This window comes from Chiloscyllium punctatum, chromosome 17 (assembly GCF_047496795.1).
Source record: "Chiloscyllium punctatum isolate Juve2018m chromosome 17, sChiPun1.3, whole genome shotgun sequence".
Lineage (NCBI taxonomy): Eukaryota > Metazoa > Chordata > Chondrichthyes > Orectolobiformes > Hemiscylliidae > Chiloscyllium > Chiloscyllium punctatum.
This window is the reverse complement of record NC_092755.1, coordinates 67855033-67999211: the sequence shown is the minus strand read 5'-3', so window position 1 is coordinate 67999211 and position 144179 is coordinate 67855033. Positions and strand designations below refer to the sequence as shown.

Sequence of the window (144179 nt, the reverse complement as noted above, 5' to 3'; positions counted from 1 at the left end):
GAAAGACTGAGATAGGGCCACTAGACCTGAAATGTTAACTCTGCTGTCCACAGATGTTGCTAGACTTACTGAGTGTGTCCACCTATTTTGTTTTTTGTTTCCATAGAAAAACTGCTGTCTTGATGCACTCAGGAGCTGTTCATTCTAATTTCTTGTCAATGACTTCTTTTTTTACAAGTCCTAGGTATCTACCTTTCTGTTCTCATGGTACCAAACTGTTATGTTCATGTCAAAAGCTTTAATAATCTCAACGATCATATTGGAAAACCTTTATTTTATTCTACTGATATGACTGATCACAGCCTCCCTTCCCATCTCCCAACTCCCTTCCCAACCCCTCCCCCTCCCTTCCACTGCTCCCTGTTACCAACCGGATTCATTCCTCCCATGGGCCAACCTGATCTACCCTCTACCTTCCTTCACCTATCCCCACCCCTGCCTCCAACTTTATCTGCAGATCCCCCACATCCACCCTCAGTCCTGAAGAAGGATTACATCCAAAACATTGACTTCTGCACCTCCTGATGCTGCCTAGCTTGCTGTGGTCTTCCAGCCTCTTACCTGTCTACTTTGGATCTAGCATCTGCAGATTTTTTTCCCCTACACAATTATCCTTGCCATCCAGCCATCCAATTTCCAGACATTTGATCCTGATAGCATTCTATTTTTCCTCAAAATATGAGCTATTGAAGTTTCTCCATCCAAAGCTAACTTTTCATTTTCTCTTCTGTTCTACCGATCTTCCTTTCTCTTTTGAAATATGCTTGTGTTCATTCTATCCCTAATAAAGCAGATCTTTCTTCCTTTCCCAATTATCTATCTTTTTCCACATATGTTACCTTTATCCTAAATTGATGGAATGTAGTGTTAACTCTCAGATTATTCACTGACTTACAAGTTCAGGCACCATCTATCACATTTGGGTGGTGGGCAAGTTGTTGGATGGAATCCTGAGGGACAGGATTTACATGTAGTTGGAAAGGCAAGGACTAATTAGAGATAGTCAGCATAGCATTGTGTGTGGGAAATGATGTCTCATGAACTTGATTGAGTTTTTTGAAGAAGTAACAAAGAAGATTGCTAAGGGCAGAGTTGTGGACATGAACTATATGGACTTCAAAGTTAAAAATCACACAACAGCAGGTTATAGTCCAACAGGTTTAATTGGAAGCACTAGCTTTTGGAGCACTGCTCCTTAATCAGGTGGTATATGGACTTCAGTAGGGCATTTGAAAAAGTTCCTCAGGGAGACTGGTTGGCAAGATTAGATCTCATGGAATACATGTAGAACTAGTCATTTGGATACAGAACTGGCTTGAAGGTAGAAGACTGAGGGTGGTGGTGGAGCGTTGCTTTCCAGACTAGAGACCTGTGACCACAAGGTGCTGGGTTCACTGCTTTTCATCATTTATATAAATGTTTTGGATGTGAACACGGGAGGTATAGTTAGTGAGTTTGCAGATGACACCAAAATTGGAGGTGTAGTGGACAGCAAAGAATGTTACCTCAGATTACAACAGGATCTTGATTAGATGGGCCTATGGGCTGAGGAGTGGCAGATGGAGTTTAATTTAGATAAATGTGAGGTGCTGCATTTTGGGAAAGCAAATCTTAGCAGGACGTATACATTTCATGGTAAGGTCCTGGGGAGTGTTGCTGAACAAAGAGATCTTGGAGTGCAGGTTCATAGTTCCTTAAAAGTAGAGTTGCAGGTAGATAGGCTAGTGAAGAAGATGTTTGGTATGTTTTCCTTTATTGTTCAAAGCACTGAGTGTAGGATTTGGGAGGTCATGTTGTGGCTATACAGGACTTTGGTTATGTCATTTTTGGAATATTGCATGCAATTCTGGTTTCCTTCCTATTGGAAGGATGTTATGAAACTTGAAAGAGTTCAGAAAAGATTTACAAGAATGTTGCCATGGCTGGAGGATTTGAGCTATAGGGAGAGGTTGAATAGGCTAGGGCTGTTTTCCCTGGAGCTTCAGAGGCTGAGGGGTGACTTTATAGAAGTTTATAAAATCATGAGGGGCATAGATTAGGTAAATAGACAAACTCCCTGGGGTTTTGGAGTCCAGAACTAGAGAGCATAGTTTTAAGGTGAGAGGGAAAAGATATAAAAGAGACCTAAGGGACAACTTTTTCACACAGAGGCTGGTGCGTGTATGGAATGAGCTGCCAGAGGAAGTTGTGGAGGCTGGTACAATTGCAACATTTAAAAAGAATGCTTGGAGGGGTTTCGAAGGATATGGGTCAAATGCTGGCAAATGGGATTAGATTAGGTTGGGATATCTGGTCAGTATGGACAAGTTGGACCAAAGGATCTTTTTCCGCGCTGTACCTCTCCATGACTCTATGACTCAAATTATTCTCTTAAATTATTTTATATAATATAGCTGATGAGCTATCCAGTGAAAGCTCTACCCTATTCATTTGGAGCATCCCAAGGCTTTGGCCTTTGCTACTGGCATTCGTCATAAAAATGTATCCATATTTGCTGATTACTCTTTTGCACGTCTCATTCATTTGATTGCATGTTCACTGGCATAGTAGATGCTGCAAATCCAAGAAGGAGATAGGAGAGGATTAGATAACTATTACTAAATAAAAAAGGAGATAGTTCATAAATTGACAGTGTTTAAAGTGCTACACTATAATGTCCTTAGGTTAGAGCCAGATAGCCTGGATTTAAGTTCTACCTGCTCCAGAGGTGTCTCATAACACATCTGAACAGTTTGATTGAAAATATCTAAGGTAGAAAAGTCACCTGATGTGGATGGGAATGTATCCTCGTTTGGTGAAGGAAGCAAGTGTGAAAGTAATAGAGGTTGTGACCACAATCTTCCAATCCTGCTTAAATTTAAGGACTGGAGGATTGCAAACGATACATCTTGTTCAAAAATAGGTGAGAGAGTTAAACCTGACTACTACCGGCTAGCTTAAAATCCGTCACCAGGAATGTTTTAAGCAAACAGTCTGAGACAAAATTAATTGTCAATTAGGAAAATATAGGATTGCTAAATAGTTAAAGGCAAATCATTTTTGACTAATTTGATTGAGTTTTTTGACGGATCAGTGGAGGTGGTTGATGAAGGTTGATGTTCTATCTTTAAACTTTCAAAAGGTATTTGTTCAAGGCAAAGTACAACTTCCCAGCAGCTGCTGGACACATGGCTGCTGCTGGAAATAACCTGAGTTGGGAATATAAGGAGCAAAACAAATTATTCTCCTTAAGGACAGTCAGTAGTGACATATCTCGCAGATGAGGTCCCTCCAGACAGTGAGACGTTCAGCACCCCATTAACAAGGGCCACATCTCCACCATTCTTTCAGCTTCAGCCTCAGCGAGTGCACCCACTTATTGAAGATGCCATCCCGGCTGGGTGGCCAACACATTATATTAAAAGGGAATGTCTGCTGCACTCTGACCCCTTTCCCATTCCTCACCCACATCAGCATTCCACCTTTCATTTATATTCATCAGAGTCCATCATTAGATGTACATGACAGATGAGGAAGTGATCGTCCCATCTTTCACAACATCCTTTGGAAGTTGCACAAGTCATAGATTAGGTCTTGCCTCTTTTTAAGTAATTGCTGCTAACTTTTGCAACTTTGAGATGCTGGTGTTCAAATTGCAAGGAACCAATGACAACAGAGCAAATTGCCTTTGACCAGCATTTGAACTCTGAACATATTCGCTGTGCATGCATTGCAAACGGCTGATGAAATAATTGCCAATTAAATGTAATTGCAGTTTGCAAACACTTCCCTCATGTATTTGCCTCTTTAATATGCTAGTGCCCATAATGGTAGTGTCCCTACCTCTGAGTGAGAGACCCAGTTTCAATCCCACCTACTCCAGAGGTGTGTAATAACATCTCAGAGCAGATTGATTAGAAAATATCTGTCTAACGTCCAGAAGACATGGATCCTCTGCTTTCAATCATTAAACTGATACTAACTCTGTCCATTCTGGGCACTGTACCCACCATTTTCCAGTTGCACCTCAATTCAGAGAACAGCAGGTAATGGCAGGGCATGCAGCTCATGGTGAACACTATCAGCATCGGTCTGTTGTCACAAAGCTAGTCCCTGTTTTTTTCTAAAAGCTGTTCCTTGGCTCAAGAATACTTTGTCCTTGATTTTTTTCAGAGGAGCAATAAACTGGGCCTGGCTCCAATCAGTCTGATTTGGTACAGTCTTTTATTTATATGTAAACAGATGAGACTTCAGGCCAAAGTGGTCATGTTTTAGAAGTGACCTGTATAAAGAAAGGGGGAGTGGTCAGCTCTCTAGCTGAGCTGAGCAGTTTTTAGTTCAGTCTTGAACTGGTTGGAAGTTCAACAGGGAGCTGTGTGGAAATTCTCTCTCTGCCCTTCAACCTATAAGTATGTGTTCCATTTATTCTGGTTTTTAAAGGGAGTTTGCTTATTGGGACTGTTGTGTATATTCAGAAAAGCATAATTAAGTCCAGTTGGATAGGCTGAGTTCTGTAGGGGATCTTTATTCTGTACTTTGCGTTTCAATGTATAATTTTGTGAATAAATTTTTGTCTGTTTTAAAATCGAATAACTTAATCCAGTTAATCTTCACTGTACACTTAGTGAAACAAATTGCAAAGTTATGGTCTGAGCTGCCTGCTTATGAATATTTTGAGTGGTCCGGCTTAGTCCATAACACTGTGGCTGTACCTGGAGGTACACCCCATAACGTCTAGGTCCCCTTTCACTTCACACCGCCCCAACAGGCCTCGTCCACCCATCAGCCCATGTGGAGGCCCACCATATCAAAGTTTACCTCCAATTCTTCCCTGTCCCCTCAGGCTGTGGATTACACCTTAATGATGGCCACTCTGGACCTCTCTATGCTCTCCCTCTGGATGTTATGGTGTTAGTCCCTGTCAGTAACCACTTTCCCCCAGCCCTGGATCCTACCTTGCCTTCTGATGCTGTTCCATCTTCTCCCCATACATGTTGAGTGTTTTCCTGTCACTGTACTTGTTCCCACCTCTGCAAATGACTCTGCTTTACTGCCCAAGCCTTGACTTTCTTAATTCTTTTGGCAGTGATCCCTTGCTGTCTCCCCCCTCCCCCACATCTCCACTTAACAGTCAGTGCATGGATCCCTAGGAGAGTATATGTCCCAGACCAACTTCGACAAGGAGCCCTGAAATATAACTGACCAGACTTGTCATTGCTGTCTTTGCAGCTCTCCAACTGACAATGTGCAATGCCCAAGACTGCTTAGGTTGGCTCTACAGGAATGATAGCTTCCCTGACCATGTCCAGCCTAAGTGGCTGAATGACCATTGTTAAGCTACTGGACTGTGTGCAGACTGTGCCAGTGAGTGGTGGTCTGCTTTTGACAGAACTGAGGACAAGCCCTCACTCACTTTCAGACATGGGCCATTTGGTGGAATGAACATACAGTGTATATGCCTCACAAGCAGCTGGCACACGCTGTAGGTGTGAGCTTGATGTCTCAGTCTGCTGAACGTACTCCTCTCCACATCAGACTGATTCCTACTGAGAAGCAATCTGTCCTCTTCTGCACAAAAGGGTTCGTCGATATGGCAGAGGCTTTGGCTTAGACTGAAGCACCAAGGCATTAACAGGCATGGCATAGCATGACAAGGCAAGGCTTTGGCACTCTAAGTACACAGCTAGGTGCTTAGTGAGCAAGCACCCAGCGAGTAAGCGAGCATCATCGAGAAGCAGCCTTGTTCAATCCCTGAACTGGCTGCCGATCCCTTTCATGCAAAGTCTCCTTGCAGTAGCCTTTCACTGCTAGTTCCCGGAGTGCCCTCAATCCAGACCTGTGATTCCCAAGTGTCCGACAAATGAACTGGAGAGATGCCATGAGCATTGTGAGGGGTTGGCAAATGGTGGATGCCAATGCCTGTGGACAAGATGTGCATGCTATTGGTGCCCATAGATCCTGCCCTAAGGTGCTGAACAAAATGATGGCTCCTTGCAGCCAGCAGCAATCTGAATTCACCAGGTACCCGCTCAGACGTCCATGTCTAACTTATTTGGAGCATTTGGGAAGATAGAAAGCTGAATATTATTGAGGCAAGTTGTGGTGTTAATAAAACATTTAGAGACTATAATCCCCCTTAATTGGCAACTTGCCACTACCTAGCGAGAAACCTATCCTACCACTCCCAGACTGTGCTTTGCTCTCACTGTCGGGATAGACCTTGCTGGACCTCTCTTGTGATTCTGTCACAAATCTCACCATCACCCACATCCTTGTGGCCTCTATTCTGCCGTCTGCCTCAATAATGTCCTTAGGTTATCCTTCATTATCAGCTCTATCATTCCTCATTTTTCATTCTGTCTGTCTTTTCAAAATGTTGTGTACACTGGATATTTATTCTCAGCTTTGTTTATCTTGTAACTATGTCTGTGTAATGGCAAGTAAGACCCATATTATTTTTCTCTTTTAGTGCCACTAGTTCATCTCTCATTATGGATACACTTCACATCCAAACAAAATGATTTTGATGTTTTTTTTTAACAATAATTGCTGGCTTGAAATTTACTTTCTGATGCACTATTACTCAGCTCATCTTTGCCTACGTTGATTTGTATTTTAATTGCCTCAACTGTTATGCCTAGATTTCTAAGTCTTCTTTTACTCAAACTCTCCTCTTGCTCTGTAAGTTTAAAGCCATTTCCCCCTCCTCTGACCATTAATTGCAGCTTTGCTATTCTGTTTGTGTGCTCTATCTCTTTCTGTCACACTCTGGTTACTATTACCATACCACTATCCTGCAAAACTGACTTGCCCTTTCTCTTTCACTTTGCAAATTCCACTCAGATGAACACACCACATCTCTACATCACCATCACCATTTGGTTTAAAGCCTTCTCTACTAATCTCACCCAGGAGATCGGTCTCAGCGCTAGTCCCACAAGACTACAGCATCCTCTTTCCCCTCTTCATGGGCCATTCATTTGAATCTCATCTCAGGCACCCCTTCAACTCTCTAATTCTTATTTACCCTATGCCAATTTGCTTCTTGCTCTTGTAAAATCCAGATATTACCTTTGTCTATTTTAAAAAATTTAGCCCCTATCTGCTCATGCTCAGTCCGATCAAGGTGCATTTTAACAACTAGGATTTTCCCCTGCTAACTCCAGCACAAGGCAGTCCAACATCAGGACTCACAGAGTGCAGCATCTATCCCTGTAACCACACAGTTGCCTGCCACGTTCCTTTTTATTCCTCCCACTTGAATGGCTCCCTGCACTGTGGTGCTGTGCTCACTTCTCGTCCACCTTGTCGTCCCTGGTCTTGTCCACACAAACCACAAGAAGTTCAGACCTGTTGGATTACTGCTGACACTGAGGCTTCTCCATTGCTACTTCTGCATTTTCATAATGGCCTCATTTCCGGTCACAAGATCCAGTCCCTGACCTGGAACTCAAACCAGAAGTACCAAGTCTATGTGTGTGATTGTCTCCTGGACCAAAGCGTGAAAGTAACTTTTCCCTTTCTGATATATCACCGTCTGGCGATTAGAACCCACCTCACCAACCAGAGCACTGTGATTCTTAATTTTGTTCCGTTCAGTTATTTGTTCTTACTCACTACACGGTGATGTTTCATTTGTTGTCCCCACTATTCCTTGCATTCACCAGGTTTCCCCATGCTTTTTTAAATAATATCTGACTCATTAATTTAATGTTTTCATTTAAAGATTTAAAAAACTACAGTGAAATTGACATGCACTGTGCAGGTTACTTAACTCATGTGAAAAAATCACAAATCATGGGTAAAACAGTGTGAATGATTTTTGTACACTAAACAATCTCAATAAGACATTTCCAACTGTAATACATCTTATGCATTTATTTCAACGAGATTAATTTATTTCCTTGCCAACATGTGGCCAAATGTTGACTCTCAGAAACGACTTAGCTTTACAGTGGCCAGTTGTCTGCAGTCTGCCAACTAAATGTCCATTTTTCATGAACCTATATTAATAGTGTGTGTTGTCGGGCTCTATTGTCATATAGGATTCGCAGATAAAAAATTTCCATAAACATACCTTACCATTCTTGATGAAGGGTTTTTTGCCCGAAATGTCGATTTTCCTGCTCCTGGAATGCTGGCCGACCTGCTGCGCCTCTCCAGCATCACTCTAATCTACACCTTGGCAAAAGGCAAATTCAGAAAATAGATTCCTGAAGAAGGGCTGATGCCCGAAACGTCGATTCTCCTGCTCCTTGGATGCTGCCTGACCTGCTGCGCTTTTCCAGCAACACATTTTCAGCTCCATTGTCATATAGGCCAGAGTGAATGAACTGCATATCTAATTAGAAAGTTGACCCCCAGTGTTCCCTTTCCCTAAGCAGTGGCACAAATACTAATTGAAGTGAAGCTTACATTTGAACTGAGGTTAGCTAGTGGAGTACAAACCAGAAATTAATACCCCATCCTTCCTGGTCAGTATTTCCAAGCTACTTGCTGGAGACACTTTCTGAGTTATCAAGGACATGATATTTTGAACTTTATACCAATGTGGTGAATATCACACCTTGCTGATTATTAAAAGATAATAATTTGGAAAAATGAGATCAACTGAATTAAAACTATAATGACATGCTGAAATGTCCTTCTGTGTCCCCTCAGTATAGCCCAAGTGATTTTATCGCTGGGCTACTAATTGAGAAACTCGGCTAATGTTCTGGGGATGTGGGTTAGAATCCTGCCTCAGCAGATGGTGGAATTTGAATTAAGTTTTTAAAAAATCTGAAATTAAGAATCTACTGATGACTACAAAATCATTTTTGATTGGCATTAAAAACTCATCTGGTTCGCTAATGCCCTTTAGGGAAGTAATTCTGCCATCCTTACCTGATCTGGCCTACATGTGACTCCAGATCCAAAACAACATGGTTGACTCTCAACTGCTCTCTGAAATGGCTTAGTAAGCCACTCAGTTCAAGAGCATCTTGACAGGGACAAGCAGTAAATGCTGGCCAGCCAGTGACATCCACACCCCATGAGTGAATAAAAACAAAAGATTTTAACTTAGTTTCACATGTCACTATTAAAACAATGATATTCTTTGCAGCTGTGTTTTAATGTATGCACCTTTGTGTTGCTAAACCTTTCCCTACTATAATAGTGGATGGAAAATAAACAACTACTGGGACTTGAGTCATAGCAACAAAAATACAGTTCAACAAAAATCACCTGTCAGCCCTTTTCAATATAAAATACCATTTACTGACTTTGCCCTTTACATTGGAATCACATGAAAATAATTTGAGGTGATTCACCAGTTATTTGTTTAACAAAGCGTCTATGTCAAAATTGTCTGAACAAACAGGGAAGGTTTATGTGAAATACGTTACTCATAAGATCGATATGGAGAAGGAAGGCCATTCAAGCCATTAGTACTTATTTGCTGTGAACAATGACATTTTTCTTTCTCCACCTATTACAGGGGTGCGAGGAAGTCTTGTGGCTCAGTGGATAAATGTGCACTCGCCTTTAAGCTGGAAGCTCATTGTTAAAACTCTCCTGCAGGATGTCTTAGCCATGGAAGGAGCTTTTGTTATGTCATTCAACAGGTTGATAATCTGCCTGCTTATCCTTCCAAGGTTTGCCACTATTCCCCAAAGGGAGAGAGAACATGCATGTGAACAAAACGAAACAAATAGGGACTACATTAGTCTAAGTGGTTATATTAATATATCTGTAGTGCAGATGACAAAACACTAAGAATCCAGAACATAAGAGTACAATTCATGGCTGTTTGAGAATTTAATCTGTTTTTTTAAGAAGTTGGTGATATAAAGCTGATAACAGTAAAGATGACCATGGATGGACATCAACAACACGGGCTATGGGAGAATCACAGGATGTCGGGTATGGCCTTTCTTGGCATTGAGATCAGCAAGTCCCATTTTCAAACTAAATCTCTGACATTGAGACAAGCTCTTATTAGTGAGCACTGAGAGGTCTGTTAATCATGATAATTGCTCATTATCACCCTCATTACTATCTGAACTCACCTTATAAATATACAGGCTTCTATTCTTCCAGCAACCAGAAAGAAACTAAGGTGGCGAGAATTTTTTTAAAACTAATTTTGTGGGATGTGGGCATCGCTGGCTGGGCCAACATTTATTGACCATCTCTAGTTGCCCTTGAGAAGGTGGTGGCGTGCTGCTTTCTTGGGCCACTGCAGTCCACCATAAGGGTTTTCCAGGATTTTGACAAAGTGACAGTGAAAGAACAGTGATATATTTCCAAGTCAGGATGGTGACTGGCTTGGAGGGGAACTTGAAGGTGTTGATGTTCCCATATATCTGCTGCTCTTATCCTTCTAGATGGAAGTGTTCATGGTCTTGGAAGGTGGTGGCTGAGGATCTTTGGTGAATTTCTGCAGTGCATCTTGTACATTGTACACACTGCTGCTACTGAGCGCCAGTGATGAAGGGAGTGGATGCTTCTGGATGTAGTGCCAATCAAGCGAGCTGCTTTGTGTCAAGCTTCTTGAGTGTCATTGGGACTGCACTCATCCAGACAAGTGGGGAGTATTCCATCACACTCCTGACTTGTGCCTTGTGGACAGAGTTTGAGGAGTCAGGAGGTGAGTATCCTTAGCCTCTGACCTGCTGTTGTAATCATTGTGTTTATGTGGTGAGTCCAGTTGAGTTTCTGATCAATGATAACTCCAATAATGTTGATAGTGGAGGATTCAGTAATAGTAACATCATTGAATGTCAAGGGACGCTGGTTAGATTGTCTCTTATTGGTGACGGTCATAGCTTGGCATTTGTGTGGCACGAATGTTACTGGCCACTTGTCAGTCCAAGCCTGGATATTGTCCAGATCTTATTGCATTTGAACATGGACTGCTTCAGTATCTGAGGAGTCATGAATGGTCCTGCACTTTGTGCAATTGCTAACATGAAAGTCTGAGGTTGGGGTGGGGGGGGGGGGGGGGGGGGGGTGCGGGAGTCTAGTGATTCCAGCCTGCATCACTGGATCACCATCTGAGCACCAATAATCAGGGCATGCTCTCTGGGTACAAACTGTACACATCCCATGTCCACAGACACCGTCATTTGACATGTATCAATCTGTCCCCACCATTATGGCACATCTCCTGTCCACTTCTCCATGGCTGCACTTTGGAGCCACTGGTATCTTTGATTGGAATGTTGCTGCAGGATAATGTGTGCACAGGGCCAGACATCGAGCTCACTGACTGGACCAGGCTAATTCTCAGGGTAAAAACAATGACTGCAGATGCTGAAAATCAAATACTGGATTAGTGGTGCTGGAAGAGCACAGCAGTTCAGGCAGCGTCCAACGAGCAGCGAAATCAATGTTTCGGGCAAAAGCCCAGCTGCTTGCTCACTCTCATAGTATTTAATCACTTCACCCCTCCTTGGATACACACAGCATGCCTGCCTTGCCAGCCGCACCTGAAAGATTTGCAGTACTTCTGTCTCTCCTTATGGTTTAGTGCAGACACAAAGTCAGGCAGCTTGCCACGTTCGTCAAAGGGGTGAACATTGTGCTGAATAGAAGAGGGCTCTGTCTATCTCCTACATGCCAAATATACGGCATGTGCATGGTGTAACCAAGTGGCCATGTCTCAAAAGTTTTAAAAATTCATTCATGAGATGTGGGCTGGTTGGGGGAGTCACACTCAATGCCTCTGCAGTATGGACACATGGTCATAGTCAGCCCTGTGGGCTCAGTGTAATCAGTCTGGGGAAGAATGGGAACACCATCCTGTAGAGATAGCAATGATGTGGAGGAACCGGTGTTAGATTGGGGTGGACAAAGTTAAAAATCACACAACAACAGGTTATGGACCAACAGGTTTATTTGGAAGCACTAGCTTTGGGAGCACTGCTCCTTCATCAGGTGGTTGTGGAGCAGGATCATAAGACACACAATTTATAGCAAAAGATCACAGTGTCATGCAACTGAAATGATACACAGAGGAACCTTGATTATCTGAAGGACATGGTCAGCAGTATTTTGTTTTGTTAATCAAATTCCGGATAATCAAATGCTGGATAACATGGCTTAGTCAAGCATCGGGGCCTTGTAATCTTGCTGGAAAATTCGATATTTGAATAATTGAATGCTGGATGATCGAGGCTCCTTTGTATTGAATGATCATGCAACTGAAATGATATATTGAACATGTAATCTTTTGCTATAATTCCTGTGTCTCATGATCCTCTTCCAAAGCAACCTGATGAAGGACAAGCGCTCCAAAAGCTAGTACTTCCAAATAAACCTAGGCAAAAGTGAGGATTGCAGATGCTGGAAACCAGAGTTTAGATCAGAGTAGTGCTGGAAAAGCACAGCAGATCAGGCAGCATCCAAAGAGCAGGAAAATTGATGTTACGGGCAAAAGCTCATTTCAGTTGCATGACACTGTAATCTTTTGCTATAAATTGTGTGTCTTATGATCCTGCTCCATAACCACCTGATGAAAGAGCAGCGCTCCAAAAGCTAGTGCTTCCAAATAATTCTGTTGGACTATAACCTGGTGTTGTGTGATTTTTAACTAAAGAAAGCAGCTAGAGGTCTGGGCCAGTCTGGCTCAGTCAGTCCTAGGTGTCTACCCACTAAAAGTCAAGAGGGATTTATCTGGGCCACGACTGAGGAAGGCTGAGGAACTCATTTGTGGGAACTGAGGTCAGACTGCTGGGATGCACAGGGGTAACAATACTGAAAGGGGGCAACTCTATAAATAAGTAGTGAGACAGCGGAGCACAGGAGTAGAAGGAGTAATGCAGGGAGTACTGACATTAACTGTGAGCAGTATCCCGATTTGCATGGGGGCACAGTGCTCTACTAAGTCAGGCATGTTCCTTTGATATGCCAAAGGCTAAGTGGATAAAATGGGCAAAGGAAGTTTTAGGTGGATGGGTTGGCTGTGGTTTGGGGAAGTGCAAAGCCTATAGGGATGATGGGACATCTACCTGGAAGTGGATGTTAACGTTCACCTACACACAGTCAAAGAGCCTGAGACTCACCGTTTGCCAGCTATAGCCTTCCATTGTGCTGTAAATAACAAGCGTGCAGTGGGGTAAGTGTCTCATTCTGTGAGGGTGGGAGCTTCAAGTTCAAGTGAATGGGGACCTCCAAAGACCAAAAGCATTACCCATGTCCTGAAAACGAAACATACCTGTAGGTAGCATTGCTGCCAAGTGTTTTTTCTTTTAAGCAGATCTCCAACGTCTGCACAGCAGTGACTTCCAGAACCGACAGTCAATGTTGCAATCAGTATCAGCATACAGATCACTGTATGTAGACCCTCAGAGTGGCTGCACACACACACGCACAACCATGCAACTTTACTGAGATATTGCCTGCGAATACTACTTTCCATGTGAACCTTAGACTCTAGCCAAATGTGAACAATCCAAATCCTTGCTGAAACACTCCCGACTGCACCATGCAACATAACAAATCAATCCCACTAAGTCCTGTGCTGCAATAGCTATGTTTACAGCATATTATCTAAATAGTAGGAGATACAGAGCTTTGACAGGCAGAGTGGGCTGGTGTCCTTGTGCATGGATCACAGAAGCTAATTTGCAGGTTCAGTAAGCAATCAGGAAAGCTAATAGAATGTTACTTTTTATTGCGAGGGGAATTGAATGGAGGAGTAAGGATATTGAGCATTAGTGAGTCTGTATCCGGTACTGGTCACCATGCTTACAGGGGGATATTAATGTGTTGGAAAGTTTTCCAGCATGTTTTTGTCTTTATTTCAGATCTCCAGCATCTTCTGTATCCAACAAAAAATCCAAACTTTCTGCCACAGATATCCTGCTTTTCCATAGATTGCGCTGTTGAGTTTTCATGGATAGACTTTGTACTGAAATACAAAGTTACCATGAACTTGTATGAATGTGTTTGGACACAAATTTTACATCAGAAATGGCTGAGTAAGCTCGTTCATTCAGAGGTTTCCTTGACTAACACCTAGAATGAGCAGACTGCTTCATGAGGAAAGGCCAGACAGGCTAGACCTATACCCTCTGGTGTTCAGGAGAGTCAGAATTGACTTAACTGAAATATACAAGATCCTAAGAGGACTTGCCTGAGTGGATGTTGAAAGGACATTTTCTCTTGAGGGAGACTCTAGAACAAGAGGTCATAGTTTAAAAGTAAAGGGCTGCCCATTTTTCTCCCAGAGGGTTGTGAGTCTTTGGAATTCCTTTCCTCAAAAGGCAGTAGATGCAGATCTTTAAATACATTTTAGGCAGCAGTAGATAGACTCTTGATTACTCAGGAAATGAAAGACTATCATGGATATACAGGAAATGTAGAGTAGGGAATGCATGATCTTATTGAATGGTGGACCAGGTTCAAAGACCTGAGTGGTCTCCTCTTGTTCCTTATTTGTATGTTTGTAACATTTGTCTACCTGGAAAGACGGAGCCCAGTTACCAAAACAGCAATCACCTGCCATTTACCCATTGTCAGGGCAGGGTGTAAGAGCTGTTCATGTCACATCTTGGAGCATGGAACATCATGCAGAGCTAGGTATGGGTTGGCTCTGTACTTCTAATGTTGCAATCATGGTGAGACAGAGACTTACATAGATAGCCGATTTATTTACCAATGTGAAAATTTATTGAAACTGATATGTTACCTGTGCCACCTATGTGCCCTCTGGATGGTTTCTTCTTTCTATCCCACACAGCCAGGCCCCGCAGCTGGCATGGAGGGAGCCTGCCCTACAGTGGGACCCGTTGGCCTTGAAAGTTTGGTTGAGTGCCCCTTGGGGTGGTTATGCCTAGAGGGCCCAGACATCCTGCATGTGTCCTGCCCAGAGGCATGTGCCCCCTTCTCAACCTGTACTGCCACAGGACTGTGGCTGGCGGGCTCAGGCTTTTCTGGAAAGGTCCCATGAGAGGCTCTCTGAGGGGGTGGTGTGTTATATGTGTTCCCTCCTCTGACTTGGAGCACCACACTGTTCACGTTGTGAAGAAGTGGAGTGAGCTTATGGTCCCCCTCACCCAGACTGCTGGACCTGGGCCCCCCACCCACCGTGGCAGTCAATAACCAGTCAATGAAGACAGTCAGATGCTCCTGATGCAACAGGTTCCCAATTCCAGCCTTTGTGATCAGTTGTCCAGTGCCACACCCCCCCCCCCCCAACATATGTGACTGCTGCTCCTGTTTGTGTATATGTATGAAATCCCAGATTTCTGATACCATGAGGTCCTCTCCTGCCTGAGGTTGAGAAGATACCTGTTCTTTGACAGTCCTCTGAGTGCTAGAATCCTCGACCAACTCCAGAAATGTGACAATGATGTGCTACTGATTCTCATATGGAAAACTACTGACTAGGGTGTCAGTCTCTGAGCTGGCGGAGGCTGCAGGAGCAGTCTTGCTGCTGCTTCCTCTCAGGGATCTGTTCTGTCTTCCTCAGAGGGGGAAGCCCGTATGTCCTTCAAGGTGACCCACTTAAATGTGGCCACTGGGGACATCGAGCTGGTGCGAGCGCAGACAAAAAACAGCAAATGTTGCCATCAAGGGTCAGACATTGTGACATGTTAACAATAAATTCACAGTGGAGCTAACGGGAGAGTAACACAACAATGAACATTGCATCTTATCTCAAAATGTCTCTAATTTAAATTTGAAACATGAACTCTGCTTCCCCATCCACAGATGCTGTCAGATTTGCTGTTTCTCCAGCATTTTTTGTCTTTATTTCAGACCTCCAGTATCTTCTGTATCCAACAAAAATTCCAAACTTTCTGCCACAGATATCCTGCTTTTCCATAGATTGCGCTGTTGCAGGATTCATGGATAGACTTTGTATTGAAATACCTGCGTTATCATTAACTTACATGAATGTATTTGGTCACAAATTTTACAGCCGAAATGGCTGAGTAAGCTTGTTCATTCTAGAATAAGTGTGCCTTTTGTGACTCCACATATGATACTCTATTTTAAACAATGTCTCCGGTCCTGAAAAAAATAACTTTACAAATGTTGAGACTCATTCAAAAGAAAAACTCATATTTCAGATTGTAACTTCATGAATTTTTTTTGTCTGCCTTTGTTATTATTCTTCCAGCCATATTTCCCAATCCTTACTTTGTTTCACTTCATGACTTAACATAATTCATACTTTCTAATGCCCGGTTCAACTCTACTTTTCTGTGTGAGATTGGTTGAACAGCTTGCTCTTAACATGCCCCATTCACAGATGCCAGCAATCCCCCGTCAAGGTTATTGTGCTGCAACAGTCATTTGAAGGTTCGAAGTCTCTGCTGTAAAGAGTCCACCCAGTGAGGTGTGTGTTAAGCACTGGCTCTTTATTGCTGATCACAACAATGGACCTACATTACTACATTATATCATGTTCTCTTGCCAACTACTACTCCTATCTGCCAAATTATGTCATGGGTAAGGAGTTGACATTGCATAGACAATCAGCCCAATTGTCATGTTTAGTACACCACAAATGTACACTTTCTAAAGCAGGGCAGTTAAATAGTGCATTCACCAGCAAGGGATCCTTGAGTGCACAAACATTGAAAACAGACAGCATCTACCTCTCCATCTTCATTAATGACGACCGACTTGACACTGACATTTTTTACAAACCCACCGACTCCCACAGCTACCTGGATTACACGTCTTCCCACCCTATCTCCTGCAAAAATGCCATCCCGTATTCCCAATTCCTCCGCCTCCGCCGTATGTGCTCCCAGGAGGACCAGTTCCACCACAGAACACATCAGATGGCCTCCTTCTTTAGAGACCGCAATTTCCCTTCCCACGTGGTTAAAGATGCCCTCCAACGCATCTCGTCCACATCCCGCACCTCCGCCCTCAGACCCCACCCCTCCAACTGTAACAAGGACAGAACGCCCCTGTTGCTCACCTTTCACCCTACCAACCTTTGCATAAACCAAATCATCCGCCGACATTTTCGCCACCTCCAAACAGACCCCACCACCAGGGATATATTTCCCTCCCCACCCCTTTCCGCCTTCTGCAAAGACCATTCCCTCCGTGACTACCTAGTCAGGTCCACGCCCCCCCCCCCCCCCCACTACAACCCACCCTCCCATCCTGGCACCTTCCCCTGCCACTGCAGGAACTGCAAAACCTGCACCCACACCTCCTCCCTCACCTCTATCCAAGGCCCTAAACGAGCGTTCCACATCCATCAAAGTTTTACCTGCACATCCACTAATATCATTTATTGCATCTGTTGCTCCCGATGCGGTCTCCTCTACATTGGGGAGACTGGATCCCTCCTAGCAGAGCGCTTTAGGGAACATCTCCGGGACACCCGCACCAATCAACCACACCGCCCTGTGGCCCAACATTTCAACTCCCCCTTCCCACTCTGCCGAGGACATGGAGGTCCTGGGCCTCCTTCACCGCCGCTCCCTCACCACCAGATGCCTGGAGGAAGAACGCCTCGTCTTCTGCCTTGGAACACTTCAACCCCAGGGCATCAATGTGGACTTCAACAGTTTCCTCATTTCCCCTTCCCCTACCTCACCCCAGTTCCAAACTTCCAGCTCAGCACTGTCCCCATGACTTGTCCTACCTGCCTATCTTCTTTTCCACCTATCCACTCCACCCTCCTCCCTGACCTATCACCTTCATCCCACTCACCTATTGTACTCTATGCTACTTTCTCCCCACCCCAACCCTCCTCTAGCTTATCTCTCCATGCTTCAGGCTCTCTGCCTTTATTCCTGATGAAGGGCTTTTGCCCGAAACGTCGATTTTGCTGCTCCTCGGATGCTGCCTGAACTGCTGTGCTCTTCCAGCACCACTAATCCAAAATCTGGTTTCCAGCATCTGCAGTCATTGTTTTTACCCTTCATCCACAGCTGACCCATCATCCTAGAGATTTTAAAGACTTGCAGAAATTGTCAGTTAATCGCACATCTCAGTCTGGACACAGCACAATTTGGAGGACTGTTATGAATTTGGGGGTTTGGGTCAAAATATTATTTGAAAATGTGTTGCTGGAAAAGCACAGTAGGTCAGGCAGCATCCAAGGAGCAGGAGAATCGACGTTTTGGGCATGAGCCCTTCTTCAGGAATGAGGAAAGTGTATCCAGCAGGCTAAGATAAAAGGTAGGGAGGAGGGGCGTTGGAAATGCGATAGGTGGAAGGAGGTCAAGGTGAGGGTGATAGGCCGGAGTGGGGGTGGGGGCGGAGAGGTCAGGAAGAAGATTGCAGGTTAGGAAAGTGGTGCTGAGTTCAAGGGATTTGACTGAGACAAGGTGGGGGGAGGGGAAATGAGGAAACTGGAGAAATCTGAGTTCATCCCTTGTGGTTGGAGGGTTCCTAGGCGGAAGATGAGGCGCTCTTCCTTCAACGGTCGTGTAGCTATGGTCTGGCGATGGAGGAGTCCAAGGACCTGCATATCCTTGGTGGAGTGGGACGGGGAGTTGAAGTGTTGAGCCACTGGGTGGTTGGGTTGGTTGGTCTGGGTGTCCCAGAGGTGTTCTCTGAAACGTTCCGCAAGTAGGCGGCCTGTCTCCCCAATATAGAGGAGGCCACATCGGGTGCAGCGGATGCAATAAATGATGTGTGTGGAGGTGCAGGTGAATTTGTGGCAGATATGGAAGGATCCCTTGGGGCCTTGGAGAGAAGTAAGGGAGGAGGTGTGGGCGCAAGTTTTGCATTTCTTGCGGTTGCAGGGTAAGGTGCCAGGAGTGGAGGTTGGGTTGGTGGAGGGTGTGAACCTGACGAGGGAATCATGGAGGGAGTGGTCTTTTCGGAACCTCCTCGCGGACACCTCCTCCTACTGCCCCCTTGACCATGACCTCACCTCCCACCACCAAACCATCATCTGCCAGACCATCCATAACCTCATCACCTCAGGGGATCTCCCATCCACCGCCTCCAACCTCATAGTCCCACAACCCCGCACCGCCCATTTCTACATCCTGCCCAAAATCCACAAACCTGACTACCCCGGCCGACCCATTGTCTCAGCCTGCTCCTGCCCCACCGAACTCATCTCTGCATACCTCGACACTGTCCTGTCCCCCTTAGTCCAAGAACTCCCTACCTATGTTCGGGACACCACCCACGCCCTCCACCTCTTCCATGATTTTCGCTTCCCCGGTCCCCAACGCCTTATCTTCACCATGGACATCCAGTCCCTGTACACCTCCATTCCCCATCACGAAGGACTCAAAGCCCTCCGCTACTTCCTTTCCCGCCGTACCAACCAGTACCCTTCCACCGACACCCTCCTTCGACTGACTGAACTGGTCCTCACTCTGAACAACTTCTCTTTCCAATCCTCCCACTTCCTCCAAACCAAAGGAGTAGCCATGGGCACCTGCATGGGCCCCAGCTATGCCTGCCTCTTCGTAGGATATGTGGAACAGGCCATCTTCCCCAGCTACACTGGCAGCACCCCCCACCTTTTCCTCTGCTACATCGATGACTGTATCGGCGCTGCCTCGTGCTCCCACGAGGAGCTTGAACAGTTCATCCACTTTACCAACACCTTCCACCCCGACCTCAAATTCACCTGGACCGTCTCAGACTCCTCCCTCCCCTTCCTAGACCTTTCTATTTCTATCGCGGGCGACCGAATCAACACGGACATTTACTATAAACCGACTGACTCCCACAGCTACCTAGACTACACCTCCTCCCAACCTGCCCCCTGTAAAAACGCCATCCCATATTCCCAATTCCTTCATCTCCGCTGCATCTGCTCCCAGGAGGACCAATTCCAATACCGTACAACCCATAGGGCCTCTTTCTTCAAAGACCGCAATTTCCCCTCAGACGTGGTTGACGATGCCCTCCACCGCATCTCCTCCACTTCCCGCTCCTCTGCCCTTGCGCCCCGCCCCTCCAATCGCCACCAGGACAGAACCCCACTGGTCCTCACCTACCACCCCACCAACCTCCATATACAGCGTATTATCCGTCGTCATTTCCGCCACCTCCAAACGGATCCCACCACCAGGGATATATTTCCCTCCCCTCCCCTATCAGTGTTCTGAAAAGACTATTCCCTCCGTGACTCCCTCGTCAGGTGACCCCCCACCAACCCAACCTCCACTCCCGGCACCTACCCCTGCAACCGCAAGAAATGTAAAACTTGCGCCACACCTCCCCCCTTACTTCCCTCCAAGGCCCCAAGGGATCCTTCCATATCCACCACAAATTCACCTGTACCTCCACACACATCATTTATTGCATCCGCTGCACCCGATGTGGCCTCCTCTATATTGGGGAGACAGGCCGCCTACTTGCGGAACGTTTCAGAGAACACCTCTGAGACACCCGGACCAACCAACCCAACCACCCCGTGGCTCAACACTTCAACTCCCCCTCCCACTCCGCCAAGGACATGCAGGTCCTTGGACTCATCCATCGCCAGACCATAGCAACATGACGGCTGGAGGAAGGGCGCCTCATCTTCTGACTTGGAACCCTCCAACCACAAGGGATGAACTCAGATTTCTCCAGTTTTCTCATTTCCAGTCCCCCCCAGCTTGTCTCAGTCAAATCCCTCGAACTCAGCACCGCCTTCGTAACCTGCAATCTTCTTCCTGACCTCTCTACCCCCACCCCCACTCCGGCCTATCACCCTCACCTTGACCTCCTTCCACCTATCGCATTTCCAACATCCCTCCCCCAAGTCCCTCCTCCCTACCTTTTATCCTAGCCTGCTGGACACACTTTCCTCATTCCTGAAGAAGGGCTCATGCCCGAAACGTCGATTCTCCTGCTCCTTGGATGCTGCCTGACCTGCTGTAATTTTCCAGCAACACTTTTTCAGCTCTGATCTCCAGCATCTGCAGTCCTCACTTTCTCCTCAAAACATTATTTGTAAATATAAAGGCAGCATGATCAATCTGGGAACAAACCAAAGAATCATGAACTTTAATGCAAGTACACACCAGGTGAATTTGAAATATTCGTGTATTGACAGGAACCAGCAGATGTTGTATGTTTTGGAAGTCATCATGTTCACAGCAAAGACAATTACTGAAACAGAAACGCGACATGCTGATTCACTGGCAACAGCAAGACATTAATACTCTCAACAAACTGGTGGTTGTTCTTGAACAGTGAAGCAAAGCCAGCGATGACCATGAGAAAATCCTCAATGTGACAGTTTCAGTGAGGCAGTACAGAGCAGCTAGTAGTCATGCTGTGGAACACTGAAAACCAGGGGTCATACATACACAGCCATTATTTAGATCCCTTATTCGGTATTGCAGGAGTTGCAATAGGTATGTGCAGCTGGTTGTGGGAGTTTGACAGCAATTGCTTGGTGCTTGAAATGGTGACTGTGCGGGCTAGTGGACAATGCACAGTGTCAGCCTGACTTAGGTAGTTGGAATCTAAAGTCTGTTTCCAGTTTGAATTGTCTTCCCCACCCCCATGGCAATCGGCTACTATGTCTTTCCAACTCCCTTTGTTTTGATCTTTTTTTAAATGTTGACCACTGTGATACTTCCTTCCAGTTCTAAGCCGCACCTTGTCTGTTCATTCCATAAATGGTGACTAACCAACTGTGTGTTGTTGACTTTTTCTATTTTTGCCTAAAGTGATCAGTATTTGCAATTGTAAAGACATTAGTGTAATATATGCACTTTGTATTTACAGTAAATGAATGCAATTAACTTGCAAGTTAAGGCAAGCTACTAATCTATTTAAACTCCGATGCATTTGTCCCTATTACCATTACTAGTTCTTGCCTTGGTACTCCCCTGTGTTAACTGCTCCCCAGCAGCCTTAACTCCAGGGGATTCAGGCTTTAATAGTAAACATTGACTTCCAGATCTGGCTGAACTATCATAGAATGCAAACATCCTGTTCCCATTCTCTTTGCTGTACTGTGAACCAGCTGCTTAAACTCCTCTCCCCATCTCTTCCATTTCCAACAATAACTGCAAATTGCTTAAGGCCTTTTTGTCACTAAAATTTAGATCATTTGACCAGCTCACTCTGCCATTTCCTTCCATTCCAATGGCCCACTAACTCATCTCATCTGTTCTTGTCCCGCGGTACCAACTTTCTCAAGTTTCTTTCCTACCCCCATTATCACATCCCATCTCAAAACAAAAACCTTGACCACCACCCATCATTGCAAACCATTTTTCCAAAGTCCTTCAGCATTTTGTTCTGAAACATTGATCGCATGGGCAAACCCATCTTTCCCAGACTCCATATCTTCATTACTCCAACCAGGGATCTGCTGATACACCAGTAACAAAATGGTTGTTTTCAGAGTCAAAACTAATGTCCCAAAGTGATTGTGACAAAATGCTTTTCCTTATTCTTGCCGACGCGTCTGCAGACTTTAACTATTCCATTCCCCTCGACCATTTGTTGAGAGTGGCTGGGATTGCTCACACTTTGTTCCATTCTTATCTATCCAGTCAAAACCAGAGAATCACCAGAATAGCCTTTTTTTCTTTCTCCTGCACTGACAGGGCTGGTGTCCTTAAGGATCTATGCTTAGCTTCCTCTTATTTCTCATCGACATCATCTGAAGAGGTGTGAGCTCAGATCTTCTGATCTCCAGAGAGTCAGAGGCTGGATGTACCCTGACAGATGTGTTACAGGGGCCATCACAAGTCCTGATACAAGGGAATTGCTCAGGCATGTTTAAACTTTAACTATCTTGGATCCGGAACAATCCCAAAAATTTCCCAACTCTGAATTAATCATAGACTTTGCAGAGTTCAGACTTACTTATCCTTATAGTTACCCAGGAAAACTTAGAGGGATGAAAACCTACTCTCATTCCTGGATAGCCACACTGCTGAGGGTCTTCCCCCCCCCCCCCCCCCCCCCAGTTCCTCAATAAACCACCTCCACCATATGCTTTCACACTCACCTCCAACTCCACCCTCTTACTATTTACTTGCCATCCAAACCCTTCACCCACCTGCCATACAAGCCACTCACCTATCCACCTGCCCCCAAATGCATGCTTGTGCCATCACTTAAACTATTCCACTCCAACTCCATTGCCCAACTCTTCCCCTGCCTCAACGTATCTGCTGTGGAATTGTCCATTGTGCCCCCGTGTTGTACCTAGACCTGACCACACACGTGTAACTGGCATCCCTTGCTCCGCCTCCTACAAACCTGTGGTCACCCAAATGTCTCGTCCTGCCTCATATTAAATCTCGCTTTCCCATCACTCCTGCATTTGTTGACCTACGCTGGCTCCCAAAAATGCAACACCTCAAATTTAAAATTCTCATCTGTGTTTTAAAATCCCTCTCTGTATCTCTCCGACCTCTGAACCTCATCCAGCTCTACGGGCCTCTGCAATAGCTGTCCACTTGCATAATCTGTCTCCTCTTGGACGCCCCATTCGCTGCACCACCGGTGATGAGGTGTCTTCCACATGGAGATTCCCACCATAAATCGGCTCTGCCTTATCTGTTCCACTCTATCGAACCTTTCACTGACCCGGCTTTTAATTCATCTGCCTCTCCCATGTGATACTGTCAAGTTGTGTTTGATGGTGACACTCTATGAAGCGCCCGGGAGGGTTAACCGTGTGAAAGACGCAAGTTTTTGTTTTAGACCTAATTTTTTCCCCCCTTGATGTACGAGTGTGGATTTTCTAAACCTGAAGGTCTCCTCACGCTCTGTGCAATGAGGAAGACAAGGTGCTAGCATCCTGTCAATTTAGCTGAATTCGACCTTCAGTTTATTTCCGGACTCGCTCTCTGTGCTTGGCCTCCTGGCGGGTTGGGTTGGGTTGGAGGTGGGTTGGAGCTGCCCTGGGGACCCGGCAAATCAACCGGTTAGCCTCGATTTCAAGCAGCAGCTCATTGCCGGGGTCGTTAAAATCGACAATCTGTATTTATAATGATTGAAGTTCCTAATGGCAGGAAAATAATCCACGTCCCAAAACAAACAAAAACCCCAAAATCACCCCTTCACTAGACTCATGCTCCTCAAACCTATTCCCAGTTTTGACATGAAACTGCAAACTGTTAGTCCCCCTACTTCACTGTGGCACACGTGTGAGATTCTTTGTCTGTCTGCAGACATTCGGAACGAGTCAGTGGACTTGACAAACCGATTCAAACTTTACAGGAAATGCAATTGTGAAAAGTAGAAACAACAGGCAGAAAATGCGAGGACGATTCCGCTGGAACTTTACCCCCAACATGGTTCATGATCCAGTTCAACATTTTCTTCAATAGAGTAGCGCCAGAGAACGGCAGCAGCTAGGACAGAGGAAGCGTTTCCAGTCCAGCGTGGAAGGACGTGTCTGAGTGAATTTTCAGAGAAAGTGAATCTATGAACATTCATCGCCCTCTAACGGAGGAGGCCACAACACCATTTCACGGGACATAGTCAAAGACCAGCAATTCCTAACTTGTTTTATCATTAAAACCGGACACTGTGGACCAAAGGGGAAAAAGTCGGGGACGAAGCAACCTGAATTGTTGGAACTGCTAATCTGGTCAGATTTACCTCATTAATGATAAGAGCACAGACTTGCTATTTTCATTGAAAGGTTGTTGGTAAATTTGGTCCACTGTTAAACAGGAGGTAATTGACTGGGGTGAAGCAACGTTAACTCTTAGTAATGCTCTTACTTAAAAAAAACTTTGCTTGGGGTTTGGAGGGATCTGGGCCAGGTGCTAGCAGGTGGGATTAGATTGGGTTTGGATATCTGGTCAGCATGGACGGTTTGGACCGAAGGGTCTGTTTCCATGCTGTACATCTCTATGACTCTATTACGTGGGAAAAAGTAGAATTTGTAATTACTGCAAAAATCGTAATGTCATGATGGAAAGGAACAGGCCTGACAGTCATACAATTACAATCAGTGTAGTTTAAATCAGTATCGAGTGTTGGATGATTTGAAGTCAAGGTCATAAAGAACATGTTGGGGAACAAATACTTCTTTCGCAGACCTCAAGGGAACTAACGTTACCTGAGGACTGAAATAACACACTCGACAAGAGTGTGAATTTCTTTATAATACAGATTTCATGTGTGAAGTTATGAATCTGGCAAAATATTTTAGTTCTTACAGAGCTTATTTCTATATAAATGTTAGATGCAAAGAACATTTGGTTTATACGTTGCGATTGAGATTCTGCCTTATTATCCCTAACGGGAAATAGGAACGAAATCAACATTATTCCATCAATATTTATGATATGAAGCGTACATTTCAACTAAAACTCTTGGGTGGTTCCAATAGTTTTAATGTGCACCCCCCAACTCTGAGGTGTGAAATTTCTACCAGAAGCCTCTCTAAGGTGCATTTTACGAGTTTTACGGGTTTTAAAAGGGTGACCCGGGGACAAAACTAAAGTAACCGACGAGCCCAGTGAGCTGAAAACCTGACCTATGCGAAATCTTTACAAAGAAGGCCATTAAAATCCGATGAACAATCGCGTAAATCCGAGTCTCAACATAAACCATTTTCACAGACTTGCTAAAGTCAGTGGCAAAACTCCTGGAATTGAAATTGGCTCTCTGCGGATTGTAAATTTGGGGTATGGTCTTTACAGTCTATGGTAGCAAAGAAGATAGCTTTCTTAACAAAGGTCAAAAACCTGAAATATTAACTCTTTCTCTCTCGATAGATTTTGCCAGCCTGCTGTGAAGTATTCCCAGCATTATGTGTTTTTACTTCAGGCTTCCAACATCTGCTAATTTTGCATCCAAATAGAATTGAATTGATTTTTAAGACAGATACCAGCTATCTGACTCCTTTATTTATATACAAGAGAATGGACCAGATGAAAAATGTGAATCTTAACTATATACTAACCTGAGGAAATATTCTTTCAGGTGTGCAGAAATCAGGTCACTATTTGAGTCATGGTATATCATTGTTTGAACTGTGAAGAGTAACATATATTTTGCAGAACCACTGTTCAATTGTGAGCACTCTTTTAATATCATACAGATGTTGTTCTAGTTGCAAGGGACTGAGTATCAGTGCTGGTAGGCTGTGAGCATTCTTGACATTCAGCTGGCCATATCTAAAAGAGGAAGAGACATAAGTCTAGTTCAAACAGCTTGCTTCAATGGCAACACTGCTGTCACTGAGTCAGAAGATGGGAGTTTTTACAGTTCTGAAGGAATACTGCATTAGTAAAACAGCTGTCTTTTTTGACAAAATGTTAAACTAGCATGAGTGTCATTTTGTTTGGATGTAAGAATCATGTGACATCACTTGAAGAACAACAATGGAGTTCACCCAGTGTCCAAATAAACATTAATCATGCTTAGTTCACACCACCAAAAATGTGACAACTGGTTTTTATTTTTAAGTTTAAAAAATCACACACCAGGTTATAGTCCAACAGGTTCAATTGGAAGCACTGGCTTTCGGAGCGCTGCTCCTTCATCAGGTGGATGTGGAGGACACAATTGTAAGGCACAGAATTTATAGCAAAAATTTACAGTGTGATGTAACTGAAATTATACATTGAAAAATATCTTGATTGTCTGTTGAGTCTTTCATCTGTTCGAATACCATGATAGTTTCACTTCTTTCATGTATAAATCACAAAACTTTTTTAAAAAGTTGCATTCTCAGGCTAACTGTAACAATTGGTGTTAGCTAGACAATATGTTGAAGGTGTTAGCCCCCTGTGTTCTCTGTCTATGCCATGATGTTTAGATTGATTCTAATCTAAAAAGTGGGTTCATGTCACACCACAGGTGATCACCATTGCACTATACACACACACAGACACCCCTACACACGCGCGTGCACACACACACAGGCACTCCTATACACACACATACACACGGACACACATATACAAAGACACACACACCCTTACAGACACACACACCCCCACACTCTCATATGCATCCTCTCAGAGACTTAGACCACTCTACACTCACGCACACACATTTACACTCTCTTTCCCAGACATTCACAACCCCCCCACACCAGACACACACAGACACACACACACCCACACTCACACATGAAAAGTCTCACAGACTTGAGACACTTTACACTCACATACACACATATACACTCTCTCTCACACTCACAACCCCTCAACCAAGACAGTCAGACACACACACACACAGGTATATGCACACTTATACATATACGTTTGTGGGGTGAATTTGTACTTGCAGAGTTACATTGTACTTTGCTCAAAAACTGCATGAATTAATGTAAAACTCTGTTATCTCACTTCTTAGATGAGAATCAATCTAAACATCATGGCACAGACAGAGAACACAGGGGGCTAACATCTTCAACATATTGTCTAGCTAACAGCTAATTGTTACAGTTAACCTGAATGCAACTTTTTAAAAAAAATTTTGTGATTTACACATGAAAGAAGTGAAACTATCATGGTATTCGAACAGATGAAAGACTCAACAGACAATCAACGTATTTTTCAATGGATAATTTCAGTTACATCACACTGTAAATTTTTGTTATAAATTCTGTGCCTTACAATTGTGTCCTCCACAACCACCTGATGAAGGAGCGTCGCTCTGAAAGCTAGTGTGCTTCCGATTAAACCTGTTGGACTATAACCTGGTGTTGTGTGATTTTTAACATTGTACACCCCAGTCCAACACCGGCATCTCCAAATCATGGTTTTTATTTTGTGATTGTCTATGGAATGTTGCTGTAAATAGTTGAGAGTGTGGTGCTGGAAAGCACAGCAGGTCAGGCAGGATCCGAGGAGTAGGAGAATCGACGTTTCGGGCATAAGCCCTTCATCAGGAATTAGTTGCTATATATAACTTGGTTGCCATATTTAATTACATAACAGTGTCTGAACTTAAAAAGTAATTGTTTGAACGTTCTGCTTTGGAATATTCTGAAACCAAGGATGTTTACATAAATGTAACTAATCGGTTTTACAATTATAGTTCAATAATAGTTGTTTTATTCTAAATCTGATAAGTTGAATAGTTTATGAAGTAACATGAATATGTTACTTATTGTACAGGTAAAATATTTAGAAATAAAATTCTAAGGATTCATAGGTAAGTATTGGCTCTCATTTTTGTAAAAGAAACATCACCTTAAGGCGGATTCAATGTTGGATGAATTCAGCTTTTGCAAGACAGCTTTATTCTTGAAGTAATTTCACTAGATGGCAATGCAGAACCTGCTGTAGCCAAATCTGTCCAACAGCCGGGAATTCTAACCACAATGCTTCACAGCTCAGTGTTTCATTGTTCAAGTATAATTTAAAGGAAAATGAGTTAAGGTAGTTCATAAAGTTACCAAATCTCCAATCTTAGACAGTGAAACATTGACAAAGTCTGACCTTTAACTTTAAGTATTAAGAAGAAAACCTATTATAGTCAATTGGCTACAGAGAGTGTTTGAAGTTTAGCTCTCTTTTATTTAAAGTGGACACATTGGCTGTGTTTCGAGAAAGCACTTGGACATTCATGATTAAAATTAAATGCGTGATTACTAATTTGACTGGCTAAGCATTTAATTTATTTTCTAATTTGATTTTGAAGCTGGATCAAACATTAAATTATCCTTTGAAATAGGTTGCAAACAAACACTGTGCTTTTCACAATGTAACTTTTATGATAAAATAAAATAGATTAACAACTTTTCCAAGCCCTGTCAATTTGCACCAAAGTTCATTAAAGGTATGTGTGTTCTCTACTTACCTTTTGACACATCTATGGTTGATGAGATGCTGACTTGGATATTCCACACAATGGCTTGTAAAATAAAAGCTGGGTTGCCTTGTCTTCATTGACGAGCAATGACAGTGAACACGCAGGATTAAGTGTGTTTCCCAGAGGAAGAGAAATCAATTGAGGATAACAGAACATTAAAAAAGAATTTATATCAATGTAGTACCTTTCTTCATGTAAGACTATCTTGAGGCACTTTGTGGCTAACAAAGTACTTTTAAATTACAGTCAGTGTTGTAATGTCAGATACACCACAGTCAATTGCTGCAGGACAAGATCTCCAATCAACAATGAGATAAATTACTAGATAAGTTGTTTTAGTAATGTTGGTCGAAAGGTAATATTCCTGAAGAAGGGCTCATGCCCAAAACGTCGATTCTCCTGTTCCCTGGATGCTGCCTGACCTGCTGTGCTTTTCCAGCAACACATTTTTAGCGAAAGGTAATATTGTGCAGAATGCCTGAAGAACATCATTTCTCATCTTTAAATTGTACGAGGAGTTTCTAAGAGTACAAAATGGAGAAGCAGAAGTCACTATTCAGACCATTGAGCTTCAGAGCCATACCAGACTCAAAACATTTCCTTTGTTTTTCTCTCCACATTTGCAGCCCTACCTGTTTCTCCAGCATTCTCTATGTTTGTTTCAGATGGCTAGCATCCACAGTAGTTTGCTTTTCTTCTAGTGCCTTACATAGCTTTAGCAATATTTCCCAACTTTCATTCTTGATTCTCTTTGAAATACAGGTGAACATTCTATTTGCCATTTCTACTACTGAACTTGTATGTTAGATTTTTGTGCTTTGTGCACAGGGACCCACAAAGCTCTGTGTTGTAGCATTCTGCAGTCTTTCTCTATTTAAATAATATTCAGCTCCTCTTTCATGCCAACGTGCACATTATATTCTGTCTACCAAGCTCTTTGAACACTCACTTAACCTTTATCTATCCTCCTGTGTCAGCCTCACCATTTGCCTTCCTGCCTATTTTTGTGTCATCTGCAAATTTGTTGATAGTACATTGATTTCCCTCATTCAAGTCATTGCTGTGTATTGTAAATAATCATGGTATACTACTCGTTATACGTAGGAGAAAGTGAGGACTGCAGATGCGGGAGATCAGAGTCGAGAGTGTGGTGCTGGAAAAACATAGCAAGTCAGGCAGCATCCAAGGAGAATCGACATTCTTAATGAAGGGCCTATACCCAAAGCGTCAATTCTCCTGCTCCTTGGATGCTGCCTAACCTGCTGTGCTTTTCCAGCACCACACTCTCGATTATAATTATACGTTGCCATCCTGTCATATCTTAATGTTATCTTGAGACTGGTTTAATATTGCTTAATTTTGTTAAGATAATAAAAAAAAACACTTCTGACCCTCTCAGCATCCAACTGAGGTGCCTGCCTAGATTAGCCACTCAAATCTCTGAACTGGAACATGAGCCCACTTTCTGACACTGAAGAGGGTGCAACCAGTGAGTCAAAAGTATGACACTTAAATAAAATGATTGGAAACACCCGTTAAGTCCAATACATTTGTCATTTTCTGAGAATTCAGCTCCAATTATACCTTCTCTCTCTTTCTTGAAACAGGTCTAATTGTCTCTAAAATCCAGTAAGACTATGGTCTTCTTTGGTATTTTTAGAACACTTTAGGTGAAAATGTTCATAGGAGTTTCATGTAAGGTCATGACTTTATGTTTTGCTTCTAACTTCCAAATTTTAATTTTTATTCTTTTTAGAGCATAAAATTCAAGGACATGCAGAAATAGGACATATAGAGATTGAGGCGCAGAACCACAGGAACCAAGTCGCTCATCTTGACATAAAGGTGCACGGTTTAGAGGGTTAGCACTGAAAATACAAGTGATTAAATACTTCATCTATATTATAATGAAACATGCTGTAGCTCAACAGGCTCAGAGACAAGCATTACTTAAAGCTCATATAAACTGCTGAACTCACACGGAATAAAATGTACACATACTAATCATCATGCCTGCTAAGTTTGAATTGGGTATCAGCATGAAGTTGAGGAGAAGTCTTATTAATTTATGTGTTGGCCGCTGAAAGGCCCAGTGGGTAATATTTTATTCTGCTTGTGGTACTGCTGAATAACATTAGCAGCAAGATGTGTTAGCTATGCACACTAAAAGCATCCGATTTTGACTACATAATGAAGGCAGTGACTTCCTATGCTATTCTACCTACATGGAAAGCAAGAAATTAATTCCCACTGTGCCATATAGAAGGTTGCTGATAACCACCGTGCTGATGGTAACAACAATTCTGAGCCACCTGAGAAATATCTACTTGGTTCAATATCCTTTGTCATAACATAACTTTACTATCAATAGGAATTGGGCTTTTTCTATCAAAATTAACTTAAATCATGCTGTGGTTATTTCAGACCTATTTCTTTACTGGCGTAAAGTAAAAGAAGGACTTCAATGTCTCCTGATTAAATCAGATCTGTTATGTGTATCCTATCTCCTTTCAGAGGAAGCTCACAATTTACAAGTGAAGGAATGCCAATTCTAAGATTATTATGCTGCCAGTGGGAGAGGAAATGAGTTACTCTGTGCGGCCGTGATTGCTTTGAAACAGTTAACTGCCCTAAAGATGTCATACACGGATTCATTACTGCAGGAAGACACAGGAAGCCTTCATTCCACCAACCTCACAGATGAAAATATGAGGACCAATTATGTGATAAAAATATGCAGAGAGCTGCACTCACAGGAAGTGCATCTTGAGTCAATGGGATGAGTGAGCAGCCCATGACTTTTTATGGATGGAAAATCCAAATAGGTCTGCAACTTTCCACAATACACTTCCTGTGAGTGCATCTCCCCATTGTGAAAACAATATGCAATTCAGCCTTGGAGGTGTTTACATTAATCGCTCTACATTACACTGGAATAACAGTTTTTGCACTGAGTTAACATGTGGTGTGTTCATTTATAGCAGTGTATGTTAAAAATCAGTGATTTTGAATTTGAAATTGAATTTGGAGGTGCAGAACAGAACCAAATTTACAACTAGTATAATCAGGGTTTATGCTAGAGCTATCTGCATTTTGTTTACCAGGCAAGTTACCTAAACTGGGAATTATTTGATTATTTAATTCATTTTGTTTCTTTGTAAAGCTAATAATTTATGCCAAATGGAATTGGAAGTGGAAGTAATCAAGAGCAGCTATACATTTCAAAATTTAGTGGTTATTATTACTTACAATAAATAAATGAAGAGATTTGCTGACTCACTTGATTAAGAGTTCACCGAGCATTGCTTAAGGATTTTGGGAGTTACAAAACATGTCCATCTAAGCTCTCAGAATGATTTTTATTTCGGGCTTTAGAAGTCAAACAGCTTGCTGACCAAAGGAGAGCCAGCAGTAATGTAAGCAAACAGCTGTCAGCAGTACCAATATAATCTAAATCCCAACAATGCTCCTGAAAGAGGTTTATAAGATTGTGAATGGCATGGATAGAGTGGAAAGTAGGAGACTTTTTCCAGGGTGGAGGGGTCAATTACTAGTGGACACAGGTTCAAGGTGTTGAGGGGGGGGTTGTTTGGGGGTGGAGTGTGGGGTGGGGTGGTGGGGGGGTGGGGAAGTCTAAAAGAGTGTGCAAAGCAAGTGTTTCACACAAAGTAGGTTGAGTGCCTGGAATGCATTGCCAGAGGAGGTGGTGGAAACAGACACTACAGCAGCATTCAAGAAGCACCTGGATGCATACATGATTATGAAGTTAAAAATCACACAACAGCAGGTTATAGTCCAACAGGTTTATTTGGAAGCACTAATTTTCAGAACGCTACTCCTTCAGGTGGTTGTCAAGGAGCTAGTCCAAAAGCAAGTGCTTCCAAATAAACCTGTTGGGCTATAACCTGGTTTTGTGTGACTTTTAACTTTGTACACCCCAGTCCAAAACTGGCATCTCCAAATCATGAATATGAAGGGAATAGAGAGAAATGGATCATGTAAATGAAGGCAGTATTAGTGTGGAAGGGCCAAACATGTCAGTGCAGGCTTGGAGGGCTGAATGGCCTGTTCCTGAGCTGTACTGTTCGTTGTTCCAATGCAGGGCGCATTGTTATCACAAAATGTTCATATGCAATGAAGGCTGTTCAAATCTGAGAAAATGTAGGGTTAATGATCAGGCAATGAAAATATTTCTTTTGTCAGAGAAAGGAGCATGTGATGTTTGATAGAATTAGCCATTATTGCTGTAAACACTGGAATGGAGCGGAATGGAAGAAAATGAATGGCATTTTGGAGTGACTGTTGCCTCAAGAATCCAGGAGGTCTGATGGACTATCAAGAAGATAACTGTTTTGTTCAGGTCAGAAAACATGAGTTGAAAGTATTGTTATGAATGTCAAGTATTTGCTACCATTACGCATATGAGCACTGCTTCATATCAGCACTGTGGTAGTACTTACACCACATTGACAGCAGTGATTCATGAAGGCAGCTCACCAGCATCTTCTCAACGGCAATTAGGGAAGGGCAATAAATGCTGGTCCAGCCAATGATGCCCACAGGCTATGATCAAAAAACAAAAGATCTTGGGCTGAATCTTACTTTTCTGACTAATTGTGAGTAGTTTTCAGTTTTTTGGAGAAAGTTTTAGGGGAGATGTCAGAGGTAGGTTCTTTACTACCACCGCTGGCAATGCACTCCACATACCCACCATTCTTTGTGTAAAGTCAGATATATTAGGGACATTTAAGTGACTCTTGAACAGGCACATGAAAGATAGTACAATGAAGGGTATGTAGGTTAGTCTGGTCTTAGAGTAGGATAAAAGGCAGGCACAATATCAAGGGCTGAAGGGCCTGCACTGTGCTGTACTGTTTTCTGTTTACTTTGTAAATTTCAGTGAGTTGCTCTTGAGGTTGAGACAGGACTCACTGAAGCTGCCGCATAATCCTGACACTAATCTCACCATAGCCCAGGTCACTCAAGCCCCTGTAAGATTCTGCCCATGAAATCTTTCTCAGGTCATTCAGATACAATCGGTTGGCTGTGTAGAAAACTTGGAAAAGAAAGGCATCGCGTGCTCTTACTAGAAGGAATGACAGATGGGAAAAGGTGCTCTGCCCAAGCCAATATATATATTTCATTCAAACACACGTTTCAAGTCCGGTATGTCTCTTCTTCAGACTTCCATTAATACCGAGTTCTGTTCCAGCCAGTTTCCAGTTGCATTTTGTGTCCTGAGAACAGCAAGTGATGGCAGGGAACACAGCTCTTCCCTTCACCTTGTTCATGACTTACTGAATCTACAAACTGTTTGTGATTCAGACACTAGAATCCCTGTGCACCTCAGAATTCTGCATTCATTCTGCACTCATTATATTCTGCTTTTTAAGTTTATCTGTTAGAATTGACAGCTTCACATTTTTCCACAATATACTGCATCTGCCAGATTTTTTTTAGATTTTTAGATTAGATTACTTACAGTGTGGAAACAGGCCCTTCGGCCCAACAAGTCCACACCGCCCCGCCGAAGCGCAACCTACCCATACCCCTACATCTACCCCTTACCTAACACTACGGGCAATTTAGCATGGCCAATTCACCTAACCTGCACATCTTTGGACTGTGGGAGGAAACCGGAGCACCCGGAGGAAACCCACGCAGACACAGTGAGAACCTGCAAACTCCACACAGTCAGTCGCCTGAGGCAGGAATTGAACCCAGGTCTCTGGCGCTGTGAGGCAGCAGTGCTAACCACTGTGCCACCATGCCTGCCCTTTTTTTACAGTCACTCGTCCTCTCCTTGAGTTTCTTGACACCATACTTTCTGACTTGGTGTTGTCTGTGGATTTCGCTACCATGCCTTTGCTCCCTCATCTAATCGTGGACATTAAGTGTATAAAGCTGAGGTCCCAGGACACACCCCTGTAGGACTCCACTCTGCATATCCGACCATTTACACAGTCTGTTTTCTGAAAACCAGCCATTTTCAATCCATGATGATATTTTACCACCTACACCATAAGCTTATATTTTTGTCAGTAACCTTTCATGTGGCACCTTATCAAATGCCTCCTGGAGAGCCATCTACATGCTTCCCTTTATTCAGGGAGAGGGACATACATTGTGGAACACAAAAAGCAAAGAACTGCAGATCTGAAACAAAAACAGGAATTGCTGGAGAAACTGACAGCAATTGAGGGGAGAAAACAGAGTTAATGTTTCATGTCCAGTGACCCTTCTTCCATTCTGTAGTTTCTCCAGTAATTTCTGGTTTTGTTAGACATCATGGAGTCTGTTGTTGCTTCTGGCCAATTAGATTAGATTACTTACAGTGTGGAAACAGGCCCTTCAGCCCAACAAGTCCACACCGCCCCGCCGAAGCGCGACCCACCCATACCCCTACATCTACCCCTTACCTAACACTACAGGAAATTTAGCATGGCCAATTCACCTAACCTGCACATCTTTTGGACTGTGGGAGGAAACCGGAGCACCCGGAGGAAACCCACACAGATACGGGGAGAACGTGCAAACTCCACACAGTCAGTCGCCTGAGATGGGAATTGAACCCGGGTCTCTGGCGCTGTGAGGCAATAGTGCTAACCACTGTGCCACCGTGCCCTTGAGAAGATGCTGGTGAGCTGCCTTCATGAATCACTGATGTCAATGTGGTGTAAGTACTACCACAGTGCTGATATGAAGCAGTGCTCATATGCTTAATGGTAGCAAATACTTGACATTCATAACAATACTTAACATAACTAATATTATTATAATCACTAGCCCCACAGTGGTCCCCCACTGATGCCTCCGTAATGTGCCCTGTCTTATTTCCCAACAGAAGGTCAAGTATTGCTTCTTCACTACTAGGTATATCCACATATTCAATAAGAAAGTTTTCTTGTACACACTTACCAAATTCCAAGCCCATAACACTGTGACAGTCCCAGTCTATATTTGGACCCGGTAACTATTTTCTTTGTGGATAATGATGCTGTTAGTGGTGTTATTTATAGAAAGTACATGTTCCTAACTGTACACATAATATTAACATTATGCTGCAACTTTTGGCAGCCTCTGCGTTCAAGCTTCACCTTCTTCTGCTACCTTGATGGATACAAACCCAGTCATGCCTTGTTAAGTCTCCAAAATGGCTCAGGGACTCAGACTGTTTCAGTTCACCTCCAATCCAAGACTGCTTCTGGCCAATATGTGTTGTCTACTCAGTGAGCAGTCCCAAAGTAGTCCTGGGATGGGAAGTATATTTATGACACAGCTACCTGTCTGAGATTGAATTGCAACAAAGCAATCTATCTATTTTTATGGCTGGGCATTTAACAAAGCTGCAAGGAAAAGTTAGTAAGGTTCTGTGAAAGGGGAAATCATGCTTAATTTTTTTTAAGAGTTCTTTAAAAGAGTAACATGCAGTGTGGGTAAGGGCTTGACCAGGACTGGGAGATAAATTATGGCCCAGTTAGCAAAGCAGAAGACTCAGGGAGGCCTGCTGAGCTCGGATTAGGAGCTGGTGGCCCAAGAACATTTTGGTTTTAAATTTATTTCCTTTAGTTGGGCAGGGACATTGCTGCATTGTTAGAGATGGGGTTGGAGAAGTGCAGGAACAGATAGGTGGGGAAACACAGCACAAGTAAGTTGAAGAAACCACAGAAAAGACAGATGGCACATTACTACAGGCAAAACTGCAGAAAGACACAGATGGAGGGTGGTTTTCAGAGAGGAAACCAGGGTGAGAGATGTGGGGCCAAGAGATGCAAGCCTGGATTTAGATTTGCAGACACACTGGGAACAGTGACCAGTGGCTTTTTAACTCAGTTCCTCATTATCATTTTGCCACTGGCTTTACTGTTTGATTACTGTCAGATTGTGTCATGAAGGCTTGGCTGATGCAGTGCCAATATTTATAAAGACACTGAAGCAGGGAAGGACAACTGTTGCTGGGCAGACAAAAGCTGCACCTAAAGCCTCCTTTGCCATGCCTTCTGGGGCTATAAGAGAGAGATACTCTTCCCTATCAGTAGGAAGAAGGGTTACACCCAAAACATCGACCTCTCCATCTCCTGCTGCCTGGCTTACTGTGCTCTTCCAGCCTCCTGCCTGTCTACTTGGTCATGGTGCAAGAAGCTCGCTATGGGAATGTAGTGAAACACTCCTGGATCCAGTGTCACAACTGAGCATATTCAGATCACCCCATTCTCCTCACTCTACCTACTCCAACCTGCTCCAGGACATCACTCCTTACCACAATTGTCTTGCAAATGCATCCATTCCCTCTGTGTCTCTGCATTTCTTCACAATCACATTTTTATTCACTGCTGATATTCACCCCCCACATTTCTGTTAAAAATCCTGTGCCTCATGGTTATCCTCAATATCTGCTCTCCAACCATCTGGGAATATTCCCCACTTTTGGTCTCTCCTTTCCCCATGCAGAAGCCAGTGCCATGTAGCAGGGAGATGCAGAGAACTAGAAATGGTCCCCCAGCTGTTGGGGAGGGGGTGTTGGCAATCAATGGAATTGAACATGTTTGGACATTGAAATTGGGGGTCTCCAGATAGCTGATGACTGAATCAAATAAAGGACAGCCACCCACAGCATACCAGGCTCAGTTATATTGATGGAATAGCAGCAGTATCAACACTGAACACCTTCTGAACTTAACTATAGCTATCTATGATTGATTTTCATCATTCAAGGGATGTAGGTGTCACTGGAAAGGTCAGTATTTATTGCGCACTCCTGTACAACTGGATGGAGTGCTGGCCTATTTGAGAGGGATGTTAAGAGTCCTCCACTTTGTTATGAGTCTGAAACCACCAGAGGTCAGAAAACAATATCAGGGTTTGTATATAGATCTCCTTAACTGTAATAGTAATATGTGGAAGGCATTAAAAAGAAAACTAGAAGTGTAATTAATAAGGCTAAGGCTGTAATTATGGGTGATACAGATTGAGCAAATCAAATTGGTAGCTATATCGTTGAGGGGAAATTCTTGAAGTGTTTATTGGATAGTTTTATGGATCAATATGTTGAGGAACTCAGTTTTGGGTAACAAGGAAGGGATAATTGACAATCTAGTTGGCCATGGGCTCTTAATGAAGAGTGACCATAATAGGACAGTATTCTTCATTAAGATGGAGAGTCAATTAGTTATTTCTGAGACCAAGGTCCTGAATTTACATAAAAGAAACTGCAATGTATGAGGTGTCAGCTGGCTATGATAAAGTAGGGATCATTATTTAAGGGAATTTTGGTAGACAATGCCAAACATTTTAAGAATGTGTGGATTAACTGCATAAGGTTTTCATTTCAGTCTGGCATAAACATAAAGTGTGAAATGTGTTCAGACCACAGCTAAGAAGGGAAATTAGGGATAACATTAAATCTGAGGAAGAGTCATACAAAATAAAAGCTAAGAAAAGTAACAGACCTGAGTTTATATTCTAGCAAAGGAAGACAAAGACGCTGATTAAATGAAGGAAATAGGGTATGAGAATAAACTTGCAGGGAGCATACAAACTGAAAGTGAAAGCTTCTTTAGATATGTGAAGAAAAGAACATTAGTATAGTTGAATATAGGTGTTCTCCTGTCAGAATAGGGGAACCTATAATGGGGAGCAAAGAGATGACAGGCCAGTTAAATACATACTTTAGTTCTACCTTCATAAAGGAGACACAAATAACATCCCAAAAATATCTCAGGATTTAACAGGAAGGAGGAATTGAAAGAAATTTGTATTAGTACTGAAGAAACTAACAGGATTAAAAACAGATTAATTCCCAGGGCCGGATAAACTGCATCCCAGTATACTCACAGCCCTAAAAATAGCAAATGCAATACTGGTCATCTTCCAAAATTCTATAGATATTGAAACAGTTCCTACAGATTAGAGGGTAGCTAATGTAACCGCAATATTTAAAAAAAGGAGGCAGAGAGAAACAGCAAATTACAGATCAGTTAGCTTAACACTAGCAGTGGGAAAAATGCTAGAATCCATTATAAAAGATATATTACCAGAGCATTTGGAAGATAGTGGAAGGATCAGACTTTACATAGGAGATCTGGTGCTTGACAAATCCACCGAACATTTTGAAGGAGTAATCAGTAGAGTGGATTAAGGGGAACCAGTGTATTATTTGGATTTTCATGAGAGGTTAGCATGTAAACTTGAAGTGTGGGGGATTGGAGGTCATGTACTGAAATGGATTGAGAATTGGTGGACAAACAGGAAAACAAAGAATAGGAAGAAACAGGGCTTTTATCTGACTGGCAGGCAATGACTAGTTGTTACTGAAGAGATCAGTAACTTGGACACCACCTGTTCACAATATATGTTAGGCCAAAAGGGTAACTAGGGAGAGAAGAGTGCCCCTTTAAAGACCAGCAAGGTAGTCTACATGTGGAATCACACGAGATGGATGAAATACTAAACAAACATTTTGCATCAGTATTTACTATGGAGAAGTACATGGAAGATAGGATACTTGGGGAAATAGATCAGATGTTTTGAAAAGTGTCCATATCACAGAAGAGGAGGTGCTGAAGGTCTTAATACATATAAAGATACATAAATCCCTGAGACCTGATCAGGTGTTTCCCAGAACTTTGTGCAAAGTTAGGGAAGAGATTGCTGCGCCCCTTGCTGAGTTATTTGTATCGTCGATAGCCATGGGTGAGGTGCCAGAAGACTGGAGGTTGGCTAATGTTAGGTTTATATACAGGAATGTCCAGGGAACCATAGACTGGTGAGCCTGACATCAGTGGTGGGCACATTGTTGAGGGACAGGATTTACATGTATTTGGAAAGGCAAAGACTGATTAGGAATAGTCAACATGGCTTTGTATGTGGGAAGTCCTGTCTCAAAAACTTGTTTGAGTTTTGCTGAACAAGGATGTTGCTGGGACAGGAGGGTTTGAGTTTTGGTGAGAGGCTGAATAGACGAGGGTTTTATTTTCTCTGCTGCATCAGAGACTCAGGGGTGACCTTATAGATATTTGTGAAATCATGAAGGACATGAAGAGGGTGAATAGCTGAAGTCTTTTCTTCAGGGTAGGAGAATCCAAAACTAGAGGGTATAGGTTTAAGGTGAGAGAGGAAAGGTTTAAAAGGGACAAAAGGGGCACCTTTTTCACGTAGAGGATGGTGCGTGCATTGAATGAGCTGCCAGAGGAAATGGTGAATGCTGGTACAATTACAACACTTAAAAGGCATCTGGATCAGTACATGAACAGGTAGGATTTAGAAGAATATGAACTTAATGCAGGCAAATAGGACTAGATTAGGACAGCTGGAACTGACAATCAGATACAAATCACTATAAATGCCGGAGGAAACATCCCAGAAGCGCTTCACAGGAGGCTCCCAAGCACTGAGGATGTCACCTAGACAGGGGACGAAATGTCTGCAACACAAATTCCCAGCTCGGCGAACAGAATCACAACAACAAGCACCCAAGCTACAAATCTTCTCCCAAACTTTGAGGACTAGATTAATTTAGGACATCTGGTCGGCATGGACAAGTTGGATCGAAGAGTCTGTTTCCATGCTGTAGAGCTCTATGATTCTATAATGATTTAGATGAGGAAACTGCATGTTATATTTCTAAATTGTCAGATTAGACAAAGCTGGGTGGATGGGTATGCTGTGAGGAGGATATAAAGAATGCAGTTTGGACAAGTTAAAGAAATGGGCATATGCATGGCAAATGCAGTCTAATGTGAATAAATGTAGCAAATAACAGACAGGCATATTATTATCTGAATGGGGATAGTTTGTGAAAGAGGGAGGTACAACAAGATCTTGTATACCAGTCGCTGAAATTGGATGCATGCAGGTACAGTAGGCAATGAAGAAGGCAAATGGTGTGTTAGCTTTCATAGAGAGAGGATATGGGTACAGGAGCAGGAATGTCTTGCTCTAGTTATATAGGGCATTGGAAAGACTATACTGGGAGTATTGTGCGTGGTTTTGGTCTCCTTATCTGAGAAGAGATATTCTGGCTATTGAGGGAGTAAAAGGTTTATCAAACTGATTCCTGAGATGGTGGGCCTGATGTATGAGGAGAGACTAGACCAGCTCAGGCTATATTCACTGGAATTTAGAAGAATGAAGGGGTTCTCAAGGAAACCTATAAAATTCTAACAGGATTAGACAAAGTAGATGTGGGAAGGATGTTCTTGATGAACAGAAAGTCCACAATCAGGGGTGGTGGTATGCCTAAGGGTAAGTGGTATGCCTTTTGTGTTAGAGATGAAGATTAATTCATTCATCCAGAAAGTGGTGAGCCTTTGGAATTCCCTGCCATAGGAAACTGTTAAGTTCAAATCATTGAAGATTTTCAAGACTAACATACGTGTAATTCTGAGGACTAAGGGGTCAAAGGAACTGGAATAGGGTACTGTGTTGGATGATAAGCCATGATAATATTGAATGGTCAAGCAGACTTGAAGGGCTGAATGGCCTCCTCCTGCTCCTATATTCTTTGTTTCTATGTTTCTGTATACAGGCCAGACTGAGTAAGGAAGGAAAATTAATGACAGAAACAAAAACAGAAATTGATAGAACAGCTCAGCAGGTCTGGCAGCGTCTGTGGAGAGAAATCAGAGTGAACTTTTTGGGTCAAGTGACCCTTTCTCAGAATGGCTGAGCTTTTCCAGCAACTTCTGCTTTTGTTTCTGATTTACAGCATCTGCCGTTCTTGCAGTTTCTATTAGGAAATTAATGAACTGTATGGATTTTTATTTTTATGGATATTATTTTTATTAGTACAGGTCATTCTGCAGAAACGCACGATTTGTTAACATGAATTTGCTATAACATGATTGACAAATTGAGGATACTGTTTCTAATGGTGATGTTGGAGACCAGGAGGTTGCTGGGAAGGTAAGGACTTAGTATATATTTGGGCAGCAGCTAAACTAGAGACACTACACGTGTAATATCTCCCCTCCCACCTCCTCTAACCAGAAGAACTCTGTCAAGTAAGTTTTTTTTCTTTTCTTTCATATCTTTAAATGCATTGTTTGGTTTTACTTAGTTGATATAAAGCTAAGGCTTACAATGGCAGGGGACCTCAGACCTGTGGCATGTGCCTCTTGCTTGATGTGGAAGCTCAGAGACATGGCTGACATCCCTGACTCTTACACTTGTAAGAAGTTGAGCTATAGGGAGAGGCTGAACAAGCTGGGGCTGTTTTCATTGGAGCATCGGAGGCTGAAGGGTGACCTTATAGAGGTTTACAAAATTATGAGGGGCATGGATAGGATAAATAGACAAAGTCTTTTCCCTGGGGTCGGGGAGTCCAGAACTAGAGGGCATAGGTTTAGGGTGAGAGGGGAAAGATATAAAAGAGACCTAAGGGCAACTTTTTCATGCAGAGGGTGGTACGTGTATGGAATGAGCTGCCAGAGGATGTGTTGGAGGCTGGTACAATTGCAACATTTAAGGGGCATTTGGATGGGTATGTGAATAGGAAGGGTTTGGAGGGATATGGGCTGGGTGCTGGCAGGTGGGACTAGATTGGGTTGGGATATCTGGTCGGCATAGACAGGTTGGACTGAAAGGTCTGTTACCATGCTGTACATCTCTATGAATCTATGAATCTATAAATGTGTCCAGCTGCAGCTTTGTTTGACTACATGATGGCTCTGGAGCTGCGGATGGACTCACTGTAGAGCATCCGCGATGCTGATGAGGTCGTGGATAGCATGTTTAGTGAACTGGTCACACCACAGATGGGAATTTCCGAGTGAGACAGTGAATGGGTGGCCAAAAGGCAGAGAAAGAGTAGGAAGGCAGTGCAGGTGTCCCCTGTGGTCATCACCTTTCAAAAGAGCTATACTGTTTTGGATATTGTTGGGGGAGATGGCTCACCAGGGGAGGATAGCAGTTGCCAGGATCATGGCACCATGATGGGCACTGCTATTCAGAAGGGCGGGAAAAAGACTCATAGGGCCATAGTCATAGGGGATTCTATTGTGAGGGGAGTAGATAGGCGGTTCTGAGGCTGAAAGCAAGACTCCCGGATGGTATGTTGCCTCCCAGGTGCTCGGGTCAGGGATGTCACCGATTGGCTGCAGAGCAACCTGAAAGGGGAGGATGAACAGCCAGTTGTTGTGGTGCATATAGGTACCAGTGATATAAGTAAAAATGAGGTGAAGTCCTGAGAGCAGAATTTTGGGAGTTAGGAGAGAAGTTAAAGAGGAGAACCTCAAAGGTAGTGATCTTAGGCTTGCTACCAGTGCCACGAGCTCGCCATGGTAGAAAGAATAGGCAGGATGAACATGTGGCTTGAGGGATGGTGTAGGACAGAGGGGTTTAGATTTGTGGGACATTGGGACCGGTTCTGAGGAAGGTGGGAGTATTACAAATTGGATAGTCTAAACCTGAACCAGACTGGAACTAATGTCCTTGGGAGAGTTTTTGCTCCTGATGTTGGGGAGGTATTAAACTAATGTGACAGGGGGCTGGGAACCAGAAGAGAAGACTAGTAGACACTGAGGTGGAAACTGGAGACTGTAAGGATCACAAAGTTAGCATTATCAAGGGGAAGAGTAGGCAGACAGCAGATGAACGCAAAAGAACTGGCGGCCTGACGCGCATACACTTTTAGATTAGATTCCCAACATGTGGAAACAGGCCCTTCGGCCCAACCAGTTCTCACCGACCCTCTGAAGAATAACCCACCCAGACCCATTTTCCTCTGACTAATGCACCGAGCACTATGGGCAATTTAGCATGGCCAATTCACCTAACCTGCACATCTTTGGACTGTGGTAGGAAACCAGAGCATGCGGAGAAAACCCATACAGACATGGGGAGAATGTGCAAACTCCACACAGACAGTTGCCCAAGGCTGGAATCAAACCTGGGACCCTGGTGCTGTGAGGCAGCAGTGCTAACCACTGAGCCACAGTGCTGTGCACCCACCGTACAAGGAGTACAGTGGGTAAGGCAGATGAACTTTAGGGCTTGGATTGGTGCCAGGGAGTATAACGTTATTGCAATCACAGAGACTTGGTTGAAAGAAGTGCATGATTGGCAACTAAATGTTCCAGAATATAGATGTTTAGACAGGACAGGGAGGGAAGTAAAAGGGGGGGAGGAGTTGCTTTGCTGGTCAGGGATGATATCACAGCTATGCTAAAGGAGGACACTATGGTGGGCTTGAGCAGTGAGGTATTATGTGTAGAGCTGAGAAATAAGAAGGGTGCAGTTACACTGTTGGAGCTGTATTACAGGCCTCCCAACAGTGAGCGTGAGGTAGAAGAACAAATAGGTAAACAGATTATGGAAAGATGTAGAGGCAACAGGGTGGTGGTAATAGGAGATTTTAATTTTCCTAACATTGACTGGAATACATTTAGTGTCAGAAATCTGGATGGGGCAGAATTTGTAAGGAGCATCCAGGAAAGTTTCTAGAGCAGTATGTCAATAGTCCAATGAGGGTAGGGGCTATATTGGACCTGGTGGTGGGGAATGAGCCAGGCCAGGTGGTAGAAATTGCAGTGGAAGATTCCTTTGGCCATTGTGACCCCAATTCTGTAAGTTTTAGAATACTTGTAGACAAAAGTGAGAGTGGTCCTAAGGGAAGAGTAATAAACTGGGCCAAGGCCAATTATATCAAAATTCTGCAGGACCTGGGAAATGTGGATTGGGAGCAGCTTTTGAAGGGAAGTCCACATTTGATATGTGGGAGGCTTTCAAAGATAGGTTAAAGATAGTGCAGGATAGGAATGCCCCTTTGAAAGCAAGGGATAGGAAAGGCAAGATTTGTGAACTGGGGACGACAGGAGAAATCATACGACTAGCCAAGAGGAAAAGGGAAGTGTGCATAAGGTCCAGGCAGCTAAGAATAGACGGACCTTGGAGGAATATTGGAGGAGTAGGACCAATCTGAAATAAGGAATCAAACAGGCTAAAATGAGTCATGCAATAACTTTAGTGAGCAGAATTAAGGAGAATCCCAAGGCCTTTTATTCATATATAAGAAAAAAGAGGGTTAGCAAATTTTGAGAAGATTTGTAGCTCAGGTTAAGTTTCTGGATGTAGGTTTGCCTGCTGAGCTGGAAGGTTCATTTTCAGACGTTTTGTCACCATACTCGGTAACATCTTCAGTGAACCTCCGGATGAAGCATCGCTGATGATTCCTGTTTTCTATTTATATGTTTGGGTGTCTATGCGTTGGCGATGTCACTTCCTATGGTGATGTCATTTCCTGTTCCTTCTCTCAGGGGATGGTAAATGGAGTCCAATGCAATGTGTTTGTTGAGAAGAGTTCCAGTTGGAATTCCAGTGGTGTCCTTCCTTGTCTGTATGTAAGGATACCAGTGAGACATGACCCTCTCTCACTAGTATCCTTACATACATATAAGGAAGGACACCATTTCAACAGGGACAACACATCCCTCCTAGGACAAGCCAAACAGAAACATGCACAAGAATTCCTAGAAGCATGGCATTCCAATCGGAACTCTATCAACAACCACATTGACTTGGACCCCATTTACCACCCACGAGCAAAAGAACAGGAAATGACATCACCAACCCAAAGAAACCCAAACATATAAATTGAAAGTAGGAATCATCAGCAGTGCATCATCCGGAGGCTCACTAAAGATGTTACCTAGTATGGTCACGAAACATCTGAGAATGAACCTTCTAGCTTAGTGAGCAAACCTACATCCAGAAGCAAGAAGGTAACTAGAGAAAGGGTTGGTCCACTAAAGGATAAGGAAGGAAGGTTGTGTTGAATCTGAGAAATATGGGTGAGATTCTCAATGATTTCTTTGCTGATACATCTTCACTGAGGAGAGGGACATGATGAATGTTGAGTTTAAAAGTAGAAGTTTGTTTACTCTGGATCACGTTGACATAAGTAGAGAAGATGTGTTGGGTAGGCTAAAGAATATTAAGGTGGACAAATCTCTAGGACTGGATTGGATCTATCCCATGTTGCTCAGGGAGGTGAGAGAGGAAATAGCTGGGGCCCTGACAGATATCTTTGTAACACCCTTAAAGACAGGTGAAGTGCTGGAGGACTGTTAATGTTGTCCCCCTGTACAAGAAGGGTAGTGGGGATATTCCAGGTAACTACAGACCAGTGAGCCTGATGTCAGTGGTGGGAAAGTTGCTGGAGAAAGTACTGAGGGATAAAATCTATTTCTATTTGGAAAAGAATGGGTTTATCAGTGATATGCAACATGGTTTTGTGTGGGGGAGATTGTGCCTTACCAACTTAATGGAGTTCTTTGAGGAAGTGACGAAGTTGATGGATGAAGGAAGGGCTGTAGATGTCATATACATAGACGTTAGTAAGGCATTTGATAAGGTTCCCCATGGTAAACTAATGGAGAAAGTGAAGTCACATGGTGTGCAGGGTGTTCTAGCTAGGTGGATAAAGAACTGGTTGAGCAACAGGAGACAGAGAGTAGTAGTTGAAGAGATTTTCTTGAAATGGAGAAAGGTGACCAGTGGTGTTCCACAGGGATCAGTGCTATGGCCACTGTTGTTTGTCATATACACAAATGATCTGAAGAGGGCATTGTTGGTCTGACCAGTAAATTTGCAGATTACACGAGGATTGGTGGAGTAGCAGAAAACATAGAGGACTGTCATATAGGAGAATATAGATAGACTGGAGAGTTGGGTGGAGAAGTGGCAGATGGAGTTCAATCCAGGCAAATATGAGGTGATGCATTTTGGAAAGTCTAATTCTAGAGCGAACTATACTGTAAATGGAAGAGCCTTGGGAAAAGTTGATGAGCAGAGAGATCTGGGAGTTCAGATCCATTGTACCCTGAAGGTGGCTGTACAGGTGAATAGAGGGGTCAGGAAGGCATATGTTATGCTTGCCTTCATTGGATGGGGCATTGAGTATAAGAGCTGGCAGGTCATGTTAATATTTTATAAGACTTTGGTTCGGCCGCATTTAGAATACTGTGTACAGTTCTGGTTGCCACATTACCAAAAGGATGTGGATGCTTTGGAGAGGGTGCAGAGAAGGTTTACGAGGATGTTGCCTGGTATGGAAGGTGCTAGCTACGAAGAGAGATTGAGTAGGTTAGGATTGTTTTCATTAGAAAAAAAAGGAGATTGAAGGGGACCTGATTGAGGTTTACAAAATCATGAAGGGTATAGACAGGGTAGATAGAGATAAGCTTTTTCCCAGGGTGAGGGATTCAATAATAAGAGGTCATGCGTTCAAGGTGAGAGGTGAAAAGTTTAAGGGGGATACAAATGGAAAGTACTTTACACAGAGGGTGGTAGTTGTCTGGAATGCGTTACCAGCAGAGGTAGTAGAAGCAGACACGGTAGATTCATTTAAGATGTGTCTGGACAGATGCATGAGTAGGTGGGGGGCAGAGGGATACAGATGGTTAGGGATTGGGCAACACATTTAAACAGTGGATTTGGATTGGCCCAGGTTTGGAGGGCTGAAGGGCCTGTTCCTCGGCTGTAACTTTTCTTTTTTCATTGTTCTCTTTGTTCTAAAGCGTGAAGTTTTAAAGTGGGTGTTGATTATAACGCGATTCCAGCCCCATTACTTTTAATGATGCTGCTATTATACAATTTTTTAATAATACAGGATTGCAAGAGAATGTACTACCACGTTATAGCAGAACTGACTGAAGTTACATGGTCAACATTACTGAAACTAGTGTTTAATTGCAGATTTATTAACTAGATTTAATTTCACTTCAATCTGTCTCAGTGAAATTTGGACTCACCTTAAATTGAGACCTTTGAATTACTGTATTAGTCCAGTACCAAACCTACTATCCTACAATATCTGACCAACTTCTTTTTCCACTCTCCAGTTTTCTTTCCATAAGACCATAATGTGTAGGAGCAGAAGTAGACCATTCAGCCCACTCAGGCTGTTCTGCCATTCACTGAAATCATGGTTGTTCTTATAATCCTCAACTGCACTTTCCTGCCTTATCCACATGGATCACCTTAATAATAAAAAATCTGTATATCCCAGCCTTGAAGTTGAAAGTATTTCACAGGTTCATTGCCCCCATTGCTGTCTTAAATGGTGAATAAGAATGTAAGATGTAAGAACAGAAGGAGGCTATTTGGTCCATTGAGTTTGCTTCCCCATTCAATCCTTTGTTGTTTGGTTAACTGGGTTAAGGGTATTAATAATGTTTCTGAGGAAAGAGGGGATAACTTGTACAGAAAACTATGTCAGTACATGATGTGGAGGAGCCAGTGTTGGACTGGAGTGGACAAAGTATTCCCCGACTGGAAGGGAACATGCCTGTCTGGTGATTGTTGAGCAGTATCCATTCATCTGTTGTCGTAGCATCTGCTTGGTCTTGTCAATGTATCGTGCCTTGGGGCAACCTTGCCTGCAGTGTATGAGATAGACAACGTTGGCCGAATCACATGAGTACCTGCCACGCAACAATCACCAGACAGGGGTGTTCCCTCCCAGTTAGGGAACACTTTAGTGGTCAGGGACATTCGGCCTTCGATCTTCGGGTGACCATCCTCCAAGGCAACAATGCAAAGTGGCCTCAACCGGGACCATGGGTTCATGTCACACTACAAGTGACCCCACTGCACTATATATATATATACACACATACACACACACATAGGTAGACGGACACACACAGACAGACAGACACACACACACAAGCAGACATACAATGCACTCTTACATACTCACGCAGATCCTCTCTCATACACACGCTCTCTCTCATACACACATACACCCCCCACACTCACACCTACGTGCACATCCTCTCACAGGCTTATACTCCGACACACCCGCACACCCTTTCCTAAGCATTCATAAACACACACTCTCTCACATACACTCACATGCATGCACTCTCTCTCTCTTCTCTCTCTAAAAAACATGCATGTGTACACATATTTAAGTCAATGGGGTGAATTTGTATTTGCAGAATTATACATGCAGATACATTCTATTTTGCTCAAAAAATGCACAATCTGCAGGAAGTCACCGCTTGCAGTCGATCCATGTAACATATTGTAAATTCCACTTTGGAAACAGAACCAGTTTGATTCAAGATTGGAAAACAGACAGACTCCAACCTCACAACTTTAATGCATTGTCTAAGCTGAAATGTCACCTTTTGTTATAAAACCTTAAGCTATCTCGAGAAGGTGACTTAAAAGAAGTTCTTGAATTTACATATTAATGACCCGAAACCTGAAAACCCATTCTAAAAGATGAAACACTTAACAATAATCCAGATTTGTTCAATATATCATTTCAGTTGCATGACACTGTCATCTTTTGCTATAAATTCTGTACTGTATGGTTCTGCTCCATAACCACCTGATGAGTTAGTGATTAGTGGGTGGCACGGTGGCACAGTGGTTAGCACTGCTGCCTCACAGCGCCAGAGAACCGGGTTCAATTCCAGCCTCAGGCAACTGTCTGCGTGGGTTTCCTCCGGGTGCTCCGGTTTCCTCCCACAGTCCAAAGATGTGCAGGTCAGGTGAATTGGCCATGCTAAATTCCCCGTAGTGTTAGGTAAGGGGTAAATGTAGGGGTATGGGTGGGTTGCGCTTCAGCGGGTCAATGTGGACTTGTTGGGCCGAAGGGCCTGTTTCCACACTGTAAGTAATCTAATGAAGGAACAGTGCCCCGAAAGCTACTGCTTCCAAATAAACTGTAACCTGTTGTTGTGTGATTTTTAACTATGTCAATGCAAGAAGCTTGGCAATGCAGGTTAAAGTCTTGGATCAAGTGCCTGGAAGAATCTGCTGGATCTTACTGGCAAGCAAGAATCTCCAAAATCATTGTAACTTCAAATATTTACATCATGGGCAGAACTTCACTTGAAATCAGCTAGTGTCAATTTTTATGTATCTCTTTTGCCTGTAATGTGGGCGTATCTGTTTAATGTTATTTTACCCTTTTGAAGAGCCTTACAATACACAAAGGGGCAGCGCCAGTACACAGAGTGAAACGTTTAATCCACTCTCTCCATGTGTTTGCAATCATTTTCATCTTCATTTCACACTCCTTGTTTGGCTGATGATGAAAGGAAGCAGCAGTCGCACTTCACGGAGTGAGTCACAGACTCAGCTGCTCAGTCGAGGATACAGCCCCAAACCTTTACGTTCCTTTCCTGGTTGTCCTCCTGGCTCAAAGGTAGAAGATAGAGGGTGGTGGTGGAGGGTTGGTTTTCAGACTGGAGGCCTGTGACCAGTGGAGTGCCACAAGGATCGGTGCTGGGTCCTCTACTTTTTGTCATTTACATAAATGATTTGGATGTCAGCATAAGAGGTACAGTTAGTAAGTTTGCAGATGACACCAAAGTTGGAGGTGTAGTGGACAGCGAAGAAGGTTACCTCAGATTATAACAGGATCTTGATCAGGTGGGCCTATGGGCTGAGAAGTGGCAGATGGAGTTTAATTTAGATAAATGTGAGATGCTGCATTTTGGGAAAGCAAATCTTAGCAGGAATTAAACACCTAATGGTAAGGTCCTTGGGAGTATTGCTGAACAAAGAGACCTTGCAGGTTCATGGAATCTCTACAGTGTGGAAACAGACCATTTGATCCAACAAGCCCACAATGACCCTCTGAAGAGTAACCCACCCACACCCATTCCCCTATCATATTATTCTCCATTTCCCCTGATTAATGCACCTAACCTACATATCCCTGAACACTGAGCAATTTAGCATGGCCAATTCACCTAACCTGTATGTTTTTGGACTGTGGAAGGAAACTGGACCTCCCGAAGAAAACCCATGCAGACACAGGGAGAATGTGCAAACTTCATACAGACAGTTGCCTAAGGCTGAAAGCAAACCTGGGTCCATGGTGCTGTGAGGCAGCAGTGCTAACCACTGAGCGACCATGCCACCCATTGAACTTGATCTTACCCCATGTTCTGATCCAATCTGTTTTTTTTTAACTATATCAAAAATATACTTTATTCATAGAAATCTTTGGTACATGTTACTCTTCTCAGGGTCAGTGTGGACTTGTAGAGCCAAATGGCCTGTTCCCACATTGTAGGGATTCTATGTACAGTTGATGATACTCTTCAGGTGTATACTATCTTTACTTTCAGAGAACAAGTTGAATCGTTGATATTCATAATATTCTCTATATTTGGAAGCTAGTGCTTCCTAATAAACCTGTTGGACTATAACCTGGTGTTGTGTGACTTTTAACTATGTCAGTACAAGAAGCTTGGCAGTGCAGGTTAAAGTCTTGGATCAAGTGTCTGGAAGAATCTGCTGGATCTTACTGGCAAGCAAGAATCTCCAAAATCATTGTAACTTCAAAGTATGTTATATCGTGGGCAGAACTCTACTTGAAATCAGCTAAGTGTCCATTTTTACCTACCTCTTTTGCCTGTAATGTGGGTGTATCTGTTTAATGCTGGAGCCAACACAACATGTCCATGCCTTTGATTGATCATTGCTGACAACCATAAAGAACTGCTTTGCATTGTGTCTGCATTAAACACCAAGGAGGTTAGACTTGTCAGAGGGCGGGTTTGTGGGCAGTTGCTGCACATGGACCGTGCCCTGAGATGTTGGTGTCTGCAGTCCAAGTTGGGATACTTTATATTCACCTGAATTTTAAAATTGATTCTTAGGTTGTGGGTTTAATTATTCAGAATGCAGTTAAGAGTCAACCACATTACCTTGTTATAGAATCTCTACAGTATGGAAACAAGCCCTTTGGCCCAACAAGTCCACACTGACCCTCCGAAGAGTAACCCACACAGGCCCATTCCTCTACCCTATACTTACCCCTGACTAATGCTTTTAACCTACACATCCATTAACACTATAGGCAATTTAGTATGGCCAATTCACCTAACTTGCAAATAGAGTCATAGAGAAGTACAGCACGGAAACAGACCCTTCGGTCCAACCCTTCCATGCTAACCGGATATCCCAACCCAATCTAGTCCCACCTGCCAGCACCTGGCCCATATCCCTCCAAACACTTCCTATTCATATGCCCATCCAAATGCCTCTTAAATGTGGCAATTGTACCAGCCTCCACCACATCCTCTGGCAGCTCATTCCATACACATACCACCCTCTGCATGAAAAAGTTGCCCCTTAGATCTCTTTTATATCTTTCCCCTCTCACCCTAAACCTATGCCCTCTGGTTCTGGACTCCCCAATCCCAGGGAAAAGACTTTGTCTATTTATCCTATCCATAGCCCTCATAATTTTGTAAACCTCTATAAGGTCACCCCTCAGCCTGCGACCCTCCAGGGAAGACAGCCCCAGCCTGTTCAGCCTCTCCGTGTAGCTCAGATCCTCCAACCCCGGCAACATCCTTGTAAATCTTTTCTGAACCCTTTCAAGTTTCACAACATCTTTCCGATAGGAAGGAGACCAGAACTGCACGCAATATTCCAACAGTGGCCTGACCAATGTCCTGTACAGCTGCAATATGACCTCCCAATTCCTATACTCAATACTATGACCAATAAAGGAAAGCATACCAAACGCCTTCTTCACTATCTTATCTACCTGCGATTCCACTTTCAAGGAGCTATGAACCTGCACTGCAAGGTCTCTTTGTTCAGCAACACTCCCTAGGACCTTACCATTAAGTGTATAAGTCCTGCTAAGATTTGCTTTCCCAAAATGCAGCACCTCACATTTATCTGAATTAAACTCCATCTGCCACTTCTCAGCCCAATTGCCCATTGGTCCAGATCCTGTTGTAATCTGAGGTAACCCTCTTCGCTGTCCACTACACCTCCAATTTTGGTGTCATCTGCAAACTTACTAACTTGCTAACTATTGCACAGCTGTGCCACTACATGTGGCCTAGGCAAGGTAAATGTGACAGATTTCCTTTCCTGAAAGTCATTGGTGAATGAGTAGGATTTTAAGACACTGGTTATATGATCACTATTTGGTTAGCTGTTTATTCCAGTGTGTTCTTGAATTCTAGATTCACGACTAGCCATTATGAGATTCAAACCCATGTCCCTAAAACAGTAGCCTCAGATACTTGATTACTAATCTAGTAACATTTCCACTTTGCTACATCTCCCCATAGCCTAAGACTGTGGTTTAGCATGTCTTCTACAGCTGGCAATGCTTCCTCAGTACTGCTCTGAAATGTCATTCTGGATTGTATGCTCAAGAAATGAAAGACAGCTTGTGTCCTCTCCCCTCCCTCCCTCCTACAGTGCTATTGCAACACTAAAACAACATTTTTCAGGACTAGAAATCTCAAATCATAGCTTGGCAACAGAGATAACGAGAGGGGAGTACTCTTTACATTTCCATATGAGTAGGGAATAAAATACAGTAGTTACTTGTTTGTATCTATGTCCTGCATCCTTGTACATAAGGTTTTAAAAATGCTACAACAATTTAAGTGACATTAGAGAGTATAAAACGTTTACACAATTTTGTAGCCTTTTGGAAAAAAGACACTTAGATGAACAAAGAAGAACACAGACTATCTGGTACATTCCACAGTTTGAAAAAAAGCCATACAAAACCCTTGCATTAATATGTTACAATTTCAAGAACAATCTGTTTGGCAGCAACTTTACTGGTGGATGGTCTACAAATACTGCCAATGGGAGAAAGTGAGGACTACATAGGCTGGAGATCAGAGTCGAGAATGTGGTGCTAGAAAAGCACAGCAGGTAGGCAGCATCCGAGGGTTGGGAGAAATGACGTTTTGGACATAAGCCCTTCATCAGGAGTGAGGCTTGTGGGTCAGGGGGCTGAGGGATGTATGGGAGGCGGGGTGGGGCTGAGGGGAAGGTAGCTGAGAATGCAATAGGTAGATGAAGTGGGGGAGAAGGTGATAGGTCGGAGAGGAGGGTGGAGTGGATAGATGGGAAAGAAGATGGACAGGTCAAGATGGCAGTGCCAAGTTGGAGGCTTGGATTGGGATAAGGTGGGGAGAGGGGAAATGAGGAAACTGGTGAAATCCACATTAATCCTGTGTGGTTGCAGGGTCCCAAGGCATCGGATGGTTAGGGTTTGGTGATGGAGGAGGCCCAGGACCAGCATGTCCTTGGTGGAGTGGGAGGGGGTGTTGAAGTCTTCAATCACGAGCAGGTAAGGTTGGTTGGTACGAGTGTCCCAGTGATGTTCTCTGAAACATACTGCAAGTTGGCAATCTGTCTCCCCGATGTAGAGGAGACCACATCAAGTGCAATGGATACAGTAGATGACATTTGTGGAAGTAAATTTCTGTCGGATGTCAATGAATCCTTTGGGACCTTGGACGGAGATGAGGGGGGGAGGTGTGGGCACAGGTTTTGCAATTCTTATGGTGGCAGGGGAAGGTGCTGGGAGTGGGGTGTGGGCTGGTGGTGGGTCTTGTTCTGACAAGGGCCTCACGGAGGGAATGGTCTCTCCGAAACGCTGATGGAGGTGGGGAGGGAAATATATCCCTAGTGGTGGGATCTGTTTGTAGGTGGCGGAAGTGAGGGAGGATGATGCGATGCAAACCAGGGGGGGTTCAGTCCTTGTTTTATTGGGAGGGCTGGGGTTTAAGGGCGGAGGTGCGCGAAGTGGAGGAGGTGCACTGGAGGGCATTGACAATCATGCGGGAGGGGAAATTGCGATCTTTGAAGAAGGAAGCCCCCTAGGATTTTCTATGGTGGAATTGGGTCATCCTGGGACAGATGAGGTGGAGGAGGGGGAGTTGGGAATAAAGGATGGCACTTTTACAGGAGGCAGGTTGGGAGGAGGTGTAGGTAGTCCAGGTAGCTGTGGGAGTTGCTGGGTTAGAAGTAGATGTCCGTGGTTAGTCAGTCGCCGATGAACTAGAATCTCTGGCTTAGTATTCCATTATACAACAAATTTTGTCAGCAAATGCCAGAGGAAATCTTAGCAAAGTTTTAGCAAGGCTTATTTGTGAATTTTATGTTTTGCAAAACTTTCTTTACAGTAGATGTTGCATTAAGTTGATCCTGACTTGTTTTCAAATAGTCAAGGACATGTATTATGCAACCTTCTCTTATTTGTGTTCAGTACTGAGGGAGAAATAGTAACCAACTGAACTATTTCTGAAGGTAGAGGGCTTTACATTAGTATCTACCCTTGACTTCCAGTTTCAATAGCAGTTGGGATCTTCCACTTTATTAATATCTATTATTTGGACACAATAAAGAAAAAATATTTCCAGAATATAAAGTCTGAGAAATATTTACTTGTAAGTTAGCAAAAGGAGAAATGCTTTAGTGACCCTTTTGGATGCCATTGATTTGCTGTATGCCTTCCAAAGAACCAAAGGTAGGACTCTCAGGTCTTTGTCAACTGCACTAGTAATGAAATTTTAAAATGGTATTAACTGTTGTGAGTTATTTTTCTTCAGGACCTTTGAGTTTACTTGCCCTTTTCATCACCTCTACTGATTATGTCCCTATAAATGCTGAACATAAACTGGGAACTGGAAAACAATTTGGCACTTAATTCAATGCCATGTTAGTATCAATTATTGTTGAATCAAATTATTGCTTTGAATGGACATGCCATCAAATTAGAATACAATTTAATACTGTTCAACAAATAATGTGGTTGCAGAAAAAATGACTTTCATTGTCTTTACTGAGCATTTAGCCAAATATAGGTTAATAACCACACAAGAATAAATTAGCTAATAGAAGCTCAGCATGACAGCATAGGCATTGCAACAACTCCAAGTATTGCACTAAAGTGTACAACTTAATATAAGGGACTGTTTGATGGACTCTATTTTTTATTTCAATTGTAATGTTTCAAATAAACTGATGCCAAGACATTTACAGGTTAAACATTATGCAAAATAACTTTGCAGGCTGTCTAATCTAACAAAAGATGATGCATAAAACTTGAAAGGGTTTAGAAAAGACTTACAAGGATGTTGCCAGGGTTGGAGGATTTGAGCTATAGGGAGAGGCTGAAAAGGCTGGGGCTGTTTTCCCTGGAGTGTCGGAGGCTGAGGGGTGAACTTCTAGAGGTTTATAAAATCATGTGGGGCATGGATAGGGTAAAGAGACAAGATCTTTTCATTGGGGTGGGGGAGTCCAGAACTAGAGGGCATAGGTTTAGGGTGAGGGGGAATATTTAACAGGGACCTAAGGGGCAACATTTTCAAACAGAGTGTTGAACGTATATGGAATGAGCTGCCAGAAAAAGTGGTTGAGGCTGGCACAATGATAGCATTTAAAAGACTTCTGGATTGGTATATGAATAGGAAGAGTTTAGAGAGATATGGGCCAAGTGCTGGCAAATGGGACTAGATTAGGTTAGGATATCTGGTCGGCATGGACGAGTTGGATCAAAGGGTTTGTTTCCGTGCTGTACGTCTCTATGTCTATGACAATGTCAAATTTATTAGATTAGATTAGATTAGATTCCCTACAGTGTGGAAACAGGTCCTTCGGCCCAACAACTCCACACTGACCCGCTGAAGAGCAACCCACCCAGACCCATTCCCTACATTTACCCCTTCACCTCACACTACGGGCAATTTAACATGGCCAATTCACCTAACCTGCACATTTTTGGACTGTGGGAGGAAACCAGAGTGCCTGGAGGAAACCCACGCAGACACGGGGAGAATGTGCAAACTCCACACAGACAGTTGTCTGAGGCAGGAATTGAACCCGGGTCTCTGGCGCTGTGAGGCAGCATCTAGAAATAAAATGAAAATCTAAGATAAAAGAGGAGTTCTTTTCTTCTAGTGTTTGACTAATGCAAATTCCCAGTGTTTGGCAAATAGGTGAACGCCACACAAGGGATAATTTTCTGAATGTGCACATTGACAAAGCAGCCTGTTGGTTATATCCATATAACAGAGTCATAGAATTGTACAGCACAGAAAAAACCCTTTGGTCCAACATGTGCATGCTGACCAGATATCCTAGTCCCATTTGCCAGCATTTGGCCCATATCCCTCTAAACTCATCCTATTCATATCCTCATCCAGATGTCTTTCAAATGTTGTGATTGTACTAGCCTCCACCACTTTATTTGGCAGCTCATTTCACACATGCACTACCTTCTGCATGAGAAATTTGTCCCTTAGGTCCCTTTTATATCTTTCCACTCTCACTTTTAACCTATGCTCTCTAGTTTTGGATTATCCTACCCTCGGAAAAAGACCTTGTCTATTCACTCTATCTATGCCCATTATAATTTTATAATCCTCTATAAGATCACCCCTCAACCTCTGACACTCCAGGATAAATAGCCCCAGCCTCTCTCTCTCGCTCAAACTCTCTAACTCCGGCAGCATCCTTGCAAATCTTTTCTGCAGTCTTTCAAGTTTCACATCTTTCCTATAGCAGGGAGACGAGAATTGTAATCTGATACAAAATTGGTATCCCGCATTGGAAAACAAAATGTTTGTGATACCTTACAAATGTTTGTATTTGTATAGGTACACACAAAATCTCAAGTATAACTCCAGGGTCATTGTTGATATTTTAAAAATTCCTAAATGCTTTTAACAAAAACTACAGCCTCATAGACCCATGCCTCTTTGGACTTTATCTCCTTTTGTCAGATCAACTCCATTGAGATGATTCATTAATTTATGATACAAAGTTGCATAAGGCCTCATTCCTGATGAAGGGCTTTTGCCCGAACCATCGATTCTCCTGCTCCTCAGATGCTGCCTGACCTGCAGTGCTTCTCCAGCACCACACTCTCAACTCTGAAATCTCCAGCATCTGCAGTCCTCACTTTCTCCATTTTCCTAAGACTGCAAATCCAATGTGTTTTGAGAAGATTTGTAGCTCAGGTTGAGCTTCTGGACGTAGGTTTACTCGCTGAGCTGGAAGGTTCGTTTTCAGATATTTTGTCACCGTACTCAGTAACATCATCAGTGAGCCTCCGGATGATGCACTAGTGGCATGGCCCGCTTTCTATTTATGTGTTTAGTTTCCTTTGGTGGGTGACATCATTTCCTGTGGTGATGTCATTTCCCGTTCTTTTTCTCAGGGGGTGGTAAATGGAATCCAAATAAATGTGTTTGTTGATAGAGTTCCGGTTGGAATGCCATGCTTCTAGGAATTCTCGTGTGTGTTTGGCTTGTCCTAGGATGGATGTGTTGTCCCATTTGAAGTGGTGTCCTTCGTCATTTATATGTAAGGATACTAGTGATAGTGTAGATATCATCTGTGAAGATACTGATACAGATTCAAAAAGAACAGGAAATGACATCACTCACCCAAGGAACCCTCAACACATAAATAGAAAGTGGGCCATGCCACCAGTGCATCATTTGGAGGTTTGCTGATGGTGCTACTGAGTATGACAATGAAATGTCCAAAAATAAACCTTCCAGCTTAGCAAGCAAACCTACATCCAGAACTGCAATTCTAATTTATTTAGGGGAACTATTTCACCAAATCAAGGAAATAGTTAACACCAAGAAAGGCTGTGAGAAAAAAAGAGATGCAGCTGGACACATAAAAATCAAATTACTTTAAGTTTATATAAGTGTGAGGTAATGCATTGAGGCTAGAGGAAAAAGAAAGCCACACCTCCTTGAAAAGTGAGAGTTTAAATAGAGTAAAGGAGCAAAGGTATATTCATAAGTCACTGATAATAGGAATACACGTTAACTAGATTATAAAAATGCTAACAAAACACTGATTAATTTCCAGATGAACAAAAATTAAAAAGCAAGGAAGCTGTATTAAATGTGCATGGAAATTTGGTTATGGAATGCAGTTCAGGTGTTCATAGTTCAAAATGATAGTTCAAATTACTACCTAAATGGAATCAATTTAGGTAAAGGGGCAGTACAAAGAGATCTGAGTGTTCTTGTACACCAGTCAATGAAGGTAAGTATGCAGGTACAGCAGGTAGTGAAGAAGGCTAATAGTATGCTGGCCTTCATAACAAGAGGGATTGAGTATAGAAGCAAATATGTTCTTCTGCAGCTGTACAGGGCCCTGGTGAGACCACACCTCAAGTACCGTGTGCAGTTCTGGTCTCCAAATTTGAGGAAAGACATTCTGGCTATTGAGGGAGTGCAGCGTAGGTTCACAAGGTCAATTCCTGGAATGGCGGGACTACGTTACTCTGAAAGACTGGAGCGACTGGGTTTGTATACCCTTGAGTTTAGAAGACTGAGAGGGGATCTGATTGAGACATATAAGATTATTAAAGGATTGGATACTCTGGAGGCAGGAAACATGTTTCCGCTGATGGGTGAGTGCCAAACCAGAGGATACAGCTTAAAAATACGGGGTAGACCATTTAAGACAGAGATGAGGAGAAACATCTTCACCCAGAGAATGGTGGCTGTGTGGAATGCTCTGCCCCAGAGGGCAGTGGAGGCCCAGTCTCTGGATTCATTTAAGAAAGAGTTGGATAGAGCTCTCAAGGATAGTGGGATCAAGGGTTATGGAGATAAGGCAGGAACAAGATACTGATTAAGGATGATCAGCCATGATCATATTGAATGGTGGTGCAGGCTCGAAGGGCAGAATGGCCTACTCCTGCACCTATCGTCTATTGATAGAGTAGCATTTGTGAGGGCTTATAAAGGTGGTATTAAAATGGGGAGATGACAACTATTGGGAAAGACTAAATAGGTTGAGACACTTTTCTATAAAATAAAAGACTTAGGAATGATCTAAACAAGGTATTTAAAATAATGAAGGTGTTTGATAGTCATAGAGAAAACATTTCCACCTGTGAGTGAATTCAAATGCACGGGACATAAATATGAGATAGTTACTAATAAATCCAATGCAGATTTCAAGAGAATTCTTTTTTCACCTAAGGAGGATAAAAAGAATAGAATGATATGCAAGTAGAGTTAGATGAGGTAAGGTAGGAGGAGGTTCCACTAGATCATGAACCCTGACACAAACCAATTGGCAAAACTGCTTGTTTCTTTGCTTTCGATGCTATGCAATTTAGGATCTTTACCACCTCCTGCATCTGCAGGCTTACCTCAAGGCAAGTTCCACAAGAAATACTGAAAAAAAGGATTGTAAAGGATTAGAAAAGCTTACAACCAATACTTCAAAAACTGTGAACTTAGTAAGATAAATAATATACAGCGCAGAAAAAGAGACAAACAACTGTATTGAAGGATCACACTAAACAATGATGAGGCTAACATCGAAGATATGAAACAACACAAAATTACCAAACAATCTCGAATAAATAAATATCAGTGTTTTATTGCACGAATTGACAGCTTTTGTTCCACTGAGCCTGTGCAGTTCTGTGCCAGAGCAGTTCAATTCGTCCAACTTATCTTTCCTCCTTGTAATCCTGTAATTATTTCCCCTTCATATGCTTCAGTCTGTTTGAGAGCATCCATTGAAGTTGCTCCCTGCTCCCACCACCCTTTCCGGAAGTGCATTCCAGATGCTAACAACTTTCCATTGTAAACAAAAGCATTTTTCCTCATGTGACTTTTTAATTGTGCCAGTAACCTTGAATCTGTGTCCTTTTCTGACAATGGGAGCAGAGCTATTCTCATTAGATCCCTCATATTTTGAGTACCATTCTCAATGAAAGGGGGTACATCTATTTCCACTCTTTGTATTAAGTTGGAGCGGGTTTGCAAAGCCGATGCATGCCAGGGAAGATTGGGCTTTTCAGAGCCAGAAGTGGAGTCAGCAATGCTTTCACTCATGTAGTCACATAAATAACATTGTGCCCAGGCAGCTGGTTCGAACCAGTCTTTTGTAGCGCCAGCAAAGCCTGATAACACCCTGGGTAAGTGCCAATCTCCTCATCTGTAAGGAGCCCGAAAACACAGAACGAACAGCTATTGCTGAGGAAAGAAATCCACTGGCTAGGCATTGGGCAGTGCTGGATTTACAAAACACTGCACAAGGGGTAGGATCGACAGCGTAAGTAATTTTGTTTTCAGCATTTAGTATAATTACTTGCAAGAACTTCACTTTGACCTCTCCTAGCACAGCTTTGTTCTGGAATCACCGAGATGCAAAAGGATTCCCCCGGGGTGGATTGGTAACCGGGTCCAGAGAGGGGCCTCGGGTCTGTGTGCGGCTCGCCCCCCCCCCCCCGCAGCTGATCGCAGTTTCGGCCCGCAGGGAGCCCCAGGGGCTCGGAGAGAGAAACAGTGCGGCCGCTGCTGGTGCTGCCGCCGAGTGCAGAGGAGAAACCTTCAAGCTGGAGCTGGAGATTTCACTGAGACTGCATGACACTTACTCTCGCAGACTGAGATGAGATCTCACACTGAAGCGCGGAGGAGTATCCAGGCAGGTTACTGACTGCATGGGAGCAAGCATTAAGGTGGACCCTGGGGACACATTTGCGTTGAAGCGACTTGTCAGAGTGCTTCGGACAAGGCTGTCCCATTCCTGCTTCCCTACTCCGTGCACTTTACCCAATATCATAGAGTCACAGAGACGTGCAGCACTGAAACAGACCCTTCGATACAACCATCCATGCCAACCAGATGTCCTAACCCAATCTAGTCCCATTTGCCAGCACTTGTCCATATACCCCTAAACCCTATTCATATACCCACCCAGATGCCTTTTAAATGCTGTAATTGTACCAGCCTCTGCCACTTTGGCAGTTCATACCAAACACCCACCGCCCTCTGTGTAAAAAAAGTTACCCCTTAGGTTTCTTTGATATATTTCCCCTCTCACCCTAAACCTATGCCCTCTAGTTCTGGACTCCCCCACCCCAGGGGAAAGACTTTGTCTATTTATCCTATCCATGTTCCTCTTGATTTTATAAACCTCAATAAGATCACTCTAGGGAAAACAGCCCCAGCCTGTTCAACTGGTCCCTCAAATCCTCCAACCCTGGCAATGTTCTTGTAAGTCTTTTCTGAACTCTTTCAAGTTTCATAACATCTTTCCGTTAGGAAGGAGACCAGAATTACATGTAATATTCCAAAAGTGGCCTAACCAATGTCCTGTACAGCCACCACATGACCTCCCAACTCCTGTATTCAGTGTTCTGAGCAGTAAAGAAAAGCATACCAAAAGCCTTCTTCACTATCCTGTCTACCCTGTGACTCTACTTTCAAGGAACTATGAACTTGCATTCCAAGGTCTCTTTGTTCAGCAACACTGCCTGGGACTGTACCATTAAGTGTATAAATCCTGCTTTGATTTGGGTCAGTCCAATGCTGCAAGCCAGCTGAAAACTGCTGAAAAGCTTTCATTGTGAACCAGCGACACCTCTTCCTCACCTTTGTGTTTTCTGTATGAATGCACATTGGATCCTAATTCTTCTTTATCCAAAAATATACTTTGTTCATCAAATTTGTTAAAAAGTAATACATTACAAAATATTTCAATTTAAATATCACAGACCTTGTAGTGAAATCGTTTGACTACAGGATGTTCCACTCTTAAGGTGCCTCAGTAAGATTGTAATAATTTTAATCATATACCTTGAAGCACTGAGGATCAAAATGGGAGTTAACCAAATGTAGGGCTAATAAAGCCCACTGGGGGCACTGCTAGGATGTCAGTATCACTGGATTGTCCAGCATTTACTGCCCAGACTCTGCTGCTTAAACCTTTGTACATTTTGAAATATAGACACATCTGCGGTGCGGTTGGGAAGGGAGTGCCAGGACTTTGAACCAGCGACAATGACGGAATGGCAATCTAGTTCCAAACAGGACGCTGAGTATGGTTTCCAGGTAGCAGCGTGCCCATGCATTTGCTGCCCTTGTCCTTCTGAGTTGTTGAGTTTACAGTTTTGGAGGATGCTTGGTGTGTTGCTGCAGTACATCTTGTAGGTAACACACACTGTTGCCACTGTTTGTGGGTGTGGTGGTAATCAAGTGGGCTGTGTTATCTTACATTATGTCGAGTTTCTTTTCTGGCGGAATAGACTTATCCAGGCAAGCAGAGTGTATTATCACACATAAACAAAAACAGAAATTGCTTTAAAAACTCAGCATGTCTTGAAGCAAATGTGGAGAGGAAGCAGTGTTAACGTTTCGGCTCCAGTGACCCTTCTTCAGAACTGATGGTATTATTACACTCCTAAGTTATGCCTTGTAGATGGTGGACAGGTACAGTGGAGATAGGTGAGTTCTGTTTAAATGTCAAGGTCTTGCTGCATATGGACACAGACTGCTTGATTGTCTGAGGAACAGCGAATAGTGCTGAATATTGTGCAGTCCCGAACAAACGTCCCACTTCTGACCTCGTGATGCCGGTCTGAAACACTTGTTCAAGGTCAACTGTTTGGACTGGAAGGTCAACAAAATTTGGGCAGACCAAAGACAGTGGCTTTAACTGAGTTGATGGTCCTCTTGGTGTGTGTCCCAAGTAACAGACAGTGGAGTGCAGAGTCCTGCATCATGGAGCTACTCGGGATGAACGTCGACAAAAAACACTGCTGCTCTCTCCAGACCCACTTCACAAATGTACATTCCAGAAGGAGATGTGTGTGACAGCCTATCCATACCAACACCACCCCTCTCCCCTGTTCATATCCCTCACTTCTCCATGGTGGTGCAGAAAGTCCGGGTGTAGTGAAAGATTTTGGGTTGTCCCCTTCTCATCACCAGACAAGTGATGTCTTTGTGCTTGTTGGAAAGTTCTGGTGATGTGGCATTCAGGCAAATCACTTTGACAGTATGCTTGTGCAACAACCTGACAAGAGGCATTGTTTCCTTCTCCCACAATGTTTCAAGGACTCTAGATCTGACCACCGCCCGATGGACTTGTGGTCAAAGGTGTTTCTATTTGGAAATTTCTCGATGAAGGATGTCCAACGACCTGGAGCATTCTGTGGTACTGAGGGCAGTCCAATCCTTTGCCACGTTGGGGACAGTTAGTACAAAGTGACACTTGATGTTTGTGTTCCTAGGATCTATGCACAGCTTGATGCAGCTACACACAAAGGTGGTCATCAAGGTGAGGGAGGCATTGGGCATCAGAGCTTTGTACCTGGTGTTCCTGTGGACATAGTCCATCTTTGACCTCAGGTGACTGGAACAGTGCAGCTTCTGCGAATGGGCCAGACCTGCACCTTGTTCAACAACTGAGAGTACCTCACACCCAGATGACCAGGTTTTTACCTGCAATGGAGCGTTTAAATGGTGCTTCCAAAAGCCCAGTTTCCTCCTCACCTTGACAATACACTCCTCTCAAATTTTTGTGCATGCCCGGCACCTCTGATCCTTATTCCCAGCACCTTCAGGTAATCTCTCCTGACAGTGAAGGGAAAAAGGACAAGTTGACCCAGTCCCCAAAGAAAATGACCTCCATTTTGACTCGATTTACCTTGGCTCCCTAGGGCACTTCAGACTGGCCACAGATGCTCAGGAGCTTGCACACTGACAGTGGATCCAAGCAGAAAACAGTGACATCATCCATGTAGAGGGAGGCTTTGACCTGGTAGCCCCCGCTGCCTGGAATGGTCATTGCTCTCAGGCTCACATCCTTCATGATGGACTTGGCAAAAGGCTCTATATAGCACAAACAAAAGGCAGGGGAGAGTGGGCAGCCCTGCCTGAGCTGAAAATGTGTTGCTGGAAAAGCGCAGCAGGTCAGGCAGCATCCAAGGAGCAGGAGAATCGACATTTCGGGCATGAGCCCTTCTTCAGGAATTCTTCAGCCCTGCCTGACTCCAGATCTGACTGGGAAGCAATCTGATTCCCACCCATTGATTGATACTTTACTAACCATGTTGGTGTAGAGATCCAATTGCAGATTCCCCCCCTCAAACTCCATTTTGGAGAACACATTCCACATATAGGTGTGCAATATCCTGCTAAAGGCCTTCTCCTGGTCCAGGCTGATGAGGCAGATATCCACCCATGTCCTGCATGTAGGTGATCATATCCCTGAGGAACACAAAGCTCTCAGAGATTGTCCTGTTTGGTACGGCACAGGTTTGGTCGGGGGGGATCACTGAGCCCAGAGTAGACCTGATCTGGTTGGTGGTGACCTTAGACAGGATTTTGCAACCTGCATTCAGCTGTGAGGCTAGTCACCAATTTCTAATTTCCTCCCTCTCCCCCTTCCACTTGGAGATGAGGCTGATGATACCTTTCCTCATGGATTCACAGATGCTACCAGCCAGAAGCACACTGTTGTACACCTCCAGCAGGTCCTGGCCAATCAGGACTCACAGAGGCGAATACAACTCGGCTGGTAAGACGTTGTCTCTGGGAGTTTTATTCTTTCCTAAGGACTCAAGGGCCATGGTCAGCTCATCCAGAGAGAACAGCTGGTGCAGCCTCTCCCACGTGCTGTTGTCTGAGACCTGAGATAGAGGACAGGAATGTCTCGGAGGCTGCGCTGTCTGTGGGCTGTCTGTCGTACAGAGTGGAGTTAAAGGATTTTCTGATCCTCAGGATGTCAGACTAAGACGATTTTACTGAGGCATCTTCTCCATTCAGGCTGCTGAGCACAGAGTTCTCTCTGTGCACCTTCTCGAAGAGCAAACGTGAGCATGTGTCATCCTATGGATCGTGGATTGGAAGATTGGCTTGGAGGCCTCCGAGGGAAAGAACAAGGTTTGCTAGCTCTTCATCTCCTGGAAATCTTCCTTGATATCATCCCATTGTCTGCAGAGGAGAAGATTCTACATGCTTTTTTTGGAGTTTGGACCATTTCTCCCCCCACCTCTCTTTCTCTCACATTCTGAGTACCTTCAGGATAAAGAACTGCTTGATGATCCCCCTTGACTGCTTCCCACCAGTTTGCTGGCCATCAGTAGTTATATGGCTGTTGCAGCTCGAGGAAAATCTGTCTGTGTGCTTCATTTGTTGTTATCTTATTTCAAGATAACAATAGTACATTCAGCGTTACTGCTGTTCAAGGATATATTTTGCATCAGTGGAGTTCATATATGAATGCTTCCTGCAATATTCTTCTTTGTTTGAATATAAGAGTCAGCATCTGCTTAAAACAATGTGCGGAGAAATGTGATATCAGTGTGATGCTCATTCGCAAACATCCTTGTTGCAAGACATATCATAAATGCAAAAGGATTTGAAGTTTTAAAAGTAAAGTACACTTTATTCCTTTTTGCACACTTTTTTTTCAGATTTCTTACCCCTCCACCTCACCTACTGCATGCCAAAGTCTGTGTAAGAAGATAGGAATGGGGTAATATTTGATCATGAGAAATATATTTAACCAACTCCAAGTGCCATATTGCCTTTGTTCTTTTGAAAACTCCTCAAGCCCTTTGATGGCACTGACAAGCAGCACAAAGTCGGATACTTTCTGTTAAGTCGTGAAGGTATGACTTGCCATTGCAGTGTTGAGAGTAAATGTTCAGCACTATGAAGGGGTGCTGTGCTGTCCTCCTGGAGTTACACTCTTTCAGAGAAAATGTTTAACGCTGTGTGCTCTCTTGGAAGTCAATGAGTATGGGATAGTTTTTCAAAGAAGGGCAGAAGAGCTTTTTCCAGAGTCCTAGGCAACATGTATCCTTTTTCTCACAACTAAAACATAATGTTGCGGTTGTGGAATCTTGCCATGTACAAACTGGCTGCCACGTTTCCTATATTGCAATACTGACTACATTTTAAAGATATTTAATTGGCTGATACTGTTGTGAGGTATTGAGGTGCTTTGCATTTTTGGAGAGGGGCAATGTTGTATTTTAGTTAAAACTTTAAATACAGTCTCATTTCTCTGGTGACATGGATAGGTAGTAAGGTATTGATCACAAGTGGTTACCTGTATCCTGGCTGCTGTTTCTTCTTCAGTGCTAGCTATGGTTTGGTTGGTAACACTCTCGCTTCAAGTACTTTGTGAGTCTGAGAATCAAAGCTGAGGGATTCCTGCATTGTTAGAAGTATTACTTTTTGAATGTATCATTGAGATAAGTTCCCTTTTGCTGTGGCACTTGGATAACTGATTCCACACCATTATTTTGAAGAAGAACAGGGAGTTATCCCACTGCAGAAAGTGAGGACTGCAAATGCTGGAGATTAGAGTTGAGAATGTGGTGCTGGAAAAGCACAGCCAGTCAGTCAGCATCCTGGAAACAGGAGAGTTGACATTTCAGGCATAAGCCCTTCATCAGGAATGAGGTTTGTGGGTCAAGGGGGCTGGGAGGTAAATGTGAGGGGGAGTGAGGCCGGGGGAAGGTAGCTGAGAGTGCAATAGGTAGATGAAGGTGGGGGATGAAAGTGGTAGGTTGGAGAGGAGGGTGGAGCGGATAGGTGGATAGGAAGATGAGCAGTGTAAGAGGGCTGGGCTGAGTTGGAAGGTTGGATCTGGGATGGTGGGGGAAGGGAACGTGAGGAAACTGGTGAAATCCACATTGATTCCATGTGGTTGGAAGTTCCCAAGGCAGTAGATGAGGCGTTCTTCCTCCAGGCGGAAGGTGGTAAGGGTTTGATGATGGAAGAGGCCCTGGACCTGCATGTCCTTCGGGATTGGAAGGGGGAGTTAAAGTGTTCAGCCACAGGACGGTGGGGTTACTTCATGCATGTGTCCCAGAGATGGTCTCTGAAGCGTTCTGCAAGTAGGCTTCCGCAAGTGGATTTCACCAGTTTCCTCATTTCCCCATCCCCCAACTTATCTCAGATCTTTGGACCTGTCCTACCAGTCCATCTTCCTTCCCACCTATCCACTCCACCCTCCTCTCCGACCTATCACCTTCACCCCCATCTTCACCTACCTATCGCACACTCAGCTACCTTCTCCCGGCCCCCTTAGCCCACAGGCCTCATTCCTGATGAAGGGCTTATTCCCGAAACGTTGATTCTCCTGCTGCTCGGATGCTGCCTGACCGGCTGTACTTTTCCAGCACCACACTCTTGACTGTGATCCCTAGTGTCCCAGCAGGTATTTATTCCTCAATCACCAACGCAATAAAGAGGTTATGTGGTCATTATCACATTACTATTTGCGGATGTTTGTGTCTAAATTGTCATTTCCTATGTAATAACAGTGACTACATTTCAAAAGTATTTGGCTGTGAAATTATTTGAGGCATCCATGAAAGTCACGATATAAATAAATGCTCTTTCTTCTTTCTCAGTGAGCACTACCAAAAGCAGCTTATTTGACCCATTGGACAGGAAATCATATTAAAATAACTTCAAAGTGAATGCAAATGGCTTTGATATTGCCTTCAAGGTGTGTTGCAGATTAAATATTATAACACTATTTACCAGCTCTAGATGTGTGCATTGTATATTTCCTTGCCTGCTCTTTGACAACAATTGAGATAATGACGGAGATGAAGGAAGCTTGCAAGTACCTTTTTGCAACTATATTAACAGTATACACTATAATGTTAAATAGAATTAGCAAATGTTACAACGTTGATCTACACTTTAGCTATAATGCCGTGATCTAAAGCAAAGTTAAGCTCATGTATGTGGCCAAGATGAGCAACATGAAATTTTCAGCATATTATTATCAGCACTTTATTATTATTTTCTTTGTGATGCCAATAATGGTTTGTAATCATGTTGTGCTTTGTAACAGCATTGTCTTATCACTAATGTATTTGTTCTTGAAGAAATAGATTGTTCACCATTGTTGCATTGTCTCATCTAATGTACAGTATGTATTCTACAGCCATATACCTTTGTGAGACTGTGCTGAGTTAATTTCCTGTGCCAGATATAAGGGAGGAAAGTATAATCTTTGTAGCTGGGAAAGCAATATGCAAATACATAAAATTAAGGTTGACTTAAGAGAAGTGAAGGAATAAAAATAAAGAGAAAGGGTACTTTTTTTTAAAGAAATAAAACTAATTCATTCATTTTAATATTTAGTTGATAGACAATGGCTATGACAGATCGAAAAAGCTTTCATATCAACACACCACTTAATGAGAGTCTCTCGCTCTCTAAGGTGGCAGGGACAACAGTTTACATCAAACTTGACAACGTGCAGCCAACTGGCTCCTTTAAGATAAGAGGAATTGGGCATTTCTGTATAAAGGTAAGTAGCAGGAAAATATGTAAGTTCGTTTTTTTTTCATAATAATGTTACTTAGAATTTATAATCATGTCCACCATGCAAAAATAAAAACCTGTATATCACTCTTTCAGGCTGCGGAGAAAGGCTGCAAACATTTTGTATGCTCTTCAGGTCAGTAACAATTAACTGGTAAGCCCTTCAGTTTGGTAATTGCACTAAGGCTTGTTAACAAGATTCAAATTAATTTGAGTACAGTCTGATTTGAGAATTTATTTGGAATAGTTTATGTGGATGTTGTGATTAGTGGGATTCAAACTGAATGCCAAAGAGTGTGTTTAGTATTTGATAAGATTTTCTGATTGTATAAAAGTCATAGCTTGGATTCAGCCTGAGAGAATGGGAAGTCTAAAATAAAAAGGTCTAAAATAGGGCGGCACAGTGGCTCAGTGGTTAGCACTGCTGCCTCACAGCACCAGGGACCCAGGTTTGATTCTGGCCTTGGGCAACTGTTTGTGTGGAGTTTGCACATTCTCCCCGTGTCTACGTGGGTTTCCTCCGGGTGCTCCGGTTTCCTCCCACATTCCAAACATGTGCAGGTCAGGCGAATTGGCCATGCTAAATTGCCCATAGTGTTAGGTGCATCAGTCAGAGGGAAATGGGTCTGGGTGGGTTACTCTTCGGAGGGTCGATGTGGACTTGTTGGGCTGAAGGGCCTGTTTCCACACTGTAGGGAATCTAATCTAATCTAAAAGCAATTAACCAATTCTGCATGTGATCATGTGCAAAATATAATGGTGGTAAGCATATAAACTAATATACTTGCTCAAATCCTTATCCACCCAGGTTTGCGTGGTGGGGAGAACATTAACTCTGAGTTAAGTCACTTAAGTTCAAATTTGCAGTGGAATTCTGAAGTGGAATTAATGGTTAATCTACATTGTTTTTGTGAAAAGCAAGTACATTTGGGGCTGGGTAAATCCTGATGGAAAAACATTCCTGATTGAGTAAACTTAAAGATCATCCAAATAGTCGTTGCGATGTCCTAATTCAACCAAATCCTTTTTGACTGTTATTCCTGTCCTCATTGACCTACATTGATTCCAGGTTAAGTATCTCCTTGATTTTAAAACTCTTGTTTTTTTTGTTTGAAATGCCTTCATGATCTTGTTTCTCTCCTGCTGTCTCACGATTCTCCGAGCATCTCTGTTCCTCTAAATATTGCCTTATGTGCATCTCTGATTTTAATCACTCTATCAATAGTAACAGTATCTTCAGCTGATCAGGCCTTTCCTAATGCTCTACCCTTCCAATTCTCTTTAAGTCAATCCTTAAAACCCACTACTTTGTGTTCAAATCTCTGCTTATGAGACATGACTTTTACTTTATTGCTCTTGTAGTATTATGTTTCATAAGAATTATTTATAGTGTAAGTTATTAGCATAATAATAAATCCAACTTTTAACCTAGAATCAATTCAGCTATTGTAAATGAGAAAGTGAAACCTACTGTGACTTGAATAGCCCTCCATTCACTGATGCTATATATATACTAACACTGGTGACTTGGTGTTTCTGTGTAACGGATCCTATCTCTTCAATGCACTTCAGTGCAGTAATGAAAACAACAAAGTGCTTGAATAAAATTGATTCAATTTATTTGCTAAATTGCAAGTGTAAATAAATTTCAAATCACTACATTCTGGCCTTTGGAACCTTGTAAATGAGATTACTGTTTAGAGTTTACTCCTGGAGACAAACAATGCAAAATTGGCATCAATGGAACATTGCACCTAGAAAGGCAACATTGTGATGAAGTAAGAAATATTCTTTTGGCTCTCTACATCTCTGTGACTCTGCCTTTTAAAACATTTGTAGAAATACAGATTTTCTTTCTCATGATTTACTAGCCACAAGAGTCTATACTGCATAATGTGGAGGCTGCAAATCAAATGGGAGGTCTTGAATTCAATTGTTTCTCCAGTGAGTATCAGCTAGGAAAAACATTACAGGTAATCTCATTCCTATTGTCACTTGACACCATGAAATTTCCAACACAAATCACTTGACTGTGATTTGTAGTGAAAATCTAGAGCAATTTTTTTCCCTACTCCTTAAATGTTGACGTTAAGACAAATTAAATGCTGATGGCGGTTTCCCCTGACTGAAGAATCTAAAATCTGGAATCTATATTCTCAGGAGAAGGGATGAACCATTTGAATTGAGGTGAAGAATGCTTTGTGTTTGGAGCCCTATGAATCTTTAAAATTCTCTGGCTCATAAGGCAATGGATGCACAGTACTAGAGTAGTTCAAGAATGAGATCGTCAGATTTTTGGACATGAAGGAAAACAAGGGATAAGGAAATGGAGAGCAACGTGGGGTTAGTATCAAATTAGCAATGACTTTATTCACTGGATGATTAGTCTTCAGAGTCCATATCACAAAGTTCTGCTCCTATTCCTTATGTTCATTGTTGCTTAACTATCACTACAAAGATAAATGTGGGTGAAGAAATTCAGCTGCTCATATTAGGTTCTCAGAAATAGAGCAGGAGGAGGCTATATACCCCTCATGACTTTGCTCCATCATTCGATAAAATTCTAATCTTTTCAGGTCAACCCCACTTTCCCTACTGACATTCCTGTATACTCCAAGTTAACAAATCAGGTAACTAATCCCAACTATGAATATACATAATGGTAGACCTCTGGAGTCAAAACTTCCAATGATGTACGGTGAGTGAATCAGTTTCTCTGCATTTTATTCCTCACTGGCCAGCTGAGACTTCTTGCTCTGGACTCTTCAGTCAGGTGAAGCAACCTCTCAGCATCCTGTCAGAATTTTATGTGTTTCACCTCTCAATTTCCTAAACTCCAAACAAAATGGCCCATTCTTCTCAACCTTATTAGGACAGTACTGTCATTCCAGGAATTAGTCCAATAAATCTTTGTTGCATTCCAAGTAAGGCAAGTACATTATTTTGTTGATATGGCAACCAAACCAGTACTCAGGTGTGGTCTCACTCAGCCCCAAAATGGCACCAAGTTTTCCTTATTCTTGAATTCCAACCTTCTTGCAGTAGAAGCTGACATTCCATTCACCTTCCCAATTACTTGCTGAGAAATTTTCAGTCTTTTGTATACAGTAGAAGAGAATCCAAACTTATTGTCTTCATTGTAGAGTACAAGTGACAATAAATTATTCATTCATCAAACTTCTCTGAACATCAATATTTAATAGTTCCTCATAATTAAAAAAAACTGTTCTTATATTCTTCCGACCAAGGTGAATACCTTCACATTTGCGCACATTGTACTCCTTCTGCCAGAGAAATACAGAAAAATAGGAACAGGAATAGGCCATTTGACCCTTCAGTATTCTCTGCCATTTGTTATGATCATGGCTGATCATCCAACTTAAAAGTCCTAGCACTGATTCCTGCAGTACCCCACATGTCAGTGTCTGGCATTTTGAAAAAGACCCATTTATTCCTACTCTTTGTTTCCTATCTGCTAACCAATGTACTATCAATTTCCATATACAATCTTATGTGCTTTAATTTTGCACATTAATATTTTATGAAAGCCTTCTGAAAGTTCAAAGAAACTACATCCATTGGCTTCCCTTTATCAACTCTACTGGTTACATCCTCGAGGAATTTCAGTAGATTTGTCAAGTCATTTTGTTGTCTAATTGTTTAGCCCAATCCACATCCCTTTGCAGCCTTTGTGACCATTTCAATTCATTTTCCCATAATTGTTACTTTAAGAACACCTCAGGTCACTCTTTGTCTTTCTTCAGTGCTGATTAATTTGAACTAAGTTCCATCTAATTTGTTGCTAATGACTTGGTTTTCAGTCTCTCCAGCTAAGTTATCATGTAGAGTTCCCAAATCCAATGTCATCAGTTGTGAATGCCTGAACGAGCATGTGATTCATTTTATAATTCAGTCTTTCTTTGGATTTGTGTGTCATTGACAAATCAGGGTTTGTTGCCCTTCATAGAATCGTAGAATCCCTGTAATGTGGAAGCAGGCTATTCGGCCCTTTGAGTCCACACTGGCCTTCCGAAAAGCATTCCACCCAGACCCAGACCTCTACCCTATCCCTGTAACCCTGCATTTCCCCTGGCTAATCCACCTAGCCTGCACATCCCTGGGCTGTGGAAACCCACGGATGGAAAGAACCCACGAAGAGAATGTGCAAACTCCACACAGCCAGTTGCTCGAGGCTGGAATCAAATCTGGGACCCTGGTACTGTGAGGAAGAATTGCTAACCACTGAGCTACCATGCTGCTTCCTAACTGTCTTTGAGAAGGCGCTGGTGAGTAATAGAAGGTTTTAATCAAATTCTAGGAATGTGGTGTTTGAATGCTTCATACTTTGACAGAATGTAGTGATCTTTTTAACAGGTTAATGAGCAAGGAAATGGGAAACAGTGCAACTTTCATTCCTGGAACAAAGGAATTCGATGATGCTTTTAAAAAGTGATGACAATTTTCTTTTCTCTCCTGAAGCTAATGTCTCTAGCTGGCTGATAACATATATAAATATAACAAGTGAATTCCAGCCATTTTTCTGAAAGCTTGTTCTTGAAAAGAAGTGTTTCATTTATCACCCATCCTTAATTTCCTTGATCAGTCCTGAACCACTGTGCTGCTGTGGGAACAGTGCTGTTGGATAAGAAACTCCAGAAATGATGAAGATGCAGTGATAACATATTATCCAAGTTCAGGTAGAATGTGACTCAGGGGGAAATGTGAGGTGATATGTTCCTGCTGCTTTACTTCTTGCTGCAGGAGTTAACTTTTGAGGAATTTTAGCATCATCACTATCAATCCAGATAGCTGAGCATATGCAGCTGGAGACAAGGTCCAAACCTGGTCTGTAAGAAGGCACCTGGTGTGTTGGCTTTCATTAGCAAGGGATTGAGTTTTAAGAGCTGTGAAGTTGTGCTGCAGCTCTATGAAGCCCTGATTATCCACACTTGGAATATTGCTTTCAGTTCTGGTCGCCTCTTTTTAAGAAGCTTGTGGAAGCTTTAGAGAGGATGCAGAGGAGATTTACCAAGATGTTGCCTGGACTGAAGGGCATGTCTTATGAAGAAAGGTTGAGGGAGCTAGGGCTTTTCTCATTGGAGCGAAGAAGAATGAGAGGTGACTTGATAGAGTTATACAAGATGATGAGAGGCATAAATAGAGTGGATAGCCAGAGACTTTTTCCCAGAGCGGAAATGGCTATCACAAGGCTGCATAATTTTATGTTGATTGGAGAAGGTTGGGGGAATTTCAGAGGTAGGTTCTTTACGCAGAGAGTGGTGGGTACATGAAATGCACTGCCAGTGGTGGTAATAGAGTCAAGCACATTAGGGGTATTTAACTGACTCTTGGACAGGCACATGGATGATTGTAAAATGAAGAGTATGTTTGTTAGTTTGACCGTAGAGTAGGATAAAAGGTCAGCACAACATCGAGGGCTAAAGGGCCTGTACTGTGCTGTATAGTTCCATGTTCTATGTTTGTAACATTTAGTTCCATACTGCGGAAGAATGTTTACTGGTTCAGCCAAATTACCTTTTTTGTCAAATTTTCAGACCATACTCATCAGTTGAGCTTCGACAAATAATAGCTTCAAACATCAATAGCAACAAGCTTTTTTGAACTCTTTATAAAAAGCCACCATGTGTTAATTTGGTGAAGCCTACCAGTTATCAGTGTTGTTCTAATAATTGTAGCTGTCTTGACCTTGCAGGAGGGAACGCCGGCCTAGCTGCTGCCTTTGCTGCTCAGAAGCTTCAGATTCCTGCCACCATTCTGGTTCCCAGTAGCACACCAGCATTTACCGTTCAGAAATTGAAAGATCATGGAGCCTTTGTGGAAGTCGTTGGTAAGGTGTGTCCTTGTCAGAATGTTTTGTGAGGTTGCATCTATCATCTGGGTGGGTGAGGAACTGGCTGGGAGGTACGGAGGGGGGGAAGAGGTGTATGAGGTACTATTTCACAAATGTGGTGGCTGGGTTTGTAAATATTATCCATGCTGAGATGCTGATATGTCAGGCATGGCTCACTTGATAACTCTTTGAGTCACAGGGTTATTGGTTCAAGCCTTATTCTAGGACTTGAGCACAAAAACCAAGGCTGCCACTTCAGTATAGTACAACACCGTCAGAAATGCCACCTTTCAAGTGAGGTGTTAAACCAAGGCGTCAGCTATTGTCTGTGGTGACCCTAAAAAGATCCATCGCTACATTTCAAAGTAGAGTGGAGGTGTTATCCATGATATCCTGGCCAATATTTATTCCTCAGTAACATCTCAAGATTAACATATGTTGTTTGTCGGAGCATGCTGAGCACAAATTGGCTGCTGTGTTTCCTGTATTACAAAAGTGAATACATTGCAAAAGTATACCTTGGCAGTAAAGAACTTTGGGGTGTCATGAAGTTGTGAAAGATGCTATATGATTGTAAGTCCTAATTTATGGATCTTGCAGTTTCAATCAAATTCTCAAAGCGAGGAGCATTCCATTTGTTGGATAAGTAAAATGATGTGTGCAGTCCAATCCCAAATTTGTGGTCGGTTATGTTGTATCAAATCAGAAGCAAACTTGATGAGGAGGAGTGGACATCTGACTTACTGAAGCAGTCCATGTTAAAATGCAAAACGATTTGGACAATATCCGGGGTTGGGATGACAAGTGGCAGCAATCACTTGTATTTTTGTAAATATGACAAAATATCACCAAGGTGCTCAACATTTAATGAGACAACTAATATTTAGTCAATACAAAGGCTAGGTAATGACAAACTCGACAAGAGAGAAACTAAACAGACTTGCTTTAACAGACATTAATGGCAATACCATCACCAAATCTTCGCTATCAACAACCTGGAGATCAGCAAGAATCTGAAATAAAGCGGCCTGTCCATATGAGCCTCCTCTACCAACAATGTAACAATGTCTGCCATCTAGAATACCTCACCAGGACTCCATCTTAAGCAACATATTCCAAAATCGGGCTTCAATCTAGGAGGACATGGACATTTGAACATACAAACTAAAAGCTAGAGCAGGCTATCCAGTCCCTCAAGCTAACCATGCTATTCACAAGATCATGGCTGATTTGATGATAATTGCAAACCCACAATCCCACCAACCCGTGATAAACTTTCACCCCCTTGCTTAACAAGAATCTATCCACTACAGTCATCTTTTCAAGAAGAGAATTCCAAAGACCCTCAAAGAAATAAAAAAGGATTCACTTCTGTTGTAAGTGGCTGACCCCTGACTTTTAGCGGTGACTCCTAGTTCTACGTCTGCCAAAAGATAAAATATCCTTTCTGCATTCACCCAATCAAGACCCCTTGAGATCCTTGATGTTTCAATCGAGTTGCCTCTTACTTTTCTAAACTACAATGGACTCAAGCCGAACTTGTTTAACTTTTCTTCATAAGACAACAAACCAAAATGTTTCTGAACTGCTTCCACTGCATTGATGTCTTCCCTTAAATAAGATGATCAATATTGTGGACAGTAATCCATATGTGGCCTCACAGTGCTTGAAGCATTACCTTCCTAATTTTGTGTTCAATTCCCTGTACAATTAATGGCAACATTCTCTTAGTTTTCCAGATTATTTGCCTGATTATTTCCTGAAATGGCAAATAATCAAGAAAGCTAAGAGAATGTTGCCATTAATTGCCTGTTGTGATTCAAGCACGAGGACACCAAGAGTAACAGCTACAAGAGAACACCACCACTTGCAGGTTCCCCTTCGAGTCACTCACCATCCTGACTTGGAACTATACCACCATTCCTTCACTGTTACTGGGTCAAAATCCTGGGACTTGCATCCTAACAGGATTTTGGGTATCCCTTTATCAGATGGACTGCAGTTGTTAAAGAAGTACGATCTTTACATGGGAAGTGAGGACTTGGCAATAAATATTGGCCCAATCAGCAATGCCCATACTCCATGAAAGATAAAAAAGAAAACTGGTACACTAAATGCATTATTTCTGTTAAACTTTCTGCATGATCTAGAAAAGTCGATTCCATTTGATCAATATCAAATTTCTCCATGATTATATAAAATAACCACAAATGTTATTTTTTAAAGCTTGTTTATTATATTTCAGCATTCATCTGAAACCCATCTGTTTGGCCCAAAATATACTTTGCTATCATTAATGATGTCTTGCATTTATGTTAAGGGAGGAAAGTTCAAAGGCAATGTGAAGTGTGCATTTTTTACAGAGAGTGGTAGGTGCCTGGCACATGCTGCCAGGGTTTGAGGTAGGGACAGATGTATTAGGGGCATTGACGGGGCTTCTATATCAGCACATGAATAAGCAAGGAGTGGAGAGATAGGGACCATGAACAGGCAGAAAGGATTAGTTTAATTAGGCATCATGTTCAGCACAACATCATGGATCAAAGGGCCTGTTCCTCTGCTGTACTGTTCTATATTCCATCTCTTGGTTTATGTCAGAAATATTTGCCTGAGCAAAGGCACTTTGTGCATTCGTGAAATATCTCCAAGTGTGGCCTTGTGCCATTTGTATTCATAGTAAGAAGAGCATTTCAGAATGTCTGAATGCAAAAGAAACTTATTGAAAGATGAATGAAATAAATATGTGATTTATTAATTCTCTGCAGACCTTGGAACAAGCAGTGTTGTTTCTCTCGTTCCGTACATTGCTCTCGGTAGTTTAGCTAAACAGCTGTGCCAGCAGTCTGAGGCATTTCAAAAGCACTCTAAAGTTAGTGGCTTGAAACAGCCAGCTCAGATTCAATGAGTCTGCTGTTAAATCTGCTGAGACCTGCTGTTAGCCACAATTCCAATTCAGATGATGCTCAGCATTGGTTCACAGGAGCCCTGCCCACTGTATTCATTGGGTTTCTCTGTCTTTGCCTCTCCATTTGGTTAGCTTTGAATTTTCTGGCTCATTGAACTGAATGAACCGTACATGTCACTCAGAGTTTTGCCTGATTTAGGCAGATATTAACCATGTACAGTCTATTCCCAAGATGATATGCCTGAGAAATGTTATGCAAATTATAGCCACTTCAGTGGGATAAAAACAAACATAAAAGTGACATTTTGGTAAAAATGGACATGGAGCAAGTGTTGATAAGAAGAAAAGAGGCTTGCTAGAAAGAAAATGAGAATATATTGACTGTCACTGTTTCACTTACTTCAGTTTATTTTTAGTAATGCCTGCGAGGGTTCAATACTGAGTCGTCTCTGTCCATCTGTTTGTCATTGTGTTTGAAATGGATTAGAATAACTTGCCTATTTCGTGAAGAATTGGCTTAAAGCTTGCAACAGGGATATGTAAAATCTTTGTTGGTCTTGATTTTGGCTCTTCTCTGTCTCTATTAGCACAGTAGCTGTTGTGGCTGTGAGTAGAGGCTCTTGTGACAGCCCTATACTATGTGGGTTAAGAAACAGACCTATAGGCCACCAAGTAGGTCAGATTAAGATAGAATAGAGTGAGAATAGAGAAAAGATGGGAGTTTACCTATAGGAAATCTGTTTAGTCCAGATTCAGACTTCTGAACTATTACCCACCAAATTTGAAATACTAATATAGATAATACAAAGACAGAGAAACTATTCTATGCATTATAAATGCCATTGAGAATATTATAACAGCTAATCAAGAGGACACAAAAGAAATAAATTGATTTGCACATAATGATGCATTTTACGACTCCTTGTGGGGCAAGGTACAAGAAATATATCACGTGCGCATCACAAAATCTTGGTCCAGCTGCTAACGGTTTCCTAGTGCGTGTTTACTACATGCGATGCTCAGCAAATCCATCTTTAACTACCAACTGTAGTTTTATAGAGTTCAGCACTTTCAGGAAGTGCCAATACATCTACGTTCTAAATCCAAAATACAGAAACGGGAGTGGTCAGTTGTATTATCTTTGAAGTACATCTTCGTTCTTGGTACCAGAAAACTTTGCAAGTCACGACTTTGACTTTTGGTTCTGGCTGCATGATTGTCCCTGATGGATTCGAAAGGTTCACGGAATATTGAAATTCTGTCTGTGGCCTGATGGTTACCATGCTGCCAATGCTCTGTTGCTTTTCCAATTAACAAGCCTATCCACCAGGCCGCCCTTTTGACTTTGCTCCTCCTTCGACCTTGAACTCTGTACCACAAGAAGCAAAAATTCCACCTCATTTAATCTCCATTACTGCCACTGACTCTTGCAATAGTGCTATGAAGTAAATACATCAATGGTTTCAGATAATTTGAAGGGAGGTTCAATTTTAGGGTTAGGTTTTAACCCTTTCATTGTGACTCTGCTGAGTGCTCAACTATCTGTGGCTTTTCTCCATGCCATAGATGTGGTATGACTTTGAATGTTGAGATTTTCATAATAGGCTGTGTAGTTGCAAATCAATGCACCTAAGTTCCATGACAACAACACTTATTTAAATAAATGACCTGCCATATTTTTGCAAACTGACACATTTTGTTGCAAATGTAATGAGATAGTAAGAAATGACAACATTAAAGTACGTAATAAATCATGGATGAAATCTAACTTTCACTCCATGTATGGTATCACTCTTTGAGAGTTTAGCATTGTTAGAATCAATCATTTGGTTGCACTTTATCATTGATAGTCATGGGTATCACCCATGCAACATTTACACAACATAAAGAGAGGAGAGGCAAAGCAGAGGCAATCAAAGCCAACCTGCTTGGGCTCAGTTTAGTTGTGATCGAAGAATATTTGACAAAAGCCGAGGTATCCACTTGTCACAGTGAGTGGGAGCCATTTCCTTCTTATTTAAAGGTGATGAAGAGTCCACAGAGCAATTGATTATTTGATAGTGGCCACATAAGCCAGTGATTGTGAGACACTCTAGTCTCAATTTGAGCTGTTGTTTATTGGGAGGAGAATGGTATGTTAAAATGTTTTGCTATAGCTGTACAGGGCATTGGTGAGACCAGATCTGGTATGCTACATATAGTTTCAGCCTCGTTATTTGAGAAAGGACATATATGTAAATACATTAGAAGTAGATACCTGTAATGAGGGTGTATTATTTTATGAGGTTAGGCCTGTATCCATTGGTATTTAGAAGAATGAGATGTGATCTTCATTGAAACACTAAAATATGCTGAGGGGCCTTGACAAGGCAAATGCTGAAAAGATTTTTCTCGTTGTTGAGGAACTGGTGGGTACAGATTAAATATCTTACAATTAATATGGAAACTTGAAGAAATATTTGCTTGAGGGTCATTTGTCTCTGGAACTTGCTGCCCCAGAGAGCAGTGAAGACAGGTTTGTTAAATGTTTTTTTAAGGCAGAGGTGAATAGATCCTTGCTTGATTAGTTAGGGGGTAGACAGGCAGGAGGCTGGAAGAACACAGCAAGCCAATCAGCATCAGGAGGTGGAGAAGTCGATATTTCGAGTACAAACCTTCTTCGGGTTCATCCAGCCTCCTGCCTGTTTAGATGCCAGCATCTGCAGTTTTTGTTTTGTCTCTGATTAGTTAGGGAGTCAGAAAGTAAGTGGGAAGGTGGAGTTGTGGCTGCAATCAGCTCAACCATAATCGTATTGAATGGCAGAGCAAATTCAAGAGGCTGAATGGTCTACTCCTGTTAGTAACTTGTATGTTCATATGTATATATGAAAAAATATTGAAGAGGTTTCACTCTTGGGACTTCAGATTCACATCAGGAGAAACTGATGAGGCAGAAACCTCTGATCATCTGAGATGACATGGTGGCTCAGTGGTTAGCACTGCTGCCTCACAGCCCCAGACTCAGATTCAATTCCAGTCTCGGGCAACTGTCAGTGTGGAGTTTGCACATTCTCCTCATGTCTGCATGGGTTCCCTCTGGGTGCTCCGATTTCCTCCTATAGTCCAAAGGTGAAGTGGTAAGGTAGATTGGCCATGCTAAACTGCTCATTGTGTCCATGGACGTGAAGGCTAAGTGGCTTAGCCAGGGGAAATGCAGAGTTACAGGGACAGGGTGAGTCTGGGTGCGATGCTTTTCGGAGGGGCAGTGTGGACTTGCTGAATGTGCTGAATGGCCTGCTCCACACTGTAGGGATTCTATGAGATCTGTGTGAAATCGCTTATGTTAAACGAATTTGCAGACAGAAATTGAATTATGTGTGAGCATAGGTCCACAATATGAAAGTGGACTGCCTCCATATTGGCAGCCTCACTCTAAGTTATGAGTTTGCTTGAAAAATGGAAGACTTGATGCTGGAGGATGAACGCTTGTCTGGTTGGCATTAGGGTGGGATAAAACAGAGGGATTGTTGTCAATGTTGAAATGATTAGATTAGATTTCCTACAGTATGGAAAAAGGCACTTGGGCCCAACAAGCCAACACCGACCCTCTGAAGAGCAACCCACCAGAACTATTCCCCTACATTTACCCCTGACTAATGTGCCTAACACAATGGGGATTTTAGCATGGCCAATTCACTAACCTGCACATCTTTGGATTGTGATGTTGAAAAAAGTATTGAACTTCTTACAGATACCAATTTATAAAAGTCTCAGAGCAATTTACAAAAAGTGCTTGACTTCACAACCATGATTGACCTGCCTCAATTTAAGTTTGGTTTTAGGACTGAATGTCCCATTTGTATAAAGTTATTTTGCATCCAAAGTTCCCCAATCTCAAGCTAGAATATCATTGAATAAGTATACAGGTTAACATCAATACTCGTGCTCAAAGTTGGAGGAGTATTGGCAGATGGCTGGGAGCAGATCTTGTCTTTTTGTACAAGGATGTTTGATAGAAGGCATTGGACGGATTTTAACCATCAGCAGTCAGTGGAGATGGGAGCAGAGCATTCCCACTTATTGTTGCAGTGACAATGAGCCGTTGAAAAGCCTTGGCTTCCTTTCCATTCCACTGGTGAGCTATAGAAACGGCATTCTGGAGGTAGGTGGGATCAATGTGGGAACAAGAGAAATAACTGCACTGCCTTATTCTTGTTCACTGGATTGAGGTGAAATACGCACTTGTTTAACAACAGAATAAAACAAAACATCTTTGTAAATGCAAGACCATGTGGAACATTTTCAATTTTGGCAGAAAGCTTCTGGTAGGGGATCAGCTCCCTTTATACACTCTGCCAATTTTCATTTTCATCAAAGTCAATAAAATGGAAGAACTGGCAAGGTTTTTAACCAGGATGTTTTGTCCTAATTGAAATCCCATGAGAAAGGGCAGATAAGGATTCAGATTAATGTCTCATCTGAAAGATGGTATCTCCTGACAATTCAGTAGTGCATTTGAAAGAGATCTGAATTCACAACTTTTTGACTGAGTTAAGTTAAAACTGCAAGCTTAAATGCCACATATGACACAGTCATCCAAAAGATGTAAAACATGCAAATGTATTGCTTCCCAAAATGGTCACAGGAAACCTTTATGCTTTTGTTTGATCTTGATTTATTCCTTCCAGTGTGCTGAGGAGGGCATACAATTAATTCTGGTCTTCAACTTTTCATATTTCCTCATGGGTGCTGACCACTTAAACTCTTAATTTCTTTATTCAGTGTTAAGAAACAGATCTCAACTTTAAAATGAAGTGAAACCAGTTATGTTTCTGAATATGACTGTGTTCTGTGTTTCAGATGCAATCACATCAGTAACACACAATTGCAATGATGTTAAATATATGAATCCCAGTGTAATTTGTTTTAATTAAGTAAAATTGAATACCACAGCTATCGCACTTGGTATTTCCAAAATTAGGCATTGCCACCAGTTCAAGGATGGGAATTGTCAATAAAGCCATTTTATGCATTCGCACCAGGGATTATTCTTATATAAAAATTAGCGTTGATGAAATCATCTTCACGTATGTCATGTGCAGGGAAGGCGGTTTACGTAAAATTATATTTTTAAAAGTCACATTTAAACACGTCATTTGCTATATTTAGCTGTTTTGAGAAGAAATCCAAAGCAGACACAACTGTAGTTCTTAGATACCGTAAACTAAGCTTAAAGGCTTTCTTCTTCCAATCTGTGTACAACCTGAGATTTACAGCAGATGTACAGCATAGAAACAGACCCTTTGGCCCAACTGATTCATGCTGGTGTTACATTCCACACAAACCTTCTTCCATCCTATTGCATCTAACTCCATCAACATTTTCTCCTATTTCTTACTTCCTCCTGTGTTTATGTAGCATCCATGTAAATGCAAATTAATATTTCCATCAAGCTTATGACTGTAAGTTCTGCATTCTGACCATACCATAGGTAAACAAGTTTCTCCTGAATTCCCAATTGAATTTATTAATGACCATCTTATATTTGTTTTCCCTTCTTTTTGTCTTCTCACACGAGTGTAAATCAATAGTCAGTGAAAGCAATTGGTTCTGACAACCTTCCCTATGCCTTTCAACTCCTGTCATTGGTTTGCATGGACGCATTCTTAACCCAGTGGAAAGACCTGACTTTCTTAACATGCTGCTGTTTGGTGTCTTTGATGATGGAATGACAGACATTCGAAATAATTCATATGACTTTGAGTATTCAAACTGTGAGGCTTTTCAGAGCGATCTTTGACCTTTCTAGCATACGACAATAATGGGTAAGAAAATTAAAAGTCCACTTTCAGCTGCTGACCAATGTTACTTCTTGCCTGGCTTTATGTTGATGCCCGTAATAAAATGTTGCTTTTTAAATCAGAAAGAGCTTTAAAAAAAACACAATGATGATACGTGAAGTTAATCTCAGTGCAAAGTGAAAATGTTTGTATGTTTTCCAAACTCTTCACAGTTTCTCTGAGGCCATTTACACTTAATGCTGCACTACCTCCCCATGTTAAAATACAATACACAAAGGTTCTTGCCATTAGCAAGCTTCATCATTATTTCAGGGGATGCACCCCAGATACACGTATTGTAATCCAAGGACCAAGTGACACTCATGGAATAAATCACATTTTATGCTAAAGATAACCTTTGCTTGTACTTCAACATTAAAAATGGGTTTTTGCTCTAATATTTTGATTTTAGTAAAATCTGTGCCAGGAATGGGTAGCTGGTAATGCAAAGCTGGCCAAAAGTGAATTGATTTTGCAGGGTCAAATAATTTAAAACATTAATTGCCAAGTTGTGAAAGGCATTGTAGGACTGCAAGCTCTTTCTGTAAGAAGGCAGCTTTCTTACTGAGGCACAGTGAAATTGTGATGACAAGAATGTTGTAAAGCAATAATTAATTCAGGACAAAAGGCTCCACAATGAGCTACAAAAGGGCAGCTGAATCACAAATAAATTTCATTGATATAACAGAAACAGTGCGGATGTCATGAGCTGTGTAAAGCTTCATAACCCTGGGATTTAATTATAATCTTAGACATAACACCCACTGCTGTTCTGTTAATGTGTGCTCTGTTCTTTAGCATGTTGTGTGCGGGCAGGTTGTTCAATTTGACAGCATGGCATCTGACCTGATCCTGATCTTTACTAAAAACATATTTTGAATATATATAATATATATATAAAGTGTCTTTAGAAAATAATACTCTAAAACTATCCAAAGATCTTAAATCACTTCAGCCAAGTGCATTGAATGTTCTGACCGAGAGCTGTAGCTGAGTTTCTTAATTCTCCCTCCACAGACTGAGGAAACTGAAGCCTGTTGTGGCACTTTGATCAAGGAATTAACCTTGTTAATTTTTATGGTATAATGCCACAACCAGAAGAGTCACTGAGTCAACTGGCCATTCTACTTGTTTTCCTTTCAATTTTCTCTAAGACACCAATTAATATGTTTTTGAAGAGTGCTTGATAAAAGGAAAAAAAAATCTCCCTCAACATCATCAGTTTGAATGTTTTAGTGTGACATGCAAGTGTTTGCTTCTGTTTTGAGATTGCTGAAGACTTCCTTAGAACCAGTTCCTATGGAACTGCGGGATCATGGCTATTCAATCTGTCATGCTGAAGGGATGTTTGGACCAGTCAAAGCAAGGTGCAAACATTGTTACTACTTTGTCTAAAGGATATAATAATGGAGAATTCCTTGATAAATAATGCTCAGTACTAATCTGTCTTCTTAAAATGCTTTGCTAGGTTTGGGATGATGCTAACAAGAAAGCATTAAAACTATCTGAAAATGACGGCTGGGTGTACGTTTCACCTTTCAACCATCCACTGGTTTGGTAAGGATTCATCAAAAAAAATCAGAAAATTTAATTCACTTAAATAATAAGAAAAGTGATGGAACAACCAATCAAAATTATTGTTTGTTTAATTTTTTTTGTCTTGCCCTCTTAAATGATTGACTAAGATTCAATTCAAAAGGCTTTGAAGAATATTGAAGTTGAAGATAATATTTATTTTGACAGCATTTTTCTAATCGTATAGTGAAAGAAAGATACAAATATGATTTTTTTGTCAGTTTTGTCATAGAGTCATAGAGATGTACAGCACGGAAACAAACCCTTTGGTCCAACTCGTCCATGCCGATCAGATATCCTAAATTAATCTAGTCCCATTTGCCAGCATTTGGCCCATATCCCTCTAAATTCTTCCTACTCATCCAGACGTCTTTTGAATGGTCCAAATGTACCAGCCTTCACCACTTCCTCTGGCAGCTCATTCCAAACATGCACCACCCTCTGCGTGAAGAAGTTGCCCCTTACGTCCCTTGTAAATCTTTCCCCTCTCACCTTAAACCTCTGCCCTCTAGGTTTGGACTTCCCCACACCAGGAAAAAGATCTTGTCTATTTACCCTATCCATGCCCCTCATGATTTTATAAACCTCTATGACGTCACCTCTCAGTCTCCGACACTCCAGGAAAATAGCCCCAGCCTATTCAGCATCTTCCTATAGCTCAAACTGTAATTGAGTATTTTGAAAAGGCTCTGATTTTGGAGGCAAGTGCTGTACATAATCAGATGCAGTGTCACGTTGCAAGGAGTCATATGTAGTGAAAGACACACGGTCCAGAGTTGGTTAGAGAGTGCCACAAACTGCAATAAGTAATGTAAACCATGGTCAAGAATCAGTTACAACGAGTCATGTAATTTTTACAGGAAATGATACACAGTAGCTATTTAATTAGACCAACTAGGGAAGGGCCATACTAGACCTGGTATTGAGGTATGAGCTCAGTTAAATGATCAAAGTTTCAGTGGTGGAGCATTTCAGGAACGGTGAGTTTTAAATTACTGACGGATAAGGATAAGAGTAGATCATGGGTGAAAGTACTAGACTGGGGGGAAGGCTAACCATAACAACATTAGGCAGGAACTAGGGAATGTCGATTGGGGGTGGCTGTTTGAGGGTAAATTCACATCTATCATGTGGGAATCTTTCAAAGGTCAGTTGATGAGTGTTCAGGATCAGCATGTTCCTGGGAAAATCAAGGATAAAGATCACAAGATTCAGGAACCTTGGATGACCAGAGAAACTGAGAACTTAAGTTGAAAAGAAGAAGGAGACATACGTAAGGTTTAGGAAGCTGAAAACAGACAGAACACTCAAAGAATATAAAGAAAACAGAAAATAATTTTAAAAAGAAGTTAGGGGGGGCTAAAAGGGACCATGAAATGTCCTTGGCAAACAGGATTAAGGAAAATTCCAAAACATTTAGTACCTGTACAAGTTGCTAGCGGAATGTTAGGTCTACTCAAGGACAAAGGAGGAAATTTATGCATGGTGCTGGAGGAAGTGGGTGGGGTTCTTAATGGATACTTTTCACTGGTATTGAGAAAGGCGAAGGACATTGTGGATGGTGAGTGTAGAGAGGGGTATATTGATATTCTAGGGCATGTCCATATTAAAAAGGTGTTGTTGGGTGTTTTGAAAAGTAATAAGATATATAAGTCCCCAGGATACTGAGGGAGGTATAGGAGGAAATTGTATATTCTTTAATCACAGGGAGAAGTCCCAGAGGACTGGAAAATAGCCAATGTTGTTCCTTTATTGAAGAAAAGCAACAGGGATAATCAGGGAAATTACAGGCCAGTGAGTGTTACATCAGTGATAGGGAAGTTATTGGAGAAGGTTCTTGGGGGCAGGATTTATTCACACTTGGTAAAATATAGACTTATTCAGGATAGGTAGCATGCTTTTTTTGTGGGAGGGATTTTATCTCACAAACCTGATAGAGTTTTTTGAGATGTGACAAAGATGATTGACATGGGCTTATTGTTGTCCATATAGACTTTAGCAAGGCCATTGACGAAGGTCCTTATGGCAGGCTGGTATAGAAAGTGAAGTCACATGGGATCAGCAGAAAGCTGGTAAGATGAATACAGAACTGACTTGGTCATGGAGACTGGGAGTAGAGATAGAAGGGTGTTTTTATGAATGAAGATCTGTGACCAGTGGTGTTCCACAGGGATCAGTGCTGGGATCCTTATTTGAAAGGTATATAAATGATTTGGAGGAGAATATAGGTGGTCTGATTAGTATGTTTGTGGAGCTGCAGATAGTGAGGAGGATTGCCGGAGGATACAGAAAAGCTGGAGACTTGAATGGAGAAATAGCTGATGGAATTTAATCTGGACAAATGCAAGGTGCTGCATTTTGGGAGGTCTAATACCCAAAATGTCGACTCTCCTGCTCCTCGGATGCTGTCTGACCTGCTGTGCTTTTCCAGAGCCACACTCTTGACTCTGATCTCCAGCATCTGCAGTCCTCACTTTCTCCTAATGCAGGAGGGAAGTCTACAGTAAATACAGTAAATGGCAGAACTCCTAGAAACATTAACATACAAAGGGATGGAGGCAAACAGGTTCACAATTCCCTCAAAGCGGCAACACAAGTGGATAAGGTGGTCAAGAAGGCATTTGGCATGCTTTCTTTCATCAATCGGGGCATAGAATATAAAAATGGGAAGTCATCTTTAAGCTGTCCCAAATGTTACATAGGCCATGTATGGAATATTGTGTACAGTCCTGGTTGCCACTCTTCCAGAAGAATGTGGAGGCTCTGAAAAGGGTAAAGAAACAGCCTACCAACATGTTGCCTGGTTTGAAGGATATTAACTATGAGCAGAGATTGGACAAACTCAGTTTGTTTTCACTTGAGGGGTGACCTGATAGATGTTTACAAAATTATGAGAGGCATGGATAGAATGGATGATTGGAGCCCTTTTCCCAGGTTAGAAATCTCATTTAATAGGGGGCATAGGTTTGAAGTAAAAGGGGGAAAGTTGAAAGGAGCTGTGCGAGAGTGGTAAGTGCCTGGAATGTGCTGCCAGAAGAGGTAGTTGTAACAGATACAATAGCAATGTTTAAGAGGCATCTTGACAGGTACATGAATATACAATAAGAGTGGAGTAAAGACTACATAGAGGCAAAAGATTTTTAATTTTGAATTATGTCATGTGTCAGTGCAGGTTGGTGGACTGAAGAGCCTATTCCTGTGCTGTACTGTTTTCTTCTTTGTTAAAGGGAATGATGTGCAGTGAAATTGCAAATAGATCTGTCCTATATCAGAATATCCAGGCTCCTGTTCCTTTCACACATCTGAGTACTAATCTGGGAATTAATCTCGAGCTGTTTTCTGCAAAATCTCAATATTCACTCTTGTCTGAAGTGAACAAAAACTGTGCACTATATTTCACTGAGACCTAAGCAAGGTCTTGACAACCAGAATCTCATAAACTGAGCAGCATCTACTGTCAACAATCAGTTGCAGGAAGCGAGACTGTCAGAGTTTCATAAAAGGAGTAACCCACAATAGGGAATTGGTTACAGGAAATGATATGTAGTTGGGAATAAGCCACAAGGAGTGGCTCACAGTGAAAATTATGCACAGGAAATTATACTGCTTTTTATTGTTCCACAATGTAAATTTTATTTCCACCTCATATCAAATGTCTGTAATCATATGATGCACATGTCAACACAGACAATAAACAATCAAATTGTCAAGGTACTCAGCCAAAGGTACTTTAAGCACTGTGCTGCTGTCATATTTGGATTAACACAAAGAAAGAGGGTAATTTATCTATTCAAATCAAAGTGTTTAAAGTTCTCATTTAAGATCAATCGTATGCTACTGATATGCAATGCTATTGTGTATTGTGTAAGTTCTGGAAGAGGAGCTATATTTCTATACTAGTTATTATAGCTTAAAGGAGATTTTTTTGCTAGCATGATATCTGTTTGGCATGAGCTTACAACACTGTTTCTCCCTCACCTCTAATGACTTAAGTGGTATAGCAATGAACAGCAAGTCAATTTTAAAGGGTTACTATTCTCATCTTTATAAATGAGTTGTTAGGTGCAAATACTCTTCAAGCACCTCAGAATAGCAACGTTAAAATCAAGATGGGTTAATGGTATCATGTTGGTCATGAGGGATTCTGCAGATTAGTCAAGTCCTGCGTGCCTTCTTTGAGGGGTAAAAACATAAAGCAAAAGAAAAACGTATCTAATCCAATTCAATGTATTTGGCTGCAAAATAACAGCTGTGATTTTCAGCAAGAAATTTTTGTATTTTGGTTTCTCCTAATATTTCTTGCAATTATTATGTGTTGTGTAAGACAGCCTGCTCCAACTCCTGCTGTTTGATGTAATCAATCATCCATTTGGCATATCTTGGTCTCCAGTATTTGCTTACTCACCCAGTAAAGACAAACACCATTGGTGATTGATGGTAGTACACAAACTGACTGCAGTCCATTAACTTCTCTCTCCATTCAGGGTTTGATCAATTACTACTACAGTTTTGCTGTTGAATTGCAGCCATGTAGTCTACTAAGTAAACATGACAAATTCAACCTAATTGAGTCCCCTCCTTTCTTAATTATTCTTATACTCAGCATGACAGTCAGCTCACCTGATTTAATGCTTGTTATTGCTGATCTTCCTTAGGAAACCTACTGGGTGGCACATCTGTGCATTTGGCATTGATACCTGTTATGATTCACAAGCTCTCTTTCACCATTTTAATCTTTACTCGTAATTGCAGAAACACTGTAACTAAAGTCTTTTGCAGTGTTACTTCCAAAATGAAAGAAACAAAATGAAAGTGTTCAAAGAAATGAAGTATTTTAAACTAGTTTTAAATTAAAAGATAAAGAAATTATAAATTGCATTGACAGATTTTCAAATTAGAAATTCTGATATTTCTGGTTTGTAGCAGCTCTTGCTACAAATACATGCCAGTGACTCTATTGTTAAGTCATGTGCAGGAAGTTACGATGCTCATCTGCTTTGTGCCAGCCTGACACTAGAAAGTTGTTTAGGTAAGAAATGCCCTGGAGGAGGTAGCTGGAGTGGTCACTGACACCTTCCTTTTTTACTCTGGACTGTAGGATCAGCCAAGGCCAGACTGATAGAATAAAATCTCTCCTTAACTATAAGTTTCTACCTTAAATGAGTTAGGTAGTCTCAACCACTTATACTCAAGCTAGGGTATGTTGTTCTGATTTTACAAACTGTTGTATAGCTTACAATCTGTGTGCCAGATAGTGGAATATTTAACATCAACATGCAATGTGCAACTGCAAGGCACTTAGTTCAGTCTTGCGGCTCAGGAACTTGACGCATTACGTAAGCTGTCATTATCAATAGATAAGTAAAAGATATTAGAATGCATTTTATATGATGATCTGTGGAAACAAACAATTCAAGATATGACTTATACTTATCATTAAAGTCAACTTGGAAATTAATGTTGATTCAGGTATGAAAGAACACATAGTAGTTTTTTTGTGCAATTATTTGATGCATTTCTGCTACATAAATATGAAAATTGTTTTTTAATTTATTCAATGGATGTCTCTTCTGTTTTACCTGTTCATACTGTAAGTTGTTACTTTTACTTTATATAAAGCTAAGGAACATGTAGAAATCACATGGTGCAAGTAAATTGGCGACAAGACACATACATGAGAAATGAAAAGTTTACCTTAACAACACACATGACTCACTATAGGACTTATAGAGGAATATCAGTTATACCAAGGAGATGGGTGACAGTTACAGCTCCTAGTATTCTCTCCTGGCACTGGTAAGGCTGCAAGATTTGCTGGCTAATTAGATTCACATCATGCTGTCACTGTGGGATAACCTTAAACTGACTGATGTTTCTTCTGGGGGTGGGGGTGGGGGGCGGGGGTGTGGCGGAGGCTGAGGCGGAGGTGGAAGGTGGGGAGGTGGTTGTGGTTGGGGGCAGTCAAACAATCTCCATCCATAAGACTCAGCCTGTGGTCCTAAATGTGATCTTAAAATTCCATCCAGAATCTGGCCGATCATTGTCAACACTATCAGTTATTATGTAGTTGATAGATTTTGCCAGATATTGAAGAGGTATTACTTTTTGTACAACTCAATTACAATTCTCTCTGCACTTGGTGGAAAATAATTGTAAGCATGTTTTTGGTAACCTTCTTGCACCATCAGCACAGATCAGAAGTTATGCATCCCCAACAGATGATTTATGATCAGCTAATTTTGAAATTGGGGGAAGGCAAAAGTTGAGTGATATTATAGCTGGATAATTACCAGATACCCAGATAATGTTCTGGGGACTCAAGATTGAATCCCTTGGCAGATGGTGAAATTTGAATTGAATAAAAATCTGGAATTAGAGTCCAGCGATGACCATGAAACCATTGTTGATTTTCAGAAAAAACACTGTATTCCACTAATACCCTTTATAGAAGGAAACTATTCTCCATAGCTGGTCTGTCCTACATATGGCTCCAAACCCAAAGCAATATGGTTGACTGTTAACTAGCATCTGAACAATGGGGGATGTTCAATAGATTCTGGCCTAGCCAATGATGGCCCCATAACATGAATGAATAAGTTCTAAAAAAAGGAAAATATCTCCTTGGTATTTTGTTGGTGGCATTTCAGCATTTTCTTTAGATTTCAATCATTAACTGGATAAGGAGGAGGAAATAATAGACTCCCCTCAGCAATATGACTTGTTTGATTCAGAACTTTGAAATCTGTTGGATGTCTGTGATAGTACAATTTTTTTTAATATTATATCCGAAGGGAAGGAAATGCCACTGTTGTGGAAGAGCTTTCGGAGTCACTACATTGCAAACCTGGGGCTATTATCTTGTCGGTTGGAGGTGGTGGTCTTCTCTGTGGAGTGGTTGAAGGGCTGAAGAAAGTGGGCTGGTGTGATGTGCCTGTAATTGCCATGGAGACTAAAGGTGCAGAAAGTCTGAATGCAGCAGTGAAGGCTGGGAAATTGGTCACCCTCTCTGACATCACAAGGTATGGTGAAAATATCGATTTATAAAACTTTTAGCATTTTTACTGAAATAATAGAGATATATTTGCTGGGAGCACGCTTATGCAAGAGGATGTAGTAAGAGAATGTGCTACAATATTAAAAATCACACACCAACACCAGGTTATAGTCCAACAGGTTTAATCGGAAGCACAAGCTTTCAGAGCGCTGCTCCTTCATCAGGTGGTTGTCATCAGTGCTACAGTATGATAGTGCTGATCCGCTAACCTGTTCTCCCTTAGAAAATAGCCCCTTATTGACATTGAGGGATTGGTTATTTTGTCCTTGTAATCATGTACAATTTAGACATTTCTAGTCAACCTGTTTAGACATGCTATTGTACACCTTTGGAGCAGGTGGGAATTGAACTTGAATCTTCTGTTCCTGAATGCACACTTTAGTAGACTACATTAAGAACTGATTCACCAGAGGTAGAAACCCAGTAGGAAAACCCCCAGTAGCAACTAGTAGCAAAGCCATCTTGTTGAAATTTTCTTATGCCTTTCAGGTTATTCTCTTGGAAGGGACTTCTTTACAGAGCTTAGTGGGTTTATTGATATTTCAGGTCAATGTAGACACTCTTAGGAACCCCCTCATCTCTTTATTCACAATCCAATTATGCATTGTTCACTTTTTTAAAGCTGTGATTACATTATTCAACAGAAACGTTCCATGTAGGTAGCTATGAAAATAAGAAAAACTATTTCCAAACCATTTGAAGCTGTTCAGATTGTTGGAAAGACTTTGCATGTAAATACCTCCCTAGAATCTTTTGTCCACCAACTGTTGAAATCACTTCTATTATTTACTGTATTTTCTAGTTATATTAACTGTCATGATCTTGGGTGACTTGGGTAAGAAGTGATCCATAGGGCATATGCCATCAGAAACACCAGCCTGTACGTATAATGCAAGACAGGATTGTGCTGTCATTATTATGATAGACCGGCATATGGAATAAAAATGCCTATATTTATTCTGTTGCTTATTTTAATAAAAGGTTTGCAGAGATGTAATAGGAGACTTCTTACAAGGTGTACAGTTACTGTTAGCGAAAGCAAGAAATTCAATTTGCACATGATTCCCAGTGGCTGAATACTTATTACCTTCCTATTAAGTAATGATAGTATATGAGCACATCTTACTTTGAAAGATGTGTTGATGGTTTGGAGTAGATTTTCAAATTATAGTCTGGGCATAAACCCACCATTGCAGATCACTGCTGTCATAGAAACCATCCAATTTTCATTTCTCCTTATTGTCTGAACAAAAAGGTATTATAGACAATTAGAAAAGTTCATGGTTTTGGATCCCCCAGTCAAAGCTTGCATTTATTATTGATAATTATTCAGATCTGGTCCTGACAGCTGAAGTATAGCAGGTATATATTAACACCTTATTATATATCCTTGGCTGTCCTGAGACTGAAAACTGAAATGACTGTGACATTGTGCCACTGTGATGAGTGACTAGTTTAGGATTATATCTTTTACAATGAAGCTCAGTGTTCATGATGTAGCTGGAGCATCACTGAGCTTAGAGACAGGATTACAGTGGTGCTGGAAAGCACAGCAAGTCAAGCAGCATCGAAGGAGCAGGAAAATCGATGTTTCGGGCAAAAGCCCTTCATCGGGAATGAAGCCCTGCATCACCTAGCTTAATTAGTGGGTAATTTATGTCAACAACTTCACACCAATTTGTGAGAATAAATGAGAAAGAAAATGGACATCATACAGAGAGATTTAGCAACTTCAAGTTAACCAATACTGGATACACATATTTGGCCAGTTTCCTAGTGATTTATGCCAGTGATATATTTCTGAGTCTATTTCAAGGAAGTGATTACAGTATCTATGCAGGTTGTGACTTCTGCATTCTCATGAGTTTATTGACCTCAAATTTCTAAGACATGAAGTCAAAAGAAAAGTATCATTAACATTTTCCAATTGGGTAACTGCTAACTTACAATAAGAATAAGAAATGTTGAACATGGAGTTGATTAACTTTCAAGTGGATATGTAAATGCATTTTAATGTCAATAGTACCTCAGTTAGCTAGAGAGTAAACACATTTAATTTGTGACAAGTTTAATTTGCTTACTCAAACCGAGATCAGGCAATGGAAGAAAAAGAATAGAAAAATCTTGAAACAGAGTGGCAGAAAAAACTGAAATTTATTTTCAATGCCTGCTGTGTATTTCCATCATTTTTCATTTTTATTTTAGCTTTCCAGCACTCAATTTTCCTTTGACTGTAGCTGAATGTGGCTGTTATATTGATTTGTTCAGATGTTTTTAATTCAAAATTCTTAAAAGAATGAAATAGTTTGTAAATCTTCAGTGAAGTTGGGCTCTTTACTCATGAGGACTTGTGTTCGATGTTTGTACATAACTTGCATAACTGATTTATTTTGCTCTCCAGTGATAATTGTGCCATCAGTTGTTCAGGCCCAAAACTTTGGACTTTCCCCACAAACCTTTCAATTTACTACCATTAATAATATGATACCTTAATGATGCCTCTTTGATGAACTTCTGTTTCATCTTTTAATACCTACTGCTTTGGCACAGTATCTGTGTAGTATCTCTGTGTACAACAGTGTCTGTGTGTGTGATGAACTGTTTTTCTAACCTACTATTCTTTGTATAATAGTGTAGCTATAACCCTAGGAGCTAAAACTGTGTGTGAGAAGGCACTTCAGAACGCACAGGAACATAATATTTTCTCTGAGGTAATCAGTGACCAGGAAGCTGTGCAAGCGGTGGAGAGATTTCTAGGTGAGACTTCTTATTTTCATATACACAAATTATTGAGAATCTGACTTTGTTGCAAATATACATTTCTGCTTAATATGATGTTTTGTTTTAACTTGTAAGTTCAGAATTCTGCTCAGCTGTAAGATGAATAATGAATTAGCTTTGAATTGTTTTCTTATATATCCCATTTGGAACAAAAGGCAGTTTCAGTACATTCTGATTAAATGAAAGCATCAGACACAAAATTAAATCCATTTCCCTTCCACAAGAGCACAGTGAGTTGGTTGTGAGAGTTTCTCATTACAGTAACAAGAGTTGTTCTTTATACAGATGTGGCAATTTGATGCAATTTTATTTATAGAAAATTCTGTAATTATGAATACTAGCTAGATTAAAATGACTGGGTTTTTGCTTTTCATTTGGAAATGTTAAACAGGAAGAATATTTGGCAACTCATCTGAATTAATGCTTTTGCCAGGTTTTATACCTAGTTAAATTGTTATATTATTTCACAGTGTATAATGTTATTGTTTATTGTCCGATAACAGCACCCTAAAGTCTCACAAGGTATCTACTTCCATCTGGCTAGTGCATCCATTCCTGGAGTGTGAAATGTAGAATAATAAAAAGCACAGTCAGGAAAAAGAAATGTTCCTTTTGCTAATCCAAACCTTGTTAATCTCAAACTTTTGAATAAGTTGTCATATAGTAATTATTTCTTTACTCAATCAAGTGAATTAGCTGCAGTAGGCCATTCAGCCCCTCTGACCTGCTCCACCGTTCAATGATTCATGGCTGATCTTTTTTTTATTTATTCACTCACAAAATGTGGGCATCTTTGGCTAGGCCAGTATTTATTGTCCATCCCTCGTTGCCCAGAGGGCAGTTAAGAGCCAACTACATTACTGTGGGTCTGGAGTCAAATGTAGGCCAGACCACATGAGGATGACAGATTTCACTCCCAGAAGGATATTTGTGGATCAGCTTTCCAAGCAATCAAAAATGGTTTCATTGTCATCTTAGACTCTTAATTCCAGATTCTTTATTGAATTCCAATTCCACTATATGCTATGGCGGGATTTGAACCAGCGGCCCCAGAACATTAGCTGAGTTTCTGGATTAATAGTCGATGCCCGTAGGCCATTTCAGATAACAGAATTAAAGGGTGCACTCAATCTTGAGAATGAAATTTTAAAGAACTCTAAGATTGTGGCCTTGACTCCACATTCCTGCCAATGTCCGATACCTTTTGACTCACTCGATAGTCTGGAACCTATCTATCTCTGTCTTAAAAATATTTGCAGGCACGGCCTCTGAAGGTGAGAGTTCTAAAGACCCAAGATCCGTTGACTGAGAAATATTTCTCCTCATTTCTGACATGGACAGGAGACTCCCTTATTTTAAAACTATGTCCTCTAGTTCTGGTTTTCCCCAAAGAGGAAAGATCCTTTCAGCACCTTGGCTGCACAACAAACACCAGAATATTTCTCTACCCCTCTGTTATCACAAATGAGGAGCAGGCTCCCAGTTAAGATTTCACCATTCTAAAGCTTTTGTCTATTTTAATGGCATATTTTACGAATGTGTCTCTTATTCTGTTTTTCACCCCTGAATGGGAATATTAGTTCATTTCACTTTTTAAAGGAAGACTTTCAATAATATTTTGTACAAAGCCAGCAAGGCTATCTTTTTGGTTTTGGCAAAGTTGCATGCATATGGGAAATATTAATCAATAATATTCGTTATACTATCCATTGTGGGTTTATTAAACTTTCCTTCTCAATAATGAGTGCAACCTTTAGTTCTGTTATTTAAGAATGTGGAGCACAGCAGGATTTACTGATCTATCAGTATAGACATTGCTTTTTTGGTGGTTACAGTAAAATACAAAAATTAATGAGAGTAATCAGATTCTGGAAAGAGTTACAAAAGAGAAATGAGTGGTGGTAATGAGAGAGATGGAGGTAAATTCAGAGTGAGAGTGAATTAGGTTCAGTGTGTATATAATAGGGGAATAGGGAATAAAGGACATGAGAAAGACAAGGATCAAAAGAATGAAAGAAACGATGGAGATAGTCAGTATCGAGAGAAGGTAAATGAAAAAGAGGAGAAATGACTGCAATTGGACGAATTAAAAATTACAATCTAGATTTTAATTAAAAGAAACAAAGCATTGCAAAAGCCATGCTGGAACCATGGTGGATCACTTTTCATATGTTTATTAATTGCGAATATGAGTAAGCATACCAGTACACTTCTGGTTATCTTGTCAGTTTACAGTATCTCTATTTGCACATTGAAGTTGAATAAATTGGTCACCCCTATTGTAAATACGGTTGTATTCTCTTTAGATTTCAGTTTTGATGCTCCCTTCTGCCAAGTCCATAATCAAACAAAAGACTTAATTGAGCCAGTGGGTGAGAACACCACTTGAAATGTAATTTTTTTTGCTGATGCTGCAAGTTATTCGCCAGGTTACAAAACTAAAGGAACTGGCACCTCACCAGAACTAAGTGGAAGAGATGGATTTTTGGTTTAAAAAGTTGGTTGGTATTTTAGATATTACAGGATGTTACTCAGTAGTCAGTGGATCTACTTTGAGTGCTGTGCTAGTCTCTGAGGCTAGGTCTCTCATTAGACCAGTGACCTGATATGATGGTTAAATTGGAGTTTGTGCCTTGATTTCAAACAGTTGGCTCTTTTTGCAGATGATGAAAGGTTTTTGGTTGAGCCAGCTTGTGGTGCATCGCTCGCTGCCATTTACACTGGAACAATCCAGCAACTGCAGAAAGAAGGACGGTTGGCCCAGGATCTACAGTCAGTAGTAGTCATTGTCTGTGGTGGGAGCAGCATTACAATGGCACAGCTCAAAGAATATAAAATACTACTTGCACAAAGCTAAACACAATTTTTTTTTTCTGAATTTAACCCTTCTCTTATAAACTCTCTTTGTCTGCTAGACAGTAATCATGTGAAATGATATGACTGGAACTATTGGGGAGTGCTGGGTCCCTGGTGAATGGAATGGATGTGCCAAGGTTGCCATTTCTTATCTTTTCTCATTGACATTTGTGATCTTTTCAATACTCCCCTCCACTTTAACAATCACGCGCCCTGATTGTATTCTCTTCACCATCAGTATTCAGTCTCTCTATACTTCCTCCTTCACCTTAAATGAAACCCAACCAGTCTCCATCCACTCCCACCCAAGCCCAACAGGCTCAACTTGTTCTTGCAATGATTAACTTGCTCTTTACCACAACTCACTTTCCCCAAGTAATAGATGGCACTGGAGGAACCCCTATGGGTCCTGGCTTTAATTCTGACATGAATGTCCATCCCTTGGATTGAATGGTTTTCATTTCAGAGGGTAATTATTAGTTAGTCACACTGTAGTAGGTCTGGAGCCTCATTTAGGCCAGACCAGGAATGGACAGCACACATTTCCTTCCCTGAAGGATATTAGTGAATAAGATAGGTTTTTATGACAATTAGTGATAGTTTCAGAAATGATCATCATAAAACTAACTTTCAATTCCAAATTTTATTTATTGAACTTACATTACGCCAGGGGCATGGGAGCCATTTGATTACATGCCTCTAGAGAATTAGTCTGACTGTCTGGATTAAGAGTCCAGAAACACTCTCACTATATCACCATGTCACCTTTGTGGTGTGTGTGGCAAGTCCCTTCACTTCCAGTCCTATTCCTTCACTTCTTTTTCTGTACTTTGACTTAGCAGTGCAATTTTCTACTCTTAAACTGAAACAGAAAGTTTAATTGACTTTACTTCCGATTTCTGCACTTCCTTTAACTTCCAATGGTCCATCTGGCTCTTCCCTTCACTTTCTAAAGTTCTGTGTTCTATTTCTGAAGTAGATTATCAATCAATGTTCTCTTTATAGCTCTTGATTCTAGCAGACTAACGTGTGCAGGAAGACTATTCCATTTTCCTAGGTTGTCTGTCGTATTTGCTCTGATAATGCTGCCTGTAACCTCAATTTAAAATTTCAATTCACCATGCTTTAAAAGGTTCCTGACCATATCTTGTCCATTTCCCACATTTTTGCTTTTGCCCCTTTCTCCTCCCTTCTAGAACCGTAATGGGATTGCCCTTGTTTTACCATCCCATTACCCTCCATATTCAATGGATCATTTTCCCCAATTTTGAATGCCCCAGCATAATGTCAGCACTAAATGTGTCTTTCTCTCCCATTCAGTAATCAGACTTCTTGATCCTCTACATCCTAATCAACTCCTCAATCATTCTTATCATTCCCATGCAAATATCATTTTTTTCTCCTGTCTTCAAACTGTCCAAGCTCTTCCGGGTGAAACAGTAACATACTTGCACTTCCAATTTGTTATAGTGTATTTGCTTCTCATGATGCAGTCTTTTCTGCATCACCGAGATCAAACACTGATAGGTGGACCACGGTGGAATACCTCCATTCAGTCCGATCCCTACCATGAGCTTCTGCCCCCTTCATTCTCTGTTACACTCTCACCTTGTACTCTCTGGTGTTGACCTCCTGCACTGTTCCAACAGAAGTCGGAAACAGCAATCCACCTTTCGATTTGGTACTTTACAGACGTCTGAACTCCACCTTGATAATGAAATCGTTGAACTCATAACTCCTGCTTCAACTTTCTTTGACCCACTTACACTTTGTCCAGATCCTATTTTTGTTTCTTTATTTATTCTGTTACCACCTCCTTTAAACATGCACTATCACCTCTTTGTCATTTCATTTTTCTCCCCTTGCACTTTATCACTGATCTTTCTCTTGCTTCTTTTTCTACATCCGTTCTTGCTTGAAACCTGTTGCATCTTTAAAGATATTGACCTGACATGTTATATTTCTCTCTTTCCACAAATGCTGCCTGATATGTCCAGCATTTTCTGTTTTAGTCTTGCCTGGACTTGCTTCCACTGCGCTGCAAAGCAACTTTGAAATATTTCAAATGTTATTTATCTCAAACCCGTCCTTGACAAAGCACTGCTTTCCAGTGAAGTTGACCTGCTTCCTTTGCCATCGCTGCCCGGACCATTCTCTCTTGGTTTGGATCAAGCAGGGCAAGAGGAAAGGTGGAAAGCAATCTGAATCATTGTACCGGGTGAGTGAGTGGGGAAAGGCAGAAATTTTAAGTGGTAGGAAGCAAAGAGGCAGGAGGATGATGTAAATGCAATGAAATAAGTTAAAATTTATGTTATTGTTGTATTGGGAAAAAATGCATTAAGCAATTAATTGTGTAAAAAAAAACTATAATCACATTTTTCTTTGGGAAGAATTGATGATTTTTTGATTCCCTGTAATGTTCATGTTTGTGTAGGCGCCCTGGGATTGCAGCTGAAAGCATTGAGTGTTGAAAGTTGTTAATTATTTTGCTTGTCATCAGGGTGAGATCCAGGCGATTGGATTAATGACATTGATAGAATCTTTGAGTGTTATTTTCATACGGCATGAAACATTTCAAAGTTCTGCTCTGTCCCTGCATGAAGTGATTCGGTGTGTACATTCCTTCAGGCAGTGTTCTAATTTAATCCAACTCAACCCAGCTGGATGGACTGCACTTCATTCTGGTGGTTGCAAACAGGAATAAATATTGGCATTTAATGTCATTATAATGTTCTTGAAACAAAGTTGGATGAATGCATTTTTTTAAAAAATCACTATCAGAAAAGATGTTCCCTTTAAAAGAACAATAGCCTTCAAAAAAAGATATGTTTAATAATTTTTTTTACGTAACAGAACAGATGTATCAATTTCAACACAATGATACATCTCTCCGTCTCATTCGCATGCATTAACTGCAATGAAAGAAGCATTTACTGAATGTTGGATCGAAACACTCACATTAGATTCAGCAGATATCTTTGTGGGGCAATCTTGATTTCTGATTCAGGGAGAAATTCGCAAGGAGTGGAATTTTACAATAACATTTATAAAAAGGGAGGGTTTTTAAGTCCACTGGCAGCTCCTGGGTCTTAAGGTCTGCCAGTCAGGCCTACACCTTGACAGATCCAGTGGTGGGGAGATCAGATTTTCTTTTTCTTCTTGTCGTAGTCACAGAGATCTACAGCACAGAAAAATGTCCTTTGGCTCATTGCATTCCCAAACAGTCAGAAACAAGCCACCTAATGAATCTAGTCCCATTTCCCAGCACCTGGTATATCGCCTTGTATGCCTTGGCATCGCAAGTGCGCATCTAAATGATCCTTAAATATTATGAGGGTTTCAGCTTCTACCACCCTAACAGGCAGTAAGTTCCAGATTCCAAACTGTCTCTGAGTGAAAACATTTTTCCTTTCATCTCTTCTAAATCTTTTACTTCTTCCCTTAAGTCTATGCCCATGGTCATTGATCCCTCTATGAGTGGGAAAGATTTCTTCCTGTCTGCGCTATCGATGTTGCTAATGATTTTATACAACTTAATCATCTCCTCTTTCAATCTCCTCTGCTCTAAGGAAAACAATGCCAATCTGCCAATCTCTCTTCAGAACTAAAACTTTCCAGCCCAGACAATATCCCTGGTAAATCTTCTCTGCACTCTCTCTATTGCTACCATATCCCTCCTGTAATGTGGGTTCCAAAAATGCAAACAATGCTCTAGCTGCAGCCGAACTAACATTTTATAAGTTCCACTGTAAATTCCCTGCTCTTAAACCCTATGCCTCAGCTCATAGAGGCAAGCATACCTCATGCCTTCTTAACCACTTTATCCACCTGTCTTGCTACCTGAAGGGACTGGTGTACATGCACACCAAGGTCCCTCTGATCCTTGCTGCTTCCCAGGCTCATAACTTTCATCATGTATTCCGTGCCTTATTTGTCCTGCCCAAGTGCATCACCTCAAGTTTATCTGGATTGTATCCCAGTAGGTTGGGGGATGCAGGGGAAGGGAGGTCAGAAGGAAAGGGCATGATTTGACTTTCAGAGCTCACAATCCTCCCCTCACCTCTAGTTGCCCCAGTTTGGAGATATTGGGATCCATCCCATACTCAGCAAGTGGTTGACAATGATTTACCAGCCTAACCATCTTTTCTGTCTGTCAAGAGGCAGGTGACCATCCACCTGGTGAGCTGGCATCCTTACGTGGAAACTAACTGACCACTTAGGGCCCTAATTGTCAGTAATTTGAGAAAGTCACCCACAGATCGTTTTGCCCAGACTTAGTTGTTGAGGTGATGAGGACTGGGTGAGTTTCTGTCCAGGGCTAACTCACTCCATTATTTCTCATTGTACCTCCAAAGGGGGAAAAATACACCACAAGTCTTTTTGTTTGTTCAAATTAATTTCTGAAGACATCTGGGTGGATTGCAGGTTTCCTTTGGTTAATCTCACTAATCACTGCTGACATGTTAAAACTGTGAAGTACATTGGGTTAAAGACTGTATTGACTGATGTTATTGCAATGGCTTCATTCTGCCTGGCACTATAACTCTTCTCAGCCTGTTGTTCTTAAAGATATTCGATACTTAATATCCCAGTTGTGCTGAAGTAAGCGGTCATCTCTCAAGAGTATGTCCAAAGGTTATTTTTCATGATTTTGTGCTATTAATAGCTTACATCCAGATAGTGATCCACAAAAGCCTTCATTTGGTAATCTTTACAGAATTAATGGCATCCCAAATCTGCATTATAGTGACTCTTAGAATTTGCCAATTACTTCGTAATGGCAAGAGCTTCTGATGTGCATCAATACAACAAAAAGACATGGATGACTAGCAAATGAAGGTCATGGGTTTGATTTTAAACACCATCTCCTTGGAGCATTGTATTTAATGCCAGATGACTCAGAGTGTGAATGCTTAGTCTAGTCATAGAGTTTTGTCACACAATATTTCGAATTGGAGAAAACAGAGCTTCACTTGGCAAACATAAATGCATGTGCAGATTTCTGTTCACCAGTGACATTTCTATATTACAAAAGAGTTGATGGCACTAGCACCCGCTGCCTATCATTGGAAGCTGCCTTTCAGTACAGCTAATTGCCAAATTGTTGGGTCCATTTGCCACATGTTGAGTGTTGGCATGCCATCAAAGGACATTAATGTTAAACACGTAGTGCAATTTGGGAAGTGTTAATGTCTGAATTATATTTAACAGTTGACATGAATAGATTTTTATGTGTAAAAATTATTTTTAATTTCCTTTCTTTGCTTTGAGTTACGTAACATTTCCTGCTTGACTGACTGGGGGCAGAGCATGGGAGGAAATTCAAGAAGATTAAGAAACTGTAGGGGAGATGATCTATGTGATGTGTCTCAGCAATTGCTTTTTAAATGATCACATACTAATTCTCTGACTTTATTATTCCCTATGGCTGTAACTGCTCTACTGTGTGACAGTGAAAGTAGGTGGAAGACTAACAACAAATTGTTCTATTAATTAAATGCATCCCCAAATACAAAGGGACATAAAACAACAAGTAGGCACTTAGCAGTTTTTTAAATATTACTAATTTGCTAATATTTTGTGTATGACATTGAGTATACCAGAACAATATTAAATGGTACTACTGCTAATTATCAAACAAAAGTTTGATGTATTAATATATTGAAAGATCATTAGCATCATTACTGCAGTGTTACAAAATGTATTCCTTGAAGCATTTCCTGAATTCTTAAATGTAATTGACTATGATCTCCTGTTTTACATTTTAAGCAGTGTGACTTGTAACCAGGTTTTGGATGTACACAATATGTGGGAGAAGTTTTCATGGAATAGGTGTCATTATAAATGTTGTGATTTTTAAAAAAACATTACATTTAGTTCTGCTCTATTGCATATGGCAAAAAAACTATTACCCTGATAAACTAATCCAGCCACTAATGATTGACTGTCACTGTACTGTGTAGATTCCAAATAAATTAACAAACAGACTATTTGTACCTACTTTGTACTGCACTTTTATTGCATAATTTATTGATCAAATGTGTATCTTCTGTCTGTGTGGCCTCTAGCGATACTGCTATTAGATTAGCTTCACCTAAATAAGTACTGAACAGGATCAAAGTTTTCAAAACTCTCGCCAACTTGTTAACAAATTGAGCAATCACCCATAGTGCCTCATTGCCTAATTCATGCTAGATATTCTGCAGCAAGGTTATTCTAGTGAATGGGGAGAAAGTGAGGACTCAGAGTCCTCACTTGGTGGAGAGTCAGAGTTGAAAAGTATGGTGCTGGAAAAGTGCAGCAGGTCAGGCAGCATCCGAGTAGCAGGAGAGTCGACGTTTCAGGCATAAGCCCTTTATCAGGAAGGGGGCTGAGAGATAAATAGGAGGGTGGGAGTGGGGCTGGGTGAAGGTAGCTGGGAAAACGATAGGTAGATGCAGGTGGGGGATGATGGTGATAGGTCGGAGGGGAGGGTGGAGTGGATAGGTGGGAAGGAAGATGGACAGGTGGGACAGATCAAGAGGGCAGTGTCAAGAGGGAGGGTTGGGTCTGGGATGAAGTGATGGGGGGGAGGGGTGTTGAGGAAACTGTTGAAATCGATTTTGGTGTTGTGTGGTTGGAAGGTTCCAAGGTAGAAGATGAGGCATTCTTCCTCCAGGCATTTGATGGTTTGAATTTGGCAATGGAAGAGGCCAGGACTAGCATGTCTTTGGTAGAGTAGAAGGGGGAGTTAAAGTAATCAGCTACAGGGCAATGGGGTTGTTTGGTGTGTGTGTCCCACAGATGTTACCTGAAATGTTCTGTGAGTTTGCGTCCTGTCTCCCCAATGTAGAAGAGACAACATCGTGAGCAATGGACACAATAGATGAGGTGTTTGGATGTGCAGGAAAATCTCTGCCGGATATGGAAGGATGGAGGTGAGGGATGAGGTGTGGGCACAGGTATTATACCTCTTGCGGCGGCAAGGGAAGGTGCCAGGAATGGAGGGTGGGTTGATGGGGAACATGGATCTAATGAGGGTTTCACGGAGGGAATAGTCTCTGCAGAATGCTGATAGGAGTGGGTAGGGAAATATATCTCTGGTGGTGGAGTCTGATCAGAAGTGGTGGAAATGGCAGACGATAATGTACTGTATCTGGAGATTAGTGGGGTGGAAGGTGAGGACGAGGGAGGTTCTATCTTTGTTGCGGTTGGAGGAGTGGAGTTCAATGTCAGAGGTGCAAGAAGTGGAGGAGATGCGCTGGAGGGCATTGTTGATCACTTGGGAGGGGAAATTGTGCTTCTTGAAGTAGGAGGTGATCCGGGATGTCCTGGATTGGAATTGCTCCTTCTGGGAGCAGATGCAGCGGAGACAGAGGAATTGGGAGTAAAGGATTTTACAGCAAGGGAATGGGAGGAGGTATAATCCAGGTAGCTGTGGGAGTTGGTGGGTTTGTAGTAGATGTCCATGTTGGTTGGTTGCTGAAGATGGAGACGGAGAGGTCCAGGAAGGGGAGGGAGGTGTCTGAGATAGTCCAGGTGAATTTGAGGTCGAGGTGGAAGGTTTTTGTGAAGTCGATGAACTATTCAACCTCCTCATGGGAGCACGAGGTGGTACTGATACAGTCCTCAATGTGGCAAAGAAAAAGATGGGTCATGGTGCCAGTGTAGCTGCGGAAGATAGTCTGCTCCATGTATCTGATGAAGAGGCGTGCATAACTGGGGCCCATGTGGGTGCCCATGGCTATCCTTTTGGTCTGAAGGAAGTGGGAGAATTCGAAGGAGAAGTTGTTGATGATGAGGACCAATTCAGCCAATTGAATGCGTGTGTTGGTGGAGGGGCACTGGTTGGGTTCACAGGAGAGGAAGAAATGGAGTGCTTGGAGGCCTTCATCATGGTGAAGGACGTGTACAGGGACTGGATATCCATGGGGAGAATGTGGCATTGGGGCCCGGGAAACCAAGAATCATGGACAAGGTGGAGGGCATGGGTGGTGTCCAGAATGTTTGTGGGAGTTCCTGGGCTAAGAGGGATATGGAGCAAGGATATGAGGAGATAAGTTCAGTGGGGCAGGAGGAGGCTGAGATGATGGGTCGATTGGGGCAGTCAGGTTTGTGAATTTTGGGTAGGAAGTAGAACTGGGTGGAGCGCGGTTCCCACATTGAGGTTGGAGGCTGTGAGATCCCCTGAGATGATGAGATTGTGGATGGCCTGGGAGATGCTGGTCTGGTGATGGGAGTTGAGGTCGTGGTTGAGGGGTCAGTAGGAGGAGGTGTCCATGAGTTGGCACCTGGCTTCAGCGGTGTAGTGGTCGGTGCCCCAAACTACCACTGCACCCACCTTGTCTGCTGGTTTGATGGTGAGGTTAGGGTTGGAGCAGAGGGAGTGAAGGACTGCAGTTTGTGAAGGTGAGAGGTTGGAGTGGGTGAGACCATCCCACCGTTATTGTGAGTCACTCGCTTTCAAACTAAAACAAGCAAAATTAGGTAAATTATTCTGAGAGACCTTTATAAGTTTCAGGGAAATCTAAGTACCTGTGTAGCAGAGAGTGTGCTTCTAAGCTGGAGCTGTGACAGAATACTGGAAGAAAGAATGAGCTTTGAACTTACTACCTGCATCTGAGTTAGGACCACTTGATAGTGGCACTGACTGCCAAAATAGAAGGTTCTCATTCCCCACTCGTAACATTTATCAGTGAAAGCACGCATGAACAAAATCAGGAGATGAAGTTAGAATTGAGTGCAATAATGTCACAAATCAAATGACTGCTGTAAACATTCTAAGCCATCATCTGTTAAAGGTTGTCTTAACAGCCATCCTGGACAGTGATTTCATCACTCACCTTTCTCATTCCCTAGACTGATACGATTCAGTCTTATATTTGACATATTAGGCTGTCATTAATCAATAACCCTATAAATTGTCATTGGGAAATACATTATCAAGAAGATACAGAGTTTCCATTTTAAGGAGCATAAATTGCACTGATTGTATGTGTGGTGTTACTGTTGGTAAGCAAAGTAGCAGACACGTGATATTTTAAGAATTCCATGTTATGACTTGAGTTATGCAGAGTGAAAATCTTACCAGTTACAATTAAATCTACTGATGGTTCCTATGTCTCAGTGTTTGTGTTTTCCTGTGAATTAGGTCATTTAAAGTGATGGTAGGTATATCTGATGAAGGGCTTTTGCCCGAAACGTCGATTCGAAGCTACTTGGATGCTGCCTGAACTGCTGTGCTCTTCCAGCACTACTAATCCAGAATCTGGTAGGTATATCTGTGTAGTCATGTAAGATTTTCAGGTTCTGTATAATTGAGCAAGATTAATTTTAATCACAGAAGCCGTAGGGCTGAAAGGGATTTTTGCTTTTTCATCATAGAATTACCAATGTCATGTTGCAAAAAAAATTCATGGAATCCCTACACTGTGGAAGCAGGCCATTCAGCCCCTTAGGTCCACACCAACCCTCTGATGAGCATCTTTCCCCATCCCTGTAACCCTGCACCTCCCACAGCCAATCCACTTGTACATCTTTGGACTGTGGGAGGAAAGTAGAGCACCCGGAGGAAACCCACACAGACATGGGGAGAATGTCCAAACAGACAGTCACCCAAGGCTTGAATCAAACCTGGATCCCTGGCGTTGTGAGGCAGCAGTGCTAACCATTGAGCCACTGTACCATGTGAAATTGTTTTCAATGATTTGATGCAGAACAACTGGGAAAACATAAAACTAAGCGATTAATGGATTGTTTCAAGTGGGAACATTGTGAATGATGGAAATATCAGACTTTTCCCTTATCACGGTGTGATGCTCAGAAAATTCCTTGATCGAGAAAAGGCTGTTTATGGAAATTGGAGCATTAGTTTTACCAGTCTATGTTAAACGTAGCTATTCGTTTTGTAATAGAAATAACTATTTTAAAAATAAATCTAGGTGGTCTCCTGAAAGAGTTCTAAGCTTTAACATGGACTGGGCATCAATTTTCAGTTAAGCTTTGTGCGCAACATAGAAGGCAAAAATTAGCACCATTCAAGCAGAATGTGATCCAGTGCAATTCAGAAGAACTACCTCTCTCTACTATTTATCATTTTGTTTGTAATGGAGTTCCCTTTTCGAAATGAAAACGTACTGATTAAGTATGATAGTATACGTTGGAACATTACCTTTTGTGTGGCATCTCAGACATGGTGAAACTCTAAGCACTTGGAGCCTTCCCAATGCTGCACATGCTGTTATCAACTGGTATGAATAGCTTGGCTCACTAGTGCGAGGTCAGTATATATCTGGAATGCAGATGAAAGCTTTTATTTAAAATACTCTTGTCTTTTAGATTTCCTACAGTGTGGAAACAGGCCATTCAGCCTAACCAGTCCACACCAACCCTCTGAAGAGTAGCCCACCCAGACCCATTTCCCTCTGACTAATGCACCTAACACTATGGGCAATTTTCATCTTTGGACTGTGGGAGGAAACCCACGCAGACATGGGGAGAATGTGCAAACTCCACACAGACAGTTGGCTGAGGCTGGAATTGAACCTGGGACCCTGGTGCTGTGAGACAGCAATGCCAATCACTGAGCCACTGTGCTGCCTTTGTTCCACTCTTTCTGAACTACGTATTGACAGATTGCGGACTTGGTGTGCTTTGAGATAGGATCATTTTGACTGTTGGTAAACAATATACTGTAAAATAGGAATAAAGCATATTGCATCTCCATGAATAGAGTGCCCTTTACAGTCAACATTGATTCATATATATGCAATAAAGACACAAAAAGTAAGTGAACTTACATATTATACAGTGGATCAAAATATTGCAAAGGATTTGTATTTGCAATGAAAGGTTTATCTTTTGTTTTCATAGGAGCCACAACCACATAAATAGCAGGTGCACAAATCTTAATAGATTGTGATTTTATTTTCCTTTTTCACACATGAAGTATAGACAAAGCTTCTTTCAAGAATTAAAATGAGAAACAGATGTTTGGTGATTAAAGGTGTCTAGGCGATGACAGTAACTGCACAGGTACAGTGCCCCAGCTGTCAGTATGGAAGAAGATTTCATTCCCTCTTGAGTTTTGCTCCTTGAACATTGCCCTGCAGAGCTAGCTTCTTCTGAGCTTTATCCAGCTTGTGCCATATGTTGGAATGTTTATCCACCTGAACTTTTCAGGGGAATAATAGTCGAATTTAACGTTGTAGGGAGACTTTTAGAATCTGAGAAGATTTTAGTGCTGCTGTTAATGTTTCAGTACATCGTTACAGTTTAATAAAGGCCCCTTAGTCCTATGAATAAATATTTCATATAACCAAGTCTTCTATTTGGATGATTTGGTTATGCTCTCAACCTGACCAAAAAATCTGTCCAAACAGCATCTTTGAATTTTCTAAACTATTTTGTTTAAAGTGGTTAATTTCTAGGAATCAGTTTGGAAGTATTATTCAATCATATTAAAAATGGAGTTGGTGTTTAAAATGTTGATTGTTTTCATTAGCTCCATTTAGTACAGTACTGCTAATCACTATTTGAATTTCCATCTATTGAAACAAGTGTGCCACCTACAGGTTTAAAATCTGAAAGGCACCTTCCAACTCTGACTAGTGCAAAATGTCAACATGATTCAATTCAAATAACGTTGAAGGACCATCATTGAACTTGATTTTCAAACTGTCTTTATGGAAAACTTCTTGATCTCTCTACAAATGACTTTGGTACTAAAAACGTTCCTTTTTTTGTTCAAATCAATGACAAAGGTGCAAATTGACGATTATGTTTCATTACTTGGTGGCAGGAGTAGGCTATTCAATTCTTCAACTATGTACAACGTTCAACCTTATCTGTTCTTTTGCGCCCTGGATTTATTCCCTCCTGGAGCATAGTTGCAGTTTAGTACCTTGGTCCAAAAAATAAGTACTTTTACTGTGATCCTTCCTGTATATTTACATCTTTGCTTGCCACGAAGTTATGCAAAGGCATTGATATAGCCCTGGAAATATTTTACTTTCTTCTGTTTTGACTGATGAATGAAATACAGCATGCAAATATTTGTAATGGAAAACTTAAAAGGAGGGAGAGAAATAACTAAACAAATCTGACAATATGCAACACATGAAAACAACTAATTGGAAACTGTTAGTAATTGGAAACTGATAACCTAATTCAGGATAGAGTCACAGCAGTTTTACAGCATGAAAAAAGGCCCTTTGGCCCATTGTGTCCATGCCAGTCATCAAACATCCATACATTTTAATCCAATTTTCCAGTACTTGGCCCATTGCCTTGTATATTATGGCATTTTAAGTGCTCATCTAAATAGTTCTTGGAGGGTTCCAGATACCCACAACCCTCTGGGTGAAAACAATTCCTTAAATGCCTTTTAAATTTCCTGCACCTGACCTTAAAACTCTGCACTGTAATTACTGATCCCCCCCCCCCCCACCACCCTACTAAGGGGTAACATTTCTCCATAACTACTGTGTCTAATCCCCTCAGAACATTGCACACCCATATCAAATTAACCTTCAGCCTTCTCTGCACTAAGGAAAACAACCCCAGCCTATCTAGTATCTCATCATAGCTGAAACTCTGCAGCCCAGGTAATATCCTGGTGAATCATCCCCTCCAGTGCAATCTCAACCTTACTACAGTCTTTTGACCAGAAGTACGCACAGTACTCCAATACTGTGGCCTATGGTTATGTACAGTTTTGTCATAACCTCCTTGTTCTTGTATTCAATGTCTTAACTAAGAAAGGCAACTAGCCTTCTTAATCACCTTATTGCTGTATGGTCCGCTTGCGTTTATTGGTCAGTGCATTGAGTACAGAAGTTGGGAGGTCATGTTGCAGCTGTACAGGACATTGGTTAGGCCACTTTTGGAATATTGCATTCTGTTCTGGTCTCCTTGCTGTGAAACTTGAAAGGGTTCAGAAAAGATTTACAAGGATGTTGCCAGGGTTGGAGAGTTTGAGCTATAGGGAGAGGCTGAAAAGGCTGGGGCTGTTTTCTCTGGAGGGTTGGAGGTTGAGGGATGACCTTACGGAGGTTTATAAAATCATGAGGGGCATCGAATGGATAAATAGACAAGGTTTTTTTTCCCCCAGGATAAGGGAGTTCCAAAGCTAGAGGGCATAGGTTTATGGCGAGAGGGGAAAGATTTAAAAAGGACCTGAGGAATAGCTTTTTCATTCAGAGGGTGGTGTGTGTATGGAATGAGCTGCCAGAGGAAATGGTGGAGTCTGCTACAATTGTAAAATTTAAAAGGCATCTTGATTGGTATATGAATAGGAAGGGTTTAGAGGGATGTGGGTCAAATGCTGGCAAATGGGACGAGATTAATTTAGGATATCTGATCAGGATAGACAAGTTGGATCAAAGGGTCTGTTTCCATGCTGTACATCTTTATGACTCTATGACTCTTATCAATGAACATGCACACTCGATCCTCTGTACTTCCTATGGTCCTATCAATCAATGTGTACTCCCTTGCCTTGTTAGTCTTCTCAAAATGCATCATCTTACACTTTGCAGGGTTAAATTTTGTTTGCCACTGTTCAACCCACTTATTTCGTTCTGTGGTCCAAGACGTTCTTCCTCACTATTTACCACACCACCAATGTCTGGGTGATCTGCGAACTTACTGATCATATCGAGCATTCCCTCTGAGCTATGTAGCCACGTGAACGCACAGCACACAGATTGGCGGCAGCATGCGAATTATGGCATTGATTTCCGGTTCCAGAAAACACTGCCACAAAAGGGCCTTGGAGTGCCGTGCAGGTGGTAGAAAAATATGAGAGTGAAGACTGACTATACCTCCTACATTCACCTCATGACCATTAATATACACAACAGACAGCAAGGAATCTAGCACCGAACACTATAATACGCCATTATACTCAGGCCTCCAGTGGCTAAACCTTCTTACTTTGAGTAAGTTCTGAGGAAGGGTCACAGGACTCTGATTTCTCTGCACAGATGCTGCCAGACCTGCTGAGCTTCTCCAGCAACCTCTGTTTTTGCTTCTTTACTTTGAATTGTCTCAGTCAAACAGTTTTGATCCAAAGATGTAGTTTGCAAATCAGATTAGAAAAGGCATTCTCACTATGCCTACTGTTTTGCTAAGGGATCATTTAATAAATAATAGAAAATAATTAGACAAAGAGCATTGGTAGCATTCCCTCTTGCATTAACACTTGTACTAGATCCTTGAAAGACTGGCATTATCTCCATCGTTGTTTCAATTAGGGTGGTTTAGCTGAACAATGTCTGCACTCAGTTTCCAAACTGTATAAATCAGCAAAATATCATGCATAAATCTACAACTCCATGAACATTAATTTTTCAAGTACTTTAACAAACAAGGCTGGCCATCATTTTTAACAACGTATCAAGAGTGCTTTTTCTGTACATTGGCAGATGTTACATTTATTGAGTGAATTAGCATAAAATTTCTAATTAATTAATATTGATGTTCAGCATAGTAATGATTGGAGCAGCATGAATCATATCACAGTTTTCAATTAGTGGTCTCTGTATTAAAAATAAATTTCCACCTGCTGTGAGGATAATATTGGGGTCTCTAAAGGTCACATGATCTTGCAATCACATGTGCTCAATATGTATAAGTTTCATTTTTTCGGTTGAACAGCATAATTTAGGCCAAGTGGAAAGACAATTAATTTTAAAATGAAATTATATTAACATTTTCGCAGTGATGAGAAACTGGGTTTTGTGCATACCCCAGTGAAAATTGGTTCAGATTTGATCACACTAAAGTGATGAAAGCCTTTCTGTGTTAGGTTCAGCAGTGAAATGTGTGTGGACAGCCTCAACTAAGTTCACAGAACTGTACATAACTGAGGGAAAATTGAAATCAAAGAAGTAAACCTGAAGTGACTGGTATGAAAAATGACAATATTTACATCCGCAGGAAGGACATTTTCAGATGAAGTAGCTTTGCTGTTGGCAGCACAGAAAGGAATTCAGAATCTTTTTATTCATTAATGAAATGTGGCCAATGCCACCTCACATCACTTCTCTCTAATTGCCCTCAGAAGGTAGTTAAAAGTCAACCACAATACCGAAGAGCACTGGTGGCATTCCCTCTCTCACTAACACTTGTACTAGATCCTTGAAAGACTAACATTAGCTCTAGCATTGTTTCAATTAAGATGGTTTAGCTGAATGATGTCTGCACTCAGTTTCCAAACTATATGAATCAGCAAAATATCAAAATGCCACTAATAGTCTTTGCTGTGGGTCTGAAGACACACACAGGTCAGACTGAATAAGGATGGCAGCTTTCCTTCCTGAAAACCATCAGTGAAATAGGTTCCAACAATCCAGTAGATTGTGGTCATCATCAAGATTGGGCGGCACGGTGGCACAGTGGTTAGCACTGCTGCCTCACAGTGCCAGAGACCCGGGTTCAATCCACCTCAGGCAACTGTCTCTGTGGAGTTTACACATTCTCCCCGTTTCTGCCCGGGTTTCCTCTGGGTGCTCTGGTTTCCTCCTACTGTCCAAAGATGTGCAGGTCAGGTGAATTGGCCATGCTAAATTGCCCATAGTGTTAGGTGAAGGGGTAAATGTCGGGTTCTGGGTGGTTGCTCTTCAGATGGTCAGTTAGGACTTGTTGGACCGAAGGGCCTGTTTCCACACTGTAAGAAATCTAATCTATTCCATTCCTACAGGCAGCTGAATGATTGATAATGGACAGAACTTAATATTCACAATGATGGTCTCGTCCATTAGCTGGGGATGTCATGGGAACTGTCACACCTTGATGGCGAAGGCCTGCCAATATGAATTGCTTATTGCGCATTTGAGAAGCCAGCGTTGGCCCTTCCTCTGCATTGAGTGTCCTGTGGGCAGAAATCTCATCCTCCCATCTCAGGTACTGTGCAGGGAGGAAAAGGACTGCATGGCCAAATTTTAAAGGAAATGTTGGTAGCCATGGATGGGCTTTTTAGCTTAGGTGGCTACTGTGTGGTTCAGAATAACACCAACAGCATTTGTTCAATTCCTATTCCAGCTAAGGTAGACTTAGGACCTACCTGCTCACCCTGCCCCTGAGAGTGGAAGACAATGACGAACCACCAGACAAAAGTGCTAAAGAAATAGCCAAGGACATTAAATAAGCCAAAGAGCTTGACTTTGAGCAGAGTGCATGTACCATATCTTTGCTTGCCATAGCTTTTATTCCAAACTTTTAAAAATTTGATTGAATTTAAATTCTCATCTGCCATGATGAGCTTGGCATCCATGCCTCTGGATCATTAATTCTCTGGATCAGAGTCCAGTGATGTAACCACTACATGGGTGTATTCCTTGGTGCTGGCATTTGGAATAGGAGCTCAAAAATTCTTCCATTGCTTGTACTGACAATAATTGCTTTGAAAACAAATTTACAAAGCATTAATTTAAACATTTAAATTAGTTGACGGAACTTGATACAGTTGGATGTTAAGCAACATGGCACAAAAATTGAAATAAATCATTAAATGTGAAAATTTAGCATCATTTTCTGACATTATATTCTCTCCTTTTTTAATGGCAAATTTAATGTGGAATGAAGGCATCTTACATTGGCAAGCAAAAGCATGCAACTTGAATGTGTTGAGTGCTTCTCTGCAAATACATCCAACATTCCCACCTCAGGCAACTATCTGTGTGGAGTTTGCACATTCTCCCAGTGTCTGCGTGGGTTTCCTCCAGGTGCTCCGGTTTCCTCTCCACAGTCCAAAGATGTGCAAGTTAGGTGAATTGGCCATGCTAAATTGCCCGTAGTGTTAGGAGAAGGGGTAAATGTTGGGGAATGGGTCTGGGTGGGTTGCTCTTCAGAGGGTCGGTGTGGACTTGTTGGGCCGAAGGGCCTATTTCCACACTGTAAGTGATCTAATCTAATCTAATCTAATCAACAGCAATTTCAAAACTTCTTTATTAGACTTCAAAACTTTACCAACACTTACTGCTCACCTATCCACCTCGACAATTTACACTGAAGCTGATTCAAACACTGAAGCTGATTCAACCACAGAAAGTTTCTATCTGTGCGATTGGACTCCAGATTTCAGAGGACTAGTGGAGCACCCGGGATTTTTTTGTTATGTATTCCTCTACTTGTGCTAAGCCAAACAAAGTTCTTTCACCAGTGATTTAAAGACAGACCAGAAATAGATCTGCTAAAAAGCTTTAACAAGACCAGCATAAAGGAACTAAATTAACAGGAAAATGTTAGATATTTTTATTTTGTTTCTTTGGAGTCTCAATGCTTTGATACTTCATTGTGAGATCTGCGGCAAGTACTTCAGTTTACTTCAACCTCTATCCAGGAGATGGCAGCAAAAATCTTTAAACACATTGAAGTCTTAATCATCTGTTGAAAGAGGAACCGTTTTCGTTGCTGTTCTATGCAGAAAGACATTGTTATAGACTTTATGAAAAAGAAGAGCCATCAAACATTCCTCTGTTCTGGAAATCTCGAAATGATGCATCCTTTCTGATTCTTCACATTATCAAAAGGCATTATTAATATTCTCTTAATTTTCGTTATGACTGTTGGAAGTATTGCTGCCAAATGTTGCATTTGTGTTAGGGTTTTGAAACATAATTTGTGATTTGGTATTCCTTGTGTCATTAATTCCATGTCATCTATGCTTGTTTTGTAATTATTATTGGAATATATCTGTCATGTATATTCCTGTTTTGTTGTTAAGCACAGATGAGAGTCGGTATTAAAATAGGTCCAATCACTGCTGAGACAACACTTCAATCATCAACACAGTATTACAAACCACCCAGAACACAAGCAGATGTTCATTTCAATTTTAATTGCTTCTTGTAGCAATTTCTCCAGTTCTACTTAGAAATCACAAGAAATGCTGTTCAATCTTTTGCAAATACAACATTATTTCACATTGCCTTTTTCATATATAAAATAAATCATCTTTTTGTGTACAACAATGATATTATTTCATATACAAACCAATAAGCTTGAGTTAGCTAGAATGTATGTAGCATGTGATAGATAGGGCTAAATGATCTCACAACCAACAGATCAGATGTAAGCTCTGTAGTTCTGTCACATCCAGCTGTGAATGGTGATGGACAATTAGACAACTAACTGAAAAAAAACTCCACAAATATTCATATCCTCAATGATGGGGCACCCAGCCCATCATGCCATAGAAAAGGTGTTGAAGACAGTTAAGACAGGACAGTTGAGTGGGATGATTCAACTCAGCTTCCTCATGAGGTCCTCATCACAGATGCCAGGCTTCAGCCAATTTAGTTCGCTCCTCATGATGTCAAACAATGGCTAAAGGCATTGGAAGTGGCAAAAGCTGTGGGTCCTACAATAGATCTAAAAACTAGTGACCTAGAACTAACCATGCTCTTAACTAAGCTGTCCAATACATTGATAGCACCAGCATGTACCCAGCAATGGAAGAAATTGCCCAGGTAGGAGCTGCCTACAAAAAGCAGGATAAATCCATGCTGTTGGTCATGAGCTACTGACCTCATTACAATCAACCAGGAACAAAACCACTGAATTCAAGAGGGGAGGAGGGATTGATGGCCCTTGTTATCAAGGCAGCCTTTGATCAAGTGTGGTATCAAGGAATCCTAACAAACTAGAGTCAATGTGAATCAGAGAAAAAAAATCTACTCTGCTGATTCATTGTTAGCACACAGAAAGTAATTGTTGTTGTTTGAGGTCCATCATCTCAGACAAGCACATTGTTGTAGAAGTGGAGTCCTGGGCTCAACTATATCCAGCTGCTTCATCAATATCCTTCCATCTATCAGCAGTTCAGAAGTGGGAATGTTTGGTGATAATTACACAATGTTCAACAACATTTGAAATCCTTAGATACTGAAGCAATCTCTGTCCATATGCAGCAAGATCTGAACAACATTGAGGCTTGGGTTGAAAAGTTACAAATAACGCAAATGCCACTTATGGCCAGACAATGATTGCACCTTGTGAGAATCTAACCATCATTTCTTGACATTCATTTGCATTACCATTATTGAATCTTAGAGGATTCTGGGATTACTATTGATTAGAAACTGACTGGACCATCCATATTAATACCTACTAGAGGTGAGGATTAACTTGCTTCCTGGCTTTCTAAAGCGTGTGCACCATCTACATCTCAAATGTCAGGAGTGTGGTGGAATACTCTCCAGTTATCCTCATGCATGCAGTTACAGCAACACTCATGAAGCCTTACACATAGCAGCCGCTTCATTTGCACCTCATCAAGCACATTTAACATTTAATCCTTACATCACTGGTGCTTGCCGGCAGCAGTGGGTGCCATCTGAAATCAATTTAGGATCAATAGTCAAATTTGCAACGGGGTGCACTTGTCTGTATTGAACTAAGATATGAGGGTCCTCTAGGCCAGAAACAACATGCACTGTGTTGGCTCCAACCCGACAAAATATATAACAGCAATTTTCTCATTCATTTCTCAGGTAATGCCTTGACAAATCAGAGTCAAACTGCCCAGTTTAAAATGCAAACAAAGCTTGGCTGTTAACTGCTACATTCTCCATGGAATTGCCTATATCAATTATAATCCACTTGCTAATCAATCAGCATTCTCCTTTCATACAGTTGTTCTGTTCCCAGCTGATGGTACTACTGGACAAGTCAAATTCCAGAGTAAAACCAGGCTTGTTGGATCACATGATTTTTTTTGTTTAGTTTTTTAAAATGGTAAAACATAATTATACGTGGTTGCAGACTTTCCTCAACAACAGGACAAAAATTTATCACACAAAGGAAGAAATGCCTTTAAAAGCAAACTACTCTGAATTGGCATATAGTTAGCAAGATCTAAAACAGACAGAATCCTTCCTCTATTCATTATAGAGACTTGAGTCCAGAGAAATGACGCCTTATCTCAATTCTTCAGGATTCTACTTCACTGAATACTATCAGTTTGCCTTGGACTATGAAGTCAATTCAATGAATATTTTCCAAATCTGCTGACATGATTTTTTGACAAATCAGAGGCCCTAAATCTTCTTGGTTCTAATAACCAACCTAATCTGTTTTGGAAGTTTTACAAACTAAACCTTGCTGCTGAAGTTGACTGGTTCTCTGAAAACCTTTTAAAAACTTTTCTCTGAGAGAAACCAAACTTGTTACGAAATTCAGCACTGGTGTCTTCTAAATGGAACTAAAGCTTGTTCAATCCTAAATTGTTCTCAATTAAAAAGAAAGTGAATTGCCTTAAACAAAATCATGAATCTCTTTCCATCAACACCACCAAAGTCTACAGTCACCTGCTTTCTGAAAGCTTGCTGGATTTAATCACTGTTCTGAAGAATTGCCCGACTTTTTTTTGAAGAAAATCTTTCACAAACGTAATCAACGTATATTTGCCTCTATTTTAAAATTCAAGTTCCAAATGATATTAGTATATAAAATCCGTACATTTTTGTTACACAATATAAATGTAGATTTGCATTTCTTGTGAATTTTCCTGATGAGTATAGGATGAAAAGCTTTGACAAAATGTCTTTTTTCAGCAGTACTGAAATTATTTCACTTGCAGGTAATTATCTGTGTTGAATTTGTTGGCTATTGGTTTCAATAGAAAGAAAAACTTGGGCATGGACATATGGCAACTAATTCAATAATGCAACTTCATGCCATTGTCCAAATTAATACTTATAAAATTGAAACACTGCAACATTTGAGGTATAAAAGTGAATTTTAAAGGAAGTTCTGGGCCACTGTTGGAATACCAGGACTAAATTTTCATGTTGTAATGGCACATTTGTGAATGAGTAGAGGTGGATGCAAGTTGTTTCAATGAACATGACACAACCACTAATATCAAGCCTTACGCACTCAGATTTGCAGCTTGGAGCTATGCACTAAATTTTTATGTAACTAGCATCTAGTGCAGTTTGAGTGTAGCAGCACACAACACAGCAAGGGCTGTAGGACTTCCTCAGCAAGGCAAATTTTGTTTAGATTTTCCATTAAATTTCCAATTAGCTATCCCTGCCAGGGACAATTTCAGAACTATTTTTCATTGTTGGCAAACCTTAGAAACTGTCATATCTGCATGCAATCTGTTCATCATGAGCCATATGTCAGGGTGTAATAATGTTAACAGGCTCTGGACTGATTCAAAATCCAGATTTTAGAACCACAATTTAGAAAGCCCATGAAGATTGAATGTTCAAACCAAAGAAAACTGAAATGATTTACTTCCAGTTTTCTTGATGTAATATGAATACACCAAGACAATGATGTCCTGACCTCAGATCTTAGTATCTTACAGCACAGAGGCTGTAATTCTTAGATCAAAGTGTTTCACTTGTCATGTTGTAATTTCAGATTATTCACAAATTGCATGGGTTTAATGAGTAGGTGAATTGATATTACAAAGAGTATTGTGTCGATAAGAAGAAAAGAGGCTTTACCCTTTGTGCAACAGCTTTCACCCTCAGAATGTTGTAAGAACCTTATCAGTGGGAAAAACTGTGAAATATAGCCACTGTTAAAATAATGGCAACATGTCAGCAGAGGGGTACACAACAAACTCCCAAAATGGGAATGTATTTGTGACCAGATGATTTTTTTTCAGATGTAAGTCAAGACACAAATACACTTAGGTCCTTGCTCTTCTTGGAAATAGTGCCTTGGGATCTTTCATGCCCAGTTTCGAGGGTCAACAAGACATTGAGCTGAGAAGCTAACATTTCACCTGAAGGCAGCACCTTGTAAACTGTCATAGTATTGCTGTGGAGCATCAACTTAGATTTTGGAATCAGACTTGAAACCTGAATCTTTGACTCAGAGGCAAAGGTAGCTAGTGACTGAGTTGCTCATAATTAGGAGCTTATGATCTCTCACAGTAGAGTTGGTGTGCAGGGCACAGCAAGGGAGGAGATGGTGGGTGAAGATGTTGATGGTGGTTGTGAGAAACTTCAACCATTCCATCAGGTGCATCCAATAAAAACTGAACATCTTCAGTCTTTCGTAAGCATCTGCTGATGCATGTAAATGCATCAAAAGAGAACCAGAAAATATATTTTAAAATGCTGCAGGTTATCTACCATTCCTTTTCTGTCTAAAGATTACAGGAGTTTCATGTTTAATACCCACAAACCAGTGAAGGGTTAGTGGATTCAGGTGGTGAAATACTGTTAGAGTCATTGCCTAATTATCTGCAGATACATTCAGCTCAGGTACTGGAGGGACAACACTGCTCATAGAATTTACTTTGAACAAAAAAAAAGTGCCTTTATATAGAGATAAAGACAGAGGTCTACTTATTTAGTCACAACCACACAAGACTGCATAAAGTAGTGCTATTCAGTGTCTCCTTTGATGTAACAGCAATGTTTACATCAATCGACATTAATCTGGCCAAGGAAACACTGTCTACACTATTAGAAGACCCAAAGACACATACACCAAACACCACCAACTTCATCAGCAAGGACAGTATTGTCAAGCTACTGGACCTATGCGTTACCACACACTTCACCTTCAACAACAAAACCTACAGACAAACCAACGGAACACCCATGGGATCGCCGCTATCTGAGCAGAAGCAGTAATGCAAAGACTCGAACAAAAAGCTCTGCCAACCATCCAACCCAAACTTTGGGTCCGCTACATGGATGACACCTTTGTCATCACTAAAAGAATCAAATTATAGGAAGCTTTCAAGACCATCGATAATACCCTTTTAAAAAACAATAAAGAGGAGGAAAACAACAACAAACTGCCATTCCTAGATGTCACAGTAGAGCGAACAATCAATGGGCAACTTCAAACCAGCGTCTACAGGAAAACAACACATAGGGACCAAATACTGACCTACAGAAGCAATCATCCCAACATCCACAAACGAAGCTGCATTAGAACATTATTTCAATGAGCCAACACACACTGCAGCACAGGAACTACGCAGGGCAGAGGAAAATCACCTATACCGTGTATTCAAAATGAATGGGTACCCAACGAACACAGTCCACCGATTTCTCAGCAACAAACCCAAACAAGCTGACAAAACACAACCAGAATCCCCAGGCCACTCTCCCCTACATCAAAGACATCTCAGAAATGACTGCCAGACTACTCAGACCTCTTGGCATCATGGTAGCCCATAAACCCACCAACACACTAAAACAGCAGCTAATGAATTTGAAAGACTCGATACAGACAACAAGCAAAACTAATGTCACTTACAAAATACCGTGCAAGAACTGTAACAAACACTACATTGGACAAACAGACAGAAAAATAGCTACCAGGATACATGAAGACAAACTAATCACAAAACAACATGACCCTCTCTCACTAGTATCCTTACATACAGATAAGGAAGGACTGCTTTGACTGGGACAACACATCCATCTTAGGTCAAGCCAAACAGAGACAGGCACGAGAATTCCAGAAGCATTCCAACTGGAACTCTATCAACAAACACATTGAGTTAGATCTCATCTACCACCCCCTGAGAAAAAGAACAGGAAATGACATCAGCACAGGAAATAACATCACCACAGGAAACAACATCACCAACCCAAAGAAACCCAAACATATAAATAGAAGGCAGGAATCATGTACACTGCTTTGCCTGAGGCCCACTGAAGATGTTACCTAGTAGGGTGACGAAATGTCTGGAAATGAATCTTCCAGCTCAGCGAGCAAAACTACATCCCGAACCTCAAACTGAGCTACAAATCTTCTCAAAATTTGCTCAGTGTCTCTACTCACAACTAGCCATATTCCAAGGTAGTACTTATGTCACACTTTTCTGTGGTAACACATTGGAAATCATGCCTACCCCCAAAAGTTAAAGATGTTATCAAAGTATGCAAAATCCTTTTAGATCCTTGTTGATAGAAAGCATGGAGCAGATTTCTGTACTTAACACGAATGATCATTAATTATAAATAAATAGGTTCTAGCTGCAGGAAAATAACTATGGACTAGCACTGCTGTCTCACAGCGTCAGTGACCCAGATTCAATTTCCGCCTCAGGTGACTGACTGTGTGGAGTTTGCACATTCTCCCCGTGTCTTCGTGGGTTTCCACTGGGTGCTCCGGTTTCCTCCCACAGTCCAAAAATGTGCAGATTAGGTGAATTGGCCATGCTAAATTACACCATAGTGTTAGGTGAAGGGGTAAATGTAGGGGAATGGGTCTGGGTGGGTTGCTCTTCGGCAGGTCAGTGTGGACTTGTTGGGCCAAAGGGTCTGTTTCCACACTGTAAGTAATCTAATTCAAAATAAAATCCCACTAGTTAAAATGTTCATTTCCTTATAAACTCCTTCTACACAGGCACACGACAAAATTGCTGTTATGGGTGGAGAGAAAACTGGGAAGGCAGTCCACAGAGTTTGCTGAAGTGATCCTTTGGACTTAATGCTTCTCAATCTTTCTTGTCAAAGTACTTTCACTTTCTTTTCATGAGCAAGTGGTTCACAATTTAAGAAGTCTCTGACTTATTGGGTAAAAACAACAGTTTACAGTAACTGGTAAGGGAAAATGAACTGATTTTCATCAGGATTTAGGTGTTTTTTGCTGTCCTAATGCTTCTGGTTATATCATTTCCACCCACAAGTTGTTTAACTATCTGTGCACCAACTACATGTTGATAGGCAGATGGCCATTGTCATCGAAGACTGGTCACAATTCCACAGCCAAATCAACTACTTGTTAACAGCTGAATCTCATTTTGTACGCATTCACTGATGCCAGTTTATCTGGAACTAAACTCCCCCCATTTGTTGACAGTTTAAACACTTAAAACAAGCAGATACTTGTTTTTAAAAGATGCAATAATCCCTTCCACAATCCTCAGTTTGTAAATCATTTCTATTCCAATTTCAGTCCACCTTCAAAAATGTAGAAAAATAAAAAGAAACAGTCTTTGCACTTGTGATAAAGTACCAAGTATTTCCTGAAGTCTTCAACTTTCCCCTCAAAATCTATTGTTTGGTAATGTCTTCATCCAACTCAAAAAGCTGAGAAACTGAATAAGTCTTGATGTTAATTTTTGTAGCATGAACGCCAAGGCTGTTGTTACTGAGAACAAGTATCTCTGTGAAGATTTATTCACAGCGTAACTAAATACTGTCCAACTCTATCACAGGCATTACTATAGTCTAGGCTCAAAGGTGTTCACTAACAGATTTTGCAGATGGATTACAAATTACAGCAGTAGCTATTCAAGATGGATATTTGTATATAAGAATATCACATGGCCTGACATCCCACTGATGTTACCACTTAATTCTTTTATAAGGTAGCTGCTTCCACGATCATGGATATATGCAATACTGTAACATGTCCCTTTTCATCACAGAATAGGATTTCTCCCAGGAGAAAAATGCACAAGAATGCACATCAAAGATAATACAACTGCATTTATTTTATTAAGATGTTGCATTTTGGTCAGACAAACCAGGGCAGGATTTACACAGTTAATTGTAAGGCCCTGGGGAATGTTATCGAACAGAGAGATTTAGGGGTTCAGATACATAATTCCTTGGAAGTGGCATCACAGCTAGATATGGTAGTGAAGAAAGTGTTAGGCACACTTGCCTTCATTGGTCAGAACATTGAATATAGGAAATAAAAAAACTGAAAGAAATCAGAACAAAAACAAAAATTGCTGGAAAATCTCAGCAGATCTGGCAGCATCTGTGGAGAGAAATCAGAGTTAATGTTTTGGGTCCAGTGACCCTTCTTCAGAACTGCAGTTGACTGTAGTTGACAGGACATTGGTGAATTCACTGTTTGAATACTGTATACAGTTCTGCTGTAGAAAGAATGTTATTAAACTAGAAAAAGTGCAGAAAAGATTTACAAGAATGTAAAAGAGACTGGAGAGTTTGAGTTACAAGGAGAGGCTAGATAGGCTGGGGCTTTTTTCCCTGGAGCATAGTTAGTTGAGGGTTTATAGAGGTTTACAAAATCATGAGAGGCATGGCTGTGAATAGCCAAGGTTTTTTCCCCAAGGTAGGCATAGGTTTAAGGTGAGAAGGAAATGGTTTAAAAGGGACCTGAGGGGCAACTTTTTCACAAAAAGAGTAGTGCAAATGTGGAATGAAATGCCAGATGAAATGGTAGAGACAGATATATTTTCAACATTTAAAAGTCTTTTGCTCAGGTACATGAATAGGAAGGGTTCAGAGGGATATGGGCCAAATGTAGGTAAATGGGACTAGTTTAGTTTGGGAAACCTGGTTGGTGTGGACGAGTTGGGCTGAAGGGTGTGTTTCTGTGCTGTATGACTCTAGGACTCTATCTTACACATTGACATAATGTTTCAGCAGGCCTACATGTGATCTGAGTGATTTCTTGGACAACCCTCAGGATGTAGTTGCACAATTTCATGCTGACATATGTTAGCTGTGTGGTAGGTTGTTGTGGACTGTTCACTGTTACCTGGTGTTAAAGTAATACCTTCAATGACTTCATCGTCGTTGCCTTGGATTACCTGTAGACTATCATATACAATTTGAATGTGTCTTCTTTTAAATGATCATTGCTCACAGAAATATTTTACAATTTGCTCTGAGCACATTTTCCCAGTACAGTTAATCATGCGCTTCTGGTCAGGTAAGCAGTGTATGAGACAGAAGGTCAGAATGAACTTGTCTTCTGAACCTGCCTTTACATATAATCACAGAGACATGGAATCATACACATTACCAAGTCTATGCTGTTCCAACAAACACCAAATTAGACTGACCCCATTTACCTTCAATTGGCATGTGGCCTGGCATTTTAAGTGCTCACCAGATGCTTGTAAAATGTTGTGAGAGTACCTGCCTCCACTATCCTCTCAGGTAGCACATTCCATATTTCCACCAGCCTCTTGGTGAAAAATCTTTTTCCTAGATCTCTTCAAAACCACTTACTCCTCATCTTAAACGTATCCCCTCGGGTCTTAGACACATTTGCTATGGGGAAAACATTCTCACAACTTACCCTGTCAATGCCTCTCATCATTTTGGATACCTCAATCAGGTCCCTTCTCAGCCTCCCCTGCTCCAAGGTAAACAAACCCAACCTATCCAGTGTCTCCTCATAACTGAGTCTTTTCATCCCAGGCAACATCCTGGTGAATCACCTCTGCACCTTCTCCAGTGGAATCACAGTGGATAGCATGGCAACCAGAACTGCGCACAGTATTCCAGCTGTGAGCTAACCAATATTTTATAAAGTTGTAATAAGACTTCCTTGCTCCTTTTTACTATGCCCTGGTTAATGAAGGCAAGCATCCTATATGGTGCCTTCACCACCCTGTAAGCCTGTACTGACACCTTCACAGATATATAAACTTTTACACCACCGTCCTTTTGTTCCTCTGTATTCACTCATGACTTATCACTCGTTATATGCATAACCTTCCCTTATTAGACCTCACAAAATGCATCACCTCACATTTATCAGGATAAAATTCCATCTGGCATTATTCTCATATTTCACCTTCTCCCTCCCGTATTGCTTTTTAGTTTTCCTCTGTTTTTAAAGTCTTTTCAATCCTCTGGCTTCCCACTTATGCTTTTACTTTTGCTTTTAAGCTGTCCCTGACTCCTCTTGCTGCAACATGACCTCCCAACTCCTGTACTCAATACTCTGACCAATAAAGGAAAGCATACCAAACACCTTCTTCACTATCCTATCTACCTGTGATTCCATTTTTAAAGAACTATGAACCTGCACTCCAAGGTCTCTTTGTTCAGCAACGCTCCCTAGGACCTTACCATTAAGTGTATAAGTCCTGCTAAACTGGACTTTTCCCCTCTCACTCCAAGTCCTACCAACCTATAAACAAGAAAATAAGAATGTTACACTCTCTCCCAGTATCGTTCACTCAGTTTGAAGCTGCTTCCCAGACAGCCAATCCTCTAGTCCTACATCACTTTCTGAACTGTGAGGTTGCCTCAGGAGCTCGATTTCAAGATGCATTGACATTCCTACTCGATCTTCTCCCTTTTCCCATGCCCGTTCTGACTGAACTTGATCTACTCCTCTCCCACTCCTGTTCCAATTGAGCTCAGTTCGCTCTTCTTCTGTAACAACTGATCTCAATCTGCTTCTCTCCTACTCCCATTCTGACTGAGCTTGATCTACTCCTCTTTGCACCATCTGTCATGGTGGGATTTGAACAGTTGCTTGGGTTTGGGGATTACTGGTCCAGTAATATTACCACTACAGCACCATCTCCCCTTGCCTCCCAATCTTCATCCATATGTTTGCACTTCAAACCTTGAAAATATTCTTTGCGCTAGGCTTTAGATCGGCATATGTCATTGCCGAGTTTTATGCTGCCTTTAGTCCTATTCCTGACAATGAGATTTACTACACAGCTTTACCCACCACTCTTTTGTTGTACACAGCTCGCAAGTATCATAGAATTCTGGGCACAATCTCATTAAATGGGATACACCACACCTTGAGCATGACTGAGATGGTTTGTCAATCTTGCAACCATAGCTTTAAATGTTTGTCTGGTGTCTCTCAACAGTACCAACAATAGTTCATCTTTTGGATTTGTTTATGAGTAATTTTGGGCTGACTTGATTGGTGTTAAAGCTATTACCAATTCCATGTGTCTTTTTAGCCAGTTCTTCTTCAGTGAAATCACAGACTATGTGTTTGCACTGATGTCTACAAACAAAATGGTCAATTATTTCACTTGGTTGCTGACTGTAGTATAAGTCTGTGAATTCAGATGTTTACCAAATCTTGTGCTGATACCCCTATGAGTTTAAAGATCTTTTTAAGCCCATTCTTGTTGTTGTCAAAGAACCCTAAGGAATGAAGTTTTCTCAAACCTTCATTTTCTAGACCACTGAGGAGTTTGACAGATTTGTTTTCTTAGTTAACTTCTTGTTGTTCACTGAAGGGGGCCATCATCTTTTGTTTGAATAGTTAGAACACTTCAATGCAGTCAGTGGTTTGCCAATCACTATTGACAATTTGGTTCTCCATTCTAGCTTATTTATTATATGGTTGCTGTATCTTTATTCTCTCTGGATATACTTCTGTAGAATTGTTTCTGAACTGTCCCTAGCTAAAATGCACTGTACTTCATGCCTTCACCACTGTGGCTACTGCTTCTTCTCATTGTGCTGGGAGAGAAATCATTGCAACAGTGTCGCAAACCAATGGTTACTGATTGGGGAGTTCAATCTCATTGACTTCAATGGGACTTAAGGTGGTCAACATTCCCGCCAAAATTAGGAAATAAAATGGAGTCTTTTGTATCTTTCTCACATATTATGCCTCTTTCCAAAAATTAAACGTTGGATTCAAGTGATAATTCAATGGAGAAAAGCCTTAGAAAAACACTGAGACAACAATCTGCAATCCCATTTGTGCTTTAATTAGGAACCTCTACCACAGTGGAGGTAATTTGTGTCATTTATAAAATTATGTTTGTTTTCTACTGTTTGGTCTTGATCAATTCTGGTACCTTGCTGTTTTTTGTTTTAAAAAGTGGGTCTGTTTCACCAAAGGGGAGGTTAATCAATCTCAGTGCTATCAAATAGAATATGCTCACATACCTACCTTTTTCTAAAGAGGTTGTTGTCCTCCAAAGTTGAAACACTTATGAATTGATTATTGCTCACTTGCAGACTTCTGTCCTGGAGTCAGCGATGCAGCTGCCATGCTGATAATGGTCCTCTAGAGTTAACTAAAGAAATTTTATTTGGAGCATTTGCCACTGAAATTTCGAAATTCTTTTGACACTGCACAATAGTTGCCACCATGATGCATTCTCTGGAGTTAATGTTGCTAACTCTGGTAACACAAACACTGGATTCTTACTGAGGAAAAGTAATGGAAGATTTATTCACAGAGTAACTGCATACATTACAACTCTATCACAGGCATTGGTATAATCTGAGCTCAAGCCTGTGGGCTAATTGAGATTGCTGATGGATTAAAAATTGCACATTAGCTATTCATGATGGAGCTGATACCTTTTTACAAGAGCATCACATGGCATAATGTTACGCTGAAGTCATCACTTAACTCTCTTAAATGTACATAATTGCCTGATTGTAGATAACATATAATATCTAACACAGCTGGCCACGATTCCAACTCAGGGTCTTTTGGTTCTCTTCACCCCTTACCTATGATCAATCCTGATACTGGCCTTCAGAAAGAATGGAGAAAATGGAAAGATATATTGTTAAAATAACATAAGATTACATTGTTTTTATGATTATATATTTCAAATGAATTGCAGAATGTCAAAACTATCCATGGTGTTTGATTATGATAATCAACAGTAACCCCAAAAATATAGGGTTTCTGGGAAAAAGTTGTAATGCAAGTCTGTTTTGCTTTGTAATTAAACTAATTGAAATTTCAATATTTGTAAACAAAGATGCTCGCCATCTGCTCACTTTGCAATTTTAGGGTTGGCTGTCAATCGTGGATGAAGACACAGCAATGATACCTCTGTTCCATCAAAGGCTATGTACCTGTGTATGTGTGTCTGATACATTGTAAGAATGATAGTGACATCGCTTAGATGATGCCTGTATAACCCCTCATGTATCTGCATTCTCGATTTTAGGTATTATCCAGAAAAAAAAAAGAAAATGGTTACTTTCCTTATCCACTCTGCATATTTACGCTTTTATCTGCTTATTTGTTAACACTTCTAATTGTTATTGCCTAGTCCATATTCTGCTGTTGCATCCCTTTTTTCTGAGCTTTTTGGGTTACCTGAAGCACAGGCATTACTGTCACTGCCATTAATCTTACGATGTGGTTCGTCAACAGGAATTTTAGTGCCAATAGCTGGAAATGTAAATACTGAGATGTTTCTTTATTCCATCGAATGCTTGTTGAAACTTTGGAAATCTTGGTTAATGTTGGAAGATGTAATGACTATATGGCAAATATTGTTGTATTTTTAGACTTGGAATCCTTTATTTCACAGCTGTCATTTCTTCTACAGTAGTTTTGATGCATCAAAGTGAGTGTTCCCATACGTAAAATGTACAAAATGATTACCAACATTTTAAATGACATGTTTAGTGAGATTTATAGAATGTTAGTGAATGCAAATTTACAAAGTCAGACTCCTTATTTGCTGAGTTTAAGTTGATCAGGCCATCGCTTAGTCTGTAGAGGGGACATTCCTCAGTAACGTGGGATATTGTTGGTGTAGCTTCACAAGTATTTATGGCGTTTGTACTGAAGCCTCCGCAAAGGAGGTTGGCTGCCCTGGCTTGTCCTGAATGTATTTGGCAAAGACCATTCTCACCATGATAATTCAAATCCTGTCATTTGGCAACTAGGGTTTTTTCACATGGAACTTGTTAGTGACTTCCCATATTTTCAATTCACTGGTCCAATGGATGTCCACTGGAGATGTGGCTCAGGAAGGTTACTCCATAAGGGGTGCCAAGCTGGAAGGTGGGCAATGGGTGAGATGACAGGTCACCTTAATGGGTAAGTGAGGTACAATACAACTGTTTTCAGTCGACTTGTGTGTTTTCAATGGGAGTGATGGTTGTGAAGAGATGAAGTCAGGGGAGTTATGTTGAGCCATGAATGTTCCAGTCATGACATGCATTATTGCTTTCAGTTGAGCATCAACAAGGTGTGTGTGTGTGTGTGTGTGTGTGTGTGTGTTTCACGACTCTTGCCAGACACTTGCCTAATAATCTGTTGTATGTTGGGGTAAGTGCTGAGGTGTAGAATGTTGTGGCAGCAGTGCCTGAGTTAGATCCAGCATGTTTGGTCAATAGGTTGCTTCTAGTTGTGACCTTTTCTGCCATTTTCTTCAGTTGCTCCTGGGAGAACAGAGACATTCCTGTGTATGTTGGATTAGAATCATGCTTTAATCTCTGGCCAGCCAGAAAGATATGCAGCAGCCATTGTTACCTACTGTACTATTGTCTGGGATAGGTTCTTCATATTGGCTACTTTAAACTTCCTTGCACTTTTAAAAATAGCACAATATTTCATTGTCCTTTCCTTGAAGAGCATCATTTTCTTCTCATAGCACTCATTGTCCTCCTACCATGCTGCCCTTTCAGTTCCCATTCTTATTAGATTGTTTTCCAGACTTAGACTATTGAACATAGAACAGAACAGCATACAATGAATGATTATCTTTAATTTCTAGCTCAGTGCTGCACATTCTGCTCTTTCATGTTCCTCCTTTGTCTTGTCATTCATTTCCAAAGAGGCTGCTCTGAAACTGAATATGCTCTTCTTGTAGCTGTTCTGACTTTTCATTACACTCCCAACATTTTCTTAACAGCAACTTCTCTGCATCATATTTTTATTTCTCCCATTCAACTTTTTCAAATAATGGTTTCTTTCTGTCCATTGGAGAGTTTCTCTATTGTTTTCAACACCAATCAGCCATCTCAATGCTTTATTTGTTATATAGCAGCCAGTTTCTTAACTGCTGTTCAATATATCTTACTGTAATCTAATAATTAATTGTACTATCACAATTTAATTGGAGTCTTAATTCAAGGAGCATGGTAACATGGTGGCTCAGTGGTTAGCACTGCTGCCTCACAGCGCCAAGGACCCAGATTCAATTCCTGCCTCAGGCAACTGTGTGGGTTACTCCCTGTGCCTGTGTGGGTACCCTCTGGGTGCTCCAGTTTCCTCCCACAATCCAAAGATGTGCAGGTCAAGTGAATTAGCCATGCTAAATTGCCCATGGTGTTAGGTGTATTAGTCAGGGGTAAATATAGGATAGGGAATGGGTCTGGGTGGGTTCTCTTTGGAGTGTTGGTGTGGACTTCTTGGGCCGAAGGGCTTGTTTCCACACTGTAGGGAATCTCATCTAAATGTTGGTAGGTCTGAAAGACACCAGAAATCGGTTGTGTCAATTTTATCAAGTTTCATAACTGGTCTCTCTCTGCAAAGCGTAGTGAATTTTCTCATGTGATCATCCCAAACTCATTTCATTAACTAGGTACCATGCCTCAATGGTGTCCCTCCTGTCTGATACTAGCTGGTTTCTCCCACTTGCTGTAATGGAACTACTCGTTATTTCTGGGAAATTCCTGAGCTCCACCTTACCAGTGCCATCTTTGACTCCCGGCCATGCACTCTGTCCAGGATTGGTAACCCGAATTTGTCCTTCACCATCAATGTAGTGGCACAGCAGTCTCACATGGGTGGCCTGGCTGACAGTTCATTGTACATAAAACTGCACTTCCTACCCCAATTGCTGTTTAAGCACCAAGCCACACAGCTGACCTGTCCTTAGCCACCTTTGAAGTCTTTGCTGCACTTCTCTCGATGCCCAGTGTAACCCAGCATCTTGTCATTGTACAACGTGGGACCACCACATACAGGAAAGCCTTCAAACAGTTCAAAACAATTACCTTTATTCACCCAACAACTAGTGAACAGATAAACAAAAGCTGTGTTTGCCTCTTGGCACAGAAATTAACTGCTTTCCTGTTAAGCACCAACAATTCTGCAATTAATGACTGATCACTGCACCTAACTCTCATCTACTGGAACTGGGTGTCAATTAAATCCTGTCTAGCTTGTTGCAGTTGACACTGCTGTGCTGTGTTCTGGATAACGTAATACCTCTCCTGCTCAATGTCCTCATCCTCCTTCTCAGAATATTGTTCCCAATTCCCAGCTGTTCAGGGTCCATCACATTCCCTGTTTCCCTGTTCCAGGTGTAGGGAGTGCAGTACAGTGTACTGCAAGTCTCTTTCCAGCCTGATCCTAAAATCAGACTCTCATCTTCAGGAAGCCTTTTGTCTGCTCCTTGATGGCACTGGTTGAAGAACAGTCCATATTGTTTCTATCCTGCACCTCTGTCAGGTTTATGTAATGGAGCCATCAGCCATGGTCACAGAGAGTAGTTCTTGTTGCTCAGTAATTGTCCTTGTAAAGGCATCTGAGCCCTCCAAAACAGCAGGAAAATGAGAATTCCCAAGTATCAAGTATCATGGCAGCTGCCAGGAGTATCTGAGTGCAAATGTCTAAGATGTGGTATCAATGATCACAACTCACCTGCACATTAATGGAATGGAAACCTTTACTATTCATGCGCTCAGTTACATTATGATGTGACCCTGTCAATAAGACACTGTGTGTGCAATCTATCCCACTCTGTACCGGGGGTGGGGGAAACAGCCATGTGTGAGAAACATATGGCCTCGGCTGCATCACTGACCTCGTCATGAGGAAACAAGATGGAACCTTGTGAAAATGGGATTTTTTTGATTAGATTAGATCCCTAAAGTATGGGAACAGGCCATTTGGCGCAACAAGTCCACACCTATCCTCTGAAGAGCAACCCATCCAGACCCATTCCCCTAACACCATGAGAATTTAGCATGACCAATTCACCTGACCTGCACATCATTGGATTGTGGGAGGATACCACAGACATAGGGAGAATATGCAAACTCCACACAGTCACCTGAGGCAGGAAATGAATCCGGGCCCCTGGCACTGTGAGGCAGCAGTGCTACAGAGCCTTGATACACTGTGGGTGAATGACTGAGAGTTCCCAGAAAGTAGCACTAAGGATGATACATTCTGGCCCTCCTGTACATCCTTTACTTTGAGGGGGCATTCAGCTGTGACCCCTTCATGTAGAGGCTGCTTGTTCCAAGTTGCTGCTTGTCCTGAGCTTGTTGGAACGATTGTTCCTCTTCCATCTCTCTCCGCCTTTGTTGCATTGCAGAAACAGCACTGCTAATCATAATGAGGTTGGATACATCAGTGACACTTTCAATGAACCATAAGAAACAGAAAATGTCCTGAGTGACGTGAGCAGTCAGCATTCGCAGCACTCACAAATAATGGCCTAACATACTCATCCATACAGTGGAACATGGAGCATTCCAACTAAGAATGACTCTAACTGGAATTTTGACAATGGATCTTATTCCAATGAATGCAACAATAGTCAATGTCACAGAGATACAGTAGGACATTGCAAGTGCTGCCTTAGTACTGATGCCTTCTCTTCCTAGCCCCACAGCAACTATGAAAGGTGTCATTTTATACAGTTATAGAATCATAGATGTCTACAGCACCACTAAAGATTCTTTGCTGTGCCGGTCAAAAACAAGCACCTAATTATTCTAAACCCATTTCATAGTACTTGGCTCACTGTGCTGCATGCCTACTCCTGTGCATATAAGATGTGTTGTTTTGTACCTGTGCAACTCATGGCTTGTTGTATTTGCTTTGTGCTTAGTGGCCCACTGGTGCCTCTTTAAAGTCACTTGGGATTACTACTGTTTCAATCTGCGAGGCCCAATGACATGATCAAGATTGTCTGTGAGCAGCAATAGCATCCCACACAGTTTCACACTGCATGCATTTCACATGTATTCCCTCTAATACACTCCACCCCCTTTATGTACTAAATATCCTCCCTTAACCATTCATGTGCCCTCAGCATTTTAAGTCACTATCTCCAATCTCCAGCATTGATTTCCCCCACTTGCCTACCACAGAAGTGTCCCCAGATAACCCGCTTTGATATTAAAATAACAAGTATGCCATTGGTGGCTCACCACCTGTCCCCAAACACCCTATGAGGGATGACTGACTGGATCATTGAATGCTCTCCATGCAGATCCCTGTTTAAGATCTACAATCTCCTGACTGCTTGCAGACTGTATTGAGCCTGACCCCAATCCTGATTTCCTTGTGCAGGTGACTGACCATGCCCCGGTTCTCACTAGCTTGATTGACTGTTCTGGGGCCCCTAACTGATAGCAGCACCCCACCCCCTCAAGTTGATGACAGAGGACTACTCCCCTTCCACCTTGATACATGGCCATTTGTTTGATGTACATGCAATGTGCTGCACATGCTATGGGTTTGAAATTAACTAAGCAATTGGCATTTGGCAACGTGTCCACTCCCTTTACTGATGAGTGCTGACAGGCAGGATAAGCTGCCTGGTCTGTGCTAAATAGAAAGACTGTGAGCCTCCAGGTAGGTGTAAAGTGAGTGTGTACTATGATAGCAGATGAGCAATTCTGAAATATAGCCTGCTCCAATCTGTGAGCTGGTTGCTCAACCTTACGTGCAAACTGTCCCTGCGGCAGCATGGCAATGAGAGGTGCCGGTACACTCCAAAGTGCAGCATTGAAGTGCAGAAGTGTACTGTAAGTGAATTGTGGTACATATTGACAGCATTGTTCGTGGACATAGAGTATATGTGGCTGCAGCTCATGTAATGTGCTCTAAGATGTTAATGACTGCTTTCACAATGGAGATTGGGAGGAGCAACAGTGAGTTGGAAATGCTAGGTACTTGATCACACTTCCATGTCAGAAACTTTTGGTGTCTACTTTCTAACAAGTGAATGGAGAATGGGAACCTGCATTTTAATGAGGTGAGATTAGGTAGTAATGGCGGTGATGACAAATGATAATCCCTGTTTACAGACCTCATGCTACTCAGTAGTGAGAATTTTGCGTTAACATCTTTGACTTGGATAGAGAATGCAACTTCTTGATCTTGATCTCAAGAAGGGCTTCAGTTCACATTTCTCTTAATTCTCCTAAATTTCTCTCCATAGCTCATGTTGTTCAGGGTTTGGGGAAAATTCTGCCCACAGTGACTAATGTTACTGGATTAGTAATCCACTGATTTGAACTAAGGATATAATAGTATATAAATTCAAATCTCACCACATAGCTGGCATCAAATGCTGATACTGACAATGGTAACCATGAATCTATTGCGTAGTCGCAATACAAATCCTGTTTATTAATGTCCTTTAGGGAAAAAAAAACTACCATCCTTATCAGACCTAGCCTTTATGTGATTCCCACCAATGTGGTTGACTCTTAACTATCATAAAAATGCCTAAATAGTCATTTGTTTCAAGAAGGAGAGTTATTCATTGAAAGGCTTGTCAGCAATGCCCTGCACTTCTTTTTCCTTTTGCATTATACATTTAAACCATAACTTCAATGGCTTCTCTTCATTCTCCTTGGCACATTTTAGGTTTCTTTTTAACCATTTTCAGGAAGCAAAGCATGATTCCATTTTTTTTTATTAAACAGGCAACCAGTCTAAACATTGTTAACTATTGGAAATCTCTTCGATCTCAATGAGGAGGGATATAAATAAAAAGTGGGCTGTGTGCAGACAAGCTTCTTGGTAATTCAATCCTTGAGTTGTAGGTGGGCTTGGCAAATTTGGAACGTTTGCAATGACAGGAAACATCTTCGTTGCATCAAACAAGCTAACCCACTAATGTGGAGCAGGTCTTCATTTCACATCATTACATGAAAATAAGTTGCACTGCACAAACTAAGTAAATTCATGAAAATAAGATGCACTGCACAAACTAAGTGAATTTGATTGTAATTGTGCTGTAAGTTCACTAACTGTGAAATAAAGCAGCTTTAGCCTCGAACTCAAAAAGATGTACTGAAGCAAAAGCCACAAATGTTCAATCCAGATCACAAGAGGGTGCTAGTGTTACATCCCTAGGTTATGTTTACGTGCAACTAGATATAAGGTATTACAAATCAACTCCCATTAAAGAAACATCCTCTGATGGTAACCAATGCCACTGAACCTGAGAAGCTATCTACTGCAGGCTGAAATCTGTGGCACCTTTGTTTACCTCTCCATCTGTTCAACAATAAAGCACGTTTTGGGCAGCTTCCAGCTGGTATAATGTTGTGAAATATTCTTTTCTGACATGACACCATAAAGACATGAAACATACATAATATTAATTGTTTATTTTATGAACATTTTGTTTGCTAATTAGGCTCTTTTGTCTCCATCTCTGTGAATTATTTTGATTTTGAATAGAACTGATCCCACAGTCACCTACATACCTACACTCTAATCATCAGGAATCTTGCTGGAAGCTTTGCATCTATCTGTTATGAGCTGCTCTGGTCTAATAGAATCAAGTACATTGTTATATAGGGTCCATGTGTTTGAGGCAAGGTGCTAGCATGGATAGAAGCTTGGACGTCTGGCAGAAAGCAGAGAGTAGGGATAAAAGGATCCTTCTCAGGATGGCAGCAGTTGACAAAATGGCATTCCACAAGGCTCAGTGTTGGGATCGCAACTTTTCACTTTATACATTAACAATCTAGATGAAGGAACTCAGGACCTTCTGGCTACATTTGCAGACAATACAAAGATATGTAGAGAGACAGGTGGCATTGAAGAGGTGGGGAGGCTGCAGAAGGATTTGGACAGGGTTAGGAGAGTGAGCAAAGAAGTGGCAGATGGAGTACAACATGGAAAAGTGTGAGGTCATGCACTTTGGCAGGAAGAATTGAGGCCTGGACTATTTTCTAAATGGAGAGAAAATTCAAATGTCTGAAGTGCAAAGAGACTTGGGAGTTCTCAAGGTAAACCTGCAGGTTGAGTCAGTAGTTAGGAGATCAAATGCAATGATGGCATTTATTTTGAGAGGACTTGAATATGAAAGCAGGGATGTACTTCTGAGGCTCTATAACGCTCTGGTCAGGCCACATTTGGAGTATTGTGTGCAGTTTTGGGCCCCATATACCAGGAAGGATGTACTGGCCTTACATCATGTCCAAAGAAGATTCACAGGAATGGTCCCAGTAATGAAAGGCTTAACACCTGAGGAATGTTTGAGGATCCTGGGTCTATACTCAATGGAATTTGGAAGAATGACGGGGGATCTAATTCAAACTTGCAGAATATTGATTGGCCAGGAAAAAGTGGATGTTGGAAAGATATTTCCATTAGTAAGAGAGACTAGAACTCTAGAAAACAGTCTTAGAGTAAAGAAAGACCTTTTAGAAGAGTAATAAGAAGAAACTTCTTCAGCCAGAAAATGATAAATCTATGGAATCCACTGCCACAGAAGGGTGTGGAGGCCAGGTCATTAAGTGTATTTAAGATGGAGATAGATAGGTTCTTGATTGTAAAGTGGATCAAATGTTATGTGAAGATGATGGGAGAATGGGATGAGAAACTTATTGCCATGATTGAATGGCAGAGCAATTCAATGGGCTGAATGGGCTAACTTCTGCTCCTTTGCCTGATGGTCTTATGGTCTTATTTTGGAATGCTCCCAACATTAGTTTGCAATGGGCCAGGGAGTATGCCTCTGGTGGCCAAAGACGTGTGAGGTAAGGAACATTCCTGCTGCAATTCCTAACTGGCTGCAGAAGTGAGCTACCTGTTTCAGGAGCCTTGAAAAAATCTTTCTAAATTTTGTGAAATTTGAAGATTGACACAAAAGCTATATGCAGTCAATCGCTCCATGAATGATTGAATTTAGGTCACAAGCAGCATTTCAGATTTCTGCAACCACTTCAAGGCAAACAACACACCAATAGAAGAAGCTTGTTCTCTCAGCTTTGCTTGCTGTAAATGACAATGTACAACTGAATTTAAATTAATATATTGGAAATTTGGCTATTTTCAAGGTACAGTTTAAGTAAAGTTTATATTTAAAGAATTTCATGTATTGTTTTATAAATCAGATCAGCAGCTGGAGACGTGTTTTCATAATACTTTGTATTTCTTTTGACTAAAGTAATTGGTACAATATTGCATGATACTCAGCTGTGTTCAACCCAGTTGGCACCTAAAGTTAAACTTCTGACTCCAAGTTTTGCCAATGCATCATTGATGGAAATAAATTGTGTGATGTAATGAACATTTAATTTGAGTATGTCAGTCTAAATATAGATGGGTGCTCTTCTGTGTTTAGTGCCATTTCTGTTGGGATATCCTGGAAATGAGTGTGATCTTGGAAAACTAGTTTTATCATTGCTCATGCCCCCACTTCACATTCCTACCTACATCTCCTGGCAATTTAAACTTTTAATGTGGCGTTTCATTGCAATATCTCCTCATAATTTTCTGTGAACAACTTCATGTGACTGACTCTGCATAGTGAACTTGACTATTCAACTAATTGCACAAGAGAACAGTGCATCAACAGACCATCCACAATTTTAGAAATGAAAGTATGTTTGGCTTTGGATAGCAGTAGAGGACCAAGAGATCAGATGCTATTTTATAATCGAGAGTAATGATGATCTGTAATGGGTGGGAGCTGGAGGGGTGAACTGACTAACCCTTTTGAGATTTCATTATAATGAATTACCATGAAGAAGTATCACTTCATTATAACCATCTGAGTGTAGGTGAAATTATATAGCATTCTGCAGGGCAAAATAAATGGTATGTATAATAAATCAACATGTTGAATGTTCTTGTCTTTTAATAATTAGGTGGTCTCACCATTTGCGAGACTTGACGTCAGAATGTGTAACTTTTATTATTCATTCTCAGTACTTGGGCTTTGCTGGCAATGTTGCCCATCCTCAATATCCCTGAGAAGGTGCATCTTCTTTTTGAACCAGTTGTGGTCTGATACAGCCTAGTAGTTTGCTCAGCCAAGTCAGAGGACAGTTTAGAAACCATTATGTTTGAAAGGAACTGCAATCTTATATAAGTCACTGACTAAGACAGGACAGAGATTTTCTTCCTTTAAAGGATATTGTTGAACAAGTTGAGGTTTTATAATGTTCACAATGGCATAGTCACTTTCACAGATGAACATTATTTACTTCCAGGTTTTTAAAATTGAATTAGTTCAGCAGCCTGGATTACTGGATCAGTAATCACCACTACACTACCATATTTTAATTATGTCGTAATAATATAACAGCACTGAACAATACCTAGGCTACTTATCTATGTACTTTATTATTCATTACAATAATCCACTGATACATTTGATTACAGCAATATCTATTTAAAACAAAGGACAGCCAACAATTTATGGAAGTCTGGATTAGTGGTGCTGGAAGAGCACAGCAGTTCAGGCAGCATCCAAGTAGCTTCGAAATCGACGTTTCGGGCAAAAGCCCTTCATCAGGAATCTCGTTAATTTATGGAAGTGTTAACTTTTATCAAACTTACTGGCACAATTCATTTGTCATTGATGTACAGTATTGTATTGAAACCTGTCAAACACTAGTCATTGAATGACAAAACAACTGCCAAATCTTCTCAGACATACAAATATGTTTTTTTTTCATGAGAGCTATAATTTTGAACAAATAGCATCAGAGGAACAAACTATCAGACATATGGATAAATAATTTAGAAATCTCAACTGGTTAAAGTTTCTTTAGTTTGAACTTCCAGAGGACCAGTGCTCAAACACCTCCGATAAACTAATCCAGTAAGGATTTAAAAAGTAACAAAATGCTGTGGATGCTGAAAATCTAAAACAAAAGCTGAAAATATTAGAAATAGTCAGCAGCTCTGGCAGCAGTTGTGAGGAACATTTTCAGTTTGTGTCCTTTCATCACAACTGGGAAGTATTAGAAACACACCAAGTTTTGGCAAGGAAGGGGTGGCACGGTGGCTCAGTGGTTAACCTTGCATCCTCACAGCACCAAGGACCTGGACTCGATTTCAGCCTCAGTGATTGCCTGTGTGGAGTTTGCACATTCCCCTGTGTCTGTGGGTTTTCTCCAGGTGCTCTGATTTCCTCTCACAGTCTAAAGATGTGTCGTTTAGGTGGATTGGCCATGCTAAATTACCCATTTGTATCCAGGGATGTGCAGTCCAGGTGTATTAGCAATGGGAAATGTGGGATTGACGGGGTGGGTCTGGTTGGGATGCTCTTCAGAGGATCGATGTGGACTCGATGGACTGAATGATCTGCTTCCACACTGTAGGGATTCTATGTAAAGGGTGAGATTAGACAAAGTAACAAAAGGGAATGTCTGTGATAGACGGAAAATAAGAGAGATAAAATAAAATTGAAGTTTTCAATGTGAAATGCCAAACAGAGTCATACTGGCCAAGAAAGGAAATAAACAACGTTTTTTAGAGAAAGTGTGAATGGCCTGGTCCTCAACAGATTCATTCCTAAAGGCAATGTAAAGAAAATGACACATAAAGAAATGATCAAACCAGCAGAGAGCAGTGAAATAAAACAGAGGCAGAAATTACTGGCTAAAATTGTTGAACTCAATTTTGAGTTCAGGAGACTGTAGAATGCTGAACTGAAAAATGAGATGCTGATCCTGCACCTTGTGTTGAGCTTCACTGGAACACTGTGACAGGCCAAGGACAGTAAGGTCAGAGTGGGAGCAAGCTGGAGAATTAAAATGACAGGGAAATGAAGCTCAGGGTCATATATGCAAACTGGACAGGCAGGTCCCACAAAACAGTCACACAGGTTAACTGAGGCCACATCATGAACATTCACATTGCATACACAATATTGATAGAATTGATAGGTGTACAAGGAAACCACTGGATCATCAGGAAGACATGTTTAGGGCCTTGGACCATGAGAAAGAAGGAGGTAAAAGGTCATGTGTTGCATTTCCTGTGCTTTCATGGAGAAGTGTCAAAGGGAAGTGAGAAGTCAAGGAGGGAAAGAAAAGAGTCAAAAATAGATCCTGTGAAGGCAGGAGAATTGTGAAAGTTGGAAAAACATCAGTTCATGTGAGATGGCAAATAGAATTGATACAGTCATAAATGTACTGGATAAGGAGATGAGGGAGGGAGCCTAAGTAGAACTGGATCATAGAATATTCCACATATGGCACATAAAACCAGATCTTGCAAGGACACATATGAATATCATTTTATTTGGACAGATTGGGTTGAGTTGGAAAGAGAAGTTGTACAATGTGGAATAGCTTTAACCACATGGAGGAGGATGATGGTTGATAGGGAATGATTGTATCTTTACTTCAGAAAGAAGAGAACAGCCTTTAAGCCGTGCTGGTGTGGTTGGAGAGGAAGGGAAATTTGATAATCTGTCATAGAAAGGAGGATGTTAGGGCCAGGAAGTTAGAAACTCATGTGAGGGAGAGCTTTGGAATTGCTCAGGTGTGAAGATAGTAAGAATCCAATAAGAATTCCAATGAATTAGGCAAATGACATGATTGAAGTGCCGCTCTCAAGATTGTTTACAATTAAGAAGATGCTATTAGTTACACCAAAGTGATAAGGTAGGGTAAACTTTGCATGATATTACTAAATGATATTACTAAAATAGTGTTTAGCACATTTCTGAAATATCAATAAGAAATATTGAACAGTTTTATGTTTGAAAAACTGATGGGAGTATTGTTGTGTCATGTATTAATAAAGAAGCACTATCAAAAATTAAACTAAAACCATACACCTGATATCTGTTAAAATAGATATATGTGTAAACATATCTAAGTACAGCATAAGACAGGTAGGTGGGGAATGAACGTCAGTCTAGGAATTGAGCTTGATCATATGGCAACAACTTTGTTTGATACCTATTCAATGTAAGTCCAATATTCTTTTGAACTAGCTGCAAGAAGTGTCTGGGCATCCTTCGGATCTATTGGTTATGATTAGATTACTTACAGTGTGGAAACAGGCCCTTTGACCCAACAAGTCCACACCGACCTGCCAAAGCACAACCCACCCAGACCCATTCCCCTACATTTATCCCTTCACCTAACACTACGGGCAATTTAGCATGGCCAATTCACCTGACCTGCACACTTTTGGACTGTGGGAGGAAACCAGAGCACCCAGAGGAAACCCACGCAGACACAGGAAGATGTGCAAACTCCACCCAGTCAGACGCCTGAGGCGGGAATTGAACCCGGGTCTCTGGCGCTGTTTAATGCTATCAGCTAGCTATTTTTATGGGTTTTTATATTATTAGTTAGTTCAGTTATTCCTACTCAATTGCAGTCTGCGAGAACTTCAGCACACTCTGGGGGAGTATAGGATCACTTTAATACTCAATGTCAAACAACTTTTATCATATATAGACAGACTTCAGTTTTTACTTACAGTTTTGTTACTATTATTGCAAAGTTAGCAACCAAAAGTAGATTCCTAAGCATGGCGTAATGCCTTACTGAAACTTAATGTCTATTAAGTTCCTGATGAAGGGCTTTTGCCTGAAACATCAATTTTCCTGCTCCTCGGATGCTGCCTAACCTGCTGTGCTTTTCCAGCACCACTCTAATCTAGACTCTGGTTTCCAGCATCTGCAGTCCTTGTTTTTACCTTAATGTCTATTAAGCTTAACCTGTCAATAACCTGATCTCAATATCGCATGAAAATAAGAAATCAAAAATGCCAACTTCTCAAACAAAGAAATCACGGAAATGGAAGTGGAACAGTCAGTAGATAACCCAGATTCCAAGTTCACTTACTCCAAACTCCTAAAGGCTGGGTGATCTGTAAATTAGGAGGTGGGGTACATTTGTAAACTGCTGCCCCACACTACAGTATCAGATATTTGCCAACATTACCAATCAATACAAATGGAATGGATATAAGTTATTCAGATTCCTGGCATGATTCTAACCACTACTGCCACCACCCCACTCCCCATTCCCAACAATAAAGGAATAAAGGCTGGGTGATCTGTAAATTAGGAGGTGGGGTACATTTGTAAACTGCTGCCCCACACTACAGTATCAGATATTTGCCAACATTACCAATCAATACAAATGGAATGGATATAAGTTATTCAGATTCCTGGCATGATTCTAACCACTACTGCCACCACCCCACTCCCCATTCCCAACAATAAAGGAATATTTCTGCTGTTGTTTTGAGTATTAAACCTTCACTAGGCTTGGTCAACTGTGCAATGCAGACCTAACCTTCTGCATGGATTAAAGTACATGTTGACAATATGGATAAGACTTGAATACTGGGGAATAGTGATTTTCATATTAATTGCATAACCAACCAGACAGGCTTCAAAGAATGGACGTCGCCTTTAAATGGAGATTTCTGCTTCTGATACAGTGAAACCAACCCATTTACTTTAAAGACACGACTCAAATAGCAATTTTTTTTAACGCAGAAATCCTTATATTTGCGCTTTCTTGTATATTGATTGCAATCATTGTCTCGTGTATATGGGATCAGGCAATTGAAGAGCTCTTTCTCGGCATTTTCCATTGCTCTTAACATTACACAATTGTAAACAGGGCCATCAGCTGTGCAGTTCCCTACATGACAATTTCTCCTTAGTAATACTGGTTCCCGGAGAGATTCATTTGCTTTTCTTTGCCTGTTTGCTGGAGCAACCCGCGTAGGGAGGTCATTTTCCTTCATTGTGCATTGTGAGAAAAACGAGCTCTTTTACAGGTGGTTAGAAGCTGCAACCGCCCGTATGTGTATTTTAGGAATCCTGTCAATACTTGTAAGGCAAGTACTTGCCACTTGCTAGATGCATATTTACCCTGAATGCAATGAGCATGTGTGTTAATCATTAGCTCTCACCAGGGGGTCTTTTAATGGTCCATACAAATGGATAGAATGAGGTGATTTCTAAAATAAGAAATAGCAGGGTTAGGTTAACTCCAACTCGGCGTATATTGTAATGATTGCTTATCAGTATAAAATGTTTCATCTCTGGTTAATGTATCTTTTTTTTCATCGGCCCAGTTTCCCTCAAAACTGGCATAGCTTAAGATCTGAGGAAATGCAAATGGGATCCTGTTTACATCTGCAAGGTAAACAGCTTCTTACTAACACAAGTGTAACATTCTGCATTAATACAGTTTGTGCGTCTGTAATATTTGCACCGCTTTACTCCCGTGGTTCATATTTCATTGAATAATAAAAAACAAACAGTCCTAAAACCTGAACTATAAAGTGACAGAAAACAACTGGGAGGAAAACAAGAATTGAGATGAAACTCAGGGGTCAAACTGAGAACAGCAAGGTAAAATAACAACGAGGACTGCCGTTCACTTATCCCAAAACTGTGTTAATATCGGGAATTAAGAGTCTTCAGGATATAATCTGTGGAGGTGTGATACATTGCAGCCACTCTGTCTTTTATTGCTTGATCAGACCCGGTGAATGCTTTAAGAGTTGGCCTCACCAACTGAACGCAGCCGGATAGACAATGGTTTGGATTTCAATGCCTTAAGTGAAATTGACTCATCAGTCAATTCCCACCAAAAGATCAATTCCTCAGAGGGGAAGAATTACATCAGCGTTCTTCGCTGGATCTCTGTCCCTGTTGGGAAAAGAGTGTAGTGCGAAAATAGTTCAATAAGTTTAGAAAAGAAAATTGCACACTTTTTTTTCAATCCAACATTGAAATATTAAATTATTCCATCTAAAACGAGGACTTCTGCTCTATACCCACACATATCATTATTATTTCATTAGATATTAATCAGCACAACATGAAAATACTGAAACACGCCTTTTCTCCCTTTGTCTTCTTTGTTCATGTTATTTCGGGCAAGTCATACAATTTACTGAGAATATCCCACTCTACTGTACCAAGAATAGTTAAAGTTGTGTTTCAGGTCAACCACCACCATCATCTTGGGAGGTGACCATTGACCAGAAATTTAACAGGACCAGCCACTTAAATACTGTGACTACACCACCAGGTCAGAGGCTGAGAATTCAGTGTGAGAGGAAAGGAAATTCTATTGCACTTGCTGCAATTGTTAATAGAAATGATCTGCTATATTGCTGACATGAAGTATAGATTGTAACTATCAAGAGTATTACACTTGTATTGAGCCGGCAAAAGGTGGAACCTATTGTATGAAGGTTCCAGTTGAACTGCATTGTTCATCCTTATAATCTACAGGTCATAGAGTCATAGAGATGTACAGCATGGAAACAGACCCTTCAGTCCAACCCGTCCATGCCGACCAGATATCCCAACCCAATCTAGTCCCACCTGCCAGCACCTGGCCCATATCCCTCCAAACCCTTCCTATTCATATACCCATCCAAATGCCTTTTAAATGTTGCAATTGTACCAGCCTCCACCACATCCTCTGGCAGCTCATTCCATATA

At 41.4% G+C, this 144179-nt stretch overlaps 1 protein-coding gene and 1 long non-coding RNA gene across 7 annotated transcripts; one reads left to right on the top strand and one right to left on the bottom strand.

The window, feature by feature from the left end:
• Positions 1-25897: 25897 nt before the first annotated feature.
• LOC140487920 (uncharacterized) lies at positions 25898-59612 on the bottom strand. The gene is made up of 2 exons (XR_011962970.1): positions 59582-59612; positions 25898-26006 (listed from the first exon to the last, which is right to left on the bottom strand). It is a non-coding gene; the product is annotated as an uncharacterized lncRNA (long non-coding RNA).
• Positions 59613-60017: 405 nt separating this feature from the next.
• Positions 60018-103362, top strand: sdsl (serine dehydratase-like). Of its 6 annotated transcripts, none has more exons than XM_072587347.1 (9): positions 60018-60481; positions 67598-67695; positions 68343-68511; positions 68622-68661; positions 74239-74378; positions 84569-84657; positions 91467-91694; positions 94362-94486; positions 97174-103362. In XM_072587347.1, exons 3-9 carry the CDS (start codon positions 68353-68355, stop codon positions 97365-97367), a joined length of 975 nt encoding a protein of 324 aa, XP_072443448.1. In that variant the 5' UTR covers positions 60018-60481; positions 67598-67695; positions 68343-68352; the 3' UTR covers positions 97368-103362. The 6 variants fall into 6 exon arrangements, with proteins under 6 accessions (XP_072443448.1, XP_072443449.1, XP_072443451.1 ...); XM_072587348.1 differs by having other exon boundaries at positions 60018-60495; XM_072587350.1 differs by lacking the exon at positions 67598-67695 and having other exon boundaries at positions 60018-60358.
• Positions 103363-144179: the final 40817 nt, after the last annotated feature.

Bases quoted from the DNA above. Each gene is read 5' to 3' on its own strand.
- sdsl (XM_072587350.1), top strand. From the start codon at position 68,353: ATGGCTATGACAGATCGAAAAAGCTTTCATATCAACACACCACTTAAT. The intron at 68,512-68,621 runs GTAAGTAGCAGG...TCACTCTTTCAG, and splicing joins TTGGGCATTTCTGTATAAAG to GCTGCGGAGAAAGGCTGCAA. The intron at 91,695-94,361 runs GTATGGTGAAAA...TTTGTATAATAG, and splicing joins ACCCTCTCTGACATCACAAG to TGTAGCTATAACCCTAGGAG.